Raw genomic sequence first — 144,179 nt, 5'->3', positions numbered from 1 at the left:
ACGTGGGACGACGACGAGATGAGCGCAGAAGGACAACGTGGGACTACGACGAGATGAGCGCAGAAGGACAACGTGGCACGACGACGAGATGAGCGCAGAAGGACAACGTGGGACGACGACGAGATGAGCGCAGAATAACAACTTGGGACGACGACGAGATGAGCGCAGAAGGACAACGTGGGACGACGACGAGATGAGCGCAGAAGGATAACGTGGGACGACGACGAGATGAGCGCAGAAGTACAACGTGGGATGACGACGAGATGAGCGAAGAAGGACAACGTGGGACGACGACGAGATGAGCGCAGAAGGACGACGAGATGAGCGCAGAAGGACAACGTGGGACGACGACGAGATGAGCGCAGAAGGACAACGTGGGACGACGACGGGTGAGCGCAGAAGGACAACGTGGGACGACAACGAGATGAGCGCAGAAGGACAACATGGGACGACGAGATGATCGCAGAAGGACAACGTGGGACAACGACAAGATGAGCGCAGAAGGACAACGCGGGACGACAACGAGATGAGCGCAGAAGGACAACGTGGGACGACGACGAGATGAGCGCAGAAGGACAACGTGGGACGACGACGAGATGAGCGCAGAAGGACAACGTGGGACGACGACGAGATGAGCGCAGAAGGACAACGTGGGACGACGACGAGATGAGCGCAGAATGACAACTTGGGACGACGACGAGATGAGCGCAGAAGGACAACGTGGGACGACGACGAGATGAGCGCAGAAGGATAACGTGGGACGACGACGAGATGAGCGCAGAAGGACGACGAGATGAGCGCAGAAGGACAACGTGGGATGACGACGAGATGAGCGAAGAAGGACAACGTGGGACGACGACGAGATGAGCGCAGAAGGACGACGAGATGAGCGCAGAAGGACAACGTGGGATGACGACGAGATGAGCGCAGAAGGACAACGTGGGACGACGACGGGTGAGCGCAGAAGGACAACGTGGGACGACAACGAGATGAGCGCAGAAGGACAACATGGGACGACGAGATGATCGCAGAAGGACAACGTGGGACAACGACAAGATGAGCGCAGAAGGACAACGCGGGACGACAATGAGATGAGCGCAGAAGGACAACGTGGGACGACGACGAGATGGGCGCAGAAGGACAACGTGGTACGACGACGAGATGAGCGAAGAAGAACGACGAGATGAATGCAGAAGGTCAACGTGGGACGACGACGAGATGAGCGCAGAAGAACAACGTGGGACGACGACGAGATGAGCGCAGAAGGACAACGTGGGACGACGACGAGATGAGCGCAGAAGGACAACGTGGGACGACGACGAGATGAGAACAGAAGGACAACGTGGGATGACGACGAGATGAGCGCAGAAGGACGACGAGATGAGCACAGAAGGATAACGTGGGACGACGACGAGATGAGAGCAGAAGGACAACGTGGGACGACGACGAGATGAGCGCAGAAGAACAACGTGGGACGACGACGAGATGAGCGCAGAAGGACAACGTGGGACGACGACGAGATGAGCGCAGAAGGACAACGTGGGACGACGACGAGATGAGCGCAGAATGACAACTTGGGACGACGACGAGATGAGCGCAGAATGACAACGTGGGACGACGACGAGATGAGCGCAGAAGGATAACGTGGGACGACGACGAGATGAGCGCAGAAGGACGACGAGATGAGCGCAGAAGGACAACGTGGGATGACGACGAGATGAGCGAAGAAGGACAACGTGGGACGACGACGAGATGAGCGCAGAAGGACGACGAGATGAGCGCAGAAGGACAACGTGGGATGACGACGAGATGAGCGCAGAAGGACAACGTTTGACGACGACGGGTGAGCGCAGAAGGACAACGTGGGACGACGACGAGATGAGCGCAGAAGGACAACGTGGGACGACGACGAGATGAGAACAGAAGGACAACGTGGGATGACAACGAGATGAGCGCAGAAGGACGACGAGATGAGCACAGAAGGATAACGTGGGACGACGACGAGATGAGCGCAGAAGGACAACGTGGGACGACGACGAGATGAGCGCAGAAGGACAACGTGGGACGACGACGAGATGAGCGCAGAAGGACAACGTGGGACGACGACGAGATGAGCGCAGAAGGACAACGTGGGACGACGACGAGATGAGCGCAGAATGACAACTTGGGACGACGACGAGATGAGCGCAGAATGACAACGTGGGACGACGACGAGATGAGCGCAGAAGGATAACGTGGGACGACGACGAGATGAGCGCAGAAGGACGACGAGATGAGCGCAGAAGGACAACGTGGGATGACGACGAGATGAGCGAAGAAGGACAACGTGGGACGACGACGAGATGAGCGCAGAAGGACGACGAGATGAGCGCAGAAGGACAACGTGGGATGACGACGAGATGAGCGCAGAAGGACAACGTTTGACGACGACGGGTGAGCGCAGAAGGACAACGTGGGACGACAACGAGATGAGCGCAGAAGGACAACATGGGACGACGAGATGATCGCAGAAGGACAACGTGGGACAACGACAAGATGAGCGCAGAAGGACAACGCGGGACGACAACGAGATGAGCGCAGAAGGACAACGTGGGACGACGACGAGATGAGCGCAGAAGGACAACGTGGGACGACGACGAGATGAGCGCAGAAGAACGACGAGATGAATGCAGAAGGTCAACGTGGGACGACGACGAGATGAGCGCAGAAGAACAACGTGGGACGACGACGAGATGAGCGCAGAAGGACAACGTGGGACGACGACGAGATGAGCGCAGAAGGACAACGTGGCACGACGACGAGATGAGCGCAGAAGGACAACGTGGGACGACGACGAGATGAGCGCAGAATAACAACTTGGGACGACGACGAGATGAGCGCAGAAGGACAACGTGGGACGACGACGAGATGAGCGCAGAAGGACAACGTGGGATGACGACGAGATGAGCGCAGAAGGACAACGTTTGACGACGACGGGTGAGCGCAGAAGGACAACGTGGGACGACGACGAGATGAGCGCAGAAGGACAACGTGGGACGACGACGAGATGAGAACAGAAGGACAACGTGGGATGACAACGAGATGAGCGCAGAAGGACGACGAGATGAGCACAGAAGGATAACGTGGGACGACGACGAGATGAGCGCAGAAGGACAACGTGGGACGACGACGAGATGAGCGCAGAAGGACAACGTGGGACGACGACGAGATGAGCGCAGAAGGACAACGTGGGACGACGACGAGATGAGCGCAGAAGGATAACTTGGGACGACGACGAGATGAGCGCAGAAGGACGACGAGATGAGCGCAGAAGGACAACGTGGGATGACGACGAGATGAGCGCAGAAGGACAACGTTTGACGACGACGGGTGAGCGCAGAAGGACAACGTGGGACGACGACGAGATGAGCGCAGAAGGACAACGTGGGACGACGACGAGATGAGAACAGAAGGACAACGTGGGATGACAACGAGATGAGCGCAGAAGGACGACGAGATGAGCACAGAAGGATAACGTGGGACGACGACGAGATGAGCGCAGAAGGACAACGTGGGACGACGACGAGATGAGCGCAGAAGGACAACGTGGGACGACGACGAGATGAGCGCAGAAGGACAACGTGGGACGACGACGAGATGAGCGCAGAAGGACAACGTGGGACGACGACGAGATGAGCGCAGAATGACAACTTGGGACGACGACGAGATGAGCGCAGAATGACAACGTGGGACGACGACGAGATGAGCGCAGAAGGATAACATGGGACGACGACGAGATGAGCGCAGAAGGACGACGAGATGAGCGCAGAAGGACAACGTGGGATGACGACGAGATGAGCGAAGAAGGACAACGTGGGACGACGACGAGATGAGCGCAGAAGGACGACGAGATGAGCGCAGAAGGACAACGTGGGATGACGACGAGATGAGCGCAGAAGGACAACGTTTGACGACGACGGGTGAGCGCAGAAGGACAACGTGGGACGACAACGAGATGAGCGCAGAAGGACAACATGGGAGGACGAGATGATCGCAGAAGGACAACGTGGGACAACGACAAGATGAGCGCAGAAGGACAACGCGGGACGACAACGAGATGAGCGCAGAAGGACAACGTGGGACGACGACGAGATGAGCGCAGAAAAACAACGTGGGACGACGACGAGATGAGCGCAGAAGAACGACGAGATGAATGCAGAAGGTCAACGTGGGACGACGACGAGATGAGCGCAGAAGAACAACGTGGGACGACGACGAGATGAGCGCAGAAGGACAACGTGGGACGACGACGAGATGAGAACAGAAGGACAACGTGGGATGACGACGAGATGAGCGCAGAAGGACGACGAGATGAGCACAGAAGGATAACGTGGGACGACGACGAGATGAGCGCAGAAGGACAACGTGGGACGACGACGAGATGAGCGCAGAAGGACAACGTGGGACGACGACGAGATGAGCGCAGAAGGACAACGTGGGACGACGACGAGATGAGCGCAGAAGGACAACGTGGGACGACGACGAGATGAGCGCAGAATGACAACTTGGGACGACGACGAGATGAGCGCAGAATGACAACGTGGGACGACGACGAGATGAGCGCAGAAGGATAACGTGGGACGACGACGAGATGAGCTTAGAAGGACGACGAGATGAGCGCAGAAGGACAACGTGGGATGACGACGAGATGAGCGAAGAAGGACAACGTGGGACGACGACGAGATGAGCGCAGAAGGACGACGAGATGAGCGCAGAAGGACAACGTGGGATGACGACGAGATGAGCGCAGAAGGACAACGTTTGACGACGACGGGTGAGCGCAGAAGGACAACGTGGGACGACGACGAGATGAGCGCAGAAGGACAACGTGGGACGACGACGAGATGAGAACAGAAGGACAACGTGGGATGACAACGAGATGAGCGCAGAAGGACGACGAGATGAGCACAGAAGGATAACGTGGGACGACGACGAGATGAGCGCAGAAGGACAACGTGGGACGACGACGAGATGAGCGCAGAAGGACAACGTGGGACGACGACGAGATGAGCGCAGAAGGACAACGTGGGACGACGACGAGATGAGCGCAGAAGGACAACGTGGGACGACGACGAGATGAGCGCAGAATGACAACTTGGGACGACGACGAGATGAGCGCAGAAAGACAACGTGGGACGACGACGAGATGAGCGCAGAAGGATAACGTGGGACGACGACGAGATGAGCGCAGAAGGACGACGAGATGAGCGCAGAAGGACAACGTGGGATGACGACGAGATGAGCGAAGAAGGACAACGTGGGACGACGACGAGATGAGCGCAGAAGGACGACGAGATGAGCGCAGAAGGACAACGTGGGATGACGACGAGATGAGCGCAGAAGGACAACGTTTGACGACGACGGGTGAGCGCAGAAGGACAACCTGGGACGACAACGAGATGAGCGCAGAAGGACAACATGGGACGACGAGATGATCGCAGAAGGACAACGTGGGACAACGACAAGATGAGCGCAGAAGGACAACGCGGGACGACAACGAGATGAGCGCAGAAGGACAACGTGGGACGACGACGAGATGAGCGCAGAAGGACAACGTGGGACGACGACGAGATGAGCGCAGAAGAACGACGAGATGAATGCAGAAGGTCAACGTGGGACGACGACGAGATGAGCGCAGAAGAACAACGTGGGACGACGACGAGATGAGCGCAGAAGGACAACGTGGGACTACGACGAGATGAGCGCAGAAGGACAACGTGGCACGACGACGAGATGAGCGCAGAAGGACAACGTGGGACGACGACGAGATGAGCGCAGAATAACAACTTGGGACGACGACGAGATGAGCGCAGAAGGACAACGTGGGACGACGACGAGATGAGCGCAGAAGGATAACGTGGGACGACGACGAGATGAGCGCAGAAGTACAACGTGGGATGACGATGAGATGAGCGAAGAAGGACAACGTGGGACGACGACGAGATGAGCGCAGAAGGACGACGAGATGAGCGCAGAAGGACAACGTGGGACGACGACGAGATGAGCGCAGAAGGACAACGTGGGACGACGACGGGTGAGCGCAGAAGGACAACGTGGGACGACAACGAGATGAGCGCAGAAGGACAACATGGGACGACGAGATGATCGCAGAAGGACAACGTGGGACAACGACAAGATGAGCGCAGAAGGACAACGCGGGACGACAACGAGATGAGCGCAGAAGGACAACGTGGGACGACGACGAGATGAGCGCAGAAGGACAACGTGGGACGACGACGAGATGAGCGCAGAAGGACAACGTGGGACGACGACGAGATGAGCGCAGAAGGACAACGTGGGACGACGACGAGATGAGCGCAGAATGACAACTTGGGACGACGACGAGATGAGCGCAGAAGGACAACGTGGGACGACGACGAGATGAGCGCAGAAGGATAACGTGGGACGACGACGAGATGAGCGCAGAAGGACGACGAGATGAGCGCAGAAGGACAACGTGGGATGACGACGAGATGAGCGAAGAAGGACAACGTGGGACGACGACGAGATGAGCGCAGAAGGACGACGAGATGAGCGCAGAAGGACAACGTGGGATGACGACGAGATGAGCGCAGAAGGACAACGTGGGACGACGACGGGTGAGCGCAGAAGGACAACGTGGGACGACAACGAGATGAGCGCAGAAGGACAACATGGGACGACGAGATGATCGCAGAAGGACAACGTGGGACAACGACAAGATGAGCGCAGAAGGACAACGCGGGACGACAATGAGATGAGCGCAGAAGGACAACGTGGGACGACGACGAGATGAGCGCAGAAGGACAACGTGGTACGACGACGAGATGAGCGAAGAAGAACGACGAGATGAATGCAGAAGGTCAACGTGGGACGACGACGAGATGAGCGCAGAAGAACAACGTGGGACGACGACGAGATGAGCGCAGAAGGACAACGTGGGACGACGACGAGATGAGCGCAGAAGGACAACGTGGGACGACGACGAGATGAGAACAGAAGGACAACGTGGGATGACGACGAGATGAGCGCAGAAGGACGACGAGATGAGCACAGAAGGATAACGTGGGACGACGACGAGATGAGAGCAGAAGGACAACGTGGGACGACGACGAGATGAGCGCAGAAGAACAACGTGGGACGACGACGAGATGAGCGCAGAAGGACAACGTGGGACGACGACGAGATGAGCGCAGAAGGACAACGTGGGACGACGACGAGATGAGCGCAGAATGACAACTTGGGACGACGACGAGATGAGCGCAGAATGACAACGTGGGACGACGACGAGATGAGCGCAGAAGGATAACGTGGGACGACGACGAGATGAGCGCAGAAGGACGACGAGATGAGCGCAGAAGGACAACGTGGGATGACGACGAGATGAGCGAAGAAGGACAACGTGGGACGACGACGAGATGAGCGCAGAAGGACGACGAGATGAGCGCAGAAGGACAACGTGGGATGACGACGAGATGAGCGCAGAAGGACAACGTTTGACGACGACGGGTGAGCGCAGAAGGACAACGTGGGACGACGACGAGATGAGCGCAGAAGGACAACGTGGGACGACGACGAGATGAGAACAGAAGGACAACGTGGGATGACAACGAGATGAGCGCAGAAGGACGACGAGATGAGCACAGAAGGATAACGTGGGACGACGACGAGATGAGCGCAGAAGGACAACGTGGGACGACGACGAGATGAGCGCAGAAGGACAACGTGGGACGACGACGAGATGAGCGCAGAAGGACAACGTGGGACGACGACGAGATGAGCGCAGAATGACAACTTGGGACGACGACGAGATGAGCGCAGAATGACAACGTGGGACGACGACGAGATGAGCGCAGAAGGATAACGTGGGACGACGACGAGATGAGCGCAGAAGGACGACGAGATGAGCGCAGAAGGACAACGTGGGATGACGACGAGATGAGCGAAGAAGGACAACGTGGGACGACGACGAGATGAGCGCAGAAGGACGACGAGATGAGCGCAGAAGGACAACGTGGGATGACGACGAGATGAGCGCAGAAGGACAACGTTTGACGACGACGGGTGAGCGCAGAAGGACAACGTGGGACGACAACGAGATGAGCGCAGAAGGACAACATGGGACGACGAGATGATCGCAGAAGGACAACGTGGGACAACGACAAGATGAGCGCAGAAGGACAACGCGGGACGACAACGAGATGAGCGCAGAAGGACAACGTGGGACGACGACGAGATGAGCGCAGAAGGACAACGTGGGACGACGACGAGATGAGCGCAGAAGAACGACGAGATGAATGCAGAAGGTCAACGTGGGACGACGACGAGATGAGCGCAGAAGAACAACGTGGGACGACGACGAGATGAGCGCAGAAGGACAACGTGGGACGACGACGAGATGAGCGCAGAAGGACAACGTGGCACGACGACGAGATGAGCGCAGAAGGACAACGTGGGACGACGACGAGATGAGCGCAGAATAACAACTTGGGACGACGACGAGATGAGCGCAGAAGGACAACGTGGGACGACGACGAGATGAGCGCAGAAGGACAACGTGGGATGACGACGAGATGAGCGCAGAAGGACAACGTTTGACGACGACGGGTGAGCGCAGAAGGACAACGTGGGACGACGACGAGATGAGCGCAGAAGGACAACGTGGGACGACGACGAGATGAGAACAGAAGGACAACGTGGGATGACAACGAGATGAGCGCAGAAGGACGACGAGATGAGCACAGAAGGATAACGTGGGACGACGACGAGATGAGCGCAGAAGGACAACGTGGGACGACGACGAGATGAGCGCAGAAGGACAACGTGGGACGACGACGAGATGAGCGCAGAAGGACAACGTGGGACGACGACGAGATGAGCGCAGAAGGATAACTTGGGACGACGACGAGATGAGCGCAGAAGGACGACGAGATGAGCGCAGAAGGACAACGTGGGATGACGACGAGATGAGCGCAGAAGGACAACGTTTGACGACGACGGGTGAGCGCAGAAGGACAACGTGGGACGACGACGAGATGAGCGCAGAAGGACAACGTGGGACGACGACGAGATGAGAACAGAAGGACAACGTGGGATGACAACGAGATGAGCGCAGAAGGACGACGAGATGAGCACAGAAGGATAACGTGGGACGACGACGAGATGAGCGCAGAAGGACAACGTGGGACGACGACGAGATGAGCGCAGAAGGACAACGTGGGACGACGACGAGATGAGCGCAGAAGGACAACGTGGGACGACGACGAGATGAGCGCAGAAGGACAACGTGGGACGACGACGAGATGAGCGCAGAATGACAACTTGGGACGACGACGAGATGAGCGCAGAATGACAACGTGGGACGACGACGAGATGAGCGCAGAAGGATAACATGGGACGACGACGAGATGAGCGCAGAAGGACGACGAGATGAGCGCAGAAGGACAACGTGGGATGACGACGAGATGAGCGAAGAAGGACAACGTGGGACGACGACGAGATGAGCGCAGAAGGACGACGAGATGAGCGCAGAAGGACAACGTGGGATGACGACGAGATGAGCGCAGAAGGACAACGTTTGACGACGACGGGTGAGCGCAGAAGGACAACGTGGGACGACAACGAGATGAGCGCAGAAGGACAACATGGGAGGACGAGATGATCGCAGAAGGACAACGTGGGACAACGACAAGATGAGCGCAGAAGGACAACGCGGGACGACAACGAGATGAGCGCAGAAGGACAACGTGGGACGACGACGAGATGAGCGCAGAAAAACAACGTGGGACGACGACGAGATGAGCGCAGAAGAACGACGAGATGAATGCAGAAGGTCAACGTGGGACGACGACGAGATGAGCGCAGAAGAACAACGTGGGACGACGACGAGATGAGCGCAGAAGGACAACGTGGGACGACGACGAGATGAGCGCAGAAGGACAACGTGGCACGACGACGAGATGAGCGCAGAAGGACAACGTGGGACGACGACGAGATGAGCGCAGAAGGACAACGTGGGACGACGACGAGATGAGCGCAGAATGACAACTTGGGACGACGACGAGATGAGCGCAGAATGACAACGTGGGACGACGACGAGATGAGCGCAGAAGGATAACGTGGGACGACGACGAGATGAGCGCAGAAGGACGACGAGATGAGCGCATAAGGACAACGTGGGATGACGACGAGATGAGCGAAGAAGGACAACGTGGGACGACGACGAGATGAGCGCAGAAGGACGACGAGATGAGCGCAGAAGGACAACGTGGGATGACGACGAGATGAGCGCAGAAGGACAACGTTTGACGACGACGGGTGAGCGCAGAAGGACAACGTGGGACGACGACGAGATGAGCGCAGAAGGACAACGTGGGACGACGACGAGATGAGAACAGAAGGACAACGTGGGATGACAACGAGATGAGCGCAGAAGGACGACGAGATGAGCACAGAAGGATAACGTGGGACGACGACGAGATGAGCGCAGAAGGACAACGTGGGACGACGACGAGATGAGCGCAGAAGGACAACGTGGGACGACGACGAGATGAGCGCAGAAGGACAACGTGGGACGACGACGAGATGAGCGCAGAAGGACAACGTGGGACGACGACGAGATGAGCGCATAATGACAACTTGGGACGACGACGAGATGAGCGCAGAATGACAACGTGGGACGACGACGAGATGAGCGCAGAAGGATAACGTGGGACGACGACGAGATGAGCGCAGAAGGACGACGAGATGAGCGCAGAAGGACAACGTGGGATGACGACGAGATGAGCGAAGAAGGACAACGTGGGACGACGACGAGATGAGCGCAGAAGGACGACGAGATGAGCGCAGAAGGACAACGTGGGATGACGACGAGATGAGCGCAGAAGGACAACGTTTGACGACGACGGGTGAGCGCAGAAGGACAACGTGGGACGACAACGAGATGAGCGCAGAAGGACAACATGGGACGACGAGATGATCGCAGAAGGACAACGTGGGACAACGACAAGATGAGCGCAGAAGGACAACGCGGGACGACAACGAGATGAGCGCAGAAGGACAACGTGGGACGACGACGAGATGATCGCAGAAGGACAACGTGGGACGACGACGAGATGAGCGCAGAAGAACGACGAGATGAATGCAGAAGGTCAACGTGGGACGACGACGAGATGAGCGCAGAAGAACAACGTGGGACGACGACGAGATGAGCGCAGAAGGACAACGTGGGACGACGACGAGATGAGCGCAGAAGGACAACGTGGCACGACGACGAGATGAGCGCAGAAGGACAACGTGGGACGACGACAAGATGAGCGCAGAAGGATAACGTGGGACGACGACGAGATGAGCGCAGAAGGACGACGAGATGAGCGCAGAAGGACAACGTGGGATGACGACGAGATGAGCGAAGAAGGACAACGTGGGACGACGACGAGATGAGCGCAGAAGGACGACGAGATGAGCGCAGAAGGACAAAGTGGGATGACGACGAGATGAGCGCAGAAGGACAACGTGGGACGACGACGGGTGAGCGCAGAAGGACAACGTGGGACGACAACGAGATGAGCGCAGAAGGACAACATGGGACGACGAGATGATCGCAGAAGGACAACGTGGGACAACGACAAGATGAGCGCAGAAGGACAACGCGGGACGACAATGAGATGAGCGCAGAAGGACAACGTGGGACGACGACGAGATGAGCGCACAAGGACAACGTGGTACGACGACGAGATGAGCGAAGAAGAACGACGAGATGAATGCAGAAGGTCAACGTGGGACGACGACGAGATGAGCGCAGAAGAACAACGTGGGACGACGACGAGATGAGCGCAGAAGGACAACGTGGGACGACGACGAGATGAGCGCAGAAGGACAACGTGGGACGACGACGAGATGAGAACAGAAGGACAACGTGGGATGACGACGAGATGAGCGCAGAAGGACGACGAGATGAGCACAGAAGGATAACGTGGGACGACGACGAGATGAGCGCAGAAGGACAACGTGGGACGACGACGAGATGAGCGCAGAAGGACAACGTGGGACGACGACGAGATGAGCGCAGAAGGACAACGTGGGACGACGACGAGATGAGCGCAGAAGGACAACGTGGGACGACGACGAGATGAGCGCAGAATGACAACTTGGGACGACGACGAGATGAGCGCAGAATGACAACGTGGGACGACGACGAGATGAGCGCAGAAGGATAACGTGGGACGACGACGAGATGAGCGCAGAAGGACGACGAGATGAGCGCAGAAGGACAACGTGGGATGACGACGAGATGAGCGAAGAAGGACAACGTGGGACGACGACGAGATGAGCGCAGAAGGACGACGAGATGAGCGCAGAAGGACAACGTGGGATGACGACGAGATGAGCGCAGAAGGACAACGTTTGACAACGACAAGTGAGCGCAGAAGGACAACGTGGGACGACGACGAGATGAGCGCAGAAGGACAACGTGGGACGACGACGAGATGAGAACAGAAGGACAACGTGGGATGACAACGAGATGAGCGCAGAAGGACGACGAGATGAGCACAGAAGGATAACGTGGGACGACGACGAGATGAGCGCAGAAGGACAACGTGGGACGACGACGAGATGAGCGCAGAAGGACAACGTGGGACGACGACGAGATGAGCGCAGAAGGACAACGTGGGACGACGACGAGATGAGCACAGAAGGACAACGTGGGACGACGACGAGATGAGCGCAGAATGACAACTTGGGACGACGACGAGATGAGCGCAGAAGGACGACGAGATGAGCGCAGAAGGACAACGTGGGATGACGACGAGATGAGCGAAGAAGGACAACGTGGGACGACGACGAGATGAGCGCAGAAGGACGACGAGATGAGCGCAGAAGGACAACGTGGGATGACGACGAGATGAGCGCAGAAGGACAACGTTTGACGACGACGGGTGAGCGCAGAAGGACAACGTGGGACGACAACGAGATGAGCGCAGAAGGACAACATGGGACGACGAGATGATCGCAGAAGGACAACGTGGGACAACGACAAGATGAGCGCAGAAGGACAACGCGGGACGACAATGAGATGAGCGCAGAAGGACAACGTGGGACGACGATGAGATGAGCGCAGAAGGACAACGTGGTACGACGACGAGATGAGCGAAGAAGAACGACGAGATGAATGCAGAAGGTCAACGTGGGACGACGACGAGATGAGCGCAGAAGAACAACGTGGGACGACGACGAGATGAGCGCAGAAGGACAACGTGGGACGACGACGAGATGAGCGCAGAAGGACAACGTGGGACGACGACGAGATGAGAACAGAAGGACAACGTGGGATGACGACGAGATGAGCGCAGAAGGACGACGAGATGAGCACAGAAGGATAACGTGGGACGACGACGAGATGAGCGCAGAAGGACAACGTGGGACGACGACGAGATGAGCGCAGAAGGACAACGTGGGACGACGACGAGATGAGCGCAGAAGGACAACGTGGGACGACGACGAGATGAGCGCAGAAGGACAACGTGGGACGACGACGAGATGAGCGCAGAATGACAACTTGGGACGACGACGAGATGAGCGCAGAATGACAACGTGGGACGACGACGAGATGAGCGCAGAAGGATAACGTGGGACGACGACGAGATGAGCGCAGAAGGACGACGAGATGAGCGCAGAAGGACAACGTGGGATGACGACGAGATGAGCGAAGAAGGACAACGTGGGACGACGACGAGATGAGCGCAGAAGGACGACGAGATGAGCGCAGAAGGACAACGTGGGATGACGACGAGATGAGCGCAGAAGGACAACGTTTGACGACGACGGGTGAGCGCAGAAGGACAACGTGGGACGACGACGAGATGAGCGCAGAAGGACAACGTGGGACGACGACGAGATGAGAACAGAAGGACAACGTGGGATGACAACGAGATGAGCGCAGAAGGACGACGAGATGAGCACAGAAGGATAACGTGGGACGACGACGAGATGAGCGCAGAAGGACAACGTGGGACGACAACGAGATGAGCGCAGAAGGACAACGTGGGACGACGACGAGATGAGCGCAGAAGGACAACGTGGGACGACGACGAGATGAGCGCAGAAGGACAACGTGGGACGACGACGAGATGAGCGCAGAATGACAACTTGGGACGACGACGAGATGAGCGCAGAATGACAACGTGGGACGACGACGAGATGAGCGCAGAAGGATAACTTGGGACGACGACGAGATGAGCGCAGAAGGACGACGAGATGAGCGCAGAAGGACAACGTGGGATGACGACGAGATGAGCGAAGAAGGACAACGTGGGACGAAGACGAGATGAGCGCAGAAGGACGACGAGATGAGCGCAGAAGGACAACGTGGGATGACGACGAGATGAGCGCAGAAGGACAACGTTTGACGACGACGGGTGAGCGCAGAAGGACAACGTGGGACGACAACGAGATGAGCGCAGAAGGACAACATGGGACGACGAGATGATCGCAGAAGGACAACGTGGGACAACGACAAGATGAGCGCAGAAGGACAACGCGGGACGACAACGAGATGAGCGCAGAAGGACAACGTGGGACGACGACGAGATGAGCGCAGAAGGACAACGTGGGACGACGACGAGATGAGCGCAGAAGAACGACGAGATGAATGCAGAAGGTCAACGTGGGACGACGACGAGATGAGCGCAGAAGAACAACGTGGGACGACGACGAGATGAGCGCAGAAGGACAACGTGGGACGACGACGAGATGAGCGCAGAAGGACAACGTGGCACGACGACGAAATGAGCGCAGAAGGACAACGTGGGACGACGACGAGATGAGCGCAGAATAACAACTTGGGACGACGACGAGATGAGCGCAGAAGGACAACGTGGGACGACGACGAGATGAGCGCAGAAGGATAACGTGGGACGACGACGAGATGAGCGCAGAAGGACAACGTGGGACGACGACGAGATGAGCGCAGAAGAACGACGAGATGAATGCAGAAGGTCAACGTGGGACGACGACGAGATGAGCGCAGAAGAACAACGTGGGACGACGACGAGATGAGCGCAGAAGGACAACGTGGGACGACGACGAGATGAGCGCAGAAGGACAACGTGGCACGACGACGAAATGAGCGCAGAAGGACAACGTGGGACGACGACGAGATGAGCGCAGAATAACAACTTGGGACGACGACGAGATGAGCGCAGAAGGACAACGTGGGACGACGACGAGATGAGCGCAGAAGGATAACGTGGGACGACGACGAGATGAGCGCAGAAGGACGATGAGATGAGCGCAGAAGGACAACGTGGGATGACGACGAGATGAGCGAAGACGGACAACGTGGGACGACGACGAGATGAGCGCAGAAGGACGACGAGATGAGCGCAGAAGGACAACGTGGGACGACGACGAGATGAGCGCAGAAGGACAACGTGGGACGACGACGGGTGAGCGCAGAAGGACAACGTGGGACGACAACGAGATGAGCGCAGAAGGACAACATGGGACGACGAGATGATCGCAGAAGGACAACGTGGGACAACGACAAGATGAGCGCAGAAGGACAACGCGGGACGACAACGAGATGAGCGCAGAAGGACAACGTGGGACGACGACGAGATGAGCGCAGAAGGACAACGTGGTACGACGACGAGATGAGCGCAGAAGAACGACGAGATGAATGCAGAAGGTCAACGTGGGACGACGACGAGATGAGCGCAGAAGAACAACGTGGGACGACGACGAGATGTGCGCAGAAGGACAACGTGGGACGACGACGAGATGAGCGCAGAAGGACAACGTGGGACGACGACGAGATGAGCGCAGAATGACAACTTGGGACGACGACGAGATGAGCGCAGAATGACAACGTGGGACGACGACGAGATGAGCGCAGAAGGATAACTTGGGACGACGACGAGATGAGCGCAGAAGGACGACGAGATGAGCGCAGAAGGACAACGTGGGATGACGACGAGATGAGCGAAGAAGGACAACGTGGGACGACGACGAGATGAGCGCAGAAGGACGACGAGATGAGCGCAGAAGGACAACGTGGGATGACGACGAGATGAGCGCAGAAGGACAACGTTTGACGACGACGGGTGAGCGCAGAAGGACAACGTGGGACGACAACGAGATGAGCGCAGAAGGACAACATGGGACGACGAGATGATCGCAGAAGGACAACGTGGGACAACGACAAGATGAGCGCAGAAGGACAACGCGGGACGACAACGAGATGAGCGCAGAAGGACAACGTGGGACGACGACGAGATGAGCGCAGAAGGACAACGTGGGACGACGACGAGATGAGCGCAGAAGAACGACGAGATGAATGCAGAAGGTCAACGTGGGACGACGACGAGATGAGCGCAGAAGAACAACGTGGGACGACGACGAGATGAGCGCAGAAGGACAACGTGGGACGACGACGAGATGAGCGCAGAAGGACAACGTGGCACGACGACGAAATGAGCGCAGAAGGACAACGTGGGACGACGACGAGATGAGCGCAGAATAACAACTTGGGACGACGACGAGATGAGCGCAGAAGGACAACGTGGGACGACGACGAGATGAGCGCAGAAGGATAACGTGGGACGACGACGAGATGAGCGCAGAAGGACAACGTGGGACGACGACGAGATGAGCGCAGAAGAACGACGAGATGAATGCAGAAGGTCAACGTGGGACGACGACGAGATGAGCGCAGAAGAACAACGTGGGACGACGACGAGATGAGCGCAGAAGGACAACGTGGGACGACGACGAGATGAGCGCAGAAGGACAACGTGGCACGACGACGAAATGAGCGCAGAAGGACAACGTGGGACGACGACGAGATGAGCGCAGAATAACAACTTGGGACGACGACGAGATGAGCGCAGAAGGACAACGTGGGACGACGACGAGATGAGCGCAGAAGGATAACGTGGGACGACGACGAGATGAGCGCAGAAGGACGATGAGATGAGCGCAGAAGGACAACGTGGGATGACGACGAGATGAGCGAAGACGGACAACGTGGGACGACGACGAGATGAGCGCAGAAGGACGACGAGATGAGCGCAGAAGGACAACGTGGGACGACGACGAGATGAGCGCAGAAGGACAACGTGGGACGACGACGGGTGAGCGCAGAAGGACAACGTGGGACGACAACGAGATGAGCGCAGAAGGACAACATGGGACGACGAGATGATCGCAGAAGGACAACGTGGGACAACGACAAGATGAGCGCAGAAGGACAACGCGGGACGACAACGAGATGAGCGCAGAAGGACAACGTGGGACGACGACGAGATGAGCGCAGAAGGACAACGTGGTACGACGACGAGATGAGCGCAGAAGAACGACGAGATGAATGCAGAAGGTCAACGTGGGACGACGACGAGATGAGCGCAGAAGAACAACGTGGGACGACGACGAGATGTGCGCAGAAGGACAACGTGGGACGACGACGAGATGAGCGCAGAAGGACAACGTGGGACGACGACGAGATGAGCGCAGAATGACAACTTGGGACGACGACGAGATGAGCGCAGAATGACAACGTGGGACGACGACGAGATGAGCGCAGAAGGATAACTTGGGACGACGACGAGATGAGCGCAGAAGGACGACGAGATGAGCGCAGAAGGACAACGTGGGATGACGACGAGATGAGCGAAGAAGGACAACGTGGGACGACGACGAGATGAGCGCAGAAGGACGACGAGATGAGCGCAGAAGGACAACGTGGGATGACGACGAGATGAGCGCAGAAGGACAACGTTTGACGACGACGGGTGAGCGCAGAAGGACAACGTGGGACGACAACGAGATGAGCGCAGAAGGACAACATGGGACGACGAGATGATCGCAGAAGGACAACGTGGGACAACGACAAGATGAGCGCAGAAGGACAACGCGGGACGACAACGAGATGAGCGCAGAAGGACAACGTGGGACGACGACGAGATGAGCGCAGAAGGACAACGTGGGACGACGACGAGATGAGCGCAGAAGAACGACGAGATGAATGCAGAAGGTCAACGTGGGACGACGACGAGATGAGCGCAGAAGAACAACGTGGGACGACGACGAGATGAGCGCAGAAGGACAACGTGGGACGACGACGAGATGAGCGCAGAAGGACAACGTGGCACGACGACGAAATGAGCGCAGAAGGACAACGTGGGACGACGACGAGATGAGCGCAGAATAACAACTTGGGACGACGACGAGATGAGCGCAGAAGGACAACGTGGGACGACGACGAGATGAGCGCAGAAGGACAACATGGGACGACGAGATGATCGCAGAAGGACAACGTGGGACAACGACAAGATGAGCGCAGAAGGACAACGCGGGACGACAACGAGATGAGCGCAGAAGGACAACGTGGGACGACGACGAGATGAGCGCAGAAGGACAACGTGGGACGACGACGAGATGAGCGCAGAAGAACGACGAGATGAATGCAGAAGGTCAACGTGGGACGACGACGAGATGAGCGCAGAAGAACAACGTGGGACGACGACGAGATGAGCGCAGAAGGACAACGTGGGACGACGACGAGATGAGCGCAGAAGGACAACGTGGCACGACGACGAAATGAGCGCAGAAGGACAACGTGGGACGACGACGAGATGAGCGCAGAATAACAACTTGGGACGACGACGAGATGAGCGCAGAAGGACAACGTGGGACGACGACGAGATGAGCGCAGAAGGATAACGTGGGACGACGACGAGATGAGCGCAGAAGGACAACGTGGGACGACGACGAGATGAGCGCAGAAGAACGACGAGATGAATGCAGAAGGTCAACGTGGGACGACGACGAGATGAGCGCAGAAGAACAACGTGGGACGACGACGAGATGAGCGCAGAAGGACAACGTGGGACGACGACGAGATGAGCGCAGAAGGACAACGTGGCACGACGACGAAATGAGCGCAGAAGGACAACGTGGGACGACGACGAGATGAGCGCAGAATAACAACTTGGGACGACGACGAGATGAGCGCAGAAGGACAACGTGGGACGACGACGAGATGAGCGCAGAAGGATAACGTGGGACGACGACGAGATGAGCGCAGAAGGACGATGAGATGAGCGCAGAAGGACAACGTGGGATGACGACGAGATGAGCGAAGACGGACAACGTGGGACGACGACGAGATGAGCGCAGAAGGACGACGAGATGAGCGCAGAAGGACAACGTGGGACGACGACGAGATGAGCGCAGAAGGACAACGTGGGACGACGACGGGTGAGCGCAGAAGGACAACGTGGGACGACAACGAGATGAGCGCAGAAGGACAACATGGGACGACGAGATGATCGCAGAAGGACAACGTGGGACAACGACAAGATGAGCGCAGAAGGACAACGCGGGACGACAACGAGATGAGCGCAGAAGTACAACGTGGGACGACGACGAGATGAGCGCAGAAGGACAACGTGGTACGACGACGAGATGAGCGCAGAAGAACGACGAGATGAATGCAGAAGGTCAACGTGGGACGACGACGAGATGAGCGCAGAAGAACAACGTGGGACGACGACGAGATGTGCGCAGAAGGACAACGTGGGACGACGACGAGATGAGCGCAGAAGGACAACGTGGGACGACGACGAGATGAGCGCAGAATGACAACTTGGGACGACGACGAGATGAGCGCAGAATGACAACGTGGGACGACGACGAGATGAGCGCAGAAGGATAACTTGGGACGACGACGAGATGAGCGCAGAAGGACGACGAGATGAGCGCAGAAGGACAACGTGGGATGACGACGAGATGAGCGAAGAAGGACAACGTGGGACGACGACGAGATGAGCGCAGAAGGACGACGAGATGAGCGCAGAAGGACAACGTGGGATGACGACGAGATGAGCGCAGAAGGACAACGTTTGACGACGACGGGTGAGCGCAGAAGGACAACGTGGGACGACAACGAGATGAGCGCAGAAGGACAACATGGGACGACGAGATGATCGCAGAAGGACAACGTGGGACAACGACAAGATGAGCGCAGAAGGACAACGCGGGACGACAACGAGATGAGCGCAGAAGGACAACGTGGGACGACGACGAGATGAGCGCAGAAGGACAACGTGGGACGACGACGAGATGAGCGCAGAAGAACGACGAGATGAATGCAGAAGGTCAACGTGGGACGACGACGAGATGAGCGCAGAAGAACAACGTGGGACGACGACGAGATGAGCGCAGAAGGACAACGTGGGACGACGACGAGATGAGCGCAGAAGGACAACGTGGCACGACGACGAAATGAGCGCAGAAGGACAACGTGGGACGACGACGAGATGAGCGCAGAATAACAACTTGGGACGACGACGAGATGAGCGCAGAAGGACAACGTGGGACGACGACGAGATGAGCGCAGAAGGATAACGTGGGACGACGACGAGATGAGCGCAGAAGGACAACGTGGGACGACGACGAGATGAGCGCAGAAGAACGACGAGATGAATGCAGAAGGTCAACGTGGGACGACGACGAGATGAGCGCAGAAGAACAACGTGGGACGACGACGAGATGAGCGCAGAAGGACAACGTGGGACGACGACGAGATGAGCGCAGAAGGACAACGTGGCACGACGACGAAATGAGCGCAGAAGGACAACGTGGGACGACGACGAGATGAGCGCAGAATAACAACTTGGGACGACGACGAGATGAGCGCAGAAGGACAACGTGGCACGACGACGAAATGAGCGCAGAAGGATAACGTGGGACGACGACGAGATGAGCGCAGAAGGACGATGAGATGAGCGCAGAAGGACAACGTGGGATGACGACGAGATGAGCGAAGACGGACAACGTGGGACGACGACGAGATGAGCGCAGAAGGACGACGAGATGAGCGCAGAAGGACAACGTGGGACGACGACGAGATGAGCGCAGAAGGACAACGTGGGACGACGACGGGTGAGCGCAGAAGGACAACGTGGGACGACAACGAGATGAGCGCAGAAGGACAACATGGGACGACGAGATGATCGCAGAAGGACAACGTGGGACAACGACAAGATGAGCGCAGAAGGACAACGCGGGACGACAACGAGATGAGCGCAGAAGGACAACGTGGGACGACGACGAGATGAGCGCAGAAGGACAACGTGGTACGACGACGAGATGAGCGCAGAAGAACGACGAGATGAATGCAGAAGGTCAACGTGGGACGACGACGAGATGAGCGCAGAAGAACAACGTGGGACGACGACGAGATGTGCGCAGAAGGACAACGTGGGATGACGACGAGATGAGCGCAGAAGGACAACATGGGACGACGACGAGATGAGCGCAGAAGGACAACGTGGGATGACGACGAGATGAGCGCAGAAGGACAACGAGATGAGCACAGAAGGATAACGTGGGACGACGACGAGATGAGCGCAGAAGGACAACGTGGGACGACGACGAGATGAGCGCAGAAGGACAACGTGGGACGACGACGAGATGAGCGCAGAAGGACAACGTGGGACGACGACGAGATGAGCGCAGAAGGACAACGTGGGACGACGACGAGATGAGCGCAGAAGGACGACGAGATGAGCGCAGAAGGACAACGTGGGATGACGACGAGATGAGCGAAGAAGGACAACGTGGGATGACGACGAGATGAACGAAGAAGGACAACGTGGGACGACGACGAGATGAGCGCAGAAGGACGACGAGATGAGCGCAGAAGGACAACGTGGGATGACGACGAGATGAGCGCAGAAGGACAACGTGGGACGACGACGGGTGAGCGCAGAAGGACAACGTGGGACGACAACGAGATGAGCGCAGAAGGACAACATGGGACGACGACGAGATGAGCGCAGAATGACAACGTGGGACGACGACGAGATGAGCGCAGAAGGATAACTTGGGACGACGACGAGATGAGCGCAGAAGGACGACGAGATGAGCGCAGAAGGACAACGTGGGATGACGACGAGATGAGCGAAGAAGGACAACGTGGGACGACGACGAGATGAGCGCAGAAGGACGACGAGATGAGCGCAGAAGGACAACGTGGGATGACGACGAGATGAGCGCAGAAGGACAACGTTTGACGACGACGGGTGAGCGCAGAAGGACAACGTGGGACGACAACGAGATGAGCGCAGAAGGACAACATGGGACGACGAGATGATCGCAGAAGGACAACGTGGGACAACGACAAGATGAGCACAGAAGGACAACGCGGGACGACAACGAGATGAGCGCAGAAGGACAACGTGGGACGACGACAAGATGAGCGCAGAAGGACAACGTGGGACGACGACGAGATGAGCGCAGAAGAACGACGAGATGAATGCAGAAGGTCAACGTGGGACGACGACGAGATGAGCGCAGAAGAACAACGTGGGACGACAACGAGATGAGCGCAGAAGGACAACGTGGGACGACGACGAGATGAGCGCAGAAGGACAACGTGGCACGACGACGAAATGAGCGCAGAAGGACAACGTGGGACGACGACGAGATGAGCGCAGAATAACAACTTGGGACGACGACGAGATGAGCGCAGAAGGACAACGTGGGACGACGACGAGATGAGCGCAGAAGGATAACGTGGGACGACGACGAGATGAGCGCAGAAGGACAACGTGGGACGACGACGAGATGAGCGCAGAAGAACGACGAGATGAATGCAGAAGGTCAACGTGGGACGACGACGAGATGAGCGCAGAAGAACAACGTGGGACGACGACGAGATGAGCGCAGAAGGACAACGTGGGACGACGACGAGATGAGCGCAGAAGGACAACGTGGCACGACGACGAAATGAGCGCAGAAGGACAACGTGGGACGACGACGAGATGAGCGCAGAATAACAACTTGGGACGACGACGAGATGAGCGCAGAAGGACAACGTGGGACGACGACGAGATGAGCGCAGAAGGATAACGTGGGACGACGACGAGATGAGCGCAGAAGGACGATGAGATGAGCGCAGAAGGACAACGTGGGATGACGACGAGATGAGCGAAGACGGACAACGTGGGACGACGACGAGATGAGCGCAGAAGGACGACGAGATGAGCGCAGAAGGACAACGTGGGACGACGACGAGATGAGCGCAGAAGGACAACGTGGGACGACGACGGGTGAGCGCAGAAGGACAACGTGGGACGACAACGAGATGAGCGCAGAAGGACAACATGGGACGACGAGATGATCGCAGAAGGACAACGTGGGACAACGACAAGATGAGCGCAGAAGGACAACGCGGGACGACAACGAGATGAGCGCAGAAGGACAACGTGGGACGACGACGAGATGAGCGCAGAAGGACAACGTGGTACGACGACGAGATGAGCGCAGAAGAACGACGAGATGAATGCAGAAGGTCAACGTGGGACGACGACGAGATGAGCGCAGAAGAACAACGTGGGACGACGACGAGATGTGCGCAGAAGGACAACGTGGGACGACGACGAGATGAGCGCAGAAGGACAACGTGGGACGACGACGAGATGAGCGCAGAATGACAACTTGGGACGACGACGAGATGAGCGCAGAATGACAACGTGGGACGACGACGAGATGAGCGCAGAAGGATAACTTGGGACGACGACGAGATGAGCGCAGAAGGACGACGAGATGAGCGCAGAAGGACAACGTGGGATGACGACGAGATGAGCGAAGAAGGACAACGTGGGACGACGACGAGATGAGCGCAGAAGGACGACGAGATGAGCGCAGAAGGACAACGTGGGATGACGACGAGATGAGCGCAGAAGGACAACGTTTGACGACGACGGGTGAGCGCAGAAGGACAACGTGGGACGACAACGAGATGAGCGCAGAAGGACAACATGGGACGACGAGATGATCGCAGAAGGACAACGTGGGACAACGACAAGATGAGCGCAGAAGGACAACGCGGGACGACAACGAGATGAGCGCAGAAGGACAACGTGGGACGACGACGAGATGAGCGCAGAAGGACAACGTGGGACGACGACGAGATGAGCGCAGAAGAACGACGAGATGAATGCAGAAGGTCAACGTGGGACGACGACGAGATGAGCGCAGAAGAACAACGTGGGACGACGACGAGATGAGCGCAGAAGGACAACGTGGGACGACGACGAGATGAGCGCAGAAGGACAACGTGGCACGACGACGAAATGAGCGCAGAAGGACAACGTGGGACGACGACGAGATGAGCGCAGAATAACAACTTGGGACGACGACGAGATGAGCGCAGAAGGACAACGTGGGACGACGACGAGATGAGCGCAGAAGGACAACATGGGACGACGAGATGATCGCAGAAGGACAACGTGGGACAACGACAAGATGAGCGCAGAAGGACAACGCGGGACGACAACGAGATGAGCGCAGAAGGACAACGTGGGACGACGACGAGATGAGCGCAGAAGGACAACGTGGGACGACGACGAGATGAGCGCAGAAGAACGACGAGATGAATGCAGAAGGTCAACGTGGGACGACGACGAGATGAGCGCAGAAGAACAACGTGGGACGACGACGAGATGAGCGCAGAAGGACAACGTGGGACGACGACGAGATGAGCGCAGAAGGACAACGTGGCACGACGACGAAATGAGCGCAGAAGGACAACGTGGGACGACGACGAGATGAGCGCAGAATAACAACTTGGGACGACGACGAGATGAGCGCAGAAGGACAACGTGGGACGACGACGAGATGAGCGCAGAAGGATAACGTGGGACGACGACGAGATGAGCGCAGAAGGACAACGTGGGACGACGACGAGATGAGCGCAGAAGAACGACGAGATGAATGCAGAAGGTCAACGTGGGACGACGACGAGATGAGCGCAGAAGAACAACGTGGGACGACGACGAGATGAGCGCAGAAGGACAACGTGGGACGACGACGAGATGAGCGCAGAAGGACAACGTGGCACGACGACGAAATGAGCGCAGAAGGACAACGTGGGACGACGACGAGATGAGCGCAGAATAACAACTTGGGACGACGACGAGATGAGCGCAGAAGGACAACGTGGGACGACGACGAGATGAGCGCAGAAGGATAACGTGGGACGACGACGAGATGAGCGCAGAAGGACGATGAGATGAGCGCAGAAGGACAACGTGGGATGACGACGAGATGAGCGAAGACGGACAACGTGGGACGACGACGAGATGAGCGCAGAAGGACGACGAGATGAGCGCAGAAGGACAACGTGGGACGACGACGAGATGAGCGCAGAAGGACAACGTGGGACGACGACGGGTGAGCGCAGAAGGACAACGTGGGACGACAACGAGATGAGCGCAGAAGGACAACATGGGACGACGAGATGATCGCAGAAGGACAACGTGGGACAACGACAAGATGAGCGCAGAAGGACAACGCGGGACGACAACGAGATGAGCGCAGAAGGACAACGTGGGACGACGACGAGATGAGCGCAGAAGGACAACGTGGTACGACGACGAGATGAGCGCAGAAGAACGACGAGATGAATGCAGAAGGTCAACGTGGGACGACGACGAGATGAGCGCAGAAGAACAACGTGGGACGACGACGAGATGTGCGCAGAAGGACAACGTGGGACGACGACGAGATGAGCGCAGAAGGACAACGTGGGACGACGACGAGATGAGCGCAGAATGACAACTTGGGACGACGACGAGATGAGCGCAGAATGACAACGTGGGACGACGACGAGATGAGCGCAGAAGGATAACTTGGGACGACGACGAGATGAGCGCAGAAGGACGACGAGATGAGCGCAGAAGGACAACGTGGGATGACGACGAGATGAGCGAAGAAGGACAACGTGGGACGACGACGAGATGAGCGCAGAAGGACGACGAGATGAGCGCAGAAGGACAACGTGGGATGACGACGAGATGAGCGCAGAAGGACAACGTTTGACGACGACGGGTGAGCGCAGAAGGACAACGTGGGACGACAACGAGATGAGCGCAGAAGGACAACATGGGACGACGAGATGATCGCAGAAGGACAACGTGGGACAACGACAAGATGAGCGCAGAAGGACAACGCGGGACGACAACGAGATGAGCGCAGAAGGACAACGTGGGACGACGACGAGATGAGCGCAGAAGGACAACGTGGGACGACGACGAGATGAGCGCAGAAGAACGACGAGATGAATGCAGAAGGTCAACGTGGGACGACGACGAGATGAGCGCAGAAGAACAACGTGGGACGACGACGAGATGAGCGCAGAAGGACAACGTGGGACGACGACGAGATGAGCGCAGAAGGACAACGTGGCACGACGACGAAATGAGCGCAGAAGGACAACGTGGGACGACGACGAGATGAGCGCAGAATAACAACTTGGGACGACGACGAGATGAGCGCAGAAGGACAACGTGGGACGACGACGAGATGAGCGCAGAAGGATAACGTGGGACGACGACGAGATGAGCGCAGAAGGACAACGTGGGACGACGACGAGATGAGCGCAGAAGAACGACGAGATGAATGCAGAAGGTCAACGTGGGACGACGACGAGATGAGCGCAGAAGAACAACGTGGGACGACGACGAGATGAGCGCAGAAGGACAACGTGGGACGACGACGAGATGAGCGCAGAAGGACAACGTGGCACGACGACGAAATGAGCGCAGAAGGACAACGTGGGACGACGACGAGATGAGCGCAGAATAACAACTTGGGACGACGACGAGATGAGCGCAGAAGGACAACGTGGCACGACGACGAAATGAGCGCAGAAGGATAACGTGGGACGACGACGAGATGAGCGCAGAAGGACGATGAGATGAGCGCAGAAGGACAACGTGGGATGACGACGAGATGAGCGAAGACGGACAACGTGGGACGACGACGAGATGAGCGCAGAAGGACGACGAGATGAGCGCAGAAGGACAACGTGGGACGACGACGAGATGAGCGCAGAAGGACAACGTGGGACGACGACGGGTGAGCGCAGAAGGACAACGTGGGACGACAACGAGATGAGCGCAGAAGGACAACATGGGACGACGAGATGATCGCAGAAGGACAACGTGGGACAACGACAAGATGAGCGCAGAAGGACAACGCGGGACGACAACGAGATGAGCGCAGAAGGACAACGTGGGACGACGACGAGATGAGCGCAGAAGGACAACGTGGTACGACGACGAGATGAGCGCAGAAGAACGACGAGATGAATGCAGAAGGTCAACGTGGGACGACGACGAGATGAGCGCAGAAGAACAACGTGGGACGACGACGAGATGTGCGCAGAAGGACAACGTGGGATGACGACGAGATGAGCGCAGAAGGACAACATGGGACGACGACGAGATGAGCGCAGAAGGACAACGTGGGATGACGACGAGATGAGCGCAGAAGGACAACGAGATGAGCACAGAAGGATAACGTGGGACGACGACGAGATGAGCGCAGAAGGACAACGTGGGACGACGACGAGATGAGCGCAGAAGGACAACGTGGGACGACGACGAGATGAGCGCAGAAGGACAACGTGGGACGACGACGAGATGAGCGCAGAAGGACAACGTGGGACGACGACGAGATGAGCGCAGAAGGACGACGAGATGAGCGCAGAAGGACAACGTGGGATGACGACGAGATGAGCGAAGAAGGACAACGTGGGATGACGACGAGATGAACGAAGAAGGACAACGTGGGACGACGACGAGATGAGCGCAGAAGGACGACGAGATGAGCGCAGAAGGACAACGTGGGATGACGACGAGATGAGCGCAGAAGGACAACGTGGGACGACGACGGGTGAGCGCAGAAGGACAACGTGGGACGACAACGAGATGAGCGCAGAAGGACAACATGGGACGACGACGAGATGAGCGCAGAATGACAACGTGGGACGACGACGAGATGAGCGCAGAAGGATAACTTGGGACGACGACGAGATGAGCGCAGAAGGACGACGAGATGAGCGCAGAAGGACAACGTGGGATGACGACGAGATGAGCGAAGAAGGACAACGTGGGACGACGACGAGATGAGCGCAGAAGGACGACGAGATGAGCGCAGAAGGACAACGTGGGATGACGACGAGATGAGCGCAGAAGGACAACGTTTGACGACGACGGGTGAGCGCAGAAGGACAACGTGGGACGACAACGAGATGAGCGCAGAAGGACAACATGGGACGACGAGATGATCGCAGAAGGACAACGTGGGACAACGACAAGATGAGCACAGAAGGACAACGCGGGACGACAACGAGATGAGCGCAGAAGGACAACGTGGGACGACGACAAGATGAGCGCAGAAGGACAACGTGGGACGACGACGAGATGAGCGCAGAAGAACGACGAGATGAATGCAGAAGGTCAACGTGGGACGACGACGAGATGAGCGCAGAAGAACAACGTGGGACGACAACGAGATGAGCGCAGAAGGACAACGTGGGACGACGACGAGATGAGCGCAGAAGGACAACGTGGCACGACGACGAAATGAGCGCAGAAGGACAACGTGGGACGACGACGAGATGAGCGCAGAATAACAACTTGGGACGACGACGAGATGAGCGCAGAAGGACAACGTGGGACGACGACGAGATGAGCGCAGAAGGATAACGTGGGACGACGACGAGATGAGCGCAGAAGGACAACGTGGGACGACGACGAGATGAGCGCAGAAGAACGACGAGATGAATGCAGAAGGTCAACGTGGGACGACGACGAGATGAGCGCAGAAGAACAACGTGGGACGACGACGAGATGAGCGCAGAAGGACAACGTGGGACGACGACGAGATGAGCGCAGAAGGACAACGTGGCACGACGACGAAATGAGCGCAGAAGGACAACGTGGGACGACGACGAGATGAGCGCAGAATAACAACTTGGGACGACGACGAGATGAGCGCAGAAGGACAACGTGGGACGACGACGAGATGAGCGCAGAAGGATAACGTGGGACGACGACGAGATGAGCGCAGAAGGACGATGAGATGAGCGCAGAAGGACAACGTGGGATGACGACGAGATGAGCGAAGACGGACAACGTGGGACGACGACGAGATGAGCGCAGAAGGACGACGAGATGAGCGCAGAAGGACAACGTGGGACGACGACGAGATGAGCGCAGAAGGACAACGTGGGACGACGACGGGTGAGCGCAGAAGGACAACGTGGGACGACAACGAGATGAGCGCAGAAGGACAACATGGGACGACGAGATGATCGCAGAAGGACAACGTGGGACAACGACAAGATGAGCGCAGAAGGACAACGCGGGACGACAACGAGATGAGCGCAGAAGGACAACGTGGGACGACGACGAGATGAGCGCAGAAGGACAACGTGGTACGACGACGAGATGAGCGCAGAAGAACGACGAGATGAATGCAGAAGGTCAACGTGGGACGACGACGAGATGAGCGCAGAAGAACAACGTGGGACGACGACGAGATGTGCGCAGAAGGACAACGTGGGACGACGACGAGATGAGCGCAGAAGGACAACATGGGACGACGACGAGATGAGCGCAGAAGGACAACGTGGGATGACGACGAGATGAGCGCAGAAGGACAACGAGATGAGCACAGAAGGATAACGTGGGACGACGACGAGATGAGCGCAGAAGGACAACGTGGGACGACGACGAGATGAGCGCAGAAGGACAACGTGGGACGACGACGAGATGAGCGCAGAAGGACAACGTGGGACGACGACGAGATGAGCGCAGAAGGACAACGTGGGACGACGACGAGATGAGCGCAGAAGGACGACGAGATGAGCGCAGAAGGACAACGTGGGATGACGACGAGATGAGCGAAGAAGGACAACGTGGGATGACGACGAGATGAGCGAAGAAGGACAACGTGGGACGACGACGAGATGAGCGCAGAAGGACGACGAGATGAGCGCAGAAGGACAACGTGGGATGACGACGAGATGAGCGCAGAAGGACAACGTGGGACGACGACGGGTGAGCGCAGAAGGACAACGTGGGACGACAACGAGATGAGCGCAGAAGGACAACATGGGACGACGAGATGATCGCAGAAGGACAACGTGGGACAACGACAAGATGAGCGCAGAAGGACAACGCGGGACGACAATGAGATGAGCGCAGAAGGACAACGTGGGACGACGACGAGATGAGCGCAGAAGGACAACGTGGTACGACGACGAGATGAGCGAAGAAGAACGACGAGATGAATGCAGAAGGTCAACGTGGGACGACGACGAGATGAGCGCAGAAGAACAACGTGGGACGACGACGAGATGAGCGCAGAAGGACAACGTGGGACGACGACGAGATGAGCGCAGAAGGACAACGTGGGACGACGACGAGATGAGAACAGAAGGTCAACGTGGGATGACGACGAGATGAGCGCAGAAGGACGACGAGATGAGCACAGAAGGATAACGTGGGACGACGACGAGATGAGCGCAGAAGGACAACGTGGGACGACGACGAGATGAGCGCAGAAGGACAACGTGGGACGACGACGAGATGAGCGCAGAAGGACAACGTGGGACGACGACGAGATGAGCGCAGAAGGACAACGTGGGACGACGACGAGATGAGCGCAGAATGACAACTTGGGACGACGACGAGATGAGCGCAGAATGACAACGTGGGACGACGACGAGATGAGCGCAGAAGGATAACGTGGGACGACGACGAGATGAGCGCAGAAGGACGACGAGATGAGCGCAGAAGGACAACGTGGGATGACGACGAGATGAGCGAAGAAGGTAAACGTGGGACGACGACGAGATGAGCGCAGAAGGACGACGAGATGAGCGCAGAAGGACAACGTGGGATGACGACGAGATGAGCGCAGAAGGACAACGTTTGACGACGACGGGTGAGCGCAGAAGGACAACGTGGGACGACGACGAGATGAGCGCAGAAGGACAACGTGGGACGACGACGAGATGAGAACAGAAGGACAACGTGGGATGACAACGAGATGAGCGCAGAAGGATGACGAGATGAGCACAGAAGGATAACGTGGGACAACGACGAGATGAGCGCAGAAGGACAACGTGGGACGACGATGAGATGAGCGCAGAAGGACAACGTGGGACGACGACGAGATGAGCGCAGAAGGACAACGTGGGACGACGACGAGATGAGCGCAGAAGGACAACGTGGGACGACGACGAGATGAGCGCAGAATGACAACTTGGGACGACGACGAGATGAGCGCAGAATGACAACGTGGGACGACGACGAGATGAGCGCAGAAGGATAACGTGGGACGACGACGAGATGAGCGCAGAAGGACGACGAGATGAGCGCAGAAGGACAACGTGGGATGACGACGAGATGAGCGAAGAAGGACAACGTGGGACGACGACGAGATGAGCGCAGAAGGACGACGAGATGAGCACAGAAGGATAACGTGGGACGACGACGAGATGAGCGCAGAAGGACAACGTGGGACGACGACGAAATGAGCGCAGAAGGACAACGTGGGACGACGACGAGATGAGCGCAGAAGGACAACGTGGGACGACGACGAGATGAGCGCAGAAGGACAACGTGGGACGACGACGAGATGAGCGCAGAAGGACAACGTGGGACGACGACGAGATGAGCGCAGAAGGACAACGTGGGACGACGACGAGATGAGCGCAGAAGGACAACGTGGGATGACGACGAGATGAGCGCAGAAGGACAACGTTTGACGACGACGGGTGAGCGCAGAAGGACAACGTGGGACGACAACGAGATGAGCGCAGAAGGACAACATGGGACGACGAGATGATCGCAGAAGGACAACGTGGGACAACGACAAGATGAGCGCAGAAGGACAACGCGGGACGACAACGAGATGAGCGCAGAAGGACAACGTGGGACGACGACGAGATGAGCGCAGAAGAACGACGAGATGAATGCAGAAGGACAACGTTTGACGACGACGGGTGAGCGCAGAAGGACAACGTGGGACGACGACGAGATGAGCGCAGAAGGACAACGTGGGACGACGACGAGATGAGAACAGAAGGACAACGTGGGATGACAACGAGATGAGCGCAGAAGGATGACGAGATGAGCACAGAAGGATAACGTGGGACGACGACGAGATGAGCGCAGAAGGACAACGTGGGACGACGATGAGATGAGCGCAGAAGGACAACGTGGGACGACGACGAGATGAGCGCAGAAGGACAACGTGGGACGACGACGAGATGAGCGCAGAAGGACAACGTGGGACGACGACGAGATGAGCGCAGAATGACAACTTGGGACGACGACGAGATGAGCGCAGAATGACAACGTGGGACGACGACGAGATGAGCGCAGAAGGATAACGTGGGACGACGACGAGATGAGCGCAGAAGGACGACGAGATGAGCGCAGAAGGACAACGTGGGATGACGACGAGATGAGCGAAGAAGGACAACGTGGGACGACGACGAGATGAGCGCAGAAGGACGACGAGATGAGCACAGAAGGATAACGTGGGACGACGACGAGATGAGCGCAGAAGGACAACGTGGGACGACGACGAGATGAGCGCAGAAGGACAACGTGGGACGACGACGAGATGAGCGCAGAAGGACAACGTGGGACGACGACGAGATGAGCGCAGAAGGACAACGTGGGACGACGACGAGATGAGCGCAGAAGGACAACGTGGGACGACGACGAGATGAGCGCAGAAGGACAACGTGGGACGACGACGAGATGAGCGCAGAAGGACAACGTGGGATGACGACGAGATGAGCGCAGAAGGACAACGTTTGACGACGACGGGTGAGCGCAGAAGGACAACGTGGGACGACAACGAGATGAGCGCAGAAGGACAACATGGGACGACGAGATGATCGCAGAAGGACAACGTGGGACAACGACAAGATGAGCGCAGAAGGACAACGCGGGACGACAACGAGATGAGCGCAGAAGGACAACGTGGGACGACGACGAGATGAGCGCAGAAGAACGACGAGATGAATGCAGAAGGTCAACGTGGGACGACGACGAGATGAGCGCAGAAGAACAACGTGGGACGACGACGAGATGAGCGCAGAAGGACAACGTGGGACGACGACGAGATGAGCGCAGAAGGACAACGTGGCACGACGACGAGATGAGCGCAGAAGGACAACGTGGGACGACGACGAGATGAGCGCAGAATAACAACTTGGGACGACGACGAGATGAGCGCAGAAGGACAACGTGGGACGACGACGAGATGAGCGCAGAAGGATAACGTGGGACGACGACGAGATGAGCGCAGAAGGACGACGAGATGAGCGCAGAAGGACAACGTGGGATGACGACGAGATGAGCGAAGAAGGACAACGTGGGACGACGACGAGATGAGCGCAGAAGGACGACGAGATGAGCGCAGAAGGACAACGTGGGACGACGACGAGATGAGCGCAGAAGGACAACGTGGGACGACGACGGGTGAGCGCAGAAGGACAATGTGGGACGACAACGAGATGAGCGCAGAAGGACAACATGGGACGACGAGATGATTGCAGAAGGACAACGTGGGACAACGACAAGATGAGCGCAGAAGGACAACGTGGTACGACGACGAGATGAGCGCAGAAGGACAACGCGGGACGACAACGAGATGAGCGCAGAAGGACAACGTGGGACGACGACGAGATGAGCGCAGAAGGACAACGTGGTACGACGACGAGATGAGCGCAGAAGAACGACGAGATGAATGCAGAAGGTCAACGTGGGACGACGACGAGATGAGCGCAGAAGAACAACGTGGGACGACGACGAGATGTGCGCAGAAGGACAACGTGGGACGACGACGAGATGAGCGCAGAAGGACAACGTGGGACGACGACGAGATGAGCGCAGAAGGACAACGTGGGATGACGACGAGATGAGCGCAGAAGGACAACGAGATGAGCACAGAAGGATAACGTGGGACGACGACGAGATGAGCGCAGAAGGACAACGTGGGACGACGACGAGATGAGCGCAGAAGGACAACGTGGGACGACGACGAGATGAGCGCAGAAGGACAACGTGGGACGACGACGAGATGAGCGCAGAAGGACAACGTGGGACGACGACGAGATGAGCGCAGAAGGACGACGAGATGAGCGCAGAAGGACAACGTGGGATGACGACGAGATGAGCGAAGAAGGACAACGTGGGACGACGACGAGATGAGCGCAGAAGGACGACGAGATGAGCGCAGAAGGACAACGTGGGATGACGACGAGATGAGCGCAGAAGGACAACGTGGGACGACGACGGGTGAGCGCAGAAGGACAACGTGGGACGACAACGAGATGAGCGCAGAAGGACAACGTGGTACGACGACGAGATGAGCGCAGAAGAACGACGAGATGAATGCAGAAGGTCAACGTGGGACGACGACGAGATGAGCGCAGAAGAACAACGTGGGACGACGACGAGATGAGCGCAGAAGAACAACGTGGGACGACGACGAGATGAGCGCAGAAGGACAACGTGGGACGACGACGAGATGAGCGCAGAAGGACAACGTGGGACGACGACGAGATGAGCGCAGAAGGACAACGTGGGACGACGACGAGATGAGCGCAGAATAACAACTTGGGACGACGACGAGATGAGCGCAGAAGGACAACGTGGGACGACGACGAGATGAGCGCAGAAGGATAACGTGGGACGACGACAAGATGAGCGCAGAAGGACGACGAGATGAGCGCAGAAGGACAACGTGGGATGACGACGAGATGAGCGAAGAAGGACAACGTGGGACGACGACGAGATGAGCGCAGAAGGACGACGAGATGAGCGCAGAAGGACAACGTGGGACGACGACGAGATGAGCGCAGAAGGACAACGTGGGACGACGACGGGTGAGCGCAGAAGGACAACGTGGGACGACAACGAGATGAGCGCAGAAGGACAACATGGGACGACGAGATGATCGCAGAAGGACAACGTGGGACAACGACAAGATGAGCGCAGAAGGACAACGCGGGACGACAACGAGATGAGCGCAGAAGGACAACGTGGGACGACGACGAGATGAGCGCAGAAGGACAACGTGGTACGACGACGAGATGAGCGCAGAAGAACGACGAGATGAAAGCAGAAGGTCAACGTGGGACGACGACGAGATGAGCGCAGAAGAACAACGTGGGACGATGACGAGATGAGCGCAGAAGGACAACGTGGGACGACGACGAGATGAGCGCAGAAGGACGACGAGATGAGCGCAGAAGGACAACGTGGGACGACGACGAGATGAGCGCAGAAGGTCAACGTGGGACGACGACGAGATGAGCGCAGAAGAACAACGTGGGACGACGACGAGATGAGCGCAGAAGGACAACGTGGGACGACGACGAGATGAGCGCAGAAGGACAACGTGGGACGACGACGAGATGAGCGCAGAAGGACAACGTGGGACGACGACGAGATGAGCGCAGAATAACAACTTGGGACGACGACGAGATGAGCGCAGAAGGACAACGTGGGACGACGACGAGATGAGCGCAGAAGGATAACGTGGGACGACGACAAGATGAGCGCAGAAGGACGACGAGATGAGCGCAGAAGGACAACGTGGGATGACGACGAGATGAGCGAAGAAGGACAACGTGGGACGACGACGAGATGAGCGCAGAAGGACGACGAGATGAGCGCAGAATGACAACGTGGGACGACGACGAGATGAGCGCAGAAGGACAACGTGGGACGACGACGGGTGAGCGCAGAAGGACAACGTGGGACGACAACAAGATGAGCGTAGAAGGACAACATGGGACGACGAGATGATCGCAGAAGGACAACGTGGGACAACGACAAGATGAGCGCAGAAGGACAACGCGGGACGACAACGAGATGAGCGCAGAAGGACAACGTGGGACGACGACGAGATGAGCGCAGAAGGACAACGTGGTACGACGACGAGATGAGCGCAGAAGAACGACGAGATGAAAGCAGAAGGTCAACGTGGGACGACGACGAGATGAGCGCAGAAGAACAACGTGGGACGATGACGAGATGAGCGCAGAAGGACAACGTGGGACGACGACGAGATGAGCGCAGAAGGACGACGAGATGAGCGCAGAAGGACAACGTGGGACGACGACGAGATGAGCGCAGAAGGACAACGTGGGACGACGACGGGTGAGCGCAGAAGGACAACGTGGGACGACAACGAGATGAGCGCAAAAGGACAACATGGGACGACGAGATGATCGCAGAAGGACAACGTGGGACAACGACAAGATGAGCGCAGAAGGACAACGCGGGACGACAACGAGATGAGCGCAGAAGGACAACGTGGGACGACGACGAGATGAGCGCAGAAGGACAACGTGGTACGACGACGAGATGAGCGCAGAAGAACGACGAGATGAATGCAGAAGGTCAACGTGGGACGACGACGAGATGAGCGCAGAAGAACAACGTGGGACGACGACGAGATGAGCGCAGAAGGACAACGTGGGACGACGACGAGATGAGCGCAGAAGGACAACGTGGGACGACGACGAGATGAGCGCAGAAGGACAACGTGGGATGACGACGAGATGAGCGCAGAAGGACGACGAGATGAGCACAGAAGGATAACGTGGGACGACGACGAGATGAGCGCAGAAGGACAACGTGGGACGACGACGAGATGAGCGCAGAAGGACAACGTGGGACGACGACGAGATGAGCGCAGAAGGACAACGTGGGACGATGACGAGATGAGCGCAGAAGGACAACGTGGGACGACGACGAGATGAGCGCAGAATGACAACTTGGGACGACGACGAGATGAGCGCAGAAGGACAACGTGGGACGACGACGAGATGAGCGCAGAAGGATAACGTGGGACGACGACGAGATGAGCGCAGAAGGACGACGAGATGAGCGCAGAAGGACAACGTGGGATGACGACGAGATGAGCGAAGAAGGACAACGTGGGACGACGACGAGATGAGCGCAGAAGGACGACGAGATGAGCGCAGAAGGACAACGTGGGATGACGACGAGATGAGCGCAGAAGGACAACGTGGGACGACGACCGGTGAGCGCAGAAGGACAACGTGGGACGACAACGAGATGAGCGCAAAAGGACAACATGGGACGACGAGATGATCGCAGAAGGACAACGTGGGACAACGACAAGATGAGCGCAGAAGGACAACGCGGGACGACAACGAGATGAGCGCAGAAGGACAACGTGGGACGACGACGAGATGAGCGCAGAAGGACAACGTGGTACGACGACGAGATGAGCGCAGAAGAACGACGAGATGAATGCAGAAGGTCAACGTGGGACGACGACGAGATGAGCGCAGAAGAACAACGTGGGACGACGACGAGATGAGCGCAGAAGGACAACGTGGGACGACGACGAGATGAGCGCAGAAGGACAACGTGGGACGACGACGAGATGAGCGCAGAAGGACAACGTGGGATGACGACGAGATGAGCGCAGAAGGACGACGAGATGAGCACAGAAGGATAACGTGGGACGACGACGAGATGAGCGCAGAAGGACAACGTGGGACGACGACGAGATGAGCGCAGAAGGACAACGTGGGACGACGACGAGATGAGCGCAGAAGGACAACGTGGGACGATGACGAGATGAGCGCAGAAGGACAACGTGGGACGACGACGAGATGAGCGCAGAATGACAACTTGGGACGACGACGAGATGAGCGCAGAAGGACAACGTGGGACGACGACGAGATGAGCGCAGAAGGATAACGTGGGACGACGACGAGATGAGCGCAGAAGGACGACGAGATGAGCGCAGAAGGACAACGTGGGATGACGACGAGATGAGCGAAGAAGGACAACGTGGGACGACGACGAGATGAGCGCAGAAGGACGACGAGATGAGCGCAGAAGGACAACGTGGGATGACGACGAGATGAGCGCAGAAGGACAACGTGGGACGACGACGGGTGAGCGCAGAAGGACAACGTGGGACGACAACGAGATGAGTGCAGAAGGACAACATGGGACGACGAGATGATCGCAGAAGGACAACGTGGGACAACGACAAGATGAGCGCAGAAGGACAACGCGGGACGACAACGAGATGAGCGCAGAAGGACAACGCGGGACGACAACGAGATGAGCGCAGAAGGACAACGTGGGACGACGACGAGATGAGCGCAGAAGGACAACGTGGTACGACGACGAGATGAGCGAAGAAGAACAACGAGATGAATGCAGAAGGTCAACGTGGGACGACGACGAGATGAGCGCAAAAGGACAACATGGGACGACGAGATGATCGAAGAAGGACAACGTGGGACAACGACAAGCTGAGCGCAGAAGGACAACGCGGGACGACAACGAGATGAGCGCAGAAGGACAACGTGGGACGACGACGAGATGAGCGCAGAAGGACAACGTGGGACCACGAAGAGATGAGCGCAGAAGGACAACGTGGGACGACGACGAGATGAGCGCAGAAGGACAACGTGGGACCACAACGAGATGAGCGCAGAAGGACAAGGTGGGACGACGACGAGATGAGCGCAGAAGGACAACGTGGGACCACGACGAGATGAGCGCAGAAGGACAACGTGGGACGACGACGAGATGAGCGCAGAAGGACAACGTGGGACGACGACGAGATGAGCGCAGAAGAACGACGAGATGAATGCAGAAGGTCAACGTGGGACGACGACGAGATGAGCGCAGAAGAACAACGTGGGACGACGACGAGATGAGCGCAGAAGGACAACGTGGGACGACGACGAGATGAGCGCAGAAGGACAACGTGGGACGACGACGAGATGAGCGCAGAAGGACAACGTGGGACGACGACGAGATGAGCGCAGAAGGACAACGTGGGACGACGACGAGATGAGCGCAGAAGGATAACGTGGGACGACGACGAGATGAGCGCAGAAGGACGACGAAATGAGCGCAGAAGGACAACGTGGGATGACGACGAGATGAGCGAAGAAGGACAACGTGGGACGACGACGAGATGAACGCAGAAGGACGACGAGATGAGCGCAGAAGGACAACGTGGGATGACGACGAGATGAGCGCAGAAGGACAACGTGGGACGACGACGGGTGAGCGCAGAAGGACAACGTGGGACGACAACGAGATGAGCGCAGAAGGACAACATGGGACGACGAGATGATCGCAGAAGGACAACGTGGGACAACGACAAGATGAGCGTAGAAGGACAACGCGGGACGACAACGAGATGAGCGCAGAAGGACAACGTGGGACGACGACGAGATGAGCGCAGAAGGACAACGTGGTACGACGACGAGATGAGCGCAGAAGGACGACGAAATGAGCGCAGAAGGACAACGTGGGATGACGACGAGATGAGCGAAGAAGGACAACGTGGGACGACGACGAGATGAGCGCAGAAGGACGACGAGATGAGCGCAGAAGGACAACGTGGGATGACGACGAGATGAGCGCAGAAGGACAACGTGGGACGACGACGGGTGAGCGCAGAAGGACAACGTGGGACGACTACGAGATGAGTGCAGAAGGACAACATGGGACGACGAGATGATCGCAGAAGGACAACGTGGGACAACGACAAGATGAGCGCAGAAGGACAACGCGGGACGACAACGAGATGAGCGCAGAAGGACAACGTGGGACGACGACGAGATGAGCGCAGAAGGACAACGTGGTACGACGACGAGATGAGCGCAGAAGAACGACGAGATGAATGCAGAAGGTCAACGTGGGACGACGACGAGATGAGCGCAGAAGAACAACGTGGGACGACGACGAGATGAGCGCAGAAGGACAACGTGGGACGACGACGAGATGAGCGCAGAAGGACAACGTGGGACGACGACGAGATGAGCGCAGAAGGACAACGTGGGACGACGACGAGATGAGCGCAGAATAACAACTTGGGACGACGACGAGATGAGCGCAGAAGGACAACGTGGGACGACGACGAGATGAGCGCAGAAGGATAACGTGGGACGACGACAAGATGAGCGCAGAAGGACGACGAGATGAGCGCAGAAGGACAACGTGGGATGACGACGAGATGAGCGAAGAAGGACAACGTGGGACGACGACGAGATGAGCGCAGAAGGACGACGAGATGAGCGCAGAAGGACAACGTGGGACGACGACGAGATGAGCGCAGAAGGACAACGTGGGACGACGACGGGTGAGCGCAGAAGGACAACGTGGGACGACAACGAGATGAGCGCAGAAGGACAACATGGGACGACGAGATGATCGCAGAAGGACAACGTGGGACAACGACAAGATGAGCGCAGAAGGACAACGCGGGACGACAACGAGATGAGCGCAGAAGGACAACGTGGGACGACGACGAGATGAGCGCAGAAGGACAACGTGGTACGACGACGAGATGAGCGCAGAAGAACGACGAGATGAAAGCAGAAGGTCAACGTGGGACGACGACGAGATGAGCGCAGAAGAACAACGTGGGACGATGACGAGATGAGCGCAGAAGGACAACGTGGGACGACGACGAGATGAGCGCAGAAGGACGACGAGATGAGCGCAGAAGGACAACGTGGGACGACGACGAGATGAGCGCAGAAGGACAACGTGGGACGACGACGGGTGAGCGCAGAAGGACAACGTGGGACGACAACGAGATGAGCGCAAAAGGACAACATGGGACGACGAGATGATCGCAGAAGGACAACGTGGGACAACGACAAGATGAGCGCAGAAGGACAACGCGGGACGACAACGAGATGAGCGCAGAAGGACAACGTGGGACGACGACGAGATGAGCGCAGAAGGACAACGTGGTACGACGACGAGATGAGCGCAGAAGAACGACGAGATGAATGCAGAAGGTCAACGTGGGACGACGACGAGATGAGCGCAGAAGAACAACGTGGGACGACGACGAGATGAGCGCAGAAGGACAACGTGGGACGACGACGAGATGAGCGCAGAAGGACAACGTGGGACGACGACGAGATGAGCGCAGAAGGACAACGTGGGATGACGACGAGATGAGCGCAGAAGGACGACGAGATGAGCACAGAAGGATAACGTGGGACGACGACGAGATGAGCGCAGAAGGACAACGTGGGACGACGACGAGATGAGCGCAGAAGGACAACGTGGGACGACGACGAGATGAGCGCAGAAGGACAACGTGGGACGATGACGAGATGAGCGCAGAAGGACAACGTGGGACGACGACGAGATGAGCGCAGAATGACAACTTGGGACGACGACGAGATGAGCGCAGAAGGACAACGTGGGACGACGACGAGATGAGCGCAGAAGGATAACGTGGGACGACGACGAGATGAGCGCAGAAGGACGACGAGATGAGCGCAGAAGGACAACGTGGGATGACGACGAGATGAGCGAAGAAGGACAACGTGGGACGACGACGAGATGAGCGCAGAAGGACGACGAGATGAGCGCAGAAGGACAACGTGGGATGACGACGAGATGAGCGCAGAAGGACAACGTGGGACGACGACGGGTGAGCGCAGAAGGACAACGTGGGACGATAACGAGATGAGTGCAGAAGGACAACATGGGACGACGAGATGATCGCAGAAGGACAACGTGGGACAACGACAAGATGAGCGCAGAAGGACAACGCGGGACGACAACGAGATGAGCGCAGAAGGACAACGCGGGACGACAACGAGATGAGCGCAGAAGGACAACGTGGGACGACGACGAGATGAGCGCAGAAGGACAACGTGGTACGACGACGAGATGAGCGAAGAAGAACGACGAGATGAATGCAGAAGGTCAACGTGGGACGACGACGAGATGAGCGCAAAAGGACAACATGGGACGACGAGATGATCGAAGAAGGACAACGTGGGACAACGACAAGATGAGCGCAGAAGGACAACGTGGTACGACGACGAGATGAGCGAAGAAGAACGACGAGATGAATGCAGAAGGTCAACGTGGGACGACGACGAGATGAGCGCAAAAGGACAACATGGGACGACGAGATGATCGAAGAAGGACAACGTGGGACAACGACAAGATGAGCGCAGAAGGACAACGCGGGACGACAACGAGATGAGCGCAGAAGGACAACGTGGGACGACGACGAGATGAGCGAAGAAGAACGACGAGATGAATGCAGAAGGTCAACGTGGGACGACGACGAGATGAGCGCAAAAGGACAACATGGGACGACGAGATGATCGAAGAAGGACAACGTGGGACAACGACAAGATGAGCGCAGAAGGACAACGTGGTACGACGACGAGATGAGCGAAGAAGAACGACGAGATGAATGCAGAAGGTCAACGTGGGACGACGACGAGATGAGCGCAAAAGGACAACATGGGACGACGAGATGATCGAAGAAGGACAACGTGGGACAACGACAAGATGAGCGCAGAAGGACAACGCGGGACGACAACGAGATGAGCGCAGAAGGACAACGTGGGACGACGACGAGATGAGCGCAGAAGGACAACGTGGGACCACGAAGAGATGAGCGCAGAAGGACAACGTGGGACGACGACGAGATGAGCGCAGAAGGACAACGTGGGACCACGAAGAGATGAGCGCAGAAGGACAAGGTGGGACGACGACGAGATGAGCGCAGAAGGACAACGTGGGACCACGACGAGATGAGCGCAGAAGGACAACGTGGGACGACGACGAGATGAGCGCAGAAGGACAACGTGGGACGACGACGAGATGAGCGCAGAAGGACGACGAGATGAGCGCAGAAGGACAACGTTGGACGACGATGAGATGAGCCAGAAGGACAACGTGGGACGACGATGAGATGAGCGCAGAAGGACAACGTGGGACGACGATGAGATGAGCGCAGAAGGACGACGAGATGAGCGCAGAAGGACAACGTGGGACGACGACGAGATGATCGCAGAAGGACAACGTGGGACGACGACGAGATGAGCGTAGAAGGACAACGTGGGACGACGACGAGATGAACGCAGAAGGACAACGTGGGATGACAACGAGATGAGCGCAGAAGGACAACGTGGGATGACGACGAGATGAGCGCAGAAGGACAACGTGGGATGACGACGAGATGAGCTTAGAAGGACGACGAGATGAGCACAGAAGGATAACGTGGGACGACGACGAGATGAGCGCAGAAGGACAACGTGGGACGACGACGAGATGAGCGCAGAAGGACAACGTGGGACGACGACGAGATGAGCGCAGAAGGACAACGTGGGATGACGACGAGTTCAGCGCAGAAGGACGACGAGATGAGTACAGAAGAATAACGTGGGACGACGACGAGATGAGCGCAGAAGGACAAAGTGGGACGACGACGAGATGAGCGCAGAAGGACAACGAGGGACGACGACGAGATGAGCGCAGAAGGACAACGTGGGACGACGACGAGATGAGCGCAGAAGGACGACGAGATGAGCGCAGAGGGACAACGTGGGACGACGAGATGAGCGCAGAAGGACAACGTGGGACACCAACAAGATGAGCGCAGAAGGACAACGTGGGACGACGACGGGATGAGCGCAGAAGGACAACGTGGGACGACGACGAGATGAGCGCAGAAGGACGACGAGATGAGCGCAGAAGGACAACGTGGGACGACGAGATGAGCGCAGAAGGACAACGTGGGACACCAACAAGATGAGCGCAGCAGGACAACGTGGGACGACAATGAGATTAGCGCAGAAGGACAACGTGGGACGACGACGAGATGAGCGCAGAAGGACAACGTGGGATGACGACGAGATGAGCGCAGAAGGACAACGAGATGAGCACAGAAGGATAACGTGGGACGACGACGAGATCAACGCAGAAGGACAACGTGGGACGACGACGAGATGAGCGCAGAAGAACGACGAGATGAGCGCAGAAGGTCAACGTGGGACGACGACGAGATGAGCGCAGAAGGACAACGTGGGACGACGACGAGATGAGCGCAGAAGAACAACGAGATGAGCGCAGAAGGACAACGTGGGACGACGACGAGATGAGCTTAGAAGGACGACGAGATGAGCACAGAAGGATAACGTGGGACGACGACGAGATGAGCGCAGAAGGACAACGTGGGACGACGACGAGATGAGCGCAGAAGGACAACGTGGGACGACGACGAGATGAGCGCAGAAGGACAACGTGGGATGACGACGAGTTCAGCGCAGAAGGACGACGAGATGAGCACAGAAGAATAACGTGGGACGACGACGAGATGGGTGCAGAAGGACAAAGTGGGACAACGACGAGATGAGCGCAGAAGGACAACGAGGGACGACGACTAGATGAGCGCAGAAGGACAACGTGGGACGACGACGAGATGAGCGCAGAAGGACGACGAGATGAGCGCAGAAGGACAACGTGGGACGACGAGATGAGCGCAGAAGGACAACGTGGGACACCAACAAGATGAGCGCAGAAGGACAACGTGGGACGACGACGGGATGAGCGCAGAAGGACAACGTGGGACGATGACGAGATGAGCGCAGAAGGACGACGAGATGAGCGCAGAAGGAAAACGTGGGACGACGAGATGAGCGCAGAAGGACAACGTGGGACACCAACAAGATGAGCGCAGCAGGACAACGTGGGACGACGATGAGATGAGCGCAGAAGGACAACGTGGGACAACGACGAGATGAGCGCAGAAGGACAACGTGGGATGACGACGAGATGAGCGCAGAAGGACAACGAGATGAGCGCAGAAGGATAACGTGGGACGACGACGAGATCAGCGCAGAAGGACAACGTGGGACGACGACGAGATGAGCGCAGAAGAACGACGAGATGAGCGCAGAAGGTCAACGTGGGACGACGACGAGATGAGCGCAGAAGGACAACGTGGGACGACGACGAGATGAGCGCAGAAGAACAACGAGATGAGCGCAGAAGGACAACGTGGGACGACGACGAGATGAGCGCAGAAGGACAACGTGGGACGACGACGAGATGAGCGCAGAAGGACAACGTTGGACGACGACGAGATGAGCGCAGAAGGACAACGTGGGACGACGACGAGATGAGCGCAGAATAACAACTTGGGACGACGACGAGATGAGCGCAGAAGGACAACGTGGGACGACGACGAGATGAGCGCAGAAGGATAACGTGGGACGACGACGAGATGAGCGCAGAAGGACGACGAGATGAGCGCAGAAGGACAACGTGGGATGACGACGAGATGAGCGAAGAAGGACAACGTGGGACGACGACGAGATGAGCGCAGAAGGACGACGAGATGAGCGCAGAAGGACAACGTGGGACGACGACGAGATGAGCGCAGAAGGACAACGTGGGACGACGACGGGTGAGCGCAGAAGGACAACGTGGGACGACAACGAGATGAGCGCAGAAGGACAACATGGGACAACGACAAGATGAGCGCAGAAGGACAACGCGGGACGACAACGAGATGAGCGCAGAAGGACAACGTGGTACGACGACGAGGTGAGCGAAAAAGAACGACAAGATGAATGCAGAAGGTCAACGTGGGACGACGACGAGATGAGCGCAGAAGAACAACGTGGGACGACGACGAGATGAGCGCAGAAGGACAACGTGGGACGACGACGAGATGAGCGCAGAAGGACAACGTGGGACGACGACGAGATGAGCGCAGAAGGACAACGTGGGATGACGACGAGATGAGCGCAGAAGGACGACGAGATGAGCACAGAAGGATAACGTGGGACGACGACGAGATGAGCGCAGAAGGACAACGTGGGACGACGACGAGATGAGCGCAGAAGGACAACGTGGGACGACGACGAGATGAGCGCAGAAGGACAACGTGGGACGACGACGAGATGAGCGCAGAAGGACAACGTGGGATGACGACGAGATGAGCGCAGAAGGACAACGAGATGAGCACAGAAGGATAACGTGGGACGACGACGAGATCAACGCAGAAGGACAACGTGGGACGACGACGAGATGAGCGCAGAAGAACGACGAGATGAGCGCAGAAGGTCAACGTGGGACGACGACGAGATGAGCGCAGAAGGACAACGTGGGACGACGACGAGATGAGCGCAGAAGAACAACGAGATGAGCGCAGAAGGACAACGTGGGACGACGACGAGATGAGCTTAGAAGGACGACGAGATGAGCACAGAAGGATAACGTGGGACGACGACGAGATGAGCGCAGAAGGACAACGTGGGACGACGACGAGATGAGCGCAGAAGGACAACGTGGGACGACGACGAGATGAGCGCAGAAGGACAACGTGGGATGACGACGAGTTCAGCGCAGAAGGACGACGAGATGAGCACAGAAGAATAACGTGGGACGACGACGAGATGGGTGCAGAAGGACAAAGTGGGACAACGACGAGATGAGCGCAGAAGGACAACGAGGGACGACGACTAGATGAGCGCAGAAGGACAACGTGGGACGACGACGAGATGAGCGCAGAAGGACGACGAGATGAGCGCAGAAGGACAACGTGGGACGACGAGATGAGCGCAGAAGGACAACGTGGGACACCAACAAGATGAGCGCAGAAGGACAACGTGGGACGACGACGGGATGAGCGCAGAAGGACAACGTGGGACGATGACGAGATGAGCGCAGAAGGACGACGAGATGAGCGCAGAAGGAAAACGTGGGACGACGAGATGAGCGCAGAAGGACAACGTGGGACACCAACAAGATGAGCGCAGCAGGACAACGTGGGACGACGATGAGATGAGCGCAGAAGGACAACGTGGGACAACGACGAGATGAGCGCAGAAGGACAACGTGGGATGACGACGAGATGAGCGCAGAAGGACAACGAGATGAGCGCAGAAGGATAACGTGGGACGACGACGAGATCAGCGCAGAAGGACAACGTGGGACGACGACGAGATGAGCGCAGAAGAACGACGAGATGAGCGCAGAAGGTCAACGTGGGACGACGACGAGATGAGCGCAGAAGGACAACGTGGGACGACGACGAGATGAGCGCAGAAGAACAACGAGATGAGCGCAGAAGGACAACGTGGGACGACGACGAGATGAGCGCAGAAGGACAACGTGGGACGACGACGAGATGAGCGCAGAAGGACAACGTTGGACGACGACGAGATGAGCGCAGAAGGACAACGTGGGACGACGACGAGATGAGCGCAGAATAACAACTTGGGACGACGACGAGATGAGCGCAGAAGGACAACGTGGGACGACGACGAGATGAGCGCAGAAGGATAACGTGGGACGACGACGAGATGAGCGCAGAAGGACGACGAGATGAGCGCAGAAGGACAACGTGGGATGACGACGAGATGAGCGAAGAAGGACAACGTGGGACGACGACGAGATGAGCGCAGAAGGACGACGAGATGAGCGCAGAAGGACAACGTGGGACGACGACGAGATGAGCGCAGAAGGACAACGTGGGACGACGACGGGTGAGCGCAGAAGGACAACGTGGGACGACAACGAGATGAGCGCAGAAGGACAACATGGGACAACGACAAGATGAGCGCAGAAGGACAACGCGGGACGACAACGAGATGAGCGCAGAAGGACAACGTGGTACGACGACGAGGTGAGCGAAAAAGAACGACAAGATGAATGCAGAAGGTCAACGTGGGACGACGACGAGATGAGCGCAGAAGAACAACGTGGGACGACGACGAGATGAGCGCAGAAGGACAACGTGGGACGACGACGAGATGAGCGCAGAAGGACAACGTGGGACGACGACGAGATGAGCGCAGAAGGACAACGTGGGATGACGACGAGATGAGCGCAGAAGGACGACGAGATGAGCACAGAAGGATAACGTGGGACGACGACGAGATGAGCGCAGAAGGACAACGTGGGACGACGACGAGATGAGCGCAGAAGGACAACGTGGGACGACGACGAGATGAGCGCAGAAGGACAACGTGGGACGACGACGAGATGAGCGCAGAAGGACAACGTGGGACGACGACGAGATGAGCGCAGAATGACAACTTGGGACGACGACGAGATGAGCGCAGAAGGACAACGTGGGACGACGACGAGATGAGCGCAGAAGGATAACGTGGGACGACGACGAGATGAGCGCAGAAGGACGACGAGATGAGCGCAGAAGGACAACGTGGGATGACGACGAGATGAGCGAAGAAGGACAACGTGGGACGACGACGAGATGAGCGCAGAAGGACGACGAGATGAGCGCAGAAGGACAACGTGGGATGACGACGAGATGAGCGCAGAAGGACAACGTGGGACGACGACGGGTGAGCGCAGAAGGACAACGTGGGACGACAACGAGATGAGCGCAGAAGGACAACATGGGACGACGAGATGATCGCAGAAGGACAACGTGGGACAACGACAAGATGAGCGTAGAAGGACAACGCGGGACGACAACGAGATGAGCGCAGAAGGACAACGTGGAACGACGACGAGATGAGCGCAGAAGGACAACGTGGTACGACGACGAGATGAGCGCAGAAGAACGACGAGATGAATGCAGAAGGTCAACGTGGGACGACGACGAGATGAGCGCAGAAGAACAACGTGGGACGACGACGAGATGAGCGCAGAAGGACGACGAGATGAGCGCAGAAGGACAACGTGGGACGACGACGAGATGAGCGCAGAAGGACAACGTGGTACGACGACGAGATGAGCGAAGAAGAACGACGAGATGAATGCAGAAGGTCAACGTGGGACGACGACGAGATGAGCGCAGAAGAACAACGTGGGACGACGACGAGATGAGCGCAGAAGGACAACGTGGGACGACGACGAGATGAGCGCAGAAGGACAACGTGGGACGACGACGAGATGAGCGCAGAAGGACAACGTGGGATGACGACGAGATGAGCGCAGAAGGACGACGAGATGAGCACAGAAGGATAACGTGGGACGACGACGAGATGAGCGCAGAAGGACAACGTGGGACGACGACGAGATGAGCGCAGAAGGACAACGTGGGACGACGACGAGATGAGCGCAGAAGGACAACGTGGGACGACGACGAGATGAGCGCAGAAGGATAACGTGGGACGACGACGAGATGAGCGCAGAAGGACGACGAGATGAGCGCAGAAGGACAACGTGGGATGACGACGAGATGAGCGCAGAAGGATAACGTGGGACGACGACGAGATGAGCGCAGAAGGACGACGAGATGAGCGCAGAAGGACAACGTGGGATGACGACGAGATGAGCGAAGAAGGACAACGTGGGACGACGACGAGATGAGTGCAGAAGGACGACGAGATGAGCGCAGAAGGACAACGTGGGATGACGACGAGATGAGCGCAGAAGGACAACGTGGGACGACGACGGGTGAGCGCAGAAGGACAACGTGGGACGACAACGAGATGAGCGCAGAAGGACAACATGGGACGACGAGATGATCGCAGAAGGACAACGTGGGACAACGACAAGATGAGCGTAGAAGGACAACGCGGGACGACAACGAGATGAGCGCAGAAGGACAACGTGGAACGACGACGAGATGAGCGCAGAAGGACAACGTGGTACGACGACGAGATGAGCGCAGAAGAACGACGAGATGAATGCAGAAGGTCAACGTGGGACGACGACGAGATGAGCGCAGAAGAACAACGTGGGACGACGACGAGATGAGCGCAGAAGGACGACGAGATGAGCGCAGAAGGACAACGTGGGACGACGACGAGATGAGCGCAGAAGGACAACGTGGTACGACGACGAGATGAGCGAAGAAGAACGACGAGATGAATGCAGAAGGTCAACGTGGGACGACGACGAGATGAGCGCAGAAGAACAACGTGGGACGACGACGAGATGAGCGCAGAAGGACAACGTGGGACGACGACGAGATGAGCGCAGAAGGACAACGTGGGACGACGACGAGATGAGCGCAGAAGGACAACGTGGGATGACGACGAGATGAGCGCAGAAGGACGACGAGATGAGCACAGAAGGATAACGTGGGACGACGACGAGATGAGCGCAGAAGGACAACGTGGGACGACGACGAGATGAGCGCAGAAGGACAACGTGGGACGACGACGAGATGAGCGCAGAAGGACAACGTGGGACGACGACGAGATGAGCGCAGAAGGATAACGTGGGACGACGACGAGATGAGCGCAGAAGGACGACGAGATGAGCGCAGAAGGACAACGTGGGATGACGACGAGATGAGCGCAGAAGGATAACGTGGGACGACGACGAGATGAGCGCAGAAGGACGACGAGATGAGCGCAGAAGGACAACGTGGGATGACGACGAGATGAGCGAAGAAGGACAACGTGGGACGACGACGAGATGAGTGCAGAAGGACGACGAGATGAGCGCAGAAGGACAACGTGGGATGACGACGAGATGAGCGCAGAAGGACAACGTGGGACGACGACGGGTGAGCGCAGAAGGACAACGTGGGACGACAACGAGATGAGCGCAGAAGGACAACATGGGACGACGAGATGATCGCAGAAGGACAACGTGGGACAACGACAAGATGAGCGTAGAAGGACAACGCGGGACGACAACGAGATGAGCGCAGAAGGACAACGTGGAACGACGACGAGATGAGCGCAGAAGGACAACGTGGTACGACGACGAGATGAGCGCAGAAGAACGACGAGATGAATGCAGAAGGTCAACGTGGGACGACGACGAGATGAGCGCAGAAGAACAACGTGGGACGACGACGAGATGAGCGCAGAAGGACGACGAGATGAGCGCAGAAGGACAACGTGGGACGACGACGAGATGAGCGCAGAAGGACAACGTGGTACGACGACGAGATGAGCGAAGAAGAACGACGAGATGAATGCAGAAGGTCAACGTGGGACGACGACGAGATGAGCGCAGAAGAACAACGTGGGACGACGACGAGATGAGCGCAGAAGGACAACGTGGGACGACGACGAGATGAGCGCAGAAGGACAACGTGGGACGACGACGAGATGAGCGCAGAAGGACAACGTGGGATGACGACGAGATGAGCGCAGAAGGACGACGAGATGAGCACAGAAGGATAACGTGGGACGACGACGAGATGAGCGCAGAAGGACAACGTGGGACGACGACGAGATGAGCGCAGAAGGACAACGTGGGACGACGACGAGATGAGCGCAGAAGGACAACGTGGGACGACGACGAGATGAGCGCAGAAGGATAACGTGGGACGACGACGAGATGAGCGCAGAAGGACGACGAGATGAGCGCAGAAGGACAACGTGGGATGACGACGAGATGAGCGAAGAAGGACAACGTGGGACGACGACGAGATGAGCGCAGAAGGACGATGAGATGAGCGCAGAAGGACAACGTGGGAGGACGACGAGATGAGCGCAGAAGGACAACGTGGTACGACGACGAGATGAGCGAAGAAGAACGACGAGATGAATGCAGAAGGTCAACGTGGGACGACGACGAGATGAGCGCAGAAGAACAACGTGGGACGACGACGAGATGAGCGCAGAAGGACAACGTGGGACGACGACGAGATGAGCGCAGAAGGACAACGTGGGACGACGACGAGATGAGCGCAGAAGGACAACGTGGGATGACGACGAGATGAGCGCAGAAGGACGACGAGATGAGCATAGAAGGATAACGTGGGACGACGACGAGATGAGCGCAGAAGGACAACGTGGGACGACGACGAGATGAGCGCAGAAGGACAACGTGGGACGACGACGAGATGAGCGCAGAAGGACAACGTGGGACGACGACGAGATGAGCGCAGAAGGACAACGTGGGACGACGACGAGATGAGCGCAGAATGACAACTTGGGACGACGACGAGATGAGCGCAGAAGGACAACGTGGGACGACGACGAGATGAGCGCAGAAGGATAACGTGGGACGACGACGAGATGAGCGCAGAAGGACGACGAGATGAGCGCAGAAGGACAACGTGGGATGACGACGAGATGAGCGAAGAAGGACAACGTGGGACGACGACGAGATGAGCGCAGAAGGACGACGAGATGAGCGCAGAAGGACAACGTGGGATGACGACGAGATGAGCGCAGAAGGACAACGTGGGACGACGACGGGTGAGCGCAGAAGGACAACGTGGGACGACAACGAGATGAGCGCAGAAGGACAACATGGGACGACGAGATGATCGCAGAAGGACAACGTGGGACAACGACAAGATGAGCGCAGAAGGACAACGCGGGACGACAACGAGATGAGCGCAGAAGGACAACGTGGGACGACGACGAGATGAGCGCAGAAGGACAACGTGGTACGACGACGAGATGAGCGAAGAAGAACAACGAGATGAATGCAGAAGGTCAACGTGGGACGACGACGAGATGAGCGCAAAAGGACAACATGGGACGACGAGATGATCGAAGAAGGACAACGTGGGACAACGACAAGATGAGCGCAGAAGGACAACGCGGGACGACAACGAGATGAGCGCAGAAGGACAACGTGGGACGACGACGAGATGAGCGCAGAAGGACAACGTGGTACGACGACGAGATGAGCGCAGAAGAACGACGAGATGAATGCAGAAGGTCAACGTGGGACGACGACGAGATGAGCGCAGAAGGACAACGTGGGACGACGACGAGATGAGCGCAGAAGGACAACGTGGGACGACGACGAGATGAGCGCAGAAGGACAACGTGGGACCACGACGAGATGAGCGCAGAAGGACAACGTGGGACGACGACGAGATGAGCGCAGAAGGACAACGTGGGACCACGACGAGATGAGCGCAGAAGGACAACATGGGACGACGACGAGATGAGCGCAGAAGGACAACGTGGGACCACGACGAGATGAGCGCAGAAGGACAACGTGGGACGACGACGAGATGAGCGCAGAAGGACAACGTGGGACGACGACGAGATGAGCGCAGAAGGACGACGAGATGAGCGCAGAAGGACAACGTTGGACGACGACGAGATGAGCCAGAAGGACAACGTGGGACGACGATGAGATGAGCGCAGAAGGACAACGTGGGACGACGATGAGATGAGCGCAGAAGGACGACGAGATGAGCGCAGAAGGAAAACGTGGGACAACGACGAGATGATCGCAGAAGGACAACGTGGGACGACGACGAGATGAGCGTAGAAGGACAACGTGGGACGACGACGAGATGAACGCAGAAGGACAACGTGGGATGACAACGAGATGAGCTTAGAAGGACAACGTGGGATGACGACGAGATGAGCGCAGAAGGACAACGTGGGATGATGACGAGATGAGCTTAGAAGGACGACGAGATGAGCACAGAAGGACAATGTGGGACACCAACAAGATGAGCGCAGCAGGACAACGTGGGACGACGATGAGATGAGCGTAGAAGGACAACGTGGGACGACGACGAGATGAGCGCAGAAGGACAACGTGGGATGACGACGAGATGAGCGCAGAAGGACAACGAGATGAGCACAGAAGGATAACGTGGGACGACGACGAGATCAGTGCAGAAGGACAACGTGGGACGACGACGAGATGAGCGCAGAAGAACGACGAGATGAGCGCAGAAGGTCAACGTGGGACGACGATGAGATGAGCGCAGAAGGACAACGTGGGACGACGACGAGATGAGTGCAGAAGAACAACGAGGTGAGCGCAGAAGGACAACGTGGGACGACGACGAGATGAGCGCAGAAGGACAACGTGGGACGACGACGAGATGAGCGCAGAAGGACAACGTTGGACGACGACGAGATGAGCGCAGAAGGACAACGTGGGACGACGACGAGATGAGCGCAGAATAACAACTTGGGACGACGACGAGATGAGCGCAGAAGGACAACGTGGGACGACGACGAGATGAGCGCAGAAGGACGACGAGATGAGCGCAGAAGGACAACGTGGGATGACGACGAGATGAGCGAAGAAGGACAACGTGGGACGACGACGAGATGAGCGCAGAAGGACGACGAGATGAGCGCAGAAGGACAACGTGGGACGACGACGAGATGAGCGCAGAAGGACAACGTGGGACGACGACGAGATGAGCGCAGAAGGACAACGTGGGACGACGACGAGATGAGCGCAGAAGGACAACGTGGGACGACGACGAGATGAGCGCAGAAGGACAACGTGGGACGACGACGAGATGAGCGCAGAATGACAACTTGGGACGACGACGAGATGAGCGCAGAAGGACAACGTGGGACGACGACGAGATGAGCGCAGAAGGATAACGTGGGACGACGACGAGATGAGCGCAGAAGGACGACGAGATGAGCGCAGAAGGACAACGTGGGATGACGACGAGATGAGCGAAGAAGGACAACGTGGGACGACGACGAGATGAGCGCAGAAGGACGACGAGATGAGCGCAGAAGGACAACGTGGGATGACGACGAGATGAGCGCAGAAGGACAACGTGGGACGACGACGGGTGAGCGCAGAAGGACAACGTGGGACGACAACGAGATGAGCGCAGAAGGACAACATGGGACGACGAGATGATCGCAGAAGGACAACGTGGGACAACGACAAGATGAGCGCAGAAGGACAACGCGGGACGACAACGAGATGAGCGCAGAAGGACAACGTGTGACGACGACGAGATGAGCGCAGAAGGACAACGTGGTACGACGACGAGATGAGCGAAGAAGAACGACGAGATGAATGCAGAAGGTCAACGTGGGACGACGACGAGATGAGCGCAAAAGGACAACATGGGACGACGAGATGATCGAAGAAGGACAACGTGGGACAACGACAAGATGAGCGCAGAAGGACAACGCGGGACGACAACGAGATGAGCGCAGAAGGACAACGTGGGACGACGACGAGATGAGCGCAGAAGGACAACGTGGTACGACGACGAGATGAGCGCAGAAGAACGACGAGATGAATGCAGAAGGTCAACGTGGGACGACGACGAGATGAGCGCAGAAGGACAACGTGGGACGACGACGAGATGAGCGCAGAAGGACAACGTGGGACCACGACGAGATGAGCGCAGAAGGACAACGTGGGACGACGACGAGATGAGCGCAGAAGGACAACGTGGGACCACGACGAGATGAGCGCAGAAGGACAACGTGGGACGACGACGAGATGAGCGCAGAAGGACGACGAGATGAGCGCAGAAGGACAACGTGGGATGACGACGAGATGAGCGCAGAAGGACAACGTGGGACGACGACGGGTGAGCGCAGAAGGACAACGTGGGACGACAACGAGATGAGCGCAGAAGGACAACATGGGACGACGAGATGATCGCAGAAGGACAACGTGGGACAACGACAAGATGAGCGCAGAAGGACAACGCGGGACGACAACGAGATGAGCGCAGAAGGACAACGTGTGACGACGACGAGATGAGCGCAGAAGGACAACGTGGTACGACGACGAGATGAGCGAAGAAGAACGACGAGATGAATGCAGAAGGTCAACGTGGGACGACGACGAGATGAGCGCAAAAGGACAACATGGGACGACGAGATGATCGAAGAAGGACAACGTGGGACAACGACAAGATGAGCGCAGAAGGACAACGCGGGACGACAACGAGATGAGCGCAGAAGGACAACGTGGGACGACGACGAGATGAGCGCAGAAGGACAACGTGGTACGACGACGAGATGAGCGCAGAAGAACGACGAGATGAATGCAGAAGGTCAACGTGGGACGACGACGAGATGAGCGCAGAAGGACAACGTGGGACGACGACGAGATGAGCGCAGAAGGACAACGTGGGACCACGACGAGATGAGCGCAGAAGGACAACGTGGGACGACGACGAGATGAGCGCAGAAGGACAACGTGGGACCACGACGAGATGAGCGCAGAAGGACAACGTGGGACGACGACGAGATGAGCGCAGAAGGACAACGTGGGACCACGACGAGATGAGCGCAGAAGGACAACGTGGGACGACGACGAGATGAGCGCAGAAGGACAACGTGGGACGACGACGAGATGAGCGCAGAAGGACGACGAGATGAGCGCAGAAGGACAACGTTGGACGACGACGAGATGAGCCAGAAGGACAACGTGGGACGACGATGAGATGAGCGCAGAAGGACAACGTGGGACGACGATGAGATGAGCGCAGAAGGACGACGAGATGAGCGCAGAAGGAAAACGTGGGACAACGACGAGATGATCGCAGAAGGAAAACGTGGGACGACGACGAGATGAGCGTAGAAGGACAACGTGGGACGACGACGAGATGAACGCAGAAGGACAACGTGGGATGACAACGAGATGAGCGCAGAAGGACAACGTGGGATGACGACGAGATGAGCGCAGAAGGACAACGTGGGATGACGACGAGATGAGCTTAGAAGGACGACGAGATGAGCACAGAAGGATAACGTGGGACGACGACGAGATGAGCGCAGAAGGACAACGTGGGACGACGACGAGATGAGCGCAGAAGGACAACGTGGGACGACGACGAGATGAGCGCAGAAGGACAACGTGGGATGACGACGAGTTCAGCGCAGAAGGACGACGAGATGAGCACAGAAGAATAACATGGGACGACGACGAGATGAGCTTAGAAGGACAAAGTGGGACGACGACGAGATGAGCGCAGAAGGACAACGAGGGACGACGACGAGATGAGCGCAGAAGGACAACGTGGGACGACGACGAGATGAGCGCAGAAGGACGACGAGATGAGCGCAGAAGGACAACGTGGGACGACGAGATGAGCGCAGAAGGACAACGTGGGACACCAACAAGATGAGCGCAGAAGGACAACGTGGGACGACGACGGGATGAGCGCAGAAGGACAACGTGGGACGACGACGAGATGAGCGCAGAAGGACGACGAGATGAGCGCAGAAGGACAACGTGGGACGACGAGATGAGCGCAGAAGGACAACGTGGGACACCAACAAGATGAGCGCAGCAGGACAACGTGGGACGACGATGAGATGAGCGTAGAAGGACAACGTGGGACGACGACGAGATGAGCGCAGAAGGACAACGTGGGATGACGACGAGATGAGCGCAGAAGGACAACGAGATGAGCACAGAAGGATAACGTGGGACGACGACGAGATCAGTGCAGAAGGACAACGTGGGACGACGACGAGATGAGCGCAGAAGAACGACGAGATGAGCGCAGAAGGTCAACGTGGGACGACGACGAGATGAGCGCAGAAGGACAACGTGGGACGACGACGAGATGAGTGCAGAAGAACAACGAGGTGAGCGCAGAAGGACAACGTGGGACGACGACGAGATGAGCGCAGAAGGACAACGTGGGACGACGGCGAGATGAGCGCAGAAGGACAACGTTGGACGACGACGAGATGAGCGCAGAAGGACAACGTGGGACGACGACGAGATGAGCGCAGAATAACAACTTGGGATGACGACGAGATGAGCGCAGAAGGACAACGTGGGACGACGACGAGATGAGCGCAGAAGGACGACGAGATGAGCGCAGAAGGACAACGTGGGACGACGACGAGATGAGCGCAGAAGGACGACGAGATGAGCGCAGAAGGACAACGTGGGATGACGACGAGATGAGCGAAGAAGGACAACGTGGGACGACGACGAGATGAGCGCAGAAGGACGACGAGATGAGCGCAGAAGGACAACGTGGGACGACGACGAGATGAGCGCAGAAGGACAACGTGGGACGACGACGGGTGAGCGCAGAAGGACAACGTGGGACGACAACGAGATGAGCGCAGAAGGACAACATGGGACAACGAGATGATCGCAGAAGGACAACGTGGGACAACGACAAGATGAGCGCAGAAGGACAACGCGGGACGACAACGAGATGAGCGCAGAAGGACAACGTGGGACGACGACGAGATGAGCGCAGAAGGACAACGTGGTACGACGACGAGATGAGCGAAGAAGAACGACGAGATGAATGCAGAAGGTCAACGTGGGACGACGACGAGATGAGCGCAGAAGAACAACGTGGGACGACGACGAGATGAGCGCAGAAGGACAACGTGGGACGACGACGAGATGAGCGCAGAAGGACAACGTGGGACGACGACGAGATGAGCGCAGAAGGACAACGTGGGATGACGACGAGATGAGTGCAGAAGGACGACGAGATGAGCACAGAAGGATAACGTGGGACGACGACGAGATGAGCGCAGAAGGACAACGTGGGACGACGACGAGATGAGCGCAGAAGGACAACGTGGGACGACGATGAGATGAGCGCAGAAGGACAACGTGGGACGACGACGAGATGAGCGCAGAAGGACAACGTGGGACGACGACGAGATGAGCGCAGAAGGACAACGAGGGACGACGACGAGATGAGCGCAGAAGGACAACGTGGGACGACGACGAGATGAGCGCAGAAGGACGACGAGATGAGCGCAGAAGGACAACGTGGGACGACGACGAGATGAGCGCAGAAGGACAACATGGGACGACGACGAGATGAGCTTAGAAGGACAAAGTGGGACGACGACGAGATGAGCGCAGAAGGACAACGAGGGACGACGACGAGATGAGCGCAGAAGGACAACGTGGGACGACGACGAGATGAGCGCAGAAGGACGACGAGATGAGCGCAGAAGGACAACGTGGGACGACGAGATGAGCGCAGAAGGACAACGTGGGACACCAACAAGATGAGCGCAGAAGGACAACGTGGGACGACGACGGGATGAGCGCAGAAGGACAACGTGGGACGACGACGAGATGAGCGCAGAAGGACGACGAGATGAGCGCAGAAGGACAACGTGGGACGACGAGATGAGCGCAGAAGGACAACGTGGGACACCAACAAGATGAGCGCAGCAGGACAACGTGGGACGACGATGAGATGAGCGTAGAAGGACAACGTGGGACGACGACGAGATGAGCGCAGAAGGACAACGTGGGATGACGACGAGATGAGCGCAGAAGGACAACGAGATGAGCACAGAAGGATAACGTGGGACGACGACGAGATCAGTGCAGAAGGACAACGTGGGACGACGACGAGATGAGCGCAGAAGAACGACGAGATGAGCGCAGAAGGTCAACGTGGGACGACGACGAGATGAGCGCAGAAGGACAACGTGGGACGACGACGAGATGAGTGCAGAAGAACAACGAGGTGAGCGCAGAAGGACAACGTGGGACGACGACGAGATGAGCGCAGAAGGACAACGTGGGACGACGACGAGATGAGCGCAGAAGGACAACGTTGGACGACGACGAGATGAGCGCAGAAGGACAACGTGGGACGACGACGAGATGAGCGCAGAATAACAACTTGGGATGACGACGAGATGAGCGCAGAAGGACAACGTGGGACGACGACGAGATGAGCGCAGAAGGACGACGAGATGAGCGCAGAAGGACAACGTGGGATGACGACGAGATGAGCGAAGAAGGACAACGTGGGACGACGACGAGATGAGCGCAGAAGGACGACGAGATGAGCGCAGAAGGACAACGTGGGACGACGACGAGATGAGCGCAGAAGGACAACGTGGGACGACGACGGGTGAGCGCAGAAGGACAACGTGGGACGACAACGAGATGAGCGCAGAAGGACAACATGGGACAACGAGATGATCGCAGAAGGACAACGTGGGACAACGACAAGATGAGCGCAGAAGGACAACGCGGGACGACAACGAGATGAGCGCAGAAGGACAACGTGGGACGACGACGAGATGAGCGCAGAAGGACAACGTGGTACGACGACGAGTTGAGCGAAGAAGAACGACGAGATGAATGCAGAAGGTCAACGTGGGACGACGACGAGATGAGCGCAGAAGAACAACGTGGGACGACGACGAGATGAGCGCAGAAGGACAACGTGGGACGACGACGAGATGAGCGCAGAAGGACAACGTGGGACGACGACGAGATGAGCGCAGAAGGACAACGTGGGATGACGACGAGATGAGTGCAGAAGGACGACGAGATGAGCACAGAAGGATAACGTGGGACGACGACGAGATGAGCGCAGAAGGACAACGTGGGACGACGACGAGATGAGCGCAGAAGGACAACGTGGGACGACGACGAGATGAGCGCAGAAGGACAACGTGGGACGACGACGAGATGAGCGCAGAAGGACAACGTGGGACGACGACGAGATGAGCGCAGAATGACAACTTGGGACGACGACGAGATGAGCGCAGAAGGACAACGTGGGACGACGACGAGATGAGCGCAGAAGGATAACGTGGGACGACGACGAGATGAGCGCAGAAGGACGACGAGATGAGCGCAGAAGGACAACGTGGGATGACGACGAGATGAGCGAAGAAGGACAACGTGGGACGACGACGAGATGAGCGCAGAAGGACGACGAGATGAGCGCAGAAGGACAACATGGGATGACGACGAGATGAGCGCAGAAGGACAACGTGGGACGACGACGGGTGAGCGCAGAAGGACAACGTGGGACGACAACGAGATGAGCGCAGAAGGACAACATGGGACGACGAGATGAACGCAGAAGGAAAACGTGGGACAACGACAAGATGAGCGTAGAAGGACAACGCGGGACGACAACGAGATGAGCGCAGAAGGACAACGTGGGACGACGACGAGATGAGCGCAGAAGGACAACGTGGTACGACGACGAGATGAGCGCAGAAGAACGACGAGATGAATGCAGAAGGTCAACGTGGGACGACGACGAGATGAGCGCAGAAGAACAACGTGGGACGACGACGAGATGAGCGCAGAAGGACAACGTGGGACGACGACGAGATGAGCGCAGAAGGACAACGTGGGACGACGACGAGATGAGCGCAGAAGGACAACGTGGGACGACGACGAGATGAGCGCAGAATAACAACTTGGGACGACGACGAGATGAGCGCAGAAGGACAACGTGGGACGACGACGAGATGAGCGCAGAAGGATAACGTGGGACGACGACGAGATGAGCGCAGAAGGACGACGAGATGAGCGCAGAAGGACAACGTGGGATGACGACGAGATGAGCGAAGAAGGACAACGTGGGACGACGACGAGTTGAGCGCAGAAGGACGACGAGATGAGCGCAGAAGGACAACGTGGGACGACGACGAGATGAGCGCAGAAGGACAACGTGGGACGACGACGGGTGAGCGCAGAAGGACAACGTGGGACGACAACGAGATGAGCGCAGAAGGACAACATGGGACGACGAGATGATCGCAGAAGGACAACGTGGGACAACGACAAGATGAGCGCAGAAGGACAACGCGGGACGACAACGAGATGAGCGCAGAAGGACAACGTGGGACGACGACGAGATGAGCGCAGAAGGACAACGTGGTACGACGACGAGATGAGCGCAGAAGAACGACGAGATGAATGCAGAAGGTCAACGTGGGACGACGACGAGATGAGCGCAGAAGAACAACGTGGGACGACGACGAAATGAGCGCAGAAGGACAACGTGGGACGACGACGAGATGAGCGCAGAAGGACAACGTGGGACGACGACGAGATGAGCGCAGAATAACAACTTGGGACGACGACGAGATGAGCGCAGAAGGACAACGTGGGACGACGACGAGATGAGCGCAGAAGGATAACGTGGGACGACGACGAGATGAGCGCAGAAGGACGACGAGATGAGCGCAGAAGGACAACGTGGGATGACGACGAGATGAGCGAAGAAGGACAACGTGGGACGACGACGAGATGAGCGCAGAAGGACAACGTGGTACGACGACGAGATGAGCGAAGAAGAACGACGAGATGAATGCAGAAGGTCAACGTGGGACGACGACGAGATGAGCGCAGAAGAACAACGTGGGACGACGACGAGATGAGCGCAGAAGGACAACGTGGGACGACGACGAGATGAGCGCAGAAGGACAACGTGGGACGACGACGAGATGAGCGCAGAATAACAACTTGGGACGACGACGAGATGAGCGCAGAAGGACAACGTGGGACGACGACGAGATGAGCGCAGAAGGATAACGTGGGACGACGACGAGATGAGCGCAGAAGGACGACGAGATGAGCGCAGAAGGACAACGTGGGATGACGACGAGATGAGCGAAGAAGGACAACGTGGGACGACGACGAGATGAGCGCAGAAGGACAACGTGGTACGACGACGAGATGAGCGAAGAAGAACGACGAGATGAATGCAGAAGGTCAACGTGGGACGACGACGAGATGAGCGCAGAAGAACAACGTGGGACGACGACGAGATGAGCGCAGAAGGACAACGTGGGACGACGACGAGATGAGCGCAGAAGGACAACGTGGGACGACGACGAGATGAGCGCAGAAGGACAACGTGGGATGACGACGAGATGAGCGCAGAAGGACGACGAGATGAGCACAGAAGGATAACGTGGGACGACGACGAGATGAGCGCAGAAGGACAACGTGGGACGACGACGAGATGAGCGCAGAAGGACAACGTGGGACGACGACGAGATGAGCGCAGAAGGACGACGAGATGAGCGCAGAAGGACAACGTGGGATGACGACGAGATGAGCGCAGAAGGACAACGTGGGACGACGACGGGTGAGCGCAGAAGGACAACGTGGGACGACAACGATATGAGCGCAGAAGGACAACGTGGGACAACGACAAGATGAGCGCAGAAGGACAACGCGGGACGACAACGAGATGAGCGCAGAAGGACAACGTGGGACGACGACGAGATGACCGCAGAAGGACAACGTGGTACGACGACGAGATGAGCGAAGAAGAACGACGAGATGAATGCAGAAGGTCAACGTGGGACGACGACGAGATGAGCGCAGAAGAACAACGTGGGACGACGACGAGATGAGCGCAGAAGGACAACGTGGGACGACGACGAGATGAGCGAAGAAGGACAACGTGGGACGACGACGAGATGAGCGCAGAAGGACAACGTGGGACGACGACGAGATGAGCGCAGAAGGACAACGAGATGAGCACAGAAGGATAACGTGGGACGACGACGAGATGAGCGCAGAAGGACAACGTGGGACGACGACGAGATGAGCGCAGAAGGACAACGTGGGACGACGACGAGATGAGCGCAGAAGGACAACGTGGGACGACGACGAGATGAGCACAGAAGGACAACGTGGGACCACGACAAGATGAGCGCAGAAGGACAACGTGGGACGACGACGAGATGAGCGCAGAAGGACAACGTGGTACGACTACGAGATGAGCGCAGAAGAACGACGAGATGAATGCAGAAGGTCAACGTGGGACGACGACGAGATGAGCGCAGAAGAACAACGTGGGACGACGACGAGATGAGCGCAGAAGGACAACGTGGGACGACGACGAGATGAGCGCAGAAGGACAACGTGGGACGACGACGAGATGAGCGCAGAAGGACAACGTGGGACAACGACGAGATGAGCGCAGAAGGACAACGTGGGACGACGACGAGATGAGCGCAGAAGGACAACGTGGGACCACGACGAGATGAGCGCAGAAGGACAACGTGGGACGACGACGAGATGAGCGCAGAAGGACAACGTGGGACGACGACGAGATGAGCGCAGAAGGACAACGTGGGACGACGACGAGATGAGCGCAGAAGGACAACGTGGGACGACGACGAGATGAGCGCAGAAGGACGACGAGATGAGCGCAGAAGGACAACGTGGGATGACGACGAGATGAGCGAAGAAGGACAACGTGGGACGACGACGAGATGAGCGCAGAAGGACGACGAGATGAGCGCAGAAGGACAACGTGGGACGACGACGAGATGAGCGCAGAAGGACAACGTGGGACGACGACGGGTGAGCGCAGAAGGACAACGTGGGACGACAACGAGATGAGCGCAAAAGGACATCATGGGACGACGAGATGATCGCAGAAGGACAACGTGGGACAACGACAAGATGAGCGCAGAAGGACAACGCGGGACGACAACGAGATGAGCGCAGAAGGACAACGTGGGACGACGACGAGATGAGCGCAGAAGGACAACGTGGTACGACGACGAGATGAGCGCAGAAGAACGACGAGATGAATGCAGAAGGTCAACGTGGGACGACGACGAGATGAGCGCAGAAGAACAACGTGGGACGACGACGAGATGAGCGCAGAAGGACAACGTGGGACGACGACGAGATGAGCGCAGAAGGACAACGTGGGACGACGACGAGATGAGCGCAGAAGGACAACGTGGGACGACGACGAGATGAGCGCAGAAGGACAACGTGGGACGACGACGAGATGAGCGCAGAAGGACAACGTGGGACGACGACGAGATGAGCGCAGAAGGACAACGTGGGACGACGACGAGATGAGCGCAGAATGACAACTTGGGACGACGACGAGATGAGCGCAGAAGGACAACGTGGGACGACGACGAGATGAGCGCAGAAGGATAACGTGGGACGACGAAGAGATGAGCGCAGAAGGACGACGAGATGAGCGCAGAAGGACAACGTGGGATGACGACGAGATGAGCGAAGAAGGACAACGTGGGACAACGACGAGATGAGCGCAGAAGGACGACGAGATGAGCGCAGAAGGACAACGTGGGATGACGACGAGATGAGCGCAGAAGGACAACGTGGGACGACGACGGGTGAGCGCAGAAGGACAACGTGGGACGACAACGAGATGAGCGCAGAAGGACAACATGGGACGACGAGATGATCGCAGAAGGACAACGTGGGACAACGACATGATGAGCGCAGAAGGACAACGCGGGACGACAACGAGATGAGCGCAGAAGGACAACGTGGGACGACGACGAGATGAGCGCAGAAGGACAACGTGGTACGACGACGAGATGAGCGCAGAAGAACGACGAGATGAATGCAGAAGGTCAACGTGGGACGACGACGAGATGAGCGCAGAAGAACAACGTGGGACGACGACGAGATGAGCGCAGAAGGACAACGTGGGACGACGACGAGATGAGCGCAGAAGGACAACGTGGGACGACGACGAGATGAGCGCAGAAGGACAACGTGGGACGACGACGAGATGAGCGCAGAATAACAACTTGGGACGACGACGAGATGAGCGCAGAAGGACAACGTGGGACGACAACGAGATGAGCGCAGAAGGATAACGTGGGACGACGACGAGATGAGCGCAGAAGGACGACGAGATGAGAGCAGAAGGACAACGTGGGATGACGACGAGATGAGCGAAGAAGGACAACGTGGGACGACGACGAGATGAGCGCAGAAGGACGACGAGATGAGCGCAGAAGGACAACGTGGGACGACGACGAGATGAGCGCAGAAGGACAACGTGGGACGACGACGGGTGAGCGCAGAAGGACAACGTGGGACGACAACGAGATGAGCGCAGAAGGACAACATGGGACGACGAGATGATCGCAGAAGGACAACGTGGGACAACGAAAAGATGAGCGCAGAAGGACAACGCGGGACGACAACGAGATGAGCGCAGAAGGACAACGTGGGACGACGACGAGATGAGCGCAGAAGGACAACGTGGTACGACGACGAGATGAGCGCAGAAGAACGACGAGATGAATGCAGAAGGTCAACGTGGGACGACGACGAGATGAGCGCAGAAGAACAACGTGGGACGACGACGAGATGAGCGCAGAAGGACAACGTGGGACGACGACGAGATGAGCGCAGAAGGACAACGTGGGACAACGACGAGATGAGCGCAGAAGGACAACGTGGGATGACGACGACATGAGCGCAGAAGGACGACGAGATGAGCACAGAAGGATAACGTGGGACGACGACGAGATGAGCGCAGAAGGACAACGTGGGACGACTACGAGATGAGCGCAGAATGACAACTTGGGACGACGACGAGATGAGCGCAGAAGGACAACGTGGGACGACGACGAGATGAGCGCAGAAGGATAACGTGGGACGACGAAGAGATGAGCGCAGAAGGACGACGAGATGAGCGCAGAAGGACAACGTGGGATGACGACGAGATGAGCGAAGAAGGACAACGTGGGACGACGACGAGATGAGCGCAGAAGGACGACGAGATGAGCGCAGAAGGACAACGTGGGATGACGACGAGATGAGCGCAGAAGGACAACGTGGGACGACGACGGGTGAGCGCAGAAGGACAACGTGGGACGACAACGAGATGAGCGCAGAAGGACAACATGGGACGACGAGATGATCGCAGAAGGACAACGTGGGACAACGACATGATGAGCGCAGAAGGACAACGCGGGACGACAACGAGATGAGCGCAGAAGGACAACGTGGGACGACGACGAGATGAGCGCAGAAGGACAACGTGGTACGACGACGAGATGAGCGCAGAAGAACGACGAGATGAATGCAGAAGGTCAACGTGGGACGACGACGAGATGAGCGCAGAAGAACAACGTGGGACGACGACGAGATGAGCGCAGAAGGACAACGTGGGACGACGACGAGATGAGCGCAGAAGGACAACGTGGGACGACGACGAGATGAGCGCAGAAGGACAACGTGGGACGACGACGATATGAGCGCAGAATAACAACTTGGGACGACGACGAGATGAGCGCAGAAGGACAACGTGGGACGACAACGAGATGAGCGCAGAAGGATAACGTGGGACGACGACGAGATGAGCGCAGAAGGACGACGAGATGAGCGCAGAAGGACAACGTGGGATGACGACGAGATGAGCGAAGAAGGACAACGTGGGACGACGACGAGATGAGCGCAGAAGGACGACGAGATGAGCGCAGAAGGACAACGTGGGACGACGACGAGATGAGTGCAGAAGGACAACGTGGGACGACGACGGGTGAGCGCAGAAGGACAACGTGGGACGACAACGAGATGAGCGCAGAAGGACAACATGGGACGACGAGATGATCGCAGAAGGACAACGTGGGACAACGACAAGATGAGCGCAGAAGGACAACGCGGGACGACAACGAGATGAGCGCAGAAGGACAACGTGGGACGACGACGAGATGAGCGCAGAAGGACAACGTGGTACGACGACGAGATGAGCGCAGAAGAACGACGAGATGAATGCAGAAGGTCAACGTGGGACGACGACGAGATGAGCGCAGAAGAACAACGTGGGACGACGACGAGATGAGCGCAGACGGACAACGTGGGACGACGACGAGATGAGCGCAGAAGGACAACGTGGGACGACGACGAGATGAGCGCAGAAGGACAACGTGGGATGACGACGACATGAGCGCAGAAGGACGACGAGATGAGCACAGAAGGATAACGTGGGACGACGACGAGATGAGCGCAGAAGGACAACGTGGGACGACGACGAGATGAGCGCAGAAGGACAACGTGGGACGACGACGAGATGAGCGCAGAATGACAACTTGGGACGACGACGAGATGAGCGCAGAAGGACAACGTGGGACGACGACGAGATGAGCGCAGAAGGATAACGTGGGACGACGACGAGATGAGCGCAGAAGGACGACGAGATGAGCGCAGAAGGACAACGTGGGATGACGACGAGATGAGCGAAGAAGGACAACGTGGGACGACGACGAGACGAGCGCAGAAGGACGACGAGATGAGCGCAGAAGGACAACGTGGGACGACGACGGGTGAGCGCAGAAGGACAACGTGGGACGACAACGAGATGAGCGCAGAAGGACAACATGGGACGACGAGATGATCGCAGAAGGACAACGTGGGACAACGACAAGATGAGCGCAGAATGACAACGCGGGACGACAACGAGATGAGCGCAGAAGGACAACGTGGGACGATGACGAGATGAGCGCAGAAGGACAACGTGGTACGACGACGAGATGAGCGCAGAAGAACGACGAGATGAATGCAGAAGGTCAACGTGGGACGACGACGAGATGAGCGCAGAAGAACAATGTGGGACGACGACGAGATGAGCGCAGAAGGACAACGTGGGACGACGACGAGATGAGCGCAGAAGGACAACGTGGGACGACGACGAGATAAGCGCAGAAGGACAACGTGGGACAACGACGAGATGAGCGCAGAAGGACAACGTGGGACGACGACGAGATGAGCGCAGAAGGACAACGTGGGACCACGACGAGATGAGCGCAGAAGGACAACGTGGGACGACGACGAGATGAGCGCAGAAGGACAACGTGGGACGACAACAGGATGAGCGCAGAAGGACAACGTGGGACGACGACGAGATGAGCGCAGAAGGACAACGTGGGACGACGACGAGATGAGCGCAGAAGGACGACGAGATGAGCGCAGAAGGACAACGTGGGATGACGACGAGATGAGCGAAGAAGGACAACGTGGGACGACGACGAGATGAGCGCAGAAGGACGACGAGATGAGCGCAGAAGGACAACGTGGGACGACGACGAGATGAGCGCAGAAGGACAACGTGGGACGACGACGGGTTAGCGCAGAAGGACAACGTGGGACGACAACGAGATGAGCGCAAAAGGACAACATGGGACGACGAGATGATCGCAGAAGGACAACGTGGGACAACGACAAGATGAGCGCAGAAGTACAACGCGGGACGACAACGAGATGAGCGCAGAAGGACAACGTGGGACGACGACGAGATGAGCGCAGAAGGACAACGTGGTACGACGACGAGATGAGCGCAGAAGAACGACGAGATGAATGCAGAAGGTCAACGTGGGACGACGACGAGATGAGCGCAGAAGAACAACGTGGGACGACGACGAGATGAGCGCAGAAGGACAACGTGGGACGACGACGAGATGAGCGCAGAAAGACAACGTGGGACGACGACGAGATGAGCGCAGAAGGACAACGTGGGACCACGACGAGATGAGCGCAGAAGGACAACGTGGGACGACGACGAGATGAGCGCAGAAGGACAACGTGGGACCACGACAAGATGAGCGCAGAAGGACAACGTGGGACGACGACGAGATGAGCGCAGAAGAACAACGTGGGACCACGACGAGATGAGCGCAGAAGGACAACGTGGGACGACGACGAGATGAGCGCAGAAGGACAACGTGGGACGACGACGAGATGAGCGCAGAAGGACGACGAGATGAGCGCAGAAGGACAACGTTGGACGACGACGAGATGAGCCAGAAGGACAACGTGGGACGACGATGAGATGAGCGCAGAAGGACACCGTGGGACGACGATGAGATGAGCGCAGAAGGACGACGAGATGAGCGCAGAAGGACAACGTGGGACGACGACGAGATGATCGCAGAAGGACAACGTGGGACGACGACGAGATGAGCGTAGAAGGACAACGTGGGACGACGACGAGATGAACGCAGAAGGACAACGTGGGATGACAACGAGATGAGCGCAGAAGGACAACGTGGGATGACGACGAGATGAGCGCAGAAGGACAACGTGGGATGACGACGAGATGAGCTTAGAAGGACGACGAGATGAGCACAGAAGGATAACGTGGGACGACGACGAGATGAGCGCAGAAGGACAACGTGGGACGACGACGAGATGAGCGCAGAAGGACAACGTGGGACGACGACGAGATGAGCGCAGAAGGACAACGTGGGATGACGACGAGTTGAGCGCAGAAGGACGACGAGATGAGCACAGAATAATAATGTGGGACGACGACGAGATGAGCGCAGAAGGACAAAGTGGGACGACGACGAGATGACGCAGAAGGACAACGAGGGACGACGACGAGATGAGCGCAGAAGGACAACGTGGGACAACGACGAGATGAGCGCAGAAGGACGACGAGATGAGCGCAGAAGGACAACGTGGGACGACGAGATGAGCGCAGAAGGACAACGTGGGACACCAACAAGATGAGCGCAGAAGGACAACGTGGGACGACGACGAGATGAGCGCAGAAGGACAACGTGGGACGACGACGAGATGAGCGCAGAAGGACGACGAGATGAGCGCAGAAGGACAACGTGGGACGACGAGATGAGCGCAGAAGGACAACGTGGGACACCAACAAGATGAGCGCAGCAGGACAACGTGGGACGACGACGAGATGAGCGCAGAAGGACGACGAGATGAGCGCAGAAGGACAACGTGGGATGACGACGAGATGAGCGAAGAAGGACAACGTGGGACGACGACGAGATGAGCGCAGAAGGACGACGAGATGAGCGCAGAAGGACAACGTGGGACGACGACGAGATGAGCGCAGAAGGACAACGTGGGACGACGACGGGTGAGCGCAGAAGGACAACGTGGGACGACAACGAGATGAGCGCAGAAGGACAACATGGGACGACGAGATGATCGCAGAAGGACAACGTGGGACTACGACAAGATGTGCGCAGAAGGACAACGCGGGACGACAACGAGATGAGCGCAGAAGGACAACGTGGGACGACGACGAGATGAGCGCAGAAGGACAACGTGGTACGACGACGAGATTAGCGAAGAAGAACGACGAGATGAATGCAGAAGGTCAACGTGGGACGACGACGAGATGAGCGCAGAAGAACTACGTGGGACGACGACGAGATGAGCGCAGAAGGACAACGTGGGACGACGACGAGATGAGCGCAGAAGGACAATGTGGGACGACGACGAGATGAGCGCAGAAGGACAACGTGGGATGACGACGAGATGAGCGCAGAAGGACAACGTGGGACGACGACGAGATGAGCGCAGAAGGACAACGTGGGATGACGACGAGTTGAGCGCAGAAGGACGACGAGATGAGAACAGAAGAATAACGTGGGACGACGACGAGATGAGCGCAGAAGGACAAAGACGAGATGATCGCAGAAGGACAACGTGGGACAACGACAAGATGAGCGCAGAAGTACAACGCGGGACGACAACGAGATGAGCGCAGAAGGACAACGTGGGACGACGACGAGATGAGCGCAGAAGGACAACGTGGTACGACGACGAGATGAGCGCAGAAGAACGACGAGATGAATGCAGAAGGTCAACGTGGGACGACGACGAGATGAGCGCAGAAGAACAACGTGGGACGACGACGAGATGAGCGCAGAAGGACAACGTGGGACGACGACGAGATGAGCGCAGAAAGACAACGTGGGACGACGACGAGATGAGCGCAGAAGGACAACGTGGGACCACGACGAGATGAGCGCAGAAGGACAACGTGGGACGACGACGAGATGAGCGCAGAAGGACAACGTGGGACCACGACAAGATGAGCGCAGAAGGACAACGTGGGACGACGACGAGATGAGCGCAGAAGGACAACGTGGGACCACGACGAGATGAGCGCAGAAGGACAACGTGGGACGACGACGAGATGAGCGCAGAAGGACAACGTGGGACGACGACGAGATGAGCGCAGAAGGACGACGAGATGAGCGCAGAAGGACAACGTTGGACGACGACGAGATGAGCCAGAAGGACAACGTGGGACGACGATGAGATGAGCGCAGAAGGACACCGTGGGACGACGATGAGATGAGCGCAGAAGGACGACGAGATGAGCGCAGAAGGACAACGTGGGACGACGACGAGATGATCGCAGAAGGACAACGTGGGACGACGACGAGATGAGCGTAGAAGGACAACGTGGGACGACGACGAGATGAACGCAGAAGGACAACGTGGGATGACAACGAGATGAGCGCAGAAGGACAACGTGGGATGACGACGAGATGAGCGCAGAAGGACAACGTGGGATGACGACGAGATGAGCTTAGAAGGACGACGAGATGAGCACAGAAGGATAACGTGGGACGACGACGAGATGAGCGCAGAAGGACAACGTGGGACGACGACGAGATGAGCGCAGAAGGACAACGTGGGACGACGACGAGATGAGCGCAGAAGGACAACGTGGGATGACGACGAGTTGAGCGCAGAAGGACGACGAGATGAGCACAGAATAATAATGTGGGACGACGACGAGATGAGCGCAGAAGGACAAAGTGGGACGACGACGAGATGACGCAGAAGGACAACGTGGGACCACGACAAGATGAGCGCAGAAGGACAACGTGGGACGACGACGAGATGAGCGCAGAAGGACAACGTGGGACCACGACGAGATGAGCGCAGAAGGACAACGTGGGACGACGACGAGATGAGCGCAGAAGGACAACGTGGGACGACGACGAGATGAGCGCAGAAGGACGACGAGATGAGCGCAGAAGGACAACGTTGGACGACGACGAGATGAGCCAGAAGGACAACGTGGGACGACGATGAGATGAGCGCAGAAGGACACCGTGGGACGACGATGAGATGAGCGCAGAAGGACGACGAGATGAGCGCAGAAGGACAACGTGGGACGACGACGAGATGATCGCAGAAGGACAACGTGGGACGACGACGAGATGAGCGTAGAAGGACAACGTGGGACGACGACGAGATGAACGCAGAAGGACAACGTGGGATGACAACGAGATGAGCGCAGAAGGACAACGTGGGATGACGACGAGATGAGCGCAGAAGGACAACGTGGGATGACGACGAGATGAGCTTAGAAGGACGACGAGATGAGCACAGAAGGATAACGTGGGACGACGACGAGATGAGCGCAGAAGGACAACGTGGGACGACGACGAGATGAGCGCAGAAGGACAACGTGGGACGACGACGAGATGAGCGCAGAAGGACAACGTGGGATGACGACGAGTTGAGCGCAGAAGGACGACGAGATGAGCACAGAATAATAATGTGGGACGACGACGAGATGAGCGCAGAAGGACAAAGTGGGACGACGACGAGATGACGCAGAAGGACAACGAGGGACGACGACGAGATGAGCGCAGAAGGACAACGTGGGACAACGACGAGATGAGCGCAGAAGGACGACGAGATGAGCGCAGAAGAACAACGTGGGACGACGACGAGATGAGCGCAGAAGGACAACGTGGGACGACGACGAGATGAGCGCAGAAAGACAACGTGGGACGACGACGAGATGAGCGCAGAAGGACAACGTGGGACCACGACGAGATGAGCGCAGAAGGACAACGTGGGACGACGACGAGATGAGCGCAGAAGGACAACGTGGGACCACGACAAGATGAGCGCAGAAGGACAACGTGGGACGACGACGAGATGAGCGCAGAAGGACAACGTGGGACCACGACGAGATGAGCGCAGAAGGACAACGTGGGACGACGACGAGATGAGCGCAGAAGGACAACGTGGGACGACGACGAGATGAGCGCAGAAGGACGACGAGATGAGCGCAGATGGACAACGTTGGACGACGACGAGATGAGCCAGAAGGACAACGTGGGACGACGATGAGATGAGCGCAGAAGGACACCGTGGGACGACGATGAGATGAGCGCAGAAGGACGACGAGATGAGCGCAGAAGGACAACGTGGGACGACGACGAGATGATCGCAGAAGGACAACGTGGGACGACGACGAGATGAGCGTAGAAGGACAACGTGGGACGACGACGAGATGAACGCAGAAGGACAACGTGGGATGACAACGAGATGAGCGCAGAAGGACAACGTGGGATGACGACGAGATGAGCGCAGAAGGACAACGTGGGATGACGACGAGATGAGCTTAGAAGGACGACGAGATGAGCACAGAAGGATAACGTGGGACGACGACGAGATGAGCGCAGAAGGACAACGTGGGACGACGACGAGATGAGCGCAGAAGGACAACGTGGGACGACGACGAGATGAGCGCAGAAGGACAACGTGGGATGACGACGAGTTGAGCGCAGAAGGACGACGAGATGAGCACAGAATAATAATGTGGGACGACGACGAGATGAGCGCAGAAGGACAAAGTGGGACGACGACGAGATGACGCAGAAGGACAACGAGGGACGACGACGAGATGAGCGCAGAAGGACAACGTGGGACAACGACGAGATGAGCGCAGAAGGACGACGAGATGAGCGCAGAAGGACAACGTGGGACGACGAGATGAGCGCAGAAGGACAACGTGGGACACCAACAAGATGAGCGCAGAAGGACAACGTGGGACGACGACGAGATGAGCGCAGAAGGACAACGTGGGACGACGACGAGATGAGCGCAGAAGGACGACGAGATGAGCACAGAAGGACAACGTGGGACGACGAGATGAGCGCAGAAGGACAACGTGGGACACCAACAAGATGAGCGCAGCAGGACAACGTGGGACGACGACGAGATGAGCGCAGAAGGACGACGAGATGAGCGCAGAAGGACAACGTGGGATGACGACGAGATGAGCGAAGAAGGACAACGTGGGACGACGACGAGATGAGCGCAGAAGGACGACGAGATGAGCGCAGAAGGACAACGTGGGACGACGACGAGATGAGCGCAGAAGGACAACGTGGGACGACGACGGGTGAGCGCAGAAGGACAACGTGGGACGACAACGAGATGAGCGCAGAAGGACAACATGGGACGACGAGATGATCGCAGAAGGACAACGTGGGACTACGACAAGATGTGCGCAGAAGGACAACGCGGGACGACAACGAGATGAGCGCAGAAGGACAACGTGGGACGACGACGAGATGAGCGCAGAAGGACAACGTGGTACGACGACGAGATTAGCGAAGAAGAACGACGAGATGAATGCAGAAGGTCAACGTGGGACGACGACGAGATGAGCGCAGAAGAACTACGTGGGACGACGACGAGATGAGCGCAGAAGGACAACGTGGGACGACGACGAGATGAGCGCAGAAGGACAATGTGGGACGACGACGAGATGAGCGCAGAAGGACAACGTGGGATGACGACGAGATGAGCGCAGAAGGACAACGTGGGACGACGACGAGATGAGCGCAGAAGGACAACGTGGGATGACGACGAGTTGAGCGCAGAAGGACGACGAGATGAGAACAGAAGAATAACGTGGGACGACGACGAGATGAGCGCAGAAGGACAAAGACGAGATGATCGCAGAAGGACAACGTGGGACAACGACAAGATGAGCGCAGAAGTACAACGCGGGACGACAACGAGATGAGCGCAGAAGGACAACGTGGGACGACGACGAGATGAGCGCAGAAGGACAACGTGGGACGACGACGAGATGAGCGCAGAAGAACAACGAGATGAGCGCAGAAGGACAACGTGGGACGACGACGAGATGAGCGCAGAAGGACAACGTGGGACGACGACGAGATGAGCGCAGAAGGACAACGTGGGACGACGACGAGATGAGCGCAGAAGGACAACGTGGGACGACGACGAGATGAGCGCAGAATAACAACTTGGGATGACGACGAGATGAGCGCAGAAGGACAACGTGGGACGACGACGAGATGAGCGCAGAAGGATAACGTGGGACGACGACGAGATGAGCGCAGAAGGACGACGAGATGAGCGCAGAAGGACAACGTGGGATGACGACAAGATGAGCGAAGAAGGACAACGTGGGACGACGACGAGATGAGCGCAGAAGGACGACGTGGGACGACGACGAGATGAGCGCAGAAGGACAACGTGGGACGACGACGATATGAGCGCAGAATAACAACTTGGGACGACGACGAGATGAGCGCAGAAGGACAACGTGGGACGACGACGAGATGAGCGCAGAAGGATAACGTGGGACGACGACGAGATGAGCGCAGAAGGACGACGAGATGAGCGCAGAAGGACAACGTGGGATGACGACGAGATGAGCGAAGAAGGACAACGTGGGACGACGACGAGATGAGCGCAGAAGGACGACGAGATGAGCGCAGAAGGACAACGTGGGACGACGACGAGATGAGCGCAGAAGGACAACGTGGGACGACGACGGGTGAGCGCAGAAGGACAACGTGGGACGACAACGAGATGAGCGCAGAAGGACAACATGGGACGACGAGATGATCGCAGAAGGACAACGTGGGACTACGACAAGATGAGCGCAGAAGGACAACGCGGGACGACAACGAGATGAGCGCAGAAGGACAACATGGGACGACGACGAGATGAGCGCAGAAGGACAACGTGGTACGACGACGAGATGAGCGAAGAAGAACGACGAGATGAATGCAGAAGGTCAACGTGGGACGACGACGAGATGAGCGCAGAAGAACAACGTGGGACACCAACAAGATGAGCGCAGAAGGACAACGTGGGACGACGACGAGATGAGCGCAGAAGGACAACGTGGGACGACGACGAGATGAGCGCAGAAGGACGACGAGATGAGCGCAGAAGGACAACGTGGGACGACGAGATGAGCGCAGAAGGACAACGTGGGACACCAACAAGATGAGATGAGCGCAGAAGGACAACGTGGGATGACGACGACATGAGCGCAGAAGGACGACGAGATGAGCACAGAAGGATAACGTGGGACGACGACGAGATGAGCGCAGAAGGACAACGTGGGACGACTACGAGATGAGCGCAGAATGACAACTTGGGACGACGACGAGATGAGCGCAGAAGGACAACGTGGGACGACGACGAGATGAGCGCAGAAGGATAACGTGGGACGACGAAGAGATGAGCGCAGAAGGACGACGAGATGAGCGCAGAAGGACAACGTGGGATGACGACGAGATGAGCGAAGAAGGACAACGTGGGACGACGACGAGATGAGCGCAGAAGGACGACGAGATGAGCGCAGAAGGACAACGTGGGATGACGACGAGATGAGCGCAGAAGGACAACGTGGGACGACGACGGGTGAGCGCAGAAGGACAACGTGGGACGACAACGAGATGAGCGCAGAAGGACAACATGGGACGACGAGATGATCGCAGAAGGACAACGTGGGACAACGACATGATGAGCGCAGAAGGACAACGCGGGACGACAACGAGATGAGCGCAGAAGGACAACGTGGGACGACGACGAGATGAGCGCAGAAGGACAACGTGGGACGACGACGATATGAGCGCAGAATAACAACTTGGGACGACGACGAGATGAGCGCAGAAGGACAACGTGGGACGACAACGAGATGAGCGCAGAAGGATAACGTGGGACGACGACGAGATGAGCGCAGAAGGACGACGAGATGAGCGCAGAAGGACAACGTGGGATGACGACGAGATGAGCGAAGAAGGACAACGTGGGACGACGACGAGATGAGCGCAGAAGGACGACGAGATGAGCGCAGAAGGACAACGTGGGACGACGACGAGATGAGTGCAGAAGGACAACGTGGGACGACGACGGGTGAGCGCAGAAGGACAACGTGGGACGACAACGAGATGAGCGCAGAAGGACAACATGGGACGACGAGATGATCGCAGAAGGACAACGTGGGACAACGACAAGATGAGCGCAGAAGGACAACGCGGGACGACAACGAGATGAGCGCAGAAGGACAACGTGGGACGACGACGAGATGAGCGCAGAAGGACAACGTGGTACGACGACGAGATGAGCACAGAAGAACGACGAGATGAATGCAGAAGGTCAACGTGGGACGACGACGAGATGAGCGCAGAAGAACAACGTGGGACGACGACGAGATGAGCGCAGACGGACAACGTGGGACGACGACGAGATGAGCGCAGAAGGACAACGTGGGACGACGACGAGATGAGCGCAGAAGGACAACGTGGGATGACGACGACATGAGCGCAGAAGGACGACGAGATGAGCACAGAAGGATAACGTGGGACGACGACGAGATGAGCGCAGAAGGACAACGTGGGACGACGACGAGATGAGCGCAGAAGGACAACGTGGGACGACGACGAGATGAGCGCAGAATGACAACTTGGGACGACGACGAGATGAGCGCAGAAGGACAACGTGGGACGACGACGAGATGAGCGCAGAAGGATAACGTGGGACGACGACGAGATGAGCGCAGAAGGACGACGAGATGAGCGCAGAAGGACAACGTGGGATGACGACGAGATGAGCGAAGAAGGACAACGTGGGACGACGACGAGACGAGCGCAGAAGGACGACGAGATGAGCGCAGAAGGACAACGTGGGACGACGACGGGTGAGCGCAGAAGGACAACGTGGGACGACAACGAGATGAGCGCAGAAGGACAACATGGGACGACGAGATGATCGCAGAAGGACAACGTGGGACAACGACAAGATGAGCGCAGAATGACAACGCGGGACGACAACGAGATGAGCGCAGAAGGACAACGTGGGACGATGACGAGATGAGCGCAGAAGGACAACGTGGTACGACGACGAGATGAGCGCAGAAGAACGACGAGATGAATGCAGAAGGTCAACGTGGGACGACGACGAGATGAGCGCAGAAGAACAATGTGGGACGACGACGAGATGAGCGCAGAAGGACAACGTGGGACGACGACGAGATGAGCGCAGAAGGACAACGTGGGACGACGACGAGATAAGCGCAGAAGGACAACGTGGGACGACGACGAGATGAGCGCAGAAGGACAACGTGGGACGACGACGAGATGAGCGCAGAAGGACAACGTGGGACCACGACGAGATGAGCGCAGAAGGACAACGTGGGACGACGACGAGATGAGCGCAGAAGGACAACGTGGGACGACAACAGGATGAGCGCAGAAGGACAACGTGGGACGACGACGAGATGAGCGCAGAAGGACAACGTGGGACGACGACGAGATGAGCGCAGAAGGACGACGAGATGAGCGCAGAAGGACAACGTGGGATGACGACGAGATGAGCGAAGAAGGACAACGTGGGACGACGACGAGATGAGCGCAGAAGGACGACGAGATGAGCGCAGAAGGACAACGTGGGACGACGACGAGATGAGCGCAGAAGGACAACGTGGGACGACGACGGGTTAGCGCAGAAGGACAACGTGGGACGACAACGAGATGAGCGCAAAAGGACAACATGGGACGACGAGATGATCGCAGAAGGACAACGTGGGACAACGACAAGATGAGCGCAGAAGGACAACGCGGGACGACAACGAGATGAGCGCAGAAGAACAACGTGGGACGACGACGAGATGAGCGCAGAAGGACAACGTGGTACGACGACGAGATGAGCGCAGAAGAACGACGAGATGAATGCAGAAGGTCAACGTGGGACGACGACGAGATGAGCGCAGAAGAACAACGTGGGACGACGACGAGATGAGCGCAGAAGGACAACGTGGGACGACGACGAGATGAGCGCAGAAAGACAACGTGGGACGACGACGAGATGAGCGCAGAAGGACAACGTGGGACCACGACGAGATGAGCGCAGAAGGACAACGTGGGACGACGACGAGATGAGCGCAGAAGGACAACGTGGGACCACGACAAGATGAGCGCAGAAGGACAACGTGGGACGACGACGAGATGAGCGCAGAAGGACAACGTGGGACCACGACGAGATGAGCGCAGAAGGACAACGTGGGACGACGACGAGATGAGCGCAGAAGGACAACGTGGGACGACGACGAGATGAGCGCAGAAGGACGACGAGATGAGCGCAGAAGGACAACGTTGGACGACGACGAGATGAGCCAGAAGGACAACGTGGGACGACGATGAGATGAGCGCAGAAGGACACCGTGGGACGACGATGAGATGAGCGCAGAAGGACGACGAGATGAGCGCAGAAGGACAACGTGGGACGACGACGAGATGATCGCAGAAGGACAACGTGGGACGACGACGAGATGAGCGTAGAAGGACAACGTGGGACGACGACGAGATGAACGCAGAAGGACAACGTGGGATGACAACGAGATGAGCGCAGAAGGACAACGTGGGATGACGACGAGATGAGCGCAGAAGGACAACGTGGGATGACGACGAGATGAGCTTAGAAGGACGACGAGATGAGCACAGAAGGATAACGTGGGACGACGACGAGATGAGCGCAGAAGGACAACGTGGGACGACGACGAGATGAGCGCAGAAGGACAACGTGGGACGACGACGAGATGAGCGCAGAAGGACAACGTGGGATGACGACGAGTTGAGCGCAGAAGGACGACGAGATGAGCACAGAATAATAATGTGGGACGACGACGAGATGAGCGCAGAAGGACAAAGTGGGACGACGACGAGATGACGCAGAAGGACAACGAGGGACGACGACGAGATGAGCGCAGAAGGACAACGTGGGACAACGACGAGATGAGCGCAGAAGGACGACGAGATGAGCGCAGAAGGACAACGTGGGACGACGAGATGAGCGCAGAAGGACAACGTGGGACACCAACAAGATGAGCGCAGAAGGACAACGTGGGACGACGACGAGATGAGCGCAGAAGGACAACGTGGGACGACGACGAGATGAGCGCAGAAGGACGACGAGATGAGCGCAGAAGGACAACGTGGGACGACGAGATGAGCGCAGAAGGACAACGTGGGACACCAACAAGATGAGCGCAGCAGGACAACGTGGGACGACGATGAGATGAGCGCAGAAGGACAACGTGGGACGACGACGAGATGAGCGCAGAAGGACAACGTGGGATGACGACGAGATGAGTGCAGAAGGACAACGAGATGAGCACAGAAGGATAACGTGGGACGACGACGAGATCAGCGCAGAAGGACAACGTGGGACGACGACGAGATGAGCGCAGAAGAACGACGAGATGAGCGCAGAAGGTCAACGTAGGACGACGACGAGATGAGCGCAGAAGGACAACGTGGGACGACGACGAGATGAGCGCAGAAGAACAACGAGATGAGCGCAGAAGGACAACGTGGGACGACGACGAGATGAGCGCAGAAGGACAACGTGGGACGACGACGAGATGAGCGCAGAAGGACAACGTTGGACGACGACGAGATGAGCGCAGAAGGACAACGTGGGACGACGACGAGATGAGCGCAGAATAACAACTTGGGACGACGACGAGATGAGCGCAGAAGGACAACGTGGGACGACGACGAGATGAGCGCAGAAGGATAACGTGGGACGACGACGAGATGAGCGCAGAAGGACGACGAGATGAGCGCAGAAGGACAACGTGGGATGACGACGAGATGAGCGAAGAAGGACAACGTGGGACGACGACGAGATGAGCGCAGAAGGACGACGAGATGAGCGCAGAAGGACAACGTGGGACGACGACGAGATGAGCGCAGAAGGACAACGTGGGACGACGACGGGTGAGCGCAGAAGGACAACGTGGGACGACAACGAGATGAGCGCAGAAGGACAACATGGGACGACGAGATGATCGCAGAAGGACAACGTGGGACTACGACAAGATGAGCGCAGAAGGACAACGCGGGACGATAACGAGATGAGCGCAGAAGGACAATGTGGGACGACGACGAGATGAGCGCAGAAGGACAACGTGGTACGACGACGAGATTAGCGAAGAAGAACGACGAGATGAATGCAGAAGGTCAACGTGGGACGACGACGAGATGAGCGCAGAAGAACTACGTGGGACGACGACGAAATGAGCGCAGAAGGACAACGTGGGACGACAACGAGATGAGCGCAGAAGGACAATGTGGGACGACGACGAGATGAGCGCAGAAGGACAACGTGGGATGACGACGAGATGAGCGCAGAAGGACAACGTGGGACGACGACGAGATGAGCGCAGAAGGACGACGTGGGATGACGACGAGTTGAGCGCAGAAGGACGACGAGATGAGCACAGAAGAATAACGTGGGACGACGACGAGATGAGCGCAGAAGGACAAAGTGGGACGACGACGAGATGAGCGCAGAAGGACAACGAGGGACGACGACGAGATGAGCGCAGAAGGACAACGTGGGACGACGACGAGATGAGCGCAGAAGGATGACGAGATGAGCGCAGAAGGACAACGTGGGACGACGAGATGAGCGCAGAAGGACAACGTGGGACACCAACAAGATGAGCGCAGAAGGACAACGTGGGACGACGACGAGATGAGCGCAGAAGGACAACGTGGGACGACGACGAAATGAGCGCAGAAGGACGACGAGATGAGCGCAGAAGGACAACGTGGGACGACGAGATGAGCGCAGAAGGACAACGTGGGACACCAACAAGATGAGCGCAGCAGGACAACGTGGGACGACGATGAGATGAGCGCAGAAGGACAACGTGGGACGACGACGAGATGAGCGCAGAAGGACAACGTGGGATGACGACGAGATGAGCGCAGAAGGACAACGAGATGAGCACAGAAGGATAACATGGGACGACGACGAGATCAGCGCAGAAGGACAACGTGGGACGACGACGAGATGAGCGCAGAATAACAACTTGGGACGACGACGAGATGAGCGCAGAAGGACAACGTGGGACGACGACGAGATGAGCGCAGAAGGATAACGTGGGACGACGACGAGATGAGCGCAGAAGGATAACGTGGGACGACGACTAGATGAGCGCAGAAGGACGACGAGATGAGCGCAGAAGGACAACGTGGGATGACGACGAGATGAGCGAAGAAGGACAATGTGGGACGACGACGAGATGAGCGCAGAAGGACGACGAGATGAGCGCAGAAGGACAACGTGGGACGACGACGAGATGAGCGCAGAAGGACAACGTGGGACGACGACGGGTGAGTGCAGAAGGACAACGTGGGACGACAACGAGATGAGCGCAGAAGGACAACGTGGGACGACGACGAGATGAGCGCAGAAGGACGACGAGATGAGCGCAGAAGGACAACGTGGGACGACGAGATGAGCGCAGAAGGACAACGTGGGACACCAACAAGATGAGCGCAGCAGGACAACGTGGGACGACGATGAGATGAGCGCAGAAGGACAACGTGGGACGACGACGAGATGAGCGCAGAAGGACAACGTGATGAGCGCAGAAGGTCAACGTGGGACGACGACGAGATGAGCGCAGAAGGACAACGTGGGACGACGACGAGATGAGCGCAGAAGAACAACGAGATGAGCGCAGAAGGACAACGTGGGACGACGACGAGATGAGCGCAGAAGGACAACGTGGGACGACGACGAGATGAGCGCAGATGGACAACGTGGGACGACGACGAGATGAGCGCAGAAGGACAACGTGGGACGACGACGAGATGAGCGCAGAATAACAACTTGGGACGACGACGAGATGAGCGCAGAAGGACAACGTGGGACGACGACGAGATGAGCGCAGAAGGATAACGTGGGACGACGACGAGATGAGCGCAGAAGGACGACGAGATGAGCGCAGAAGGACAACGTGGGATGACGACGAGATGAGCGAAGAAGGACAACGTGGGACGACGACGAGATGAGCGCAGAAGGACGACGAGATGAGCGCAGAAGGACAACGTGGGACGACGACGATATGAGTTCAGAAGGACAACGTGGGACGACGACGGGTGAGCGCAGAAGGACAACGTGGGATGACGACGAGATGAGCGAAGAAGGACAATGTGGGACGACGACGAGATGAGCGCAGAAGGACGACGAGATGAGCGCAGAAGGACAACGTGGGACGACGACGAGATGAGCGCAGAAGGACAACGTGGGACGACGACGGGTGAGCGCAGAAGGACAACGTGGGACGACAACGAGATGAGCGCAGAAGGACAACGTGGGACGACGACGAGATGAGCGCAGAAGGACGACGAGATGAGCGCAGAAGGACAACGTGGGACGACGAGATGAGCGCAGAAGGACAACGTGGGACACCAACAAGATGAGCGCAGCAGGACAACGTGGGACGACGATGAGATGAGCGCAGAAGGACAACGTGGGACGACGACGAGATGAGCGCAGAAGGACAACGTGGGATGACGACGAGATGAGCGCAGAAGAACAACAAGATGAGCACAGAAGGATAACGTGGGACGACGACGAGATCAGCGCAGAAGGACAACGTGGGACGACGACGAGATGAGCGCAGAAGAACGACGAGATGAGCGTAGAAGGTCAACGTAGGACGACGACGAGATGAGCGCAGAAGGACAACGTGGGACGACGACGAGATGAGCGCAGAAGAACAACGAGATGAGCGCAGAAGGACAACGTGGGACGACGACGAGATGAGCGCAGAAGGACAACGTTGGACGACGACGAGATGAGCGCAGAAGGACAACGTTGGACGACGACGAGATGAGCGCAGAAGGACAACGTGGGACGACGACGAGATGAGCGCAGAATAACAACTTGGGACGACGACGAGATGAGCGCAGAAGGACAACGTGGGACGACGACGAGATGAGCGCAGAAGGATAACATGGGACGACGACGAGATGAGCGCAGAAGGACGACGAGATGAGCGCAGAAGGACAACGTGGGATGACGACGAGATGAGCGAAGAAGGACAACGTGGGACGACGACGAGATGAGCGCAGAAGGACGACGAGATGAGCGCAGAAGGACAACGTGGGACGACGACGAGATGAGCGCAGAAGGACAACGTGGGACGACGACGGGTGAGCGCAGAAGGACAACGTGGGACGACAACGAGATGAGCGCAGAAGGACAACATGGGACGACGAGATGATCGCAGAAGGACAACGTGGGACTACGACAAGATGTGCGCAGAAGGACAACGCGGGACGACAACGAGATGAGCGCAGAAGGACAACGTGGGACGACGACGAGATGAGCGCAGAAGGACAACGTGGTACGACGTCGAGATTAGCGAAGAAGAACGACGAGATGAATGCAGAAGGTCAACGTGGGACGACGACGAGATGAGCGCAGAAGAACTACGTGGGACGACGACGAGATGAGCGCAGAAGGACAACGTGGGACGACGACGAGATGAGCGCAGAAGGACAATGTGGGACGACGACGAGATGAGCGCAGAAGGACAACGTGGGATGACGACGAGATGAGCGCAGAAGGACAACGTGGGACGACGACGAGATGAGCGCAGAAGGACAACGTGGGATGACGACGAGTTGAGCACAGAAGGACGACGAGATGAGAACAGAAGAATAACGTGGGACGACGACGAGATGAGCGCAGAAGGACAAAGTGGGACGACGACGAGTTGAGCACAGAAGGACGACGAGATGAGAACAGAAGAATAACGTGGGACGACGACGAGATGAGCGCAGAAGGACAAAGTGGGACGACGACGAGATGAATGCAGAAGGACAACGTGGGACGACGACGAGATGAGCGCAGAAGGATGACGAGATGAGCGCAGAAGGACAACGTGGGATGACGAGATGAGCGCAGAAGGACAACGTGGGACACCAACAAGATGAGCGCAGAAGGACAACGTGGGACGACGACGAGATGAGCGCAGAAGGACAACGTGGGACGACGACGAGATGAGCGCAGAAGGACGACGAGATGAGCGCAGAAGGACAACGTGGGACGACGAGATGAGCGCAGAAGGACAACGTGGGACACCAACAAGATGAGCGCAGCAGGACAACGTGGGACGACGATGAGATGAGCGCAGAAGGACAACGTGGGACGACGACGAGATGAGCGCAGAAGGACAACGTGGGATGACGACGAGATGAGCGCAGAAGGACAACGAGATGAGCACAGAAGGATAACATGGGACGACGACGAGATCAGCGCAGAAGGACAACGTGGGACGACGACGAGATGAGCGCAGAAGAACAACGAGATGAGCGCAGAAGGTCAACGTGGGACGACGACGAGATGAGCGCAGAAGGACAACGTGGGACGACGACGAGATGAGCGCAGAAGAACAACGAGATGAGCGCAGAAGGACAACGTGGGACGACGACGAGATGAGCGCAGAAGGAAAACGTGGGACGACGACGAGATGAGCGCAGAAGGACAACGTGGGACACCAACAAGATGAGCGCAGCAGGACAACGTGGGACGACGATGAGATGAGCGCAGAAGGACAACGTGGGACGAAGACGAGATGAGCGCAGAAGGACAACGTGGGATGACGACGAGATGAGCGCAGAAGAACAACGAGATGAGCACAGAAGGATAACGTGGGACGACGACGAGATCAGCGCAGAAGGACAACGTGGGACGACGACGAGATGAGCGCAGAAGAACGACGAGATGAGCGTAGAAGGTCAACGTAGGACGACGACGAGATGAGCGCAGAAGGACAACGTGGGACGACGACGAGATGAGCGCAGAAGAACAACGAGATGAGCGCAGAAGGACAACGTGGGACGACGACGAGATGAGCGCAGAAGGACAACGTGGGACGACGACGAGATGAGCGCAGAAGGACAACGTTGGACGACGACGAGATGAGCGCAGAAGGACAACGTGGGACGACGACGAGATGAGCGCAGAATAACAACTTGGGACGACGACGAGATGAGCGCAGAAGGACAACGTGGGACGACGACGAGATGAGCGCAGAAGGATAACATGGGACGACGACGAGATGAGCGCAGAAGGACGACGAGATGAGCGCAGAAGGACAACGTGGGATGACGACGAGATGAGCGAAGAAGGACAACGTGGGACGACGACGAGATGAGCGCAGAAGGACGACGAGATGAGCGCAGAAGGACAACGTGGGACGACGACGAGATGAGCGCAGAAGGACAACGTGGGACGACGACGGGTGAGCGCAGAAGGACAACGTGGGACGACAACGAGATGAGCGCAGAAGGACAACATGGGACGACGAGATGATCGCAGAAGGACAACGTGGGACTACGACAAGATGTGCGCAGAAGGACAACGCGGGACGACAACGAGATGAGCGCAGAAGGACAACGTGGGACGACGACGAGATGAGCGCAGAAGGACAACGTGGTACGACGACGAGATTAGCGAAGAAGAACGACGAGATGAATGCAGAAGGTCAACGTGGGACGACGACGAGATGAGCGCAGAAGAACTACGTGGGACGACGACGAGATGAGCGCAGAAGGACAACGTGGGACGACGACGAGATGAGCGCAGAAGGACAACGTGGGACGACGACGAGATGAGCGCAGAAGGACAACGTGGGATGACGACGAGATGAGCGCAGAAGGACAACGTGGGACGACGACGAGATGAGCGCAGAAGGACAACGTGGGATGACGACGAGTTGAGCACAGAAGGACGACGAGATGAGAACAGAAGAATAACGTGGGACGACGACGAGATGAGCGCAGAAGGACAAAGTGGGACGACGACGAGATGAGCGCAGAAGGACAACGAGGGACGACGACGAGATGAGCGCAGAAGGACAACGTGGGACGACGACGAGATGAGCGCAGAAGGATGACGAGATGAGCGCAGAAGGACAACGTGGGACGACGAGATGAGCGCAGAAGGACAACGTGGGACACCAACAAGATGAGCGCAGAAGGACAACGTGGGACGACGACGAGATGAGCGCAGAAGGACAACGTGGGACGACGACGAGATGAGCGCATAAGGACGACGAGATGAGCGCAGAAGGACAACGTGGGACGACGAGATGAGCGCAGAAGGACAACGTGGGACACCAACAAGATGAGCGCAGCAGGACAACGTGGGACGACGATGAGATGAGCGCAGAAGGACAACGTGGGACGACGACGAGATGAGCGCAGAAGGACAACGTGGGATGACGACGAGATGAGCGCAGAAGGACAACGAGATGAGCACAGAAGGATAACATGGGACGACGACGAGATCAGCGCAGAAGGACAACGTGGGACGACGACGAGATGAGCGCAGAAGAACAACGAGATGAGCGCAGAAGGTCAACGTGGGACGACGACGAGATGAGCGCAGAAGGACAACGTGGGACGACGACGAGATGAGCGCAGAAGAACAACGAGATGAGCGCAGAAGGACAACGTGGGACGACGACGAGATGAGCGCAGAAGGACAACGTGGGACGACGACGAGATTAGCGCAGAAGGACAACGTGGGACGACGACGAGATGAGCGCAGAAGGACAACGTGGGACGACGACGAGATGAGCGCAGAATAACAACTTGGGACGACGACGAGATGAGCGCAGAAGGACAACGTGGGACGACGACGAGATGAGCGCAGAAGGATAACGTGGGACGACGACGAGATGAGCGCAGAAGGACGACGAGATGAGCGCAGAAGGACAACATGGGACGACGAGATGATCGCAGAAGGACAACGTGGGACTACGACAAGATGTGCGCAGAAGGACAACGCGGGACGACAACGAGATGAGCGCAGAAGGACAACATGGGACGACGACGAGATGAGCGCAGAAGGACAACGTGGTACGACGACGAGATTAGCGAAGAAGAACGACGAGATGAATGCAGAAGGTCAACGTGGGACGACGACGAGATGAGCGCAGAAGAACTACGTGGGACGACGACGAGATGAGCGCAGAAGGACAACGTGGGACGACGACGAGATGAGCGCAGAAGGACAATGTGGGACGACGACGAGATGAGCGCAGAAGGACAACGTGGGATGACGACGAGATGAGCGCAGAAGGACAACGTGGGACGACGACGAGATGAGCGCAGAAGGACAACGTGGGATGACGACGAGTTGAGCACAGAAGGACGACGAGATGAGAACAGAAGAATAACGTGGGACGACGACGAGATGAGCGCAGAAGGACAAAGTGGGACGACGACGAGATGAGCGCAGAAGGACAACGAGGGACGACGACGAGATGAGCGCAGAAGGACAACGTGGGACGACGACGAGATGAGCGCAGAAGGATGACGAGATGAGCGCAGAAGGACAACGTGGGACGACGAGATGAGCGCAGAAGGACAACGTGGGACACCAACAAGATGAGCGCAGAAGGACAACGTGGGACGACGACGAGATGAGCGCAGAAGGACAACGTGGGACGACGACGAGATGAGCGCAGAAGGACGACGAGATGAGCGCAGAAGGACAACGTGGGACGACGAGATGAGCGCAGAAGGACAACGTGGGACACCAACAAGATGAGCGCAGCAGGACAACGTGGGACGACGATGAGATGAGCGCAGAAGGACAACGTGGGACGACGACGAGATGAGCGCAGAAGGACAACGTGGGATGACGACGAGATGAGCGCAGAAGGACAACGAGATGAGCACAGAAGGATAACATGGGACGACGACGAGATCAGCGCAGAAGGACAACGTGGGACGACGACGAGATGAGCGCAGAAGAACAACGAGATGAGCGCAGAAGGTCAACGTGGGACGACGACGAGATGAGCGCAGAAGGACAACGTGGGACGACGACGAGATGAGCGCAGAAGAACAACGAGATGAGCGCAGAAGGACAACGTGGGACGACGACGAGATGAGCGCAGAAGGACAACGTGGGACGACGACGAGATGAGCGCAGAAGGACAACGTGGGACGACGACGAGATGAGCGCAGAAGGACAACGTGGGACGACGACGAGATGAGCGCAGAATAACAACTTGGGACGACGACGAGATGAGCGCAGAAGGACAACGTGGGACGACGACGAGATGAGCGCAGAAGGATAACGTGGGACGACGACGAGATGAGCGCAGAAGGACGACGAGATGAGCGCAGAAGGACAACGTGGGATGACGACGAGATGAGCGAAGAAGGACAACGTGGGACGACGACGAGATGAGCGCAGAAGGACGACGAGATGAGCGCAGAAGGACAACGTGGGACGACGACGAGATGAGCGCAGAAGGACAACGTGGGACGACGACGGGTGAGCGCAGAAGGACAACGTGGGACGACAACGAGATGAGCGCAGAAGGACAACATGGGACGACGAGATGATCGCAGAAGGACAACGTGGGACTACGACAAGATGAGCGCAGAAGGACAACGCGGGACGACAACGAGATGAGCGCAGAAGGACAACATGGGACGACGACGAGATGAGCGCAGAAGGACAACGTGGTACGACGACGAGATGAGCGAAGAAGAACGACGAGATGAATGCAGAAGGTCAACGTGGGACGACGACGAGATGAGCGCAGAAGAACAACGTGGGACACCAACAAGATGAGCGCAGAAGGACAACGTGGGACGACGACGAGATGAGCGCAGAAGGACAACGTGGGACGACGACGAGATGAGCGCAGAAGGACGACGAGATGAGCGCAGAAGGACAACGTCGGACGACGAGATGAGCGCAGAAGGACAACGTGGGACACCAACAAGATGAGCGCAGCAGGACAACGTGGGACGACGATGAGATGAGCGCAGAAGGACAACGTGGGACGACGACGAGATGAGCGCAGAAGGACAACGTGGGATGACGACGAGATGAGCGCAGAAGGACAACGAGATGAGCACAGAAGGATAACATGGGACGACGACGAGATCAGCGCAGAAGGACAACGTGGGACGACGACGAGATGAGCGCAGAAGAACAACGAGATGAGCGCAGAAGGTCAACGTGGGACGACGACGAGATGAGCGCAGAAGGACAACGTGGGACGACGACGAGATGAGCGCAGAAGAACAACGAGATGAGCGCAGAAGGACAACGTGGGACGACGACGAGATGAGCGCAGAATAACAACTTGGGACGACGACGAGATGAGCGCAGAAGGACAACGTGGGACGACGACGAGATGAGCGCAGAAGGATAACGTGGGACGACGACGAGATGAGCGCAGAAGGACGACGAGATGAGCGCAGAAGGACAACGTGGGATGACGACGAGATGAGCGAAGAAGGACAACGTGGGACGACGACGAGATGAGCGCAGAAGGACGACGAGATGAGCGCAGAAGGACAACGTGGGACGACGACGAGATGAGTTCAGAAGGACAACGTGGGACGACGACGGGTGAGCGCAGAAGGACAACGTGGGATGACGACGAGATGAGCGAAGAAGGACAATGTGGGACGACGACGAGATGAGCGCAGAAGGACGACGAGATGAGCGCAGAAGGACAACGTGGGACGACGACGAGATGAGCGCAGAAGGACAACGTGGGACGACGACGGGTGAGCGCAGAAGGACAACGTGGGACGACAACGAGATGAGCGCAGAAGGACAACGTGGGACGACGACGAGATGAGCGCAGAAGGACGACGAGATGAGCGCAGAAGGACAACGTGGGACGACGAGATGAGCGCAGAAGGACAACGTGGGACACCAACAAGATGAGCGCAGCAGGACAACGTGGGACGACGATGAGATGAGCGCAGAAGGACAACGTGGGACGACGACGAGATGAGCGCAGAAGGACAACGTGGGATGACGACGAGATGAGCGCAGAAGAACAACGAGATGAGCACAGAAGGATAACGTGGGACGACGACGAGATCAGCGCAGAAGGACAACGTGGGACGACGACGAGATGAGCGCAGAAGAACGACGAGATGAGCGTAGAAGGTCAACGTAGGACGACGACGAGATGAGCGCAGAAGGACAACGTGGGACGACGACGAGATGAGCGCAGAAGAACAACGAGATGAGCGCAGAAGGACAACGTGGGACGACGACGAGATGAGCGCAGAAGGACAACGTGGGACGACGACGAGATGAGCGCAGAAGGACAACGTTGGACGACGACGAGATGAGCGCAGAAGGACAACGTGGGACGACGACGAGATGAGCGCAGAATAACAACTTGGGACGACGACGAGATGAGCGCAGAAGGACAACGTGGGACGACGACGAGATGAGCGCAGAAGGATAACATGGGACGACGACGAGATGAGCGCAGAAGGACGACGAGATGAGCGCAGAAGGACAACGTGGGATGACGACGAGATGAGCGAAGAAGGACAACGTGGGACGACGACGAGATGAGCGCAGAAGGACGACGAGATGAGCGCAGAAGGACAACGTGGGACGACGACGAGATGAGCGCAGAAGGACAACGTGGGACGACGACGGGTGAGCGCAGAAGGACAACGTGGGACGACAACGAGATGAGCGCAGAAGGACAACATGGGACGACGAGATGATCGCAGAAGGACAACGTGGGACTACGACAAGATGTGCGCAGAAGGACAACGCGGGACGACAACGAGATGAGCGCAGAAGGACAACGTGGGACGACGACGAGATGAGCGCAGAAGGACAACGTGGTACGACGACGAGATTAGCGAAGAAGAACGACGAGATGAATGCAGAAGGTCAACGTGGGACGACGACGAGATGAGCGCAGAAGAACTACGTGGGACGACGACGAGATGAGCGCAGAAGGACAACGTGGGACGACGACGAGATGAGCGCAGAAGGACAATGTGGGACGACGACGAGATGAGCGCAGAAGGACAACGTGGGATGACGACGAGATGAGCGCAGAAGGACAACGTGGGACGACGACGAGATGAGCGCAGAAGGACAACGTGGGATGACGACGAGTTGAGCACAGAAGGACGACGAGATGAGAACAGAAGAATAACGTGGGACGACGACGAGATGAGCGCAGAAGGACAAAGTGGGACGACGACGAGATGAGCGCAGAAGGACAACGAGGGACGACGACGAGATGAGCGCAGAAGGACAACGTGGGACGACGACGAGATGAGCGCAGAAGGATGACGAGATGAGCGCAGAAGGACAACGTGGGACGACGAGATGAGCGCAGAAGGACAACGTGGGACACCAACAAGATGAGCGCAGAAGGACAACGTGGGACGACGACGAGATGAGCGCAGAAGGACAACGTGGGACGACGACGAGATGAGCGCATAAGGACGACGAGATGAGCGCAGAAGGACAACGTGGGACGACGAGATGAGCGCAGAAGGACAACGTGGGACACCAACAAGATGAGCGCAGCAGGACAACGTGGGACGACGATGAGATGAGCGCAGAAGGACAACGTGGGACGACGACGAGATGAGCGCAGAAGGACAACGTGGGATGACGACGAGATGAGCGCAGAAGGACAACGAGATGAGCACAGAAGGATAACATGGGACGACGACGAGATCAGCGCAGAAGGACAACGTGGGACGACGACGAGATGAGCGCAGAAGAACAACGAGATGAGCGCAGAAGGTCAACGTGGGACGACGACGAGATGAGCGCAGAAGGACAACGTGGGACGACGACGAGATGAGCGCAGAAGAACAACGAGATGAGCGCAGAAGGACAACGTGGGACGACGACGAGATGAGCGCAGAAGGACAACGTGGGACGACGACGAGATTAGCGCAGAAGGACAACGTGGGACGACGACGAGATGAGCGCAGAAGGACAACGTGGGACGACGACGAGATGAGCGCAGAATAACAACTTGGGACGACGACGAGATGAGCGCAGAAGGACAACGTGGGACGACGACGAGATGAGCGCAGAAGGATAACGTGGGACGACGACGAGATGAGCGCAGAAGGACGACGAGATGAGCGCAGAAGGACAACATGGGACGACGAGATGATCGCAGAAGGACAACGTGGGACTACGACAAGATGTGCGCAGAAGGACAACGCGGGACGACAACGAGATGAGCGCAGAAGGACAACATGGGACGACGACGAGATGAGCGCAGAAGGACAACGTGGTACGACGACGAGATTAGCGAAGAAGAACGACGAGATGAATGCAGAAGGTCAACGTGGGACGACGACGAGATGAGCGCAGAAGAACTACGTGGGACGACGACGAGATGAGCGCAGAAGGACAACGTGGGACGACGACGAGATGAGCGCAGAAGGACAATGTGGGACGACGACGAGATGAGCGCAGAAGGACAACGTGGGATGACGACGAGATGAGCGCAGAAGGACAACGTGGGACGACGACGAGATGAGCGCAGAAGGACAACGTGGGATGACGACGAGTTGAGCACAGAAGGACGACGAGATGAGAACAGAAGAATAACGTGGGACGACGACGAGATGAGCGCAGAAGGACAAAGTGGGACGACGACGAGATGAGCGCAGAAGGACAACGAGGGACGACGACGAGATGAGCGCAGAAGGACAACGTGGGACGACGACGAGATGAGCGCAGAAGGATGACGAGATGAGCGAAGAAGGACAACGTGGGACGACGAGATGAGCGCAGAAGGACAACGTGGGACACCAACAAGATGAGCGCAGAAGGACAACGTGGGACGACGACGAGATGAGCGCAGAAGGACAACGTGGGACGACGACGAGATGAGCGCAGAAGGACGACGAGATGAGCGCAGAAGGACAACGTGGGACGACGAGATGAGCGCAGAAGGACAACGTGGGACACCAACAAGATGAGCGCAGCAGGACAACGTGGGACGACGATGAGATGAGCGCAGAAGGACAACGTGGGACGACGACGAGATGAGCGCAGAAGGACAACGTGGGATGACGACGAGATGAGCGCAGAAGGACAACGAGATGAGCACAGAAGGATAACATGGGACGACGACGAGATCAGCGCAGAAGGACAACGTGGGACGACGACGAGATGAGCGCAGAAGAACAACGAGATGAGCGCAGAAGGTCAACGTGGGACGACGACGAGATGAGCGCAGAAGGACAACGTGGGACGACGACGAGATGAGCGCAGAAGAACAACGAGATGAGCGCAGAAGGACAACGTGGGACGACGACGAGATGAGCGCAGAAGGACAACATGGGACGACGACGAGATGAGCGCAGAAGGACAACGTGGGACGACGACGAGATGAGCGCAGAAGGACAACGTGGGACGACGACGAGATGAGCGCAGAATAACAACTTGGGACGACGACGAGATGAGCGCAGAAGGACAACGTGGGACGACGACGAGATGAGCGCAGAAGGATAACGTGGGACGACGACGAGATGAGCGCAGAAGGACGACGAGATGAGCGCAGAAGGACAACGTGGGATGACGACGAGATGAGCGAAGAAGGACAACGTGGGACGACGACGAGATGAGCGCAGAAGGACGACGAGATGAGCGCAGAAGGACAACGTGGGACGACGACGAGATGAGCGCAGAAGGACAACGTGGGACGACGACGGGTGAGCGCAGAAGGACAACGTGGGACGACAACGAGATGAGCGCAGAAGGACAACATGGGACGACGAGATGATCGCAGAAGGACAACGTGGGACTACGACAAGATGAGCGCAGAAGGACAACGCGGGACGACAACGAGATGAGCGCAGAAGGACAACATGGGACGACGACGAGATGAGCGCAGAAGGACAACGTGGTACGACGACGAGATGAGCGAAGAAGAACGACGAGATGAATGCAGAAGGTCAACGTGGGACGACGACGAGATGAGCGCAGAAGAACAACGTGGGACACCAACAAGATGAGCGCAGAAGGACAACGTGGGACGACGACGAGATGAGCGCAGAAGGACAACGTGGGACGACGACGAGATGAGCGCAGAAGGACGACGAGATGAGCGCAGAAGGACAACGTGGGACGACGAGATGAGCGCAGAAGGACAACGTGGGACACCAACAAGATGAGCGCAGCAGGACAACGTGGGACGACGATGAGATGAGCGCAGAAGGACAACGTGGGACGACGACGAGATGAGCGCAGAAGGACAACGTGGGATGACGACGAGATGAGCGCAGAAGGACAACGAGATGAGCACAGAAGGATAACATGGGACGACGACGAGATCAGCGCAGAAGGACAACGTGGGACGACGACGAGATGAGCGCAGAAGAACAACGAGATGAGCGCAGAAGGTCAACGTGGGACGACGACGAGATGAGCGCAGAAGGACAACGTGGGACGACGACGAGATGAGCGCAGAAGAACAACGAGATGAGCGCAGAAGGACAACGTGGGACGACGACGAGATGAGCGCAGAAGGACAACGTGGGACGACGACGAGATGAGCGCAGAAGGACAACGTGGGACGACGACGAGATGAGCGCAGAAGGACAACGTGGGACGACGACGAGATGAGCGCAGAATAACAACTTGGGACGACGACGAGATGAGCGCAGAAGGACAACGTGGGACGACGACGAGATGAGCGCAGAAGGATAACGTGGGACGACGACGAGATGAGCGCAGAAGGACGACGAGATGAGCGCAGAAGGACAACGTGGGATGACGACGAGATGAGCGAAGAAGGACAACGTGGGACGACGACGAGATGAGCGCAGAAGGACAACGTGGGACGACGACGGGTGAGCGCAGAAGGACAACGTGGGACGACAACGAGATGAGCGCAGAAGGACAACATGGGACGACGAGATGATCGCAGAAGGACAACGTGGGACTACGACAAGATGAGCGCAGAAGGACAACGCGGGACGACAACGAGATGAGCGCAGAAGGACAACATGGGACGACGACGAGATGAGCGCAGAAGGACAACGTGGTACGACGACGAGATGAGCGAAGAAGAACGACGAGATGAATGCAGAAGGTCAACGTGGGACGACGACGAGATGAGCGCAGAAGAACAACGTGGGACGACGACGAGATGAGCGCAGAAGGACAACGTGGGACGACGACGAGATGAGCGCAGAAGGACAACGTGGGACGACGACGAGATGAGCGCAGAAGGACAACGTGGGATGACGACGAGATGAGCGCAGAAGGACAACGTGGGACGACGACGAGATGAGCGCAGAAGGACAACGTGGGATGACGACGAGTTGAGCGCAGAAGGACGACGAGATGAGCACAGAAGAATAACGTGGGACGACGACGAGATGAGCGCAGAAGGACAAAGTGGGACGACGATGAGATGAGCGCAGAAGGACAACGAGGGACGACGACGAGATGAGCGCAGAAGGACAACGTGGGACGACGACGAGATGAGCGCAGAAGGACGACGAGATGAGCGCAGAAGGACAACGTGGGACGACGAGATGAGCGCAGAAGGACAACGTGGGACACCAACAAGATGAGCGCAGAAGGACAACGTGGGACGACGACGAGATGAGCGCAGAAGGACAACGTGGGACGACGACGAGATGAGCGCAGAAGGACGACGAGATGAGCGCAGAAGGACAACGTGGGACGACGAGATGAGCGCAGAAGGACAACGTGGGACACCAACAAGATGAGCGCAGCAGGACAACGTGGGACGACGATGAGATGAGCGCAGAAGGACAACGTGGGACGACAACGAGATGAGCGCAGAAGGACAACATGGGACGACGAGATGATCGCAGAAGGACAACGTGGGACAACGACAAGATGAGCGCAGAAGGACAACGCGGGACGACAACGAGATGAGCGCAGAAGGACAACGTGGGACGACGACGAGATGAGCGCAGAAGGACAACGTGGTACGACGACGAGATGAGCGAAGAGGAACGACGAGATGAATGCAGAAGGTCAACGTGGGACGACGACGAGATGAGCGCAGAAGAACAACGTGGGACGACGACGAGATGAGCGCAGAAGGACAACGTGGGACAACGACGAGATGAGCGCAGAAGGACAACGTGGGACGACGACGAGATGAGCGCAGAAGGACAACGTGGGATGACGACGAGATGAGCGCAGAAGGACGACGAGATGAGCACAGAAGGATAACGTGGGACGACGACGAGATGAGCGCAGAAGGACAACGTGGGACGACGACGAGATGAGCGCAGAAGGACAACGTGGGACGACGACGAGATGAGCGCAGAAGGACAACGTGGGACGACGACGAGATGAGCGCAGAAGGACAACGTGGGACGACGACGAGATGAGCGCAGAATGACAACTTGGGACGACGACGAGATGAGCGCAGAAGGAAAACGTGGGACGACGACGAGATGAGCGCAGAAGGATAACGTGGGACGACGAAGAGATGAGCGCAGAAGGACGACGAGATGAGCGCAGAAGGACAACGTGGGATGACGACGAGATGAGCGAAGAAGGACAACGTGGGACGACGACGAGATGAGCGCAGAAGGACGACGAGATGAGCGCAGAAGGACAACGTGGGATGACGACGAGACGAGATGAGCGCAGAAGGACAACGTGGTACGACGACGAGATGAGCGAAGAAGAACGACGAGATGAATGCAGAAGGTCAACGTGGGACGACGACGAGATGAGCGCAGAAGAACAACGTGGGACACCAACAAGATGAGCGCAGAAGGACAACGTGGGACGACGACGAGATGAGCGCAGAAGGACAACGTGGGACGACGACGAGATGAGCGCAGAAGGACGACGAGATGAGCGCAGAAGGACAACGTGGGACGACGAGATGAGCGCAGAAGGACAACGTGGGACACCAACAAGATGAGCGCAGCAGGACAACGTGGGACGACGATGAGATGAGCGCAGAAGGACAACGTGGGACGACGACGAGATGAGCGCAGAAGGACAACGTGGGATGACGACGAGATGAGCGCAGAAGGACAACGAGATGAGCACAGAAGGATAACATGGGACGACGACGAGATCAGCGCAGAAGGACAACGTGGGACGACGACGAGATGAGCGCAGAAGAACAACGAGATGAGCGCAGAAGGTCAACGTGGGACGACGACGAGATGAGCGCAGAAGGACAACGTGGGACGACGACGAGATGAGCGCAGAAGAACAACGAGATGAGCGCAGAAGGACAACGTGGGACGACGACGAGATGAGCGCAGAAGGACAACGTGGGACGACGACGAGATGAGCGCAGAAGGACAACGTGGGACGACGACGAGATGAGCGCAGAAGGACAACGTGGGACGACGACGAGATGAGCGCAGAATAACAACTTGGGACGACGACGAGATGAGCGCAGAAGGACAACGTGGGACGACGACGAGATGAGCGCAGAAGGATAACGTGGGACGACGACGAGATGAGCGCAGAAGGACGACGAGATGAGCGCAGAAGGACAACGTGGGATGACGACGAGATGAGCGAAGAAGGACAACGTGGGACGACGACGAGATGAGCGCAGAAGGACGACGAGATGAGCGCAGAAGGACAACGTGGGACGACGACGAGATGAGCGCAGAAGGACAACGTGGGACGACGACGGGTGAGCGCAGAAGGACAACGTGGGACGACAACGAGATGAGCGCAGAAGGACAACATGGGACGACGAGATGATCGCAGAAGGACAACGTGGGACTACGACAAGATGAGCGCAGAAGGACAACGCGGGACGACAACGAGATGAGCGCAGAAGGACAACATGGGACGACGACGAGATGAGCGCAGAAGGACAACGTGGTACGACGACGAGATGAGCGAAGAAGAACGACGAGATGAATGCAGAAGGTCAACGTGGGACGACGACGAGATGAGCGCAGAAGAACAACGTGGGACGACGACGAGATGAGCGCAGAAGGACAACGTGGGACGACGACGAGATGAGCGCAGAAGGACAACGTGGGACGACGACGAGATGAGCGCAGAAGGACAACGTGGGATGACGACGAGATGAGCGCAGAAGGACAACGTGGGACGACGACGAGATGAGCGCAGAAGGACAACGTGGGATGACGACGAGTTGAGCGCAGAAGGACGACGAGATGAGCACAGAAGAATAACGTGGGACGACGACGAGATGAGCGCAGAAGGACAAAGTGGGACGACGATGAGATGAGCGCAGAAGGACAACGAGGGACGACGACGAGATGAGCGCAGAAGGACAACGTGGGACGACGACGAGATGAGCGCAGAAGGACGACGAGATGAGCGCAGAAGGACAACATGGGACGACGAGATGAGCGCAGAAGGACAACGTGGGACACCAACAAGATGAGCGCAGAAGGACAACGTGGGACGACGACGAGATGAGCGCAGAAGGACAACGTGGGACGACGACGAGATGAGCGCAGAAGGACGACGAGATGAGCGCAGAAGGACAACGTGGGACGACGAGATGAGCGCAGAAGGACAACGTGGGACACCAACAAGATGAGCGCAGCAGGACAACGTGGGACGACGATGAGATGAGCGCAGAAGGACAACGTGGGACGACAACGAGATGAGCGCAGAAGGACAACATGGGACGACGAGATGATCGCAGAAGGACAACGTGGGACAACGACAAGATGAGCGCAGAAGGACAACGCGGGACGACAACGAGATGAGCGCAGAAGGACAACGTGGGACGACGACGAGATGAGCGCAGAAGGACAACGTGGTACGACGACGAGATGAGCGAAGAAGAACGACGAGATGAATGCAGAAGGTCAACGTGGGACGACGACGAGATGAGCGCAGAAGAACAACGTGGGACGACGACGAGATGAGCGCAGAAGGACAACGTGGGACAACGACGAGATGAGCGCAGAAGGACAACGTGGGACGACGACGAGATGAGCGCAGAAGGACAACGTGGGATGACGACGAGATGAGCGCAGAAGGACGACGAGATGAGCACAGAAGGATAACGTGGGACGACGACGAGATGAGCGCAGAAGGACAACGTGGGACGACGACGAGATGAGCGCAGAAGGACAACGTGGGACGACGACGAGATGAGCGCAGAAGGACAACGTGGGACGACGACGAGATGAGCGCAGAAGGACAACGTGGGACGACGACGAGATGAGCGCAGAATGACAACTTGGGACGACGACGAGATGAGCGCAGAAGGAAAACGTGGGACGACGACGAGATGAGCGCAGAAGGATAACGTGGGACGACGAAGAGATGAGCGCAGAAGGACGACGAGATGAGCGCAGAAGGACAACGTGGGATGACGACGAGATGAGCGAAGAAGGACAACGTGGGACGACGACGAGATGAGCGCAGAAGGACGACGAGATGAGCGCAGAAGGACAACGTGGGATGACGACGAGATGAGCGCAGAAGGACAACGTGGGACGACGACGGGTGAGCGCAGAAGGACAACGTGGGACGACAACGAGATGAGCGCAGAAGGACAACATGGGACGACGAGATGATCGCAGAAGGACAACGTGGGACAACGACATGATGAGCGCAGAAGGACAACGCGGGACGACAACGAGATGAGCGCAGAAGGACAACGTGGGACGACGACGAGATGAGCGCAGAAGGACAACGTGGTACGACGACGAGATGAGCGCAGAAGAACGACGAGATGAATGCAGAAGGTCAACGTGGGACGACGACGAGATGAGCGCAGAAGAACAACGTGGGATGACGACGAGATGAGCGAAGAAGGACAACGTGGGACGACGACGAGACGAGCGCAGAAGGACGACGAGATGAGCGCAGAAGGACAACGTGGGACGACGACGGGTGAGCGCAGAAGGACAACGTGGGACGACAACGAGATGAGCGCAGAAGGACAACATGGGACGACGAGATGATCGCAGAAGGACAACGTGGGACTACGACAAGATGAGCGCAGAAGGACAACGCGGGACGACAACGAGATGAGCGCAGAAGGACAACATGGGACGACGACGAGATGAGCGCAGAAGGACAACGTGGTACGACGACGAGATGAGCGAAGAAGAACGACGAGATGAATGCAGAAGGTCAACGTGGGACGACGACGAGATGAGCGCAGAAGAACAACGTGGGACGACGACGAGATGAGCGCAGAAGGACAACGTGGGACGACGACGAGATGAGCGCAGAAGGACAACGTGGGACGACGACGAGATGAGCGCAGAAGGACAACGTGGGATGACGACGAGATGAGCGCAGAAGGACAACGTGGGACGACGACGAGATGAGCGCAGAAGGACAACGTGGGATGACGACGAGTTGAGCACAGAAGGACGACGAGATGAGCACAGAAGAATAACGTGGGACGACGACGAGATGAGCGCAGAAGGACAAAGTGGGACGACGATGAGATGAGCGCAGAAAGACAACGAGGGACGACGACGAGATGAGCGCAGAAGGACAACGTGGGACGACGACGAGATGAGCGCAGAAGGACGACGAGATGAGCGCAGAAGGACAACGTGGGACGACGAGATGAGCGCAGAAGGACAACGTGGGACACCAACAAGATGAGCGCAGAAGGACAACGTGGGACGACGACGAGATGAGCGCAGAAGGACAACGTGGGACGACGACGAGATGAGCGCAGAAGGACGACGAGATGAGCGCAGAAGGACAACGTGGGACGACGAGATGAGCGCAGAAGGACAACGTGGGACACCAACAAGATGAGCGCAGCAGGACAACGTGGGACGACGATGAGATGAGCGCAGAAGGACAACGTGGGACGACAACGAGATGAGCGCAGAAGGACAACATGGGACGACGAGATGATCGCAGAAGGACAACGTGGGACAACGACAAGATGAGCGCAGAAGGACAACGCGGGACGACAACGAGATGAGCGCAGAAGGACAACGTGGGACGACGACGAGATGAGCGCAGAAGGACAACGTGGTACGACGACGAGATGAGCGAAGAAGAACGACGAGATGAATGCAGAAGGTCAACGTGGGACGACGACGAGATGAGCGCAGAAGAACAACGTGGGACGACGACGAGATGAGCGCAGAAGGACAACGTGGGACAACGACGAGATGAGCGCAGAAGGACAACGTGGGACGACGACGAGATGAGCGCAGAAGGACAACGTGCGCAGAAGGACAACGTGGGACGACGACGAGATGAGCGCAGAAGGACAACGAGGGACGACGACGAGATGAGCGCAGAAGGACAACATGGGACGACGACGAGATGAGCGCAGAAGGACGACGAGATGAGCGCAGAAGGACAACGTGGGACGACGAGATGAGCGCAGAAGGACAACGTGGGACACCAACAAGATGAGCGCAGAAGGACAACGTGGGACGACGACGAGATGAGCGCAGAAGGACAACGTGGGACGACGACGAGATGAGCGCAGAAGGATGACGAGATGAGCGCAGAAGGACAACGTGGGACGACGAGATGAGCGCAGAAGGACAACGTGGGACGAGATGAGCGCAGAGATGATCGCAGAAGGACAATGTGGGACGACGACGAGATGAGCGCATAAGGACAACGTGGGACGACGACGAGATGAGCGCAGAAGGACAACGTGGGATGACGACGAGATGAGCGCAGAAGGACAACGTGGGATGACGACGAGATGAGCGCAGAAGGACGACGAGATGAGCACAGAAGGATAACGTGGGACGACGACGAGATGAGCGCAGAAGGACAACGTGGGACGACGACGAGATGAGCGCAGAAGGACAACGTGGGACGACGACGAGATGAGCAAAGAAGGACAACGTGGGACGACGACGAGATGAGCGCAGAAGGACAACGTGGGATGACGACGAGATGAGCGCAGAAGGACAACGTGGGATGACGACGAGATGAGCGCAGAAGGACGACGAGATGAGCACAGAAGGATAACGTGGGACGACGACGAGATGAGCGCAGAAGGACAACGTGGGACGACGACGAGATGAGCGCAGAAGGACAACGTGGGACGACGACGAGATGAGCGCAGAAGGACAACGTGGGATGACGACGAGTTGAGCGCAGAAGGACGACGAGATGAGCACAGAAGAATAACGTGGGACGACGACGAGATGAGCGCAGAAGGACAACGTGGGACGACGACGAGATGAGCGCAGAAGGACAACGAGGGACGACGACGAGATGAGCGCAGAAGGACAACGTGGGACGACGACGAGATGAGCGCAGCAGGACGACGAGATGAGCGCAGAAGGACAACGTGGGACGACGAGATGAGCGCAGAAGGACAACGTGGGACACCAACAAGATGAGCGCAGAAGGACAACGTGGGACGACGACGAGATGAGCGCAGAAGGACAACGTGGGACGACGACGAGATGAGCGCAGAAGGACGACGAGATGAGCGCAGAAGGACAACGTGGGACGACGAGATGAGCGCAGAAGGACAACGTGGGACACCAACAAGATGAGCGCAGAAGGACAACGTGGGACGACGACGAGATGAGCGCAGAAGGACAACGTGGGATGACGACGAGTTGAGCTCAGAAGGACGACGAGATGAGCACAGAAGAATAACGTGGGACGACGACGAGATGAGCGCAGAAGGACAACGTGGGACGACGACGAGATGAGCGCAGAAGGACAACGAGGGACGACGACGAGATGAGCGCAGAAGGACAACATGGGACGACGATGAGATGAGCGCAGAAGGACGACGAGATGAGCACAGAAGAATAACGTGGGACGACGACGAGATGAGCGCAGAAGGACAACGTGGGACGACGACGAGATGAGCGCAGAAGGACAACGAGGGAAGACGACGAGATGAGCGCAGAAGGACAACGTGGGACGACGACGAGATGAGCGCAGAAGGACGACGAGATGAGCGCAGAAGGACAACGTGGGACGACGAGATGAGCGCAGAAGTACAACGTGGGACACCAACAAGATGAGCGCAGAAGGACAACGTGGGACGACGACGAGATGAGCGCAGAAGGACAACGAGGGACGACGACGAGATGAGCGCAGAAGGACAACGTGGGACGACGACGAGATGAGCGCAGAAGGACGACGAGATGAGCACAGAAGAATAACGTGGGACGACGACGAGATGAGCGCAGAAGGACAATGTGGGACGACGACGAGATGAGCGCAGAAGGACAACGAGGGACGACGACGAGATGAGCGCAGAAGGACAACGTGGGACGACGACGAGATGAGCGCAGAAGGACGACGAGATGAGCGCAGAAGGACAACGTGGGACGACGAGATGAGCGCAGAAGACAACGTGGGACACCAACAAGATGAGCGCAGAAGGACAACGTGGGACGACGACGAGATGAGCGCAGAAGGACAACGTGGGACGACGACGAGATGAGCACAGAAGGACGACGAGATGAGCGCAGAAGGACAACGTGGGACGACGAGATGAGCGCAGAAGGACAACGTGGGACACCAACAAGATGAGCGCAGAAGGACAACGTGGGACGACGACGAGATGAGCGCAGAAGGACAATGTGGGACGACGACGAGATGAGCGCAGAAGGACAACGTGGGACGACGACGAGATGAGCGCAGAAGAACAACGAGATGAGCGCAGAAGGACAACGTCCTGAGTGGTGCAGTGGTCTAAGGCACTGCATCGCAGTGCTGACTGTAACACTAGAGATCCTGGTTCGAATCCAGGCTCTGTCGCAGCCGGCCGCGACCGGGAGACTCATGGGCGGCGCACAATTGGCCCAGCGTCGTCCAGGGTAGGGGAGGGAATGGCCGGCAGGGATGTAGCTCAGTTGATAGAGCATGGCGTTTGCAACGCCAGGGTTGTGGGTTCGATTCCCACGGGGGGCCAGTATAAAAAATATATATATATATATATATATGTATTCACTAACTGTAAGTCGCTCTGGATAAGAGCGTCTGCTAAATGACTAAAAATGTAAATGTAAATGTAATGTGGGACGACGACGAGATGAGCGCAGAAGGACAACGTGGGACGACGACGAGAAAGTTCTTTATAACAAACAAGAAAAATATTTGTTATACATTTTGCATGAAAAGGGTCTAAAATAATTTTTTAACGTTCAGCCCTAGAAGGACATATGTAAAATTCAACATACAAAGGTTTTCAAATGTGGTTTTTTAAAAAGCTTTTTTCAAAGAATATTTTCTAAAATCATGATTTAGGCATAATCCACAATGCAACTACTTCGTCATGTGAAGGGATACAAAGTTCTTTATAACAAACAAGAAAAATATATGTTATACATTTTGCATGAAAAGGGACTAAAATATTTTTTTAACGTTAAGCACTAGAAGGACATATGTAGAATTCAACATACAAAGGTTTTCAAATGTATTTTTTAAATAGCTTTTTTCAATGAATATTTTCTAAAATCATGTTTTAGGCTAAATCCACAATGCAACTAGTTCGGCATATGAAGGGATACAAAGTTCTTTATAACAAACGAGAAAAATATTTGTTATACATTTTGCATGAAAAGGGTCTAAAATATTTTTTTAACGTTCAGCACTAGAAGGACATATGTAGAATTCAACATACAACGTTTTTCAAATGTGTTTTTTAAAAAGCTTTTTTCAATGAATATTTTCTAAAATCATGTTTTAGGCAAAATCCACAATGCAACTAGTTCGGCATATGAAGGGATACAAAGTTCTTTATAACAAACGAGAAAAATATTTGTTATACATTTTGCATGAAAAGGGTCTAAAATGTTTTTTTTTACGTTCAGCACTAGAAGGACATATGTGGAATTCAACATACAAAGGTTTTCAAATGTGGTTTTTTAAAAAGCTTTTTTCAATTAATATTTTCTAAAATCATGATTTAGGCAAAATCCACAATGCAACTAGTTCGGCATGTGAAGGGATACAAAGTTCTTTATAACAAACAGAAAAATATATGTTATACATTTTGCATGAAAAGGGTCTAAAATATTTTTTAACGTTCAGCACTAGAAGGACATATGTAGAATTCAACATACAAATGTTTTCAAATGTGTTTTTTAAAAAGCTTTTTTCAATGAATATTTTCTAAAATCATGTTTTAGGCAAAATCCACAATGCAACTAGTACGGCATATGAAGGGATACAAAGTTCTTTATAACAAACGAGAAAAATATTTGTTATACATTTTGCATGAAAAGGGTCTAAAATATTTTTTTTACATTCAGCACTACAAAGGTTTTCAAATGTGGTTTTTTAAAAAGCTTTTTTCAATGAATATTTTCTAAAATCATGTTTTAGGCAAAATCCACAATGCAACTAGTTCGGCATATGAAGGGATACAAAGTTCTTTATAACAAACGAGAAAAATATTTGTTATACATTTTGCATGAAAAGGGTCTAAAATGTTTTTTTTTACGTTCAGCACTAGAAGGACATATGTAGAATTCAACATACAAAGGTTTTCAAATGTGGTTTTTTAAAAAGCTTTTTTCAATGAATATTATCTAAAATAATGATTTAGGCAAAATCCACAATGCAACTAGTTTGGCATGTGAAGGGATACAAAGTTCTTTATAACAAACAAGAAAAATATATGTTATACATTTTGCATGAAAAGGGTCTAAAATATTTTTTGAACGTTCAGCACTAGAAGGACATATGTAGAATTCAACATACAAAGGTTTTCAAATGTGTTTTTTAAAAAGCTTTTTTCAATGAATATTTTCTAAAATCATGATTTAGGCAAAATCCACAATGCAACTAGTTCGGCATATGAAGGGATACAAAGTTCTTTATAACAAACGAGAAAAATATTTGTTATACATTTTGCATGAAAAGGGTCAAAAATATTTTTTTAACGTTCAGCACTAGAAGGACATATGTAGAATTCAACATACAAAGGTTTTCAAATGTGTTTTTTAAAAAGCTTTTTTCAATGAATATTTTCTAAAATCATGATTTAGGCAAAATCCACAATGCAACTAGTTCGGCATATGAAGGGATACAAAGTTCTTTATAACAAACGAGAAAAATATTTGTTATACATTTTGCATGAAAAGGGTCTAAAATATTTTTTTAACGTTCAGCACTAGAAGGACATTTGTAGAATTCTACATACAAAGGTTTTCAAATGTGGTTTTTGAAAAAGCTTTTTTCAATGAATATTTTCTAAAATCATGTTTTAGGCAAAATCCACAATGCAACTAGTTCGGCATATGAAGGGATACAAAGTTCTTTATAACAAACAAGAAAAATATATGTTATACATTTTGCATGAAAAGGGTCTAAAATATTTTTTTAACGTTCAGCACTAGAAGGACATATGTAGAATTCAACATACAAAGGTTTTCAAATGTGTTTTTTAAAAAGCTTTTTTCAATGAATATTTTCTAAAATCATGATTTAGGCAAAATCCACAATGCAACTATTTCGGCATATGAAGGGATACAAAGTTCTTTATAACAAACGAGAAAAATATTTGTTATACATTTTGCATGAAAAGGGTCTAAAATATTTTTTTAACGTTCAGCACTAGAAGGACGTATGTAGAATTCAACATACAAAGGTTTTCAAATGTGTTTTTTAAAAAGCTTTTTTCAATGAATATTTTCTAAAATCATGATTTAGGCAAAATCCACAATGCAACTAGTTCGGCATATGAAGGGATACAAAGTTCTTTATAACAAACGAGAAAAATATTTGTTATACATTTTGCATGAAAAGGGTCTAAAATATTTTTTTAACGTTCAGCACTAGAAGGACATTTGTAGAATTCTACATACAAAGGTTTTCAAATGTGGTTTTTGAAAAAGCTTTTTTCAATGAATATTTTCTAAAATCATGTTTTAGGCAAAATCCACAATGCAACTAGTTCGGCATATGAAGGGATACAAAGTTCTTTATAACAAACAAGAAAAATATATGTTATACATTTTGCATGAAAAGGGTCTAAAATATTTTTTTAACGTTCAGCACTAGAAGGACATTTGTAGAATTCAACATACAAAGGTTTTCAAATGTGTTTTTTAAAAAGCTTTTTTCAATGAATATTTTCTAAAATCATGATTTAGGCAAAATCCACAATGCAACTAGTTCGGCATATGAAGGGATACAAAGTTCTTTATAACAAACGAGAAAAATATTTGTTATACATTTTGCATGAAAAGGGTCTAAAATATTTTTTTAACGTTCAGCACTAGAAGGACATTTGTAGAATTCTACATACAAAGGTTTTCAAATGTGGTTTTTGAAAAAGCTTTTTTCAATGAATATTTTCTAAAATCATGCTTTAGGCAAAATCCACAATGCAACTAGTTCGGCATATGAAGGGATACAAAGTTCTTTATAACAAACAAGAAAAATATATGTTATACATTTTGCATGAAAAGGGTCTAAAATGTTTTTTTTTACGTTCAGCACTAGAAGGACATATGTGGAATTCAACATACAAAGGTTTTCAAATGTGGTTTTTTAAAAAGCTTTTTTCAATTAATATTTTCTAAAATCATGATTTAGGCAAAATCCACAATGCAACTAGTTCGGCATGTGAAGGGATACAAAGTTCTTTATAACAAACAGAAAAATATATGTTATACATTTTGCATGAAAAGGGTCTAAAATATTTTTTAACGTTCAGCACTAGAAGGACATATGTAGAATTCAACATACAAATGTTTTCAAATGTGTTTTTTAAAAAGCTTTTTTCAATGAATATTTTCTAAAATTATGTTTTAGGCAAAATCCACAATGCAACTAGTACGGCATATGAAGGGATACAAAGTTCTTTATAACAAACGAGAAAATATTTGTTATACATTTTGCATGAAAAGGGTCTAAAATATTTTTTTTACATTCAGCACTACAAAGGTTTTCAAATGTGGTTTTTTAAAAAGCTTTTTTCAATGAATATTTTCTAAAATCATGTTTTAGGCAAAATCCACAATGCAACTAGTTCGGCATATGAAGGGATACAAAGTTCTTTATAACAAACGAGAAAAATATTTGTTATACATTTTGCATGAAAAGGGTCTAAAATGTTTTTTTTTTACGTTCAGCACTAGAAGGACATATGTAGAATTCAACATACAAAGGTTTTCAAATGTGGTTTTTTAAAAAGCTTTTTTCAATGAATATTATCTAAAATCATGATTTAGGCAAAATCCACAATGCAACTAGTTCGGCATGTGAAGGGATACAAAGTTCTTTATAACAAACAAGAAAAATATATGTTATACATTTTGCATGAAAAGGGTCTAAAATATTTTTTGAACGTTCAGCACTAGAAGGACATATGTAGAATTCAACATACAAAGGTTTTCAAATGTGTTTTTTAAAAAGCTTTTTTCAATGAATATTTTCTAAAATCATGATTTAGGCAAAATCCACAATGCAACTAGTTCGGCATATGAAGGGATACAAAGTTCTTTATAACAAACGAGAAAAATATTTGTTATACATTTTGCATGAAAAGGGTCAAAAATATTTTTTTAACGTTCAGCACTAGAAGGACATATGTAGAATTCAACATACAAAGGTTTTCAAATGTGTTTTTTAAAAAGCTTTTTTCAATGAATATTTTCTAAAATCATGATTTAGGCAAAATCCACAATGCAACTAGTTCGGCATATGAAGGGATGCAAAGTTCTTTATAACAAACGAGAAAAATATTTGTTATACATTTTGCATGAAAAGGGTCTAAAATATTTTTTTAACGTTCAGCACTAGAAGGACATTTGTAGAATTCTACATACAAAGGTTTTCAAATGTGGTTTTTGAAAAAGCTTTTTTCAATGAATATTTTCTAAAATCATGTTTTAGGCAAAATCCACAATGCAACTAGTTCGGCATATGAAGGGATACAAAGTTCTTTATAACAAACAAGAAAAATATATGTTATACATTTTGCATGAAAAGGGTCTAAAATATTTTTTTAACGTTCAGCACTAGAAGGACATATGTAGAATTCAACATACAAAGGTTTTCAAATGTGTTTTTTAAAAAGCTTTTTTCAATGAATATTTTCTAAAATCATGATTTAGGCAAAATCCACAATGCAACTATTTCGGCATATGAAGGGATACAAACTTCTTTATAACAAACGAGAAAAATATTTGTTATACATTTTGCATGAAAAGGGTCTAAAATATTTTTTTAACGTTCAGCACTAGAAGGACGTATGTAGAATTCAACATACAAAGGTTTTCAAATGTGTTTTTTAAAAAGCTTTTTTCAATGAATATTTTCTAAAATCATGATTTAGGCAAAATCCACAATGCAACTAGTTCGGCATATGAAGGGATACAAAGTTCTTTATAACAAACGAGAAAAATATTTGTTATACATTTTGCATGAAAAGGGTCTAAAATATTTTTTTAACGTTCAGCACTAGAAGGACATTTGTAGAATTCTACATACAAAGGTTTTCAAATGTGGTTTTTGAAAAAGCTTTTTTCAATGAATATTTTCTAAAATCATGTTTTAGGCAAAATCCACAATGTAACTAGTTCGGCATATGAAGGGATACAAAGTTCTTTATAACAAACAAGAAAAATATATGTTATACATTTTGCATGAAAAGGGTCTAAAATATTTTTTTAACGTTCAGCACTAGAAGGACATTTGTAGAATTCAACATACAAAGGTTTTCAAATGTGTTTTTTAAAAAGCTTTTTTCAATGAATATTTTCTAAAATCATGATTTAGGCAAAATCCACAATGCAACTATTTCGGCATATGAAGGGATACAAAGTTCTTTATAACAAACGAGAAAAATATTTGTTATACATTTTGCATGAAAAGGGTCTAAAATATTTTTTTAACGTTCAGCACTAGAAGGACATTTGTAGAATTCTACATACAAAGGTTTTCAAATGTGGTTTTTGAAAAAGCTTTTTTCAATGAATATTTTCTAAAATCATGTTTTAGGCAAAATCCACAATGCAACTAGTTCGGCATATGAAGGGATACAAAGTTCTTTATAACAAACAAGAAAAATATATGTTATACATTTTGCATGAAAAGGGTCTAAAATATTTTTTTAACGTTCAGCACTAGAAGGACATATGTAGAATTCAACATACAAAGGTTTTCAAATGTGTTTTTTAAAAAGCTTTTTTCAATGAATATTTTCTAAAATCATGATTTAGGCAAAATCCACAATGCAACTATTTCGGCATATGAAGGGATACAAAGTTCTTTATAACAAACGAGAAAAATATTTGTTATACATTTTGCATGAAAAGGGTCTAAAATATTTTTTTAACGTTCAGCACTAGAAGGACGTATGTAGAATTCAACATACAAAGGTTTTCAAATGTGTTTTTTAAAAAGCTTTTTTCAATGAATATTTTCTAAAATCATGATTTAGGCAAAATCCACAATGCAACTAGTTCGGCATATGAAGGGATACAAAGTTCTTTATAACAAACGAGAAAAATATTTGTTATACATTTTGCATGAAAAGGGTCTAAAATATTTTTTTAACGTTCAGCACTAGAAGGACATTTGTAGAATTCTACATACAAAGGTTTTCAAATGTGGTTTTTGAAAAAGCTTTTTTCAATGAATATTTTCTAAAATCATGTTTTAGGCAAAATCCACAATGCAACTAGTTCGGCATATGAAGGGATACAAAGTTCTTTATAACAAACAAGAAAAATATATGTTATACATTTTGCAATGAAAGGGTCTAAAATATTTTTTTAACGTTCAGCACTAGAAGGACATTTGTAGAATTCAACATACAAAGGTTTTCAAATGTGTTTTTTAAAAAGCTTTTTTCAATGAATATTTTCTAAAATCATGATTTAGGCAAAATCCACAATGCAACTAGTTCGGCATATGAAGGGATAGAAAGTTCTTTATAACAAACGAGAAAAATATTTGTTATACATTTTGCATGAAAAGGGTCTAAAATATTTTTTTAACGTTCAGCACTAGAAGGACATTTGTAGAATTCTACATACAAAGGTTTTCAAATGTGGTATTTGAAAAAGCTTTTTTCAATTAATATTTTCTAAAATCATGTTTTAGGCAAAATCCACAATGCAACTAGTTCGGCATATGAAGGGATACAAAGTTCTTTATAACAAACAAGAAAAATATTTGTTATACATTTTGCATGAAAAGTGTCTAAAATATTTTTTTAACGTTCAGCACTAGAAGGACATTTGTAGAATTCAACATACAAAGGTTTTCAAATGTGTTTTTTAAAAAGCTTTTTTCAATGAATATTTTCTAAAATCATGATTTAGGCAAAATCCACAATGCAACTAGTTCGGCATATGAAGGGATACAAAGTTCTTTATAACAAACGAGAAAAATATTTGTTATACATTTTGCATGAAAAGGGTCTAAAATATTTTTTTAACGTTCAGCACTAGAAGGACATTTGTAGAATTCTACATACAAAGGTTTTCAAATGTGGTATTTGAAAAAGCTTTTTTCAATTAATATTTTCTAAAATCATGTTTTAGGCAAAATCCACAATGCAACTAGTTCGGCATATGAAGGGATACAAAGTTCTTTATAACAAACAAGAAAAATATTTGTTATACATTTTGCATGAAAAGTGTCTAAAATATTTTTTTTACGTTCAGCACTAGAAGGACATATGTAGAATTCAACATACAAAGGTTTTCAAATATGGTTTTTTAAAAAGCTTTTTTCAATGAATATTTTCTAAAATCATGTTTTAGGCAAAATCCACAATGCAACTAGTTCGGCATATGAAGGTATACAAAGTTCTTTATAACAAACAAGAAAAATATTTGTTATACATTTTGCATGAAAAGGGTCTAAAATATTTTTTTTACGTTCAGCCCTAGAAGGACATATGTAAAATTCAACATACAAAGGTTTTCAAATGTGGTTTTTTAAAAAGCTTTTTTCAAAGAATATTTTCTAAAATCATGATTTAGGCATAATCCACAATGCAACTACTTCGTCATGTGAAGGGATACAAAGTTCTTTATAACAAACAAGAAAAATATATGTTAGACATTTTGCATGAAAAGGGACAAAAATATTTTTTTAACGTTAAGCACTAGAAGGACATATGTAGAATTCAACATACAAAGGTTTTCAAATGTGTTTTTTAAAAAGCTTTTTTCAATGAATATTTTCTAAAATCATGATTTAGGCAAAATCCACAATGCAACTATTTCGGCATATGAAGGGATACAAAGTTCTTTATAACAAACGAGAAAAATATTTGTTATACATTTTGCATGAAAAGGGTCTAAAATATTTTTTTAACGTTCAGCACTAGAAGGACGTATGTAGAATTCAACATACAAAGGTTTTCAAATGTGTTTTTTAAAAAGCTTTTTTCAATGAATATTTTCTAAAATCATGATTTAGGCAAAATCCACAATGCAACTAGTTCGGCATATGAAGGGATACAAAGTTCTTTATAACAAACGAGAAAAATATTTGTTATACATTTTGCATGAAAAGGGTCTAAAATATTTTTTTAACGTTCAGCACTAGAAGGACATTTGTAGAATTCTACATACAAAGGTTTTCAAATGTGGTTTTTGAAAAAGCTTTTTTCAATGAATATTTTCTAAAATCATGTTTTAGGCAAAATCCACAATGCAACTAGTTCGGCATATGAAGGGATACAAAGTTCTTTATAACAAACAAGAAAAATATATGTTATACATTTTGCAATGAAAGGGTCTAAAATATTTTTTTAACGTTCAGCACTAGAAGGACATTTGTAGAATTCAACATACAAAGGTTTTCAAATGTGTTTTTTAAAAAGCTTTTTTCAATGAATATTTTCTAAAATCATGATTTAGGCAAAATCCACAATGCAACTAGTTCGGCATATGAAGGGATAGAAAGTTCTTTATAACAAACGAGAAAAATATTTGTTATACATTTTGCATGAAAAGGGTCTAAAATATTTTTTTAACGTTCAGCACTAGAAGGACATTTGTAGAATTCTACATACAAAGGTTTTCAAATGTGGTATTTGAAAAAGCTTTTTTCAATTAATATTTTCTAAAATCATGTTTTAGGCAAAATCCACAATGCAACTAGTTCGGCATATGAAGGGATACAAAGTTCTTTATAACAAACAAGAAAAATATTTGTTATACATTTTGCATGAAAAGTGTCTAAAATATTTTTTTAACGTTCAGCACTAGAAGGACATTTGTAGAATTCAACATACAAAGGTTTTCAAATGTGTTTTTTAAAAAGCTTTTTTCAATGAATATTTTCTAAAATCATGATTTAGGCAAAATCCACAATGCAACTAGTTCGGCATATGAAGGGATACAAAGTTCTTTATAACAAACGAGAAAAATATTTGTTATACATTTTGCATGAAAAGGGTCTAAAATATTTTTTTAACGTTCAGCACTAGAAGGACATTTGTAGAATTCTACATACAAAGGTTTTCAAATGTGGTATTTGAAAAAGCTTTTTTCAATTAATATTTTCTAAAATCATGTTTTAGGCAAAATCCACAATGCAACTAGTTCGGCATATGAAGGGATACAAAGTTCTTTATAACAAACAAGAAAAATATTTGTTATACATTTTGCATGAAAAGTGTCTAAAATATTTTTTTTACGTTCAGCACTAGAAGGACATATGTAGAATTCAACATACAAAGGTTTTCAAATATGGTTTTTTAAAAAGCTTTTTTCAATGAATATTTTCTAAAATCATGTTTTAGGCAAAATCCACAATGCAACTAGTTCGGCATATGAAGGTATACAAAGTTCTTTATAACAAACAAGAAAAATATTTGTTATACATTTTGCATGAAAAGGGTCTAAAATATTTTTTTTACGTTCAGCCCTAGAAGGACATATGTAAAATTCAACATACAAAGGTTTTCAAATGTGGTTTTTTAAAAAGCTTTTTTCAAAGAATATTTTCTAAAATCATGATTTAGGCATAATCCACAATGCAACTACTTCGTCATGTGAAGGGATACAAAGTTCTTTATAACAAACAAGAAAAATATATGTTAGACATTTTGCATGAAAAGGGACAAAAATATTTTTTTAACGTTAAGCACTAGAAGGACATATGTAGAATTCAACATACAAAGGTTTTCAAATGTATTTTTTAAATAGCTTTTTTCAATGAATATTTTCTAAAATCATGTTTTAGGCTAAATCCACAATGCAACTAGTTCGGCATATGAAGGGATACAAAGTTCTTTATAACAAACGAGAAAAATATTTGTTATACATTTTGCATGAAAAGGGTCTAAAATATTTTTTTTACGTTCAGCACTACAAAGGTTTTCAAATGTGGTTTTTTAAAAAGCTTTTTTCAATGAATATTTTCTAAAATCATGTTTTAGGCAAAATCCACAATGCAACTAGTTCGGCATATGAAGGGATACAAAGTTCTTTATAACAAACGAGAAAAATATTTGTTATACATTTTGCATGAAAAGGGTCTAAAATGTTTTTTTTTTACGTTCAGCACTAGAAGGACATATGTAGAATTCAACATACAAAGGTTTTCAAATGTGGTTTTTTAAAAAGCTTTTTTCAATGAATATTTTCTAAAATCATGATTTAGGCAAAATCCACAATGCAACTAGTTCGGCATATGAAGGGATACAAAGTTCTTTATAACAAACGAGAAAAATATTTGTTATACATTTTGCATGAAAAGGGTCTAAAATATTTTTTTAACGTTCAGCACTAGAAGGACATATGTAGAATTCAACATACAAAGGTTTTCAAATGTGTTTTTTAAAAAGCTTTTTTCAATGAATATTTTCTAAAATCATGATTTAGGCAAAATCCACAATGCAACTAGTTCGGCATATGAAGGGATACAAAGTTCTTTATAACAAACGAGAAAAATATTTGTTATACATTTTGCATGAAAAGGGTCTAAAATATTTTTTTAACGTTCAGCACTAGAAGGACATTTGTAGAATTCTACATACAAAGGTTTTCAAATGTGGTTTTTGAAAAAGCTTTTTTCAATGAATATTTTCTAAAATCATGTTTTAGGCAAAATCCACAATGCAACTAGTTCGGCATATGAAGGGATACAAAGTTCTTTATAACAAACAAGAAAAATATATGTTATACATTTTGCATGAAAAGGGTCTAAAATATTTTTTTAACGTTCAGCACTAGAAGGACATTTGTAGAATTCAACATACAAAGGTTTTCAAATGTGTTTTTTAAAAAGCTTTTTTCAATGAATATTTTCTAAAATCATGATTTAGGCAAAATCCACAATGCAACTAGTTCGGCATATGAAGGGATACAAAGTTCTTTATAACAAACGAGAAAAATATTTGTTATACATTTTGCATGAAAAGGGTCTAAAATATTTTTTTAACGTTCAGCACTAGAAGGACATTTGTAGAATTCTACATACAAAGGTTTTCAAATGTGGTTTTTGAAAAAGCTTTTTTCAATGAATATTTTCTAAAATCATGTTTTAGGCAAAATCCACAATGCAACTAGTTCGGCATATGAAGGGATACAAAGTTCTTTATAACAAACAAGAAAAATATATGTTATACATTTTGCATGAAAAGGGTCTAAAATATTTTTTTAACGTTCAGCACTAGAAGGACATATGTAGAATTCAACATACAAAGGTTTTCAAATGTGTTTTTTAAAAAGCTTTTTTCAATGAATATTTTCTAAAATCATGATTTAGGCAAAATCCACAATGCAACTATTTCGGCATATGAAGGGATACAAAGTTCTTTATAACAAACGAGAAAAATATTTGTTATACATTTTGCATGAAAAGGGTCTAAAATATTTTTTTAACGTTCAGCACTAGAAGGACGTATGTAGAATTCAACATACAAAGGTTTTCAAATGTGTTTTTTAAAAAGCTTTTTTCAATGAATATTTTCTAAAATCATGATTTAGGCAAAATCCACAATGCAACTAGTTCGGCATATGAAGGGATACAAAGTTCTTTATAACAAACGAGAAAAATATTTGTTATACATTTTGCATGAAAAGGGTCTAAAATATTTTTTTAACGTTCAGCACTAGAAGGACATTTGTAGAATTCTACATACAAAGGTTTTCAAATGTGGTTTTTGAAAAAGCTTTTTTCAATGAATATTTTCTAAAATCATGTTTTAGGCAAAATCCACAATGCAACTAGTTCGGCATATGAAGGGATACAAAGTTCTTTATAACAAACAAGAAAAATATATGTTATACATTTTGCATGAAAAGGGTCTAAAATATTTTTTTAACGTTCAGCACTAGAAGGACATTTGTAGAATTCAACATACAAAGGTTTTCAAATGTGTTTTTTAAAAAGCTTTTTTCAATGAATATTTTCTAAAATCATGATTTAGGCAAAATCCACAATGCAACTAGTTCGGCATATGAAGGGATACAAAGTTATTTATAACAAACGAGAAAAATATTTGTTATACATTTTGCATGAAAAGGGTCTAAAATATTTTTTTAACGTTCAGCACTAGAAGGACATTTGTAGAATTCTACATACAAAGTTTTTCAAATGTGGTATTTGAAAAAGCTTTTTTCAATTAATATTTTCTAAAATCATGTTTTAGGCAAAATCCACAATGCAACTAGTTCGGCATATGAAGGGATACAAAGTTCTTTATAACAAACAAGAAAAATATTTGTTATACATTTTGCATGAAAAGTGTCTAAAATATTTTTTTAACGTTCAGCACTAGAAGGACATTTGTAGAATTCAACATACAAAGGTTTTCAAATGTGTTTTTTAAAAAGCTTTTTTCAATGAATATTTTCTAAAATCATGATTTAGGCAAAATCCACAATGCAACTAGTTCGGCATATGAAGGGATACAAAGTTCTTTATAACAAACGAGAAAAATATTTGTTATACATTTTGCATGAAAAGGGTCTAAAATATTTTTTTAACGTTCAGCACTAGAAGGACATTTGTAGAATTCTACATACAAAGGTTTTCAAATGTGGTATTTGAAAAAGCTTTTTTCAATTAATATTTTCTAAAATCATGTTTTAGGCAAAATCCACAATGCAACTAGTTCGGCATATGAAGGGATACAAAGTTCTTTATAACAAACAAGAAAAATATTTGTTATACATTTTGCATGAAAAGTGTCTAAAATATTTTTTTTACGTTCAGCACTAGAAGGACATATGTAGAATTTAACATACAAAGGTTTTCTAATATGGTTTTTTAAAAAGCTTTTTTCAATGAATATTTTCTAAAATCATGTTTTAGGCAAAATCCACAATGCAACTAGTTCGGCATATGAAGGTATACAAAGTTCTTTATAACAAACAAGAAAAATATTTGTTATACATTTTGCATGAAAAGGGTCTAAAATATTTTTTTTTACGTTCAGCCCTAGAAGGACATATGTAAAATTCAACATACAAAGGTTTTCAAATGTGGTTTTTTAAAAAGCTTTTTTCAAAGAATATTTTCTAAAATCATGATTTAGGCATAATCCACAATGCAACTACTTCGTCATGTGAAGGGATACAAAGTTCTTTATAACAAACAAGAAAAATATATGTTAGACATTTTGCATGAAAAGGGACAAAAATATTTTTTTAACGTTAAGCACTAGAAGGACATATGTAGAATTCAACATACAAAGGTTTTCAAATGTATTTTTTAAATAGCTTTTTTCAATGAATATTTTCTAAAATCATGTTTTAGGCTAAATCCACAATGCAACTAGTTCAGCATATGAAGGGATACAAAGTTCTTTATAACAAACGAGAAAAATATTTGTTATACATTTTGCATGAAAAGGGTCTAAAATATTTTTTTTACGTTCAGCACTACAAAGGTTTTCAAATGTGGTTTTTTAAAAAGCTTTTTTCAATGAATATTTTCTAAAATCATGTTTTAGGCAAAATCCACAATGCAACTAGTTCGGCATATGAAGGGATACAAAGTTCTTTATAACAAACGAGAAAAATATTTGTTATACATTTTGCATGAAAAGGGTCTAAAATGTTTTTTTTTTACGTTCAGCACTAGAAGGACATATGTAGAATTCAACATACAAAGGTTTTCAAATGTGGTTTTTTAAAAAGCTTTTTTCAATGAATATTTTCTAAAATCATGATTTAGGCAAAATCCACAATGCAACTAGTTCGGCATATGAAGGGATACAAAGTTCTTTATAACAAACGAGAAAAATATTTGTTATACATTTTGCATGAAAAGGGTCTAAAATATTTTTTTAACGTTCAGCACTAGAAGGACATATGTAGAATTCAACATACAAAGGTTTTCAAATGTGTTTTTTAAAAAGCTTTTTTCAATGAATATTTTCTAAAATCATGATTTAGGCAAAATCCACAATGCAACTAGTTCGGCATATGAAGGGATCCAAAGTTCTTTATAACAAACGAGAAAAATATTTGTTATACATTTTGCATGAAAAGGGTCTAAAATATTTTTTTAACGTTCAGCACTAGAAGGACATTTGTAGAATTCAACATACAAAGGTTTTCAAATGTGTTTTTTAAAAAGCTTTTTTCAATGAATATTTTCTAAAATCATGATTTAGGCAAAATCCACAATGCAACTAGTTCGGCATATGAAGGGATACAAAGTTCTTTATAACAAACGAGAAAAATATTTGTTATACATTTTGCATGAAAAGGGTCTAAAATATTTTTTTAACGTTCAGCACTAGAAGGACATTTGTAGAATTCTACATACAAAGGTTTTCAAATGTGGTTTTTGAAAAAGCTTTTTTCAATGAATATTTTCTAAAATCATGTTTTAGGCAAAATCCACAATGCAACTAGTTCGGCATATGAAGGGATACAAAGTTCTTTATAACAAACAAGAAAAATATATGTTATACATTTTGCATGAAAAGGGTCTAAAATATTTTTTTAACGTTCAGCACTAGAAGGACATATGTAGAATTCAACATACAAAGGTTTTCAAATGTGTTTTTTAAAAAGCTTTTTTCAATGAATATTTTCTAAAATCATGATTTAGGCAAAATCCACAATGCAACTATTTCGGCATATGAAGGGATACAAAGTTCTTTATAACAAACGAGAAAAATATTTGTTATACATTTTGCATGAAAAGGGTCTAAAATATTTTTTTAACGTTCAGCACTAGAAGGACGTATGTAGAATTCAACATACAAAGGTTTTCAAATGTGTTTTTTAAAAAGCTTTTTTCAATGAATATTTTCTAAAATCATGATTTAGGCAAAATCCACAATGCAACTAGTTCGGCATATGAAGGGATACAAAGTTCTTTATAACAAACGAGAAAAATATTTGTTATACATTTTGCATGAAAAGGGTCTAAAATATTTTTTTAACGTTCAGCACTAGAAGGACATTTGTAGAATTCTACATACAAAGGTTTTCAAATGTGGTTTTTGAAAAAGCTTTTTTCAATGAATATTTTCTAAAATCATGTTTTAGGCAAAATCCACAATGCAACTAGTTCGGCATATGAAGGGATACAAAGTTCTTTATAACAAACAAGAAAAATATATGTTATACATTTTGCATGAAAAGGGTCTAAAATATTTTTTTAACGTTCAGCACTAGAAGGACATTTGTAGAATTCAACATACAAAGGTTTTCAAATGTGTTTTTTAAAAAGCTTTTTTCAATGAATATTTTCTAAAATCATGATTTAGGCAAAATCCACAATGCAACTAGTTCGGCATATGAAGGGATACAAAGTTATTTATAACAAACGAGAAAAATATTTGTTATACATTTTGCATGAAAAGGGTCTAAAATATTTTTTTAACGTTCAGCACTAGAAGGACATTTGTAGAATTCTACATACAAAGGTTTTCAAATGTGGTATTTGAAAAAGCTTTTTTCAATTAATATTTTCTAAAATCATGTTTTAGGCAAAATCCACAATGCAACTAGTTCGGCATATGAAGGGATACAAAGTTCTTTATAACAAACAAGAAAAATATTTGTTATACATTTTGCATGAAAAGTGTCTAAAATATTTTTTTAACGTTCAGCACTAGAAGGACATTTGTAGAATTCAACATACAAAGGTTTTCAAATGTGTTTTTTAAAAAGCTTTTTTCAATGAATATTTTCTAAAATCATGATTTAGGCAAAATCCACAATGCAACTAGTTCGGCATATGAAGGGATACAAAGTTCTTTATAACAAACGAGAAAAATATTTGTTATACATTTTGCATGAAAAGGGTCTAAAATATTTTTTTAACGTTCAGCACTAGAAGGACATTTGTAGAATTCTACATACAAAGGTTTTCAAATGTGGTATTTGAAAAAGCTTTTTTCAATTAATATTTTCTAAAATCATGTTTTAGGCAAAATCCACAATGCAACTAGTTCGGCATATGAAGGGATACAAAGTTCTTTATAACAAACAAGAAAAATATTTGTTATACATTTTGCATGAAAAGTGTCTAAAATATTTTTTTTACGTTCAGCACTAGAAGGACATATGTAGAATTTAACATACAAAGGTTTTCTAATATGGTTTTTTAAAAAGCTTTTTTCAATGAATATTTTCTAAAATCATGTTTTAGGCAAAATCCACAATGCAACTAGTTCGGCATATGAAGGTATACAAAGTTCTTTATAACAAACAAGAAAAATATTTGTTATACATTTTGCATGAAAAGGGTCTAAAATATTTTTTTTACGTTCAGCCCTAGAAGGACATATGTAAAATTCAACATACAAAGGTTTTCAAATGTGGTTTTTTAAAAAGCTTTTTTCAAAGAATATTTTCTAAAATCATGATTTAGGCATAATCCACAATGCAACTACTTCGTCATGTGAAGGGATACAAAGTTCTTTATAACAAACAAGAAAAATATATGTTAGACATTTTGCATGAAAAGGGACAAAAATATTTTTTTAACGTTAAGCACTAGAAGGACATATGTAGAATTCAACATACAAAGGTTTTCAAATGTATTTTTTAAATAGCTTTTTTCAATGAATATTTTCTAAAATCATGTTTTAGGCTAAATCCACAATGCAACTAGTTCGGCATATGAAGGGATACAAAGTTCTTTATAACAAACGAGAAAAATATTTGTTATACATTTTGCATGAAAAGGGTCTAAAATATTTTTTTTACGTTCAGCACTACAAAGGTTTTCAAATGTGGTTTTTTAAAAAGCTTTTTTCAATGAATATTTTCTAAAATCATGTTTTAGGCAAAATCCACAATGCAACTAGTTCGGCATATGAAGGGATACAAAGTTCTTTATAACAAACGAGAAAAATATTTGTTATACATTTTGCATGAAAAGGGTCTAAAATGTTTTTTTTTTACGTTCAGCACTAGAAGGACATATGTAGAATTCAACATACAAAGGTTTTCAAATGTGGTTTTTTAAAAAGCTTTTTTCAATGAATATTTTCTAAAATCATGATTTAGGCAAAATCCACAATGCAACTAGTTCGGCATATGAAGGGATACAAAGTTCTTTATAACAAACGAGAAAAATATTTGTTATACATTTTGCATGAAAAGGGTCTAAAATATTTTTTTAACGTTCAGCACTAGAAGGACATATGTAGAATTCAACATACAAAGGTTTTCAAATGTGTTTTTTAAAAAGCTTTTTTCAATGAATATTTTCTAAAATCATGATTTAGGCAAAATCCACAATGCAACTAGTTCGGCATATGAAGGGATCCAAAGTTCTTTATAACAAACGAGAAAAATATTTGTTATACATTTTGCATGAAAAGGGTCTAAAATATTTTTTTAACGTTCAGCACTAGAAGGACATTTGTAGAATTCTACATACAAAGGTTTTCAAATGTGGTTTTTGAAAAAGCTTTTTTCAATGAATATTTTCTAAAATCATGTTTTAGGCAAAATCCACAATGCAACTAGTTCGGCATATGAAGGGATACAAAGTTCTTTATAACAAACAAGAAAAATATATGTTATACATTTTGCATGAAAAGGGTCTAAAATATTTTTTTAACGTTCAGCACTAGAAGGACATTTGTAGAATTCAACATACAAAGGTTTTCAAATGTGTTTTTTAAAAAGCTTTTTTCAATGAATATTTTCTAAAATCATGATTTAGGCAAAATCCACAATGCAACTAGTTCGGCATATGAAGGGATACAAAGTTCTTTATAACAAACGAGAAAAATATTTGTTATACATTTTGCATGAAAAGGGTCTAAAATATTTTTTTAACGTTCAGCACTAGAAGGACATTTGTAGAATTCTACATACAAAGGTTTTCAAATGTGGTATTTGAAAAAGCTTTTTTCAATTAATATTTTCTAAAATCATGTTTTAGGCAAAATCCACAATGCAACTAGTTCGGCATATGAAGGGATACAAAGTTCTTTATAACAAACAAGAAAAATATTTGTTATACATTTTGCATGGAAAGTGTCTAAAATATTTTTTTTACGTTCAGCACTAGAAGGACATATGTAGAATTCAACATACAAAGGTTTTCAAATATGGTTTTTTAAAAAGCTTTTTTCAATGAATATTTTCTAAAATCATGTTTTAGGCAAAATCCACAATGCAACTAGTTCGGCATATGAAGGTATACAAAGTTCTTTATAACAAACAAGAAAAATATTTGTTATACATTTTGCATGAAAAGGGTCTAAAATATTTTTTTTACGTTCAGCCCTAGAAGGACATATGTAAAATTCAACATACAAAGGTTTTCAAATGTGGTTTTTTAAAAAGCTTTTTTCAAAGAATATTTTCTAAAATCATGATTTAGGCATAATCCACAATGCAACTACTTCGTCATGTGAAGGGATACAAAGTTCTTTATAACAAACAAGAAAAATATATGTTATACATTTTGCATGAAAAGGGACTAAAATATTTTTTTAACGTTAAGCACTAGAAGGACATATGTAGAATTCAACATACAAAGGTTTTCAAATGTATTTTTTAAATAGCTTTTTTCAATGAATATTTTCTAAAATCATGTTTTAGGCTAAATCCACAATGCAACTAGTTCGGCATATGAAGGGATACAAAGTTCTTTATAACAAACGAGAAAAATATTTGTTATACATTTTGCATGAAAAGGGTCTAAAATGTTTTTTTTTACGTTCAGCACTAGAAGGACATATGTAGAATTCAACATACAAAGGTTTTCAAATGTGGTTTTTTAAAAAGCTTTTTTCAATTAATATTTTCTAAAATCATGATTTAGGCAAAATCCACAATGCAACTAGTTCGGCATGTGAAGGGATACAAAGTTCTTTATAACAAACAAGAAAAATATATGTTATACATTTTGCATGAAAAGGGTCTAAAATATTTTTTTAACGTTCAGCACTAGAAGGACATATGTAGAATTCAACATACAAATGTTTTCAAATGTGTTTTTTAAAAAGCTTTTTTCAATGAATATTTTCTAAAATCATGTTTTAGGCAAAATCCACAATGCAACTAGTTCGGCATATGAAGGGATACAAAGTTCTTTATAACAAACGAGAAAAATATTTGTTATACATTTTGCATGAAAAGGGTCTAAAATGTTTTTTTTTACGTTCAGCACTAGAAGGACATATGTAGAATTCAACATACAAAGGTTTTCAAATGTGGTTTTTTAAAAAGCTTTTTTCAATTAATATTTTCTAAAATCATGATTTAGGCAAAATCCACAATGCAACTAGTTCGGCATGTGAAGGGATACAAAGTTCTTTATAACAAACAAGAAAAATATATGTTATACATTTTGCATGAAAAGGGTCTAAAATATTTTTTTAACGTTCAGCACTAGAAGGACATATGTAGAATTCAACATACAAATGTTTTCAAATGTGTTTTTTAAAAAGCTTTTTTCAATGAATATTTTCTAAAATCATGTTTTAGGCAAAATCCACAATGCAACTAGTTCGGCATATGAAGGGATACAAAGTTCTTTATAACAAACGAGAAAAATATTTGTTATACATTTTGCATGAAAAGGGTCTAAAATATTTTTTTTACGTTCAGCACTACAAAGGTTTTCAAATGTGGTTTTTTAAAAAGCTTTTTTCAATGAATATTTTCTAAAATCATGTTTTAGGCAAAATCCACAATGCAACTAGTTCGGCATATGAAGGGATACAAAGTTCTTTATAACAAACGAGAAAAATATTTGTTATACATTTTGCATGAAAAGGGTCTAAAATGTTTTTTTTTACGTTCAGCACTAGAAGGACATATGTAGAATTCAACATACAAAGGTTTTCAAATGTGGTTTTTTAAAAAGCTTTTTTCAATGAATATTTTCTAAAATCATGATTTAGGCAAAATCCACAATGCAACTAGTTCGGCATGTGAAGGGATACAAAGTTCTTTATAACAAACAAGAAAAATATATGTTATACATTTTGCATGAAAAGGGTCTAAAATATTTTTTTAACGTTCAGCACTAGAAGGACATATGTAGAATTCAACATACAAAAGTTTTCAAATGTGTTTTTTAAAAAGCTTTTTTCAATGAATATTTTCTAAAATCATGATTTAGGCAAAATCCACAATGCAACTAGTTCGGCATATGAAGGGATACAACGTTCTTTATAACAAACGAGAAAAATATTTGTTATACATTTTGCATGAAAAGGGTCTAAAATATTTTTTTAACGTTCAGCACTAGAAGGACATTTGTAGAATTCTACATACAAAGGTTTTCAAATGTGGTTTTTGAAAAAGCTTTTTTCAATGAATATTTTCTAAAATCATGTTTTAGGCAAAATCCACAATGAAACTAGTTCGGCATATGAAGGGATACAAAGTTCTTTATAACAAACAAGAAAAATATATGTTATACATTTTGCATGAAAAGGGTCTAAAATATTTTTTTAACGTTCAGCACTAGAAGGACATATGTAGAATTCAACATACAAAGGTTTTCAAATGTGTTTTTTAAAAAGCTTTTTTCAATGAATATTTTCTAAAATCATGATTTAGGCAAAATCCACAATGCAACTAGTTCGGCATATGAAGGGATACAAAGTTCTTTATAACAAACGAGAAAAATATTTGTTATACATTTTGCATGAAAAGGGTCTAAAATATTTTTTTAACGTTCAGCACTAGAAGGACATTTGTAGAATTCTACATACAAAGGTTTTCAAATGTGGTTTTTGAAAAAGCTTTTTTCAATGAATATTTTCTAAAATCATGTTTTAGGCAAAATCCACAATGCAACTAGTTCGGCATATGAAGGGATACAAAGTTCTTTATAACAAACAAGAAAAATATATGTTATACATTTTGCATGAAAAGGGTCTAAAATATTTTTTTTACGTTCAGCACTAGAAGGACATGTGTAGAATTCAACATACAAAGGTTTTCAAATGTGGTTTTTTAAAAAGCTTTTTTCAATGAATATTTTCTAAAATCATGTTTTAGGCAAAATCCACAATGCAACTAGTCCGTCATGTGAAGGGATACAAAGTTCTTTATAACAAACAAGAAAAATATTTGTTATACATTTTGCATGAAAAGGGTCTAAAATATTTTTTTAACGTTCAGCACTAGAAAGACATATGTAGAATTCAACATACAAAGTTTTTCAAATGTGTTTTTTAAAAAGCATTTTTCAATGAATATTTTCTAAAATCACGTTTTATGCAAAATCCACAATGCAACTTGTTCGGCATATGAAGGGATACAAAGTTCTTTATAACAAACGAGAAAAATATTTGTTATACATTTTGCATGAAAAGGGTCTAAAATATTTTTTTAACGTTCAGCACTAGAAGGACATATGTAGAATTCAACATACAAAGGTTTTCAAATGTGTTTTTTAAAAAGATTTTTTCAATGAATATTTTCTAAAATCATGTTTTAGTCAAAATCCACAATGCAACTAGTTCGGCATATGAAGGGATACAAAGTTCTTTATAACAAACGAGAAAAATATTTGTTATACATTTTGCATGAAAAGGGTCTAAAATATTTTTTTAACGTTCAGCACTAGAAGGACATATGTAGAAGTCAACATACAAAGGTTTTCAAATGTGTTTTTTTAAAAAGCTTTTTTCAATGAATATTTTCTAAAATCATGTTTTAGGCAAAATCCACAATGCAACTAGTTCGGCATGTGAAGGGATACAAAGTTCTTTATAACAAACGAGAAAAATATTTGTTATACATTTTGCATGAAAAGTGTCTAAAATATTTTTTTAACGTTCAGCACTAGAAGGACATTTGTAGAATTCTACATACAAAGGTTTTCAAATGTGGTTTTTGAAAAAGCTTTTTTCAATGAATATTTTCTAAAATCATGTTTTAGGCAAAATCCACAATGCAACTAGTTCGGCATATGAAGGGATACAAAGTTCTTTATAACAAACAAGAAAAATATATGTTATACATTTTGCATGAAAAGGGTCTAAAATATTTTTTTTACGTTCAGCACTAGAAGGACATGTGTAGAATTCAACATACAAAGGTTTTCAAATGTGGTTTTTTAAAAAGCTTTTTTCAATGAATATTTTCTAAAATCATGTTTTAGGCAAAATCCACAATGCAACTAGTTCGTCATGTGAAGGGATACAAAGTTCTTTATAACAAACAAGAAAAATATTTGTTATACATTTTGCATGAAAAGGGTCTAAAATATTTTTTTAACGTTCAGCACTAGAAGGACATATGTAGAAGTCAACATACAAAGGTTTTCAAATGTGTTTTTTTAAAAAGCTTTTTTCAATGAATATTTTCTAAAATCATGTTTTAGGCAAAATCCACAATGCAACTAGTTCGGCATATGAAGGGATACAAAGTTCTTTATAACAAACGAGAAAAATATTTGTTATACATTTTGCATGAAAAGGGTCTAAAATATTTTTTTTACGTTCAGCACTAGAAGGACATTTGTAGAATTCTACATACAAAGGTTTTCAAATGTGGTTTTTGAAAAAGCTTTTTTCAATGAATATTTTCTAAAATCATGTTTTAGGCAAAATCCACAATGCAACTAGTTCGGCATATGAAGGGATACAAAGTTCTTTATAACAAACAAGAAAAATATATGTTATACATTTTGCATGAAAAGGGTCTAAAATATTTTTTTTACGTTCAGCACTAGAAGGACATGTGTAGAATTCTACATACAAAGGTTTTCAAATGTGGTATTTGAAAAAGCTTTTTTCAATTAATATTTTCTAAAATCATGTTTTAGGCAAAATCCACAATGCAACTAGTTCGGCATATGAAGGGATACAAAGTTCTTTATAACAAACAAGAAAAATATTTGTTATACATTTTGCATGAAAAGTGTCTAAAATATTTTTTTTACGTTCAGCACTAGAAGGACATATGTAGAATTCAACATACAAAGGTTTTCAAATATGGTTTTTTAAAAAGCTTTTTTCAATGAATATTTTCTAAAATCATGTTTTAGGCAAAATCCACAATGCAACTAGTTCGGCATATGAAGGTATACAAAGTTCTTTATAACAAACAAGAAAAATATTTGTTATACATTTTGCATGAAAAGGGTCTAAAATATTTTTTTTACGTTCAGCCCTAGAAGGACATATGTAAAATTCAACATACAAAGGTTTTCAAATGTGGTTTTTTAAAAAGCTTTTTTCAAAGAATATTTTCTAAAATCATGATTTAGGCATAATCCACAATGCAACTACTTCGTCATGTGAAGGGATACAAAGTTCTTTATAACAAACAAGAAAAATATATGTTAGACATTTTGCATGAAAAGGGACAAAAATATTTTTTTAACGTTAAGCACTAGAAGGACATATGTAGAATTCAACATACAAAGGTTTTCAAATGTATTTTTTAAATAGCTTTTTTCAATGAATATTTTCTAAAATCATGTTTTAGGCTAAATCCACAATGCAACTAGTTCGGCATATGAAGGGATACAAAGTTCTTTATAACAAACGAGAAAAATATTTGTTATACATTTTGCATGAAAAGGGTCTAAAATATTTTTTTTACGTTCAGCACTACAAAGGTTTTCAAATGTGGTTTTTTAAAAAGCTTTTTTCAATGAATATTTTCTAAAATCATGTTTTAGGCAAAATCCACAATGCAACTAGTTCGGCATATGAAGGGATACAAAGTTCTTTATAACAAACGAGAAAAATATTTGTTATACATTTTGCATGAAAAGGGTCTAAAATGTTTTTTTTTTACGTTCAGCACTAGAAGGACATATGTAGAATTCAACATACAAAGGTTTTCAAATGTGGTTTTTTAAAAAGCTTTTTTCAATGAATATTTTCTAAAATCATGATTTAGGCAAAATCCACAATGCAACTAGTTCGGCATATGAAGGGATACAAAGTTCTTTATAACAAACGAGAAAAATATTTGTTATACATTTTGCATGAAAAGGGTCTAAAATATTTTTTTAACGTTCAGCACTAGAAGGACATATGTAGAATTCAACATACAAAGGTTTTCAAATGTGTTTTTTAAAAAGCTTTTTTCAATGAATATTTTCTAAAATCATGATTTAGGCAAAATCCACAATGCAACTAGTTCGGCATATGAAGGGATCCAAAGTTCTTTATAACAAACGAGAAAAATATTTGTTATACATTTTGCATGAAAAGGGTCTAAAATATTTTTTTAACGTTCAGCACTAGAAGGACATTTGTAGAATTCTACATACAAAGGTTTTCAAATGTGGTTTTTGAAAAAGCTTTTTTCAATGAATATTTTCTAAAATCATGTTTTAGGCAAAATCCACAATGCAACTAGTTCGGCATATGAAGGGATACAAAGTTCTTTATAACAAACAAGAAAAATATATGTTATACATTTTGCATGAAAAGGGTCTAAAATATTTTTTTAACGTTCAGCACTAGAAGGACATTTGTAGAATTCAACATACAAAGGTTTTCAAATGTGTTTTTTAAAAAGCTTTTTTCAATGAATATTTTCTAAAATCATGATTTAGGCAAAATCCACAATGCAACTAGTTCGGCATATGAAGGGATACAAAGTTCTTTATAACAAACGAGAAAAATATTTGTTATACATTTTGCATGAAAAGGGTCTAAAATATTTTTTTAACGTTCAGCACTAGAAGGACATTTGTAGAATTCTACATACAAAGGTTTTCAAATGTGGTATTTGAAAAAGCTTTTTTCAATTAATATTTTCTAAAATCATGTTTTAGGCAAAATCCACAATGCAACTAGTTCGGCATATGAAGGGATACAAAGTTCTTTATAACAAACAAGAAAAATATTTGTTATACATTTTGCATGAAAAGTGTCTAAAATATTTTTTTTACGTTCAGCACTAGAAGGACATATGTAGAATTCAACATACAAAGGTTTTCAAATATGGTTTTTTAAAAAGCTTTTTTCAATGAATATTTTCTAAAATCATGTTTTAGGCAAAATCCACAATGCAACTAGTTCGGCATATGAAGGTATACAAAGTTCTTTATAACAAACAAGAAAAATATTTGTTATACATTTTGCATGAAAAGGGTCTAAAATATTTTTTTTACGTTCAGCCCTAGAAGGACATATGTAAAATTCAACATACAAAGGTTTTCAAATGTGGTTTTTTAAAAAGCTTTTTTCAAAGAATATTTTCTAAAATCATGATTTAGGCATAATCCACAATGCAACTACTTCGTCATGTGAAGGGATACAAAGTTCTTTATAACAAACAAGAAAAATATATGTTATACATTTTGCATGAAAAGGGACTAAAATATTTTTTTAACGTTAAGCACTAGAAGGACATATGTAGAATTCAACATACAAAGGTTTTCAAATGTATTTTTTAAATAGCTTTTTTCAATGAATATTTTCTAAAATCATGTTTTAGGCTAAATCCACAATGCAACTAGTTCGGCATATGAAGGGATACAAAGTTCTTTATAACAAACGAGAAAAATATTTGTTATACATTTTGCATGAAAAGGGTCTAAAATGTTTTTTTTTACGTTCAGCACTAGAAGGACATATGTAGAATTCAACATACAAAGGTTTTCAAATGTGGTTTTTTAAAAAGCTTTTTTCAATTAATATTTTCTAAAATCATGATTTAGGCAAAATCCACAATGCAACTAGTTCGGCATGTGAAGGGATACAAAGTTCTTTATAACAAACAAGAAAAATATATGTTATACATTTTGCATGAAAAGGGTCTAAAATATTTTTTTAACGTTCAGCACTAGAAGGACATATGTAGAATTCAACATACAAATGTTTTCAAATGTGTTTTTTAAAAAGCTTTTTTCAATGAATATTTTCTAAAATCATGTTTTAGGCAAAATCCACAATGCAACTAGTTCGGCATATGAAGGGATACAAAGTTCTTTATAACAAACGAGAAAAATATTTGTTATACATTTTGCATGAAAACGGTCTAAAATGTTTTTTTTTACGTTCAGCACTAGAAGGACATATGTAGAATTCAACATACAAAGGTTTTCAAATGTGGTTTTTTAAAAAGCTTTTTTCAATTAATATTTTCTAAAATCATGATTTAGGCAAAATCCACAATGCAACTAGTTCGGCATGTGAAGGGATACAAAGTTCTTTATAACAAACAAGAAAAATATATGTTATACATTTTGCATGAAAAGGGTCTAAAATATTTTTTTAACGTTCAGCACTAGAAGGACATATGTAGAATTCAACATACAAATGTTTTCAAATGTGTTTTTTAAAAAGCTTTTTTCAATGAATATTTTCTAAAATCATGTTTTAGGCAAAATCCACAATGCAACTAGTTCGGCATATGAAGGGATACAAAGTTCTTTATAACAAACGAGAAAAAGATTTGTTATACATTTTGCATGAAAAGGGTCTGAAATATTTTTTTTACGTTCAGCACTACAAAGGTTTTCAAATGTGGTTTTTTAAAAAGCTTTTTTCAATGAATATTTTCTAAAATCATGATTTAGGCAAAATCCACAATGCAACTAGTTCGGCATGTGAAGGGATACAAAGTTCTTTATAACAAACAAGAAAAATATATGTTATACATTTTGCATGAAAAGGGTCTAAAATATTTTTTTAACGTTCAGCACTAGAAGGACATATGTAGAATTCAACATACAAAAGTTTTCAAATGTGTTTTTTAAAAAGCTTTTTTCAATGAATATTTTCTAAAATCATGATTTAGGCAAAATCCACAATGCAACTAGTTCGGCATATGAAGGGATACAACGTTCTTTATAACAAACGAGAAAAATATTTGTTATACATTTTGCATGAAAAGGGTCTAAAATATTTTTTTAACGTTCAGCACTAGAAGGACATTTGTAGAATTCTACATACAAAGGTTTTCAAATGTGGTTTTTGAAAAAGCTTTTTTCAATGAATATTTTCTAAAATCATGTTTTAGGCAAAATCCACAATGAAACTAGTTCGGCATATGAAGGGATACAAAGTTCTTTATAACAAACAAGAAAAATATATGTTATACATTTTGCATGAAAAGGGTCTAAAATATTTTTTTAACGTTCAGCACTAGAAGGACATATGTAGAATTCAACATACAAAGGTTTTCAAATGTGTTTTTTAAAAAGCTTTTTTCAATGAATATTTTCTAAAATCATGATTTAGGCAAAATCCACAATGCAACTAGTTCGGCATATGAAGGGATACAAAGTTCTTTATAACAAACGAGAAAAATATTTGTTATACATTTTGCATGAAAAGGGTCTAAAATATTTTTTTAACGTTCAGCACTAGAAGGACATTTGTAGAATTCTACATACAAAGGTTTTCAAATGTGGTTTTTGAAAAAGCTTTTTTCAATGAATATTTTCTAAAATCATGTTTTAGGCAAAATCCACAATGCAACTAGTTCGGCATATGAAGGGATACAAAGTTCTTTATAACAAACAAGAAAAATATATGTTATACATTTTGCATGAAAAGGGTCTAAAATATTTTTTTTACGTTCAGCACTAGAAGGACATGTGAAGAATTCAACATACAAAGGTTTTCAAATGTGGTTTTTTAAAAAGCTTTTTTCAATGAATATTTTCTAAAATCATGTTTTAGGCAAAATCCACAATGCAACTAGTCCGTCATGTGAAGGGATACAAAGTTCTTTATAACAAACAAGAAAAATATTTGTTATACATTTTGCATGAAAAGGGTCTAAAATATTTTTTTAACGTTCAGCACTAGAAAGACATATGTAGAATTCAACATACAAAGTTTTTCAAATGTGTTTTTTAAAAAGCATTTTTCAATGAATATTTTCTAAAATCATGTTTTATGCAAAATCCACAATGCAACTTGTTCGGCATATGAAGGGATACAAAGTTCTTTATAACAAACGAGAAAAATATTTGTTATACATTTTGCATGAAAAGGGTCTAAAATATTTTTTTAACGTTCAGCACTAGAAGGACATATGTAGAATTCAACATACAAAGGTTTTCAAATGTGTTTTTTAAAAAGCTTTTTTCAATGAATATTTTCTAAAATCATGTTTTAGTCAAAATCCACAATGCAACTAGTTCGGCATATGAAGGGATACAAAGTTCTTTATAACAAACGAGAAAAATATTTGTTATACATTTTGCATGAAAAGGGTCTAAAATATTTTTTTAACGTTCAGCACTAGAAGGACATATGTAGAAGTCAACATACAAAGGTTTTCAAATGTGTTTTTTTAAAAAGCTTTTTTCAATGAATATTTTCTAAAATCATGTTTTAGGCAAAATCCACAATGCAACTAGTTCGGCATGTGAAGGGATACAAAGTTCTTTATAACAAACGAGAAAAATATTTGTTATACATTTTGCATGAAAAGGGTCTAAAATATTTTTTTAACGTTCAGCACTAGAAGGACATTTGTAGAATTCTACATACAAAGGTTTTCAAATGTGGTTTTTGAAAAAGCTTTTTTCAATGAATATTTTCTAAAATCATGTTTTAGGCAAAATCCACAATGCAACTAGTTCGGCATATGAAGGGATACAATGTTCTTTATAACAAACAAGAAAAATATATGTTATACATTTTGCATGAAAAGGGTCTAAAATATTTTTTTTACGTTCAGCACTAGAAGGACATGTGTAGAATTCAACATACAAAGGTTTTCAAATGTGGTTTTTTAAAAAGCTTTTTTCAATGAATATTTTCTAAAATCATGTTTTAGGCAAAATCCACAATGCAACTAGTTCGTCATGTGAAGGGATACAAAGTTCTTTATAACAAACAAGAAAAATATTTGTTATACATTTTGCATGAAAAGGGTCTAAAATATTTTTTTAACGTTCAGCACTAGAAGGACATATGTAGAAGTCAACATACAAAGGTTTTCAAATGTGTTTTTTTTAAAAGCTTTTTTCAATGAATATTTTCTAAAATCATGTTTTAGGCAAAATCCACAATGCAACTAGTTCGGCATATGAAGGGATACAAAGTTCTTTATAACAAACGAGAAAAATATTTGTTATACATTTTGCATGAAAAGGGTCTAAAATATTTTTTTAACGTTCAGCACTAGAAGGACATATGTAGAAGTCAACATACAAAGGTTTTCAAACGTGTTTTTTTAAAAAGCTTTTTTCAATGAATATTTTCTAAAATCATGTTTTAGGCAAAATCCACAATGCAACTAGTTCGGCATGTGAAGGGATACAAAGTTCTTTATAACAAACGAGAAAAATATTTGTTATACATTTTGCATGAAAAGGGTCTAAAATATTTTTTTAACGTTCAGCACTAGAAGGACATTTGTAGAATTCTACATACAAAGGTTTTCAAATGTGGTTTTTGAAAAAGCTTTTTTCAATGAATATTTTCTAAAATCATGTTTTAGGCAAAATCCACAATGCAACTAGTTCGGCATATGAAGGGATACAAAGTTCTTTATAACAAACAAGAAAAATATATGTTATACATTTTGCATGAAAAGGGTCTAAAATATTTTTTTTACGTTCAGCACTAGAAGGACATGTGTAGAATTCAACATACAAAGGTTTTCAAATGTGGTTTTTTAAAAAGCTTTTTTCAATGAATATTTTCTAAAATCATGTTTTAGGCAAAATCCACAATGCAACTAGTTCGTCATGTGAAGGGATACAAAGTTCTTTATAACAAACAAGAAAAATATTTGTTATACATTTTGCATGAAAAGGGTCTAAAATATTTTTTTAACGTTCAGCACTAGAAGGACATATGTAGAATTCAACATACAAAGTTTTTCAAATGTGTTTTTTAAAAAGCTTTTTTCAATGAATATTTTCTAAAATCATGTTTTAGGCAAAATCCACAATGCAACTTGTTCGGCATATGAAGGGATACAAAGTTCTTTATAACAAACGAGAAAAATATTTGTTATACATTTTGCATGAAAAGGGTCTAAAATATTTTTTTAACGTTCAGCACTAGAAGGACATATGTAGAATTCAACATACAAAGGTTTTCAAATGTGTTTTTTAAAAAGCTTTTTTCAATTAATATTTTCTAAAATCATGTTTTAGGCTAAATCCACAATGCAACTACTTCGGCATGTGAAGGGATACAAAGTTCTTTATAACAAACAAGAAAAATATATGTTATACATTTTGCATGAAAAGGGTCTAAAATATTTTTTTAACGTTCAGCACTAGAAGGACATATGTAGAAGTCAACATACAAAGGTTTTCAAATGTGTTTTTTTAAAAAGCTTTTTTCAATGAATATTTTCTAAAATCATGTTTTAGGCAAAATCCACAATGCAACTAGTTCGGCATGTGAAGGGATACAAAGTTCTTTATAACAAACAAGAAAAATATATGTTATACATTTTGCATGAAAAGGGTCTAAAATATTTTTTTTACGTTCAGCAGTAGAAGGACATATGTAGAATTCAACATACAAAGATTTTCAAATGTGGTTTTTTAAAAAGCTTTTTTCAATGAATATTTTCTAAAATCATGTTTTAGGCAAAATCCACAATGCAACTAGTTCGGCATATGAAGGGATACAAAGTTCTTTATAACAAACGAGAAAAATATTTGTTATACATTTTGCATGAAAAGGGTCTAAAATATTTTTTTTAACGTTCAGCACTAGAAGGACATATGTAGAAGTCAACATACAAAGGTTTTCAAATGTGTTTTTTTAAAAAGCTTTTTTCAATGAATATTTTCTAAAATCATGTTTTAGGCAAAATCCACAATGCAACTAGTTCGGCATATGAAGGGATACAAAGTTCTTTATAACAAACAAGAAAAATATATGTTATACATTTTGCATGAAAAGGGTCTAAAATATTTTTTTTACGTTCAGCAGTAGAAGGACATATGTAGAATTCAACATACAAAGATTTTCAAATGTGGTTTTTTAAAAAGCTTTTTTCAATGAATATTTTCTAAAATCATGTTTTAGGCAAAATCCACAATGCAACTAGTTCGGCATATGAAGGGATACAAAGTTCTTTATAACAAACGAGAAAAATATTTGTTAAACATTTTGCATGAAAAGGGTCTAAAATATTTTTTTAACGTTCAGCACTAGAAGGACATATGTAGAAGTCAACATACAAAGGTTTTCAAATGTGTTTTTTAAAAAGCTTTTTTCAATGAATATTTTCTAAAATCATGTTTTAGGCAAAATCCACAATGCAACTAGTTCGGCATGTGAAGGGATACAAAGTTCTTTATAACAAACGATAAAAATATTTGTTATACATTTTGCATGAAAAGGGTCTAAAATATTTTTTTAACGTTCAGCACTAGAAGGACATATGTAGAAGTCAACATACAAAGATTTTCAAATGTGTTTTTTTTTAAATTATTTTTCAATGAATATTTTCTAAAATCATGTTTTAGGCAAAATCCACAATGCAACTAGTTCGGCATGTGAAGGGATACAAAGTTCTTTATAACAAACGAGAAAAATATTTGTTATACATTTTGCATGAAAAGGGTCTAAAATATTTTGTTTACGTTCAGCAGTAGAAGGACATATGTAGAATTCAACATACAAAGATTTTCAAATGTGGTTTTTTAAAAAGCTTTTTTCAATGAATATTTTCTAAAATCATGTTTTAGGCAAAATCCACAATGCAACTAGTTCGGCATGTGAAGGGATACAAAGTTCTTTACAACAAACAAGAAAAATATATGTTATACATTTTGCATGAAAAGGGTCTAAAATATTTTTTTAACGTTCAGCACTAGAAGGACATACGTAGAAGTCAACATACAAAGGTTTTCAAATGTGGTTTTTTAAAAAGCTTTTTTCAATGAATATTTTCTAAAATCATGTTTTAGGCAAAATCCACAATGCAACTAGTTCGGCATGTGAAGGGATACAAAGTTCTTTATAACAAAACAAGAAAAATATATGTTATACATTTTGCATGAAAAGGGTCTAAAATATTTTTTTTACGTTCAGCAGTAGAAGGACATATGTAGAATTCAACATACAAAGATTTTCAAATGTGGTTTTTTAAAAAGCTTTTTTCAATGAATATTTTCTAAAATCATGTTTTAGGCAAAATCCACAATGCAACTAGTTCGGCATATGAAGGGATACAAAGTTCTTTATAACAAACGAGAAAAATATTTGTTATACATTTTGCATGAAAAGGGTCTAAAATATTTTTTTAACGTTCAGCACTAGAAGGACATTTGTAGAATTCTACATACAAAGGTTTTCAAATGTGGTTTTTGAAAAAGCTTTTTTCAATGAATATTTTCTAAAATCATGTTTTAGGCAAAATCCACAATGCAACTAGTTCGGCATATGAAGGGATACAAAGTTCTTTATAACAAACAAGAAAAATATATGTTATACATTTTGCATGAAAAGGGTCTAAAATATTTTTTTTACGTTCATCACTAGAAGGACATGTGTAGAATTCAACATACAAAGGTTTTCAAATGTGGTTTTTTAAAAAGCTTTTTTCAATGAATATTTTCTAAAATCATGTTTTAGGCAAAATCCACAATGCAACTAGTTCGTCATGTGAAGGGATACAAAGTTCTTTATAACAAACAAGAAAAATATTTGTTATACATTTTGCATGAAAAGGGTCTAAAATATTTTTTTTACGTTCAGCACTAAAAGGACATATGTAGAATTCAACATACAAAGTTTTTCAAATGTGTTTTTTAAAAAGCTTTTTTCAATTAATATTTTCTAAAATCATGTTTTAGGCAAAATCCACAATGCAACTAGTTCGGCATATGAAGGGATACAAAGTACTTTATAACAAACGAGAAAAATATTTGTTATACATTTTGCATGAAAAGGGTCTAAAATATTTTTTTAACGTTCAGCACTAGAAGGACATATGTAGAATTCAACATACAAAGGTTTTCAAATGTGTTTTTTAAAAAGCTTTTTTCAATTAATATTTTCTAAAATCATGTTTTAGGCTAAATCCACAATGCAACTACTTCGGCATGTGAAGGGATACAAAGTTCTTTATAACAAACAAGAAAAATATATGTTATACATTTTGCATGAAAAGGGTCTAAAATATTTTTTTTACGTTCAGCAGTAGAAGGACATATGTAGAATTCAACATACAAAGATTTTCAAATGTGGTTTTTAAAAAAGCTTTTTTCAATGAATATTTTCTAAAATCATGTTTTAGGCAAAATCCACAATGCAACTAGTTCGGCATGTGAAGGGATACAAAGTTCTTTATAACAAACGATAAAAATATTTGTTATACATTTTGCATGAAAAGGGTCTAAAATATTTTGTTTACGTTCAGCAGTAGAAGGACATATGTAGAATTCAACATACAAAGATTTTCAAATGTGGTTTTTTAAAAAGCTTTTTTCAATGAATATTTTCTAAAATCATGTTTTAGGCAAAATCCACAATGCAACTAGTTCGGCATGTGAAGGGATACAAAGTTCTTTATAACAAACAAGAAAAATATATGTTATACATTTTGCATGAAAAGGGTCTAAAATATTTTTTTAACGTTCAGCACTAGAAGGACATACGTAGAAGTCAACATACAAAGGTTTTCAAATGTGGTTTTTTAAAAAGCTTTTTTCAATGAATATTTTCTAAAATCATGTTTTAGGCAAAATCCACAATGCAACTAGTTCGGCATGTGAAGGGATACAAAGTTCTTTATAACAAAACAAGAAAAATATATGTTATACATTTTGCATGAAAAGGGTCTAAAATATTTTTTTTACGTTCAGCAGTAGAAGGACATATGTAGAATTCAACATACAAAGATTTTCAAATGTGGTTTTTTAAAAAGCTTTTTTCAATGAATATTTTCTAAAATCATGTTTTAGGCAAAATCCACAATGCAACTAGTTCGGCATATGAAGGGATACAAAGTTCTTTATAACAAACGAGAAAAATATTTGTTATACATTTTGCATGAAAAGGGTCTAAAATATTTTTTTAACGTTCAGCACTAGAAGGACATTTGTAGAATTCTACATACAAAGGTTTTCAAATGAGGTTTTTGAAAAAGCTTTTTTCAATGAATATTTTCTAAAATCATGTTTTAGGCAAAATCCACAATGCAACTAGTTCGGCATGTGAAGGGATACAAAGTTCTTTATAACAAAACAAGAAAAATATATGTTATACATTTTGCATGAAAAGGGTCTAAAATATTTTTTTTACGTTCAGCAGTAGAAGGACATATGTAGAATTCAACATACAAAGATTTTCAAATGTGGTTTTTAAAAAAGCTTTTTTCAATGAATATTTTCTAAAATCATGTTTTAGGCAAAATCCACAATGCAACTAGTTCGGCATGTGAAGGGATACAAAGTTCTTTATAACAAACGATAAAAATATTTGTTATACATTTTGCATGAAAAGGGTCTAAAATATTTTGTTTACGTTCAGCAGTAGAAGGACATATGTAGAATTCAACATACAAAGATTTTCAAATGTGGTTTTTTAAAAAGCTTTTTTCAATGAATATTTTCTAAAATCATGTTTTAGGCAAAATCCACAATGCAACTAGTTCGGCATGTGAAGGGATACAAAGTTCTTTATAACAAAACAAGAAAAATATATGTTATACATTTTGCATGAAAAGGGTCTAAAATATTTTTTTTACGTTCAGCAGTAGAAGGACATATGTAGAATTCAACATACAAAGATTTTCAAATGTGGTTTTTAAAAAAGCTTTTTTCAATGAATATTTTCTAAAATCATGTTTTAGGCAAAATCCACAATGCAACTAGTTCGGCATGTGAAGGGATACAAAGTTCTTTATAACAAACGATAAAAATATTTGTTATACATTTTGCATGAAAAGGGTCTAAAATATTTTGTTTACGTTCAGCAGTAGAAGGACATATGTAGAATTCAACATACAAAGATTTTCAAATGTGGTTTTTTAAAAAGCTTTTTTCAATGAATATTTTCTAAAATCATGTTTTAGGCAAAATCCACAATGCAACTAGTTCGGCATGTGAAGGGATACAAAGTTCTTTATAACAAACAAGAAAAATATATGTTATACATTTTGCATGAAAAGGGTCTAAAATATTTTTTTAACGTTCAGCACTAGAAGGACATACGTAGAAGTCAACATACAAAGGTTTTCAAATGTGGTTTTTTAAAAAGCTTTTTTCAATGAATATTTTCTAAAATCATGTTTTAGGCAAAATCCACAATGCAACTAGTTCGGCATGTGAAGGGATACAAAGTTCTTTATAACAAAACAAGAAAAATATATGTTATACATTTTGCATGAAAAGGGTCTAAAATATTTTTTTTACGTTCAGCAGTAGAAGGACATATGTAGAATTCAACATACAAAGATTTTCAAATGTGGTTTTTTAAAAAGCTTTTTTCAATGAATATTTTCTAAAATCATGTTTTAGGCAAAATCCACAATGCAACTAGTTCGGCATATGAAGGGATACAAAGTTCTTTATAACAAACGAGAAAAATATTTGTTATACATTTTGCATGAAAAGGGTCTAAAATATTTTTTTAACGTTCAGCACTAGAAGGACATTTGTAGAATTCTACATACAAAGGTTTTCAAATGAGGTTTTTGAAAAAGCTTTTTTCAATGAATATTTTCTAAAATCATGTTTTAGGCAAAATCCACAATGCAACTAGTTCGGCATGTGAAGGGATACAAAGTTCTTTATAACAAAACAAGAAAAATATATGTTATACATTTTGCATGAAAAGGGTCTAAAATATTTTTTTTACGTTCAGCAGTAGAAGGACATATGTAGAATTCAACATACAAAGATTTTCAAATGTGGTTTTTTAAAAAGCTTTTTTCAATGAATATTTTCTAAAATCATGTTTTAGGCAAAATCCACAATGCAACTAGTTCGGCATATGAAGGGATACAAAGTTCTTTATAACAAACGAGAAAAATATTTGTTATACATTTTGCATGAAAAGGGTCTAAAATATTTTTTTAACGTTCAGCACTAGAAGGACATTTGTAGAATTCTACATACAAAGGTTTTCAAATGAGGTTTTTGAAAAAGCTTTTTTCAATGAATATTTTCTAAAATCATGTTTTAGGCAAAATCCACAATGCAACTAGTTCGGCATGTGAAGGGATACAAAGTTCTTTATAACAAAACAAGAAAAATATATGTTATACATTTTGCATGAAAAGGGTCTAAAATATTTTTTTTACGTTCAGCAGTAGAAGGACATATGTAGAATTCAACATACAAAGATTTTCAAATGTGGTTTTTTAAAAAGCTGTTTTCAATGAATATTTTCTAAAATCATGTTTTAGGCAAAATCCACAATGCAACTAGTTCGGCATATGAAGGGATACAAAGTTCTTTATAACAAACGAGAAAAATATTTGTTATACATTTTGCATGAAAACGGTCTAAAATGTTTTTTTTTACGTTCAGCACTAGAAGGACATATGTAGAATTCAACATACAAAGGTTTTCAAATGTGGTTTTTTAAAAAGCTTTTTTCAATTAATATTTTCTAAAATCATGATTTAGGCAAAATCCACAATGCAACTAGTTCGGCATGTGAAGGGATACAAAGTTCTTTATAACAAACAAGAAAAATATATGTTATACATTTTGCATGAAAAGGGTCTAAAATATTTTTTTAACGTTCAGCACTAGAAGGACATATGTAGAATTCAACATACAAATGTTTTCAAATGTGTTTTTGAAAAAGCTTTTTTTCAATGAATATTTTCTAAAATCATGTTTTAGGCAAAATCCACAATGCAACTAGTTCGGCATATGAAGGGATACAAAGTTCTTTATAACAAACGAGAAAAATATTTGTTATACATTTTGCATGAAAAGGGTCTAAAATATTTTTTTTACGTTCAGCACTACAAAGGTTTTCAAATGTGGTTTTTTAAAAAGCTTTTTTCAATGAATATTTTCTAAAATCATGTTTTAGGCAAAATCCACAATGCAACTAGTTCGGCATATGAAGGGATACAAAGTTCTTTATAACAAACGAGAAAAATATTTGTTATACATTTTGCATGAAAAGGGTCTAAAATGTTTTTTTTTACGTTCAGCACTAGAAGGACATATGTAGAATTCAACATACAAAGGTTTTCAAATGTGGTTTTTTAAAAAGCTTTTTTCAATGAATATTTTCTAAAATCATGATTTAGGCAAAATCCACAATGCAACTAGTTCGGCATGTGAAGGGATACAAAGTTCTTTATAACAAACGAGAAAAATATTTGTTATACATTTTGCATGAAAAGGGTCTAAAATATTTTGTTTACGTTCAGCAGTAGAAGGACATATGTAGAATTCAACATACAAAGATTTTCAAATGTGGTTTTTTAAAAAGCTTTTTTCAATGAATATTTTCTAAAATCATGTTTTAGGCAAAATCCACAATGCAACTAGTTCGGCATGTGAAGGGATACAAAGTTCTTTACAACAAACAAGAAAAATATATGTTATACATTTTGCATGAAAAGGGTCTAAAATATTTTTTTAACGTTCAGCACTAGAAGGACATACGTAGAAGTCAACATACAAAGGTTTTCAAATGTGGTTTTTTAAAAAGCTTTTTTCAATGAATATTTTCTAAAATCATGTTTTAGGCAAAATCCACAATGCAACTAGTTCGGCATGTGAAGGGATACAAAGTTCTTTATAACAAAACAAGAAAAATATATGTTATACATTTTGCATGAAAAGGGTCTAAAATATTTTTTTTACGTTCAGCAGTAGAAGGACATATGTAGAATTCAACATACAAAGATTTTCAAATGTGGTTTTTTAAAAAGCTTTTTTCAATGAATATTTTCTAAAATCATGTTTTAGGCAAAATCCACAATGCAACTAGTTCGGCATATGAAGGGATACAAAGTTCTTTATAACAAACGAGAAAAATATTTGTTATACATTTTGCATGAAAAGGGTCTAAAATATTTTTTTAACGTTCAGCACTAGAAGGACATTTGTAGAATTCTACATACAAAGGTTTTCAAATGTGGTTTTTGAAAAAGCTTTTTTCAATGAATATTTTCTAAAATCATGTTTTAGGCAAAATCCACAATGCAACTAGTTCGGCATATGAAGGGATACAAAGTTCTTTATAACAAACAAGAAAAATATATGTTATACATTTTGCATGAAAAGGGTCTAAAATATTTTTTTTACGTTCATCACTAGAAGGACATGTGTAGAATTCAACATACAAAGGTTTTCAAATGTGGTTTTTTAAAAAGCTTTTTTCAATGAATATTTTCTAAAATCATGTTTTAGGCAAAATCCACAATGCAACTAGTTCGTCATGTGAAGGGATACAAAGTTCTTTATAACAAACAAGAAAAATATTTGTTATACATTTTGCATGAAAAGGGTCTAAAATATTTTTTTTACGTTCAGCACTAAAAGGACATATGTAGAATTCAACATACAAAGTTTTTCAAATGTGTTTTTTAAAAAGCTTTTTTCAATTAATATTTTCTAAAATCATGTTTTAGGCAAAATCCACAATGCAACTAGTTCGGCATATGAAGGGATACAAAGTACTTTATAACAAACGAGAAAAATATTTGTTATACATTTTGCATGAAAAGGGTCTAAAATATTTTTTTAACGTTCAGCACTAGAAGGACATATGTAGAATTCAACATACAAAGGTTTTCAAATGTGTTTTTTAAAAAGCTTTTTTCAATTAATATTTTCTAAAATCATGTTTTAGGCTAAATCCACAATGCAACTACTTCGGCATGTGAAGGGATACAAAGTTCTTTATAACAAACAAGAAAAATATATGTTATACATTTTGCATGAAAAGGGTCTAAAATATTTTTTTTACGTTCAGCAGTAGAAGGACATATGTAGAATTCAACATACAAAGATTTTCAAATGTGGTTTTTAAAAAAGCTTTTTTCAATGAATATTTTCTAAAATCATGTTTTAGGCAAAATCCACAATGCAACTAGTTCGGCATGTGAAGGGATACAAAGTTCTTTATAACAAACGATAAAAATATTTGTTATACATTTTGCATGAAAAGGGTCTAAAATATTTTGTTTACGTTCAGCAGTAGAAGGACATATGTAGAATTCAACATACAAAGATTTTCAAATGTGGTTTTTTAAAAAGCTTTTTTCAATGAATATTTTCTAAAATCATGTTTTAGGCAAAATCCACAATGCAACTAGTTCGGCATGTGAAGGGATACAAAGTTCTTTATAACAAACAAGAAAAATATATGTTATACATTTTGCATGAAAAGGGTCTAAAATATTTTTTTAACGTTCAGCACTAGAAGGACATACGTAGAAGTCAACATACAAAGGTTTTCAAATGTGGTTTTTTAAAAAGCTTTTTTCAATGAATATTTTCTAAAATCATGTTTTAGGCAAAATCCACAATGCAACTAGTTCGGCATGTGAAGGGATACAAAGTTCTTTATAACAAAACAAGAAAAATATATGTTATACATTTTGCATGAAAAGGGTCTAAAATATTTTTTTTACGTTCAGCAGTAGAAGGACATATGTAGAATTCAACATACAAAGATTTTCAAATGTGGTTTTTTAAAAAGCTTTTTTCAATGAATATTTT

The sequence above is a fragment of the Coregonus lavaretus genome, assembly GCF_964263955.1.
Source record: "Coregonus lavaretus genome assembly, contig: SUPER_9_unloc_1, whole genome shotgun sequence".
In the NCBI taxonomy this organism is placed as follows: domain Eukaryota; kingdom Metazoa; phylum Chordata; class Actinopteri; order Salmoniformes; family Salmonidae; genus Coregonus; species Coregonus lavaretus.
The sequence above is the reverse complement of the archived record's forward strand: the minus strand, read 5'-3'. Positions refer to the sequence as shown.